The sequence below is a fragment of the Tinamus guttatus genome, unplaced genomic scaffold, assembly GCF_059628265.1.
Source record: "Tinamus guttatus ecotype Peru unplaced genomic scaffold, ASM5962826v1 Tinamus_guttatus_pri_ptg000115l, whole genome shotgun sequence".
NCBI lineage: Eukaryota > Metazoa > Chordata > Aves > Tinamiformes > Tinamidae > Tinamus > Tinamus guttatus.
The window spans coordinates 2,626,867-2,768,116 of record NW_028288649.1 but is presented as its reverse complement, the minus strand read 5'-3'; the positions used below and the strand labels follow the sequence as shown (position 1 = coordinate 2,768,116).

The window sequence follows — 141,250 nt, the reverse complement described above, 5'->3', positions numbered from 1 at the left end:
GGCCCCACCTGGTCCTTCTGCTGAGTCTACTACATGACTCACAGGGTAACTGTGGAATCTCTCTAGCTCGCTCTCTTTCTCTCTCTCTAAATAGGCATACATGCTACTTGGTAGTAGCTGATTCTATTCTTCAAGTTGTTTACCAAGCATACTATTTATATCCTTTATTATCAGTGCTTGAATATCTGTACGAGTGATGTCTGTACAAACTGACAACGAGATACCACTGTATGCAGGAAATAAGCATCTTTCTGCTAAGCTGGTTTGTTATGATTTCACTTAGAGAAAGATAAAGATGATGGAATATGACTTATCTCTGACAAAAAAAAAAAAAAAAAAAAAAAGTTTCTTCCTGGAGACTGAGAAATGTCCAAGTCTCCAGACTTTTTCTGCTCTCTGCTCTGCCTGTCTCTGTGATTTATGATGAACATTCCCTTACTAACAAGCACGTTATTCCTTTCAAGACACAATCTCTCATGTTGGAAGGCAATACATTTTAAACTGAACTACCATTGGATCTGACCACCGCTCAGAAGCACTGACTGATATATAACAAAGATCTACTCTCACTTGTGAGTATTTTCTTTCTTTCCCCTGCATTTTGCATAGTTCAAAAAAGAAGGGGGGAACACTGCCCATGAAGCACTGATTCTATTTAGTTTCCTGGTTAGGCTCTGTTTAAAATGTAAGCAAGTAGATGATAATAAGCATAAGCTAAAGGCAAATTGAACATATTGGAGGCAACAATCTATCTCCCATGCTACTGTAACAACAGCACATTATTCACACCCAGTTTCACACGAAAATTGCAAACTCTCTATTTATTGAAGCATGCTTGTGGATAAATCCTGCTCATTCTTAACACGAATGAGTAATCCTTATTTGAATGAATAGTTTGACCAAGGTCAGAATTACTGAGCAGTTTGCGATTCACCTCTTTCTTTGCTCAATGTGAAGCATGATGGGGAACAGCTGATTTCTTGTCCCCTCTGCAGTTCCATCCAGCCCATCTTGTGAAATTTTGGGCAAAAGACAAAAGACTGAAGGCCCTTCACATAAAACTCGCAATCTTAAAGTTAAGAATGACTGACTAATAACAAGAGTATTATTCAACATTTCTTTACTGTGCTATTGTGAGAAAAAAGCCCTGTACTAGCTAGATGACTGAGGGGTAACTTAAGTCTACTTGTGGTTGTTTCTTTTGTGGCATAAGGTTATGAAAAAGCTCTAACAAATGTTTCTGCAGACAGTGGCTAATATACCTGCCACATCAAATCAGACACATGACCAAACAGCATTTTAAATAGCTTGGCTAGAGACAAATCTTTATGGTATTCATATTCTTTGTGTGCGTATTTTCAGGTAACAAGCCTAGGCTCAAAACCCTACATTAAAGCATTGCTGAATTTTGCTTGTATTCCCAAACTAATCATATCTGTATTCCAGTGCTGCAAGCAGTCTCTGTGCTTGCTACAATTCCTCTAAGCACCATGAACAATTTAGAAATAATTAAGCTTTTGACAAAAATTATATGCTGCATGACTTCAATCTATGAAAGATTAATTTGTTAATTCCAAAATATTCTATGCATCATGATTACAATTGGGCCTGTTTCTTCCATTTTTATGTGCAATAGTGTATATATTATGACAGACTATGCAGAGCTGCATTCCTCATTTAGCATTATATATATCCTCATTAAGCACTATACTAAAGTAACTCCCAGATAAAACAAATGGGTGTTTTAATGGCTGTGGCAGAAATACAATTAAATTTAGGAAATTCTTGTTTTAAGGATAAGCCTGAACAAATGCACAACTTGAGATTAGTGGAATTTAAGTAAGTGCAAACAATTAAACTTTGTTCTGGGAAATTATAATCCGTCCTGGAGACATAGACTTAATCAGGTGTCCAGAGGCTTTACTGACCTAGGGACAGTGTCAGGATGACATCAATAATGGGGATTATGAAATTACAAAATTATCTAAATGCATACTTAAATTAATAAGAAGGACTTTAATGAACCTTGGCATTATGTATGCTCTCCTCTCTTGCTCCGAGTTAGTCACTTCCCTCCAAAAGTGACTTATATACAATTTATTTCATTTTGCTCCCAGCTTCTAACCATGCAACTGAATTACAATCAGCACTGAGGAGGTTATCAAATGAATGCAAACGTGCTCATATGGTTTGCATTCTCTCAGCTGTGCAGAAGATTGTGTGGGCCTGGAGGCCAAATGGGCAAGGAAAATCCTGCCCCTTCCATATCTTTGAGGCAGTCATGAGATTCCAACTTTTTCTTCTCTCAGCCACCGCAGATAGCAGACAGGTGCCCCATGAGTGCCATGATGGATATGTAGTAGTAATATAACTTGGTCTTCCTGAAAAAAAAAATGGATGTAATAGTGGTTTTTGCTCTCTTGAAGATAAGGGAGCATAGAAAGTTCATCTGTCTTCCCCTGATATTAACCTGCTCCTAATACCTATCAGGATGATGCAACTGCTGTACAAGAGAAATACATCTTTTCTACAAAACTCCCCACTGTTCTCAACTGTAGAAGCTAGTATCTTGCAGAACAGCAGAACTCGAGAGTCAGTGCAGAGCAGTAACCCTTGCACATCTAATCCCAGTGAAGCACAGCCAAACAAACCCTAGCTCAGCTCCTTCAGGACTGGCCAAGACACCAAAAGCCCTGGGGTCTATTCCCAGTACTGTAACATTTTTTTTCTGCTTTATGCACTTCTGCCACGCTTTGCTTATGCATTTGTAAGTGCTTCAGAGCAAAGCCATCTCTCACCTTTGGCATAGTCAGTTGCCCATACTAACTGTGGCCTCTAAGTTCTTCAGTCTGCTGGATTAATGCTGCAAAGCTGGCTGAAGGCTGGTTTGTTTTCTTACCCAACAGAAGTTGCTGCTGTCTTATACAAGCAGTTGTGTTTCAAGCCCAAAGAAGTGCACCTCTGTTCTCTTGGAGGCTACCTCAGCCTTTCTAGGCCGCTGCATTAAGTACACATGCCATTGCTTCAGGACATGCTGACTTTGTTTTGCTGTTCAGAGTCAGAGCAGGCTCAAAAATTACTCAAGCGAACCTTCTCTCATTAGTACATTAAATTGCATTTCTTTCACTGTGAGAATATTGACATATTTTCTCAGCAGAATCTTCCCCAAGGTGATTGTAGCGATCTGTGCCTATATGGTGCATATGGCTATTACTTCAAAAATTTCATTAGAAGAAGCACAAGAAAATTATAGAGAATGGACTCTCTCATTAGCAACTTTATTGGTAGAAACAGTCTTGGCTCACTCTTTGACTTGTTTATTGAGTCATGTTGCACACACTTAGCATGGAGATGAGGAAGCTTAAGTGGGAGATGTGTCCCTCAAAAATAATCTGCTTTATAAGTAAGTCACGTATTTCCATTTCCAGCTTTTCAGTGTTTCCTTGTAACTTGTTCTGTGTAATTAAGAGAGCATTTCTAAGCAAAGGATTTTATTCCTATACATGGAGAGAAATGGAAGTGGACTAGTCCACTCACAAAAAAACGCTTCCTTTTTTAACTTTATCTCATTATTTATCTCTTCCTTGTCTTCCCTTGCTAAATTTACAATTTCAAAAGGATTAATCCTAGTTTGTTCTTGGAAGCATATTAACATTACTGTGATGGTCAGGTTAGTAACGATCACTGCTGACCAATACATGGCTCATTGGAAACTGCTAAGTTTTGTGGAAGAAGAATATTGCAGGAAAAAAAAAGTTAATGGTGATTAAATCCTCTGGTTTTCCACATGTTTCCATGTGGAATAGGACACCATGTTTTAAGCTAATGAGAAGTGAGATGAAATTATTTTAGAATTACTGTGAAACTTGAGTTTTTATCCATATAATTGCATACCACATTAAAATAACGCAGTAAGACTAGCCCAAATCTCATCTAGTTGACTCTTACTCTCTTCTAAGAAAATCTCTGTAGAATAGGGAGGATAAACGTAATGTGACACTCGCTGCTTTTTTTCTTGCTTCTCTTCTAAGCTCAAGGCTTGACCTACCTGCAGGATGGTGGCTTGCTCTGTTTCACAGAAACATTCAAATTCAAGAAAACTAGTTTTACTTCACATTAGAACCGAAGCAGGATCCTTGCCATTATTAGGAATATACAAGCTTAACCAAAAAAAGAGGAGAAAACACAGCTCTTAGGCACAAAGAACCAAAAAAAAAAAAAAATCTTCAATTAAAAGATTGAATTAGGGAATCATTCATGAGTCACCATCACTCAAAATGGCCATGTGTACAAATTCACAGCATTACAAGATTTTCCTTTGAAATCGCTACTGACTTTTTCTTAAGAGTACATTTTTAAGAAGATGAGCATTCTTGTAAGACGATGTATGAAAAGAGGGTCTTTTACCCCCACTCTACCCCCACCCTATTTTCCTTCTTTTTTCAACTGTAAAAACAAAGCTGAGTTGATTAGAATGATATCAATGCTAACTAAGTTGCTTTTGGGTTGACCAGATTGACTCATGTAACCCCAATGACAATTCTTTCTTTACCGCTGGTCCTTACTCTTTGCTGGCAGACAGAGAAAAGTTGGACTTTAAAAGGATGCCTAATTAACAGAATTCACCTTCAGACCACTCTTTAGCTGGAACACCATGACAGTGAATGATACATGGCCATCATTTGTGCTATATTCTGAGGCTGGGACATTCTGGCACAGACACTTGGAAAGCCTTGTTAACTTTAAAGCCGCCAGTCTCCCAGGTCCCCTCTAGAGAGTACTGGCAGAGCTAGCCACAGGTGCTGATGGAGATTGACTCCTTCTCCAGCTACAGCAACCAGGAGTGTAACCCCTGTGAGGAGTGCATTAGCTAAATGTGTCTTAGTAGAGTCAAGGGAAAATGTGATTTTTTTTCTTCTTCAGAGTTCCTTCAGTTCTACAGAGAGTCAATGTTTTTTGACCTGGACCGGTTATTTCTGCATGCTTTCCCACACTGAATATTCTAAGCACCTTAATCCAGGTATCTGCATTGTTCATGAAAGATGAGATGTGCAAATCTGTTTGGAAGGCACTCTCCTAACCAGCCAGCCTAGCTATCGCTATTCAACCCCCTCAGCCCTACAGAGGTGCACTCTCTTCTCGCCTCAGGAAAGTCCAAAGAACTGTTTGCCCCTCGGCCCGCCATCTGTAACCAGAAGGAACTTAACTTAGCTGTTTCACAGAGATGTCATAAGACTGACTACCTAATCTTTATAGAGCTTGCGAAATGAATTGTATGACGTGCTTTCTTGGAAATGTGAGAGAAAAGAGGAGATGACTGAGAGAATATAAGAATAGCCAGACTGAAGGTAATTTCCTGTCCTCTGTTCCTACATTTAAATTACAAATGGTAGAAAAGTGTTGAAGTGTTAAGAATTAAAATGAATGTAAAAACACAACATCCATTTTAAGAAGTCTACCATTTTGGGGCTTTGAAAAAAAGTGCAGAGTAACATAAAGCCGACAAATTGAAGCTGAATTAACTTCAGTAGGAAACTACTGGCCTTATCTTAAGATTTGAAATATGAAAAAGTACAACTAACATAAGCTAAAATTTATCATTTAACCCAAAATCTTTCTTTTTATGCAACCAGTAATATTTGTTTTGCTTCATAGAAAATTAAAAGCTTCGTGCTTTCTTCTTATGTCAATGAATTGGCATTACAACTGATCTAAGACATTTGTCTGTCCCTTCTCATATGGCTGTGAACACTCCTATCCATTCTGCTTTCTCCTTCTTTGCACGTGAATATTCCTATGTATATTTCCATAATAACCAAGTGCCATTTGGGGCCACCACAAGCCAAAGCAGGTTGTTGGTGCAACAGTATTGCCAAAAAAGTTTTCCCCAGGCAATTGCATGAAATTATTTAGAAGCGGAATGGTCCAACCTCCAGAGCTAGAAGCAGTAGGGTACTTCATCACTAGGCAAACACCTGCCTCTGACTATCTCAGGAAATACTGGTTTCTGCATAGAAATTTTAATTGCAAAATCTCCAAGCATTTAGCAAGCAGAATACAAACAGCTGCTCACTGAAAGGACTCTGACTCTGAAATGCGGTGGCTTGAAGTAGCACCTATACACTACTGCATCAGTGTCAGATAAGGACAGTTTCAGCTGAAACTAAGGGATGCTTTGGCAAGCAAGTACCCAGCATTAGCAAGAATTTGTGCTCTCAACAAAAGTGCCACAAGGGCTTACTACCAAGAGCCTTTGATAGGAATTAATGGTATTACACTCAGATATAGAAGAGCAGTAGGTTTAGCGTTAGAAATAACAGTATCTACAGCTGCACTGGCTCTTGACTTACCAGCACAGACTTGAGAGAGCAATTTGGTGAACACACCAAAGCCCCAACCAACCTGGACCTCACAAACGGCAGCAATTTCGTGAGAAAAAAACATCCCAGAAACACCCCGGTACACGCCAAGTCACCATGTGGGACATCCGCAACGCTTTGAAATGAGATAAATTTTCATGAGATTTTTTTGTCCCCCTTTTTTCTTTTCTTTCCTTCGGGCTAAACCTGCTAACCCCTTCAGAGCCCGAACGCTGCCCGCACCGCGGGGAGGAGGAAGAAGGAGGAGGAAGGAGCAGAAGGAGGGGCCTCACCTGCGGCCGGAGGCCGGCCCGTCCCGCGCTCCTCCCGGCCAGGTGCGCGGCGGAGCAGGAAGCGGCGGCGGCGGCGGCGCGGGGGGACGGCCGAGCCGCTCGGAGCCCGTGCCCGCCTCGGCGCTGCGCCCATGCGGCGAGATGGCGGCGGGCCGGGCGCTGCTCGCGCGGCTGCTGCTGCCGCTCGCCGTCGCGCTCCTCTCGGCCTCGGCGCAGCTCCCGCGGCGGGAAGGTAGGGCCGGGAAGGGAAGGGACGGGCCGGGAGGAGAAGGTAGGGCCGGGTCGGGAAGGGAAGGTAGCGCCGGGAAGGGAAGGGAGAGCCTGGCGCTCCGCGCTGCCCGGCGGGTTCCTCAGGGAGAGGGGCGCCGCGTGAGCCCCTAACGGTCGGGGGGCCGTAACGGTCACGAGGCCCTAACGGTCGCCTCGGAGGGCGCCCCGTTGGGGTCTCGGCGGGAAGGACCCACCGCTCCCCGGGGACTTGCTTGCCAGGTTATTTTATTTTATTTCCCTTTACTTTTGCCCCCCCTAAGCTTTCGGGCCGTGCGCGGCGCCTCGTGGGGAGGGCGGCGCCGCGGGGAGCCGCTCAGGTGCGGCCGCCCCCTTCCGCACTGCCCTGGGGCCTTTCTCCTCTCCTCTCCACCAAGGGGGTTAAACCTACTTTTCTCTGAGTCTTATTCAGTGCTGGTTTTAAAAATAATCTCTAATAATGTGCCGTATGAGTGCCACAGACATTTCTTCTAACTTATTCCTTGTTTATCTTTCTTTTATTATACACCTAGCCTGCAGGAAGGAACATGCGTTAGGTGTCTTTCCTCCTATGCATGGGTAAAGCTTTACAGCTCCTAGTAATCCTTGTCCGCTTCCCGGAATGAAACTTTTCTCTGGTATAAATGACTCCTTTTGGAGAGAAACAGGAGATACTCCTCCAACACTGTTTGCTGATCTGCTGAACTGCAGTTCTTGGATATAATTTAAAACGTGTTGAAATAAGGATCTGCTCCAAGAATCTCATTTACAGACTTTTTTCTTTTTCATGAATGCTACTAAATCATTTTAATAGACCACCTGAAAAACTCTGCCTGCAGGCAACCAGAAAGGCTTGTATTTGCACAGGTGGTCTAACAAGAGATTGCTGCTCCCTACCAAAGCAGTGTCTCTTGAGCTTCCTTGGTGTTTGTGACCATCCTGTTTATACGACTTACAAAAGGAAGAAGTATTAAGCCCTGTCCGCAAGCATGAAGGAATTCAGATTACATACACAAAGACAGCATGTGGGATTTTCTTCAGTTTCAAGATCTTCATTGCCAAAAATGGAAGCGTAGGAGGTTCAAACCTGAACAGGCCATTTTGTAGCGATTAGTTCTCACAAGGAGTCTCGAAGTACAAGTTTCTGTAAAAAATAATTGCTAAGTTATCTGCAGTGATTATGAACAAGCTAGAGTCTGAAGCGAAAATCGTGCCTCTAACATTTTTATTGCCTTGGTTATGTTTATGTGCGGCTGTTGGCCATCATTACTCTAAACATGCGGTCTAAATTTTTACTGTGAAATCTGTCAGCACTGAGGGTTAAGTTTCAAGCTAATTAGTCAAGAACTTTTAAATAAAATATTCTTAATTATACATAGCCTGTAGGAATTAACGGCAGCTATTTTCCTCTCCTTTCAAAGGATAAAGAATACTATATTGAGGTTAATTGTGTGTTCTCTTTAAACAAAATAAACTTGAAAAAACTTGAGATTTTTTTTTCGCAAGAAGAGGAACTAAACTTTCTAAAGTTCTCTCATAATTGAGGAAGCTAATCAAAAAAGTGTCAATTGCCCTTTTTTTCCCCCCATACGAATCCAGATCTTTGCTAGGATATGTCGCAGTCTATTAGTCATATTTTTCATCTGAACCACCCTCAAAGTGTCTGCTCACGCATTCTTTCTCACTTTATAGCCAGACTACATCATCAACACTTTATATACCTTTTTTTTTGTTCTCTCCATGAATCTTCTTGATGCAACTCAAGAAACTTCACAGAACTTGCTCTTGAGGTGCAATACAGCTCCTTCTGAGCCAACGTCTTTGACTTTTGCTTGTTACCATCATATACTCCAGCTTCTCCTCAATTGCGTTTAAAGCATCCCAATTGGATTTATGCATTCACCCATACTACTGGCATTTAAACAAGGTACACCTGTGTTTTGCAAAAACACAAGGCTCAGCTCCAAGGCAGGAATGAATTTTGCCCACAGCATTATTATTTTTGTTGTTGTTGGACCTAATAGCAGGCAGGGTATTGGCTGTGTGGTTGTAAAGTGAGCTCTGGGTGCACAATCTGCCCCTGGAGAGCAAAGGGAGACTTAACATGGCAAAAGCAAATTGGAGGGGAAGGCACAGGGGAATTGAAGTAAGTTGGTGAGTTAGATTAGGAAAATCTAGTCTATTCTTATTTTTGCAAAACCTCTTTAAAGGCAAAAATCTTGTGTGACCTGGGTCTGTCTTAGCTTAATTTAGAAATAGGGAGCAAAGGGGAGAGATGGAAGAGAGACAGTTCTCTTCACAAACATGAAGTTATACAGAACACTCCTGGTAGATCTAATGGTTGATGGTCACCAGCGGAGGTCCCTCTTCCTCCCTCCTCCCCGTTCCTCTCTCTCCGTATGCCTCCTTGCCCCTCTTCTGCACAAGCCCCAGAGCTTGCATGTGCCAGACTGTTCTGTGATCCTCCTGTATTCACTACTCAGTGTCTTCCCCTTTTCCACTAGGAGCCTTTCCATGTGCAAGTCAAATTTGTTTTCCGCCCTCTTGATTTAATGTTATGGACAGCATAAATCATTAACTGAAACATTGGCTAATTTATAGGTGGAAAATTACATAAAGAAGTTCTTGGCAGTATAGCTGTGTGTAGATGCAGGACTGTAGAAGAAGTATTTACAAACCTGACCTTTTAAATGTGATTTCCAACTCAAATACGTCTCTTTAAAGCACTAATAATGAAATTAAACAGACTTTTATAAAATCTGTAACACAGGGTTGTTCTAAACATAACGTTATATGTATTTTTGCATGTGTTTTTATTTTATTTTTTTTACATTTCAATGAATTATCAGGTAATGTTACTTTGTTTTATGCTCTTTCAGGTAAATTTTCTTCTCAGCTGACTGATTTGAGTTATATATGAATCCTAATATGCAAAGCTGCTTCTTTTCAGAAAGCCAGCTATTATCAATGGCTTTTTGGTGTTCTGAGATAGGACTGACAGATTATAAATAATAAACCTGCTTTTGTTCCTTTAAAAGTCAGTGGAAGCTGGATTATTTCCAGTCTGAATCACTGTTCTGTTTACTTGATGAAGACCTCTCCTTTTAAGACCACAGTTGATGTTCATGAGTACTCTGTTATACTTTATTACCTTTTTTTTTTTTTCCTTAATGGTTTCCCTCTAGAAATTGAGGTACATAGGTAGCAAGTTTCCTAATTTTTTGCTTGTCTTAGTTCTTAGTTCTGGTCATACTAGCTGAAATTTTTCACTGGGAAATACAAATATATCTATTTTTCTCAATAGTATATGATTATTGTTTTGCTTGCAGTGCCTACTGCTTCCCTTTCCTGCTCTTGTATTGACTCTGTGTCTGCGTGACAGCTCTGCGAACAGCGCTGGGGGAACTAACCCAACCGAAAAACAGTGCTAGTAAGGGAGGGGAACGGGCCAGAAAGGCTGATTTTGTTGCTCGCTTGTCAGTGCTGTGCAGTGCTCTGCGTGGGCACAGGGCACTTGCTCTCAGATGGTGAAGGACACCATCTGAGGCATGAGTGCGAAGAAGAGGGGTGGCAATACGGAGACTGCTCGTGTCTGTAGCTCCGCATCAATCATGGACCTGTGGTGTGGAGGAAAGAACTGCTTCACCTGCACAACTGCCCTCTGCTTGCTTTCTTTCTGCCTCGTGTTCATTGTCTTGCACAAATCCTTGCAGTCTAACAGGAATTTCTAGATAGGAGTCAGGACTTGCTTTATGAAATAAGGGGAAAACCTTTCCTTTACCTGGTAGCAGGTATGTGCCGTGGCAGTTGTTCCGACTTGTTAATGGCTTAAATGAGTTCGTCTTGTCTGTAATACTGGAAGAGGAAAAGCAAGTGAGAGGAGGAAAACTAACTTCTAGCTTCTTGAAATACGTAGTACCAATATTCAGGCAAAAGACGGACTCAGTTTATTGAAATGGTCCTTATCACCTGCTTGATTCTCTCACACACACGCACTTTTTTTTGTAATAAAAACTTAGGAATTCGCATTTACTAAGATCACAGTCTTAGGAAAACGTCTGAGCACCTTTGCACTTAGTTCATGATAGAAATATTTCATATTAGAAAAAGCACAAGCAGCTGTTCTTTCTCAACGAAGTGGGGCACTTGTGTTTTTACGTATGTGGGCAGTTCTGAAGCACAGTTTAACTTCCTGCAGGAGCGCACCAGTGAGACAGCTGACAACAGTAAACAGTGGCCTGTTTGACAGGGATAGTGTGTTTGCCAGTTAGGTCATAGATGAATAACTTCTAACCTTCTTCCTTCTTGGTTTCTCCTTAGTGATTTTATTTTTATTGTTATTTACACTTCTTTATTCTTGGGCCCCATTTGCTTATTTTCATGCTCTTTGATGTTTCAAGTAGCCTACCTTGAAATGAATCTAAATACATTTTATGGCTCTTTGTTTTTATATGTGTGGGAACAAGCTGCTGTCATAACCTGACATGCAATGTGTGTATTCTTGCTGCATTTTGTCATGTTAGAAAATTTCTGTATATTCTCTATGTCTCTCTTATATGTTGACAGATAAGCGGGTTCTATTGTGTATGCGTTTGTTAGTGATTTCAATTATGTCTTTATCTATAAATAAGAGTGAAAGGTGAGAGTGAGTGGGGAAAAATTGCTTGCCACTTGAAACTGCTTACGGTAAAACATGGTTTCTGTTCTTGGGAAGTGCTATAGGCAAAAGCAATCTGAGAAAAGCAAACACATACCCATGTTTGTTCATGTTCTGCCTGATGCTACCTGGTTTGTAGTACTGTGTTACTGCTGAGGCTGTTCGTAGATTTAGAAATCTAGCTATTGGTTGCTGCTTTCACAAGTGGTTTGTTAAAATGAACAGAATTCTTCATTGTTTTTCTTGCTCTATCTGCTCCAAGGCCTTCCCACTGTACCTCGGGCACCCCTTGTGCTCTCCCTCAGAGACTCTCAGGCCTTAGTCCTCACTGAGGAACTCTTAGGAATGTCCAGCTTCAGCAAAGTGTATGCTGGGCTTGAGGATATGGGAAAATGAAAACTGATTCTTGCTTTTTATCTTAACTGGGCTCTTCTTGGGTAAGCCCCTCTACCCTTTCCCCTGACTTTTCTTAAGTTTCTATTATAACATTCTTGTTGTCACTGTTCTTCCTAGCTGATGGACACAGCTTATCTATCAGCCATGTGTGGATGCTGCAGCTTGTCTAGGGGTTCCTGAGAGGGGTTCAAGTGACTCACAGGGACTATTGAGAAGTTATTGCTGATAGAGCAAACCCAAAGTCAGTAGCTTAAGACACTGCTGGCAAACACCTGGCTATTTAGCCAGATGTGAACTTGCACGGTGAGGAATTCCACCCAAGTCAAACGTATTGCATGGACAGTATAGGACTATAGTCATACGAAGGTCACATCAGCCAGAACACCGGGTGACATTAGGTGCTCCTACATTCCCGTCCCAGCCTCTCATTGCAAGGAACCACTGCCCTTCTGCACTGCAAGCTATGCCCAGAACTTGCCAATTCTTGGCTCTTGGGGCTTATTTCATTTTAGGCCTATGGGACATGGACTCTGGTATGTGGCTTGCCAAGTCAGGAAGTGTCACTACCGCAAATGGAATTTATCAACCTTTGCCCTGCTGTGGGTAAGACTAGAGGCGTTATCTTAACAAAGGAATTTCAGCAGTTTCTGGAGCACCAGCTGTTATGCCAAGGCTTTTGGGGTGTTGTTATCAAACCTTGGTTCTGGAACAGGTTGGTTTGCTAGCACAGTTTGGAGTCAAACCATTCCTAATTCCTTTAGGTCAGCTGGTGGCTTTTGATACTAGCTCTTGGTAGGATTCAGTCAATAGAGCCTGGCCTTGTCCTTCTAGTTGCAGACCTGTCTCTTCTAATGCGAACGAGATAGGACAGTGGCTGAACATTTTCTTTTTGCCGCCAGGGAGCTAATGAAAAGACAGAGGTTATGCTGCAATTAGTAAGATTATTGATTGCTAGCTGAGCAAATCAGAGGAAGTCTTCTGTGCCTTTAGTTGGCGGTTACAGAGGCAAGACCCTGCTGATTGCAGCTAGACCTGGCCAGTGTAGATGATATTAGTGGAACTTGGCTGGAAAACCTTATGGAAGGGGCAATTGAAGAGACAAGGCAGAATCCAATAGACGTGCATTTCATTTCTATTAGCAACATCTTCACTGCTTTTGAATGGCCAAGCAGATGTATTTATAGGACAAAAGTTTCTTTCTTTTGATATTGTTGTTCTCTCTCATCAGGGTGGGGTGGGGGTAGTGAAGGGGAGGAAGCCCTTGCTTGTGTCCATCCCACTGGAAACCTTTTTTTGCAATCTTCCTTATGGCACCGTGGGAGTGCCATGGGGCAGCCTGCTTTAAGCTGTGCCTCGTGACTGCTGGGCAATTTGAGCATGGCTGCTCGCCATCAGAGAGGAGCCTTATTTTGAGAGGCAATCGCACTAGCGCTCAAAGGTCAGCACTGGCTGTTCTACATCTTTGGATGCAATTGAGATATTGGCATATAAAGACAGGAAATGTGCAGTCAGTGAAAATGGATGATCCAAAATTCTTAAGGTGGGAGAGATGAAAAGCTGTTGGCAGGAGGTTTGGCATGGGAGAGGCCTCTGTTTGGGAATTGTGCTCTTCCCGTTCATTAAGCAGAGACTGATGAGAGGCACAGCGTTCTCCCGGTATTGCCCTTCTGCTGCCTTCTACCAGCTTAGGCATAAGCAGTGTAGTTAAACACTGCTTTGATCAAAGGAGGCTCCTGCAGTGACTTGCATAGAGTTGCAGGGTTCTTCATGCCAGCCTGGCGTTTTCCCATGTGTTTCTTGTGTTTTGTATGTTGTGTGCAAGTTGGCAGCCCGCTTACAAATAGAAATTGCTGTGCTGCTACTACCTGCTTCTACAGAAGCAACAAAGCTCCACATCTGTAAGATAATGAATGTCAGGGTCAATATTTTTCCTTCCAAAATTACAGTCAAATTTGCCAAGACCCAAAGGGTATTTTTCCCCACTATTGTTGGAAAAATGACTTTTAAAATTGTATTTTGCACATAAATTACATGAGTTTCTGAAAAGGTGCTAGGGAAAGGAATACAAGTACTAAAATTTGAGGAATTACCTAAATTTATTTATTTTTAAACTGAATGGACTCTATTCTTGTGAAGGCTTGTGAATGTTGTTTAACTTCTGAGTGAGTAGATTTGTTGACCTTAGGTACTGAGGGACTTTCTCTGTTGAACTGTGCTGGGACAGCTGTAGCATCATTGCCCTTGCTGGTCACCTGCCCCTTTCCTGGAGAGGGAAGGCTGGGATGTGTGACACCTCATCCATTTTATGTCATCATCCTGCTCCTGGTGATGACTGATACTCTGGTGGCTGAGGAGCAAATGTTCCTTTCAAGCTGCTGTCTCCTGAGATGAAGATGGCCATTGTGGCACAACAGTCATTGGCAGCATCTGTCTGAGAGCAACTTTGTGGATTTTGAGCTCTAATTTCCTTAATGACTTCCTGAAAAAATCAATTTGAGAAATGTGCACCTTATATCGTGAACAAGTGCAGTACTGGAAGACAGATCCAAACGATTAAAAAATCATTAAGCAAAGAAAAGAGTAGTTACTTGCATTTTAAAAATAAACCCAAAATCTACTTGCTATAGAATAGTCAACAAGATTTCAACAGTTTCCAGGATGGAGGATGTGCTGTAATTTGTGGAAGGAACATTGTAGCTTTCCAGCGATTGGGCTAGTGAGCTACATTTACTGCTTACAGCATTGGCTAGTATGTGGAAAAAAAAGTAAACAGTGTATGGGTTCTGACTAACTTTGTTAATGGCTTGAAGAAAGTAAAGGTAATTACATTGACAAATGTCACTGATGAAAACTGGGGGAGTGGCTAATTCTTAGGCAATTACGTGTGAGGGAGAACCCGGAGAACTAAAACCAGCAAGGTAACATTCAAAAAAGCAGGTATAAAGCAATTCAAGTCAGCAAAGTAGGGAGAGGAGGCACTTACTCCTGAGCTAGTGCTTTGACCTGATGTTGGCAAAACCAAGTCAGCTGTGCAGTGTTGAAGGTGCTAGGCGATGAATGAACGATTTGGTGCAACTGTTAGTGCCTCTCTTCTTGGCTGGGCCATTAGGATGTGCCCATTGGATAAGGCAGTTGGGACCCATGTGCCCCATCATGCAGGAGACAACCTTGAGGCCTCCTTGCCAGGCTAAAGCTGTTTGGGATGGGTTCTTCTGAACTTCTTCTGCCGGTGCTGTTCTGTTCAGGGACAGGAATTTGTGTGACTTAGAAATCACGTATCTTATCCACAGGGTCACTGTGTTACTGAGCCGTACGTCCTGCTTCCCTCTGTCTGTAGGGATTTCTGCAGTATATATTGAGGCCCTAATGCAGAAGTTTCCTCTGTGCTGATTCTGTGGCATAAAGTGCTGGGATTAGGGTACTCTTCAGAGAGGTGAGGCATAAGGTTTTGGTTTCCCCTCGGGCAGAACGGGGTTATGAATATAGATACTTCATATCCGGAGTGAGCATTGCAGCTACTTGTCTTCTGCCATAGCCTGTCTCCTCCAGCTCCCTCAGGTTTGGTAAATGGGGTCTGAGTCAGCTCAGTCCAACTGTTTTTTATTTTTTAAAAAAACCCTGAAGTGTAAGGAAAACTATATGCTTTTATGCAATATTTGGGAGAAAATTAACACCTGACTTTTTGACTTTTTTATCATTTTTTTACTCGTTCTGTCTTCTGTGTTTGTTTTTTCTTTTTTCTTTGTTGGATAAAGTCCTGTGAAACAGTTATCCATAGATCCTTATGTATAAATGGCTGCTATGAAATGCAGCCCTGTAGCCAGTGCAAATGAATGTTAGATGGGGCTCTCTTCTCACTCCTGACTTGGTTGCAAGGCGTTTTAGGCAACAATAAAAAATGATGTTCTGTCCAAATCCTTTCCTTGTCCAAATGTACAGGATATTTTATCCTTCTGTGGATGCCACTGGCTCTTCCACCTTCCAAATCTTTTACATTGCCTCTCCCTTGCATACAGGAAAAAAGCCCTGCATGTGTATATTTAAATACTAAGAGATTAGTGTTGGTGGTGACAAAAGTAGGCTAAACTCTGCAGAATTAATTCTAATCTCAGTTGTTTTGCACTATGTAGTTAGTTTCTGAATCAAGTGGAGAGTTCTCACTGCAATGAAAGTGATGAAAAGTTTGGAAAATTACCCTGTTGAGAAAAGGCTAGCCGAGGTGTGTTTGTGCAGGGAGAAGAACTACTAGGAAATAAAGGCAATGGTTGTGAAGATACTGTCCTAAACCACAAACAACAGTGATGGACTTGCAGCAAGAAAAATGTATGGTAAGATTAGGACAGTTGAATAAATAGTTAGGGAAAGTTGCAGGATCATAATCAGTTAGAGGGGAAAAACTAGGATGAGATCAGTCGCCTACGTGAGCCTGTGAACCACTTCCATGCAGGCCAGCTCATGGCTGGAGAGGTCACTTCGGACATCTAGCCCCACGATTTCATTGTTGCGAAGGCACGGAGTAAATCCAGCTGCTTATTGCTTGGTGGAATATCCTGTTTGTCATCGCTGTGCAGCATTAATGATGCACACAAAGTCCTCCTTTACCAGAACTCTACGTGGTTACTGGCAATCCCAACAGAAAGGCATGCAGGGGAAGCATGGGCAGTGTGAGTCATGGAGAGATGGGCTGGATCTTATAAAAGCACTGCAATAAAGGTAATTTTAGCTAGTCTCTCTATAGTGTTGCATGCGTGTGTGTGGCTATACTTCTTTTAGCCATTTAGTTATTTAATGGTGTTAAATAATTAACTTTGGCGTCACTGGATGTTGCTTCTTTTTGTACATTTTTTTTTCATTTTCCTACAGAAGATGAGACTTGATTAGCGTAGTTTATCACATCTCTAACAGCTGACTGTTGAAGTTATGGTACAGGGCTCTTATTTTCAGCACCCAAATGATTGCAGAATTTTATTTTAGCAAGATGTTTATACAATAATCCAGCTTAATGCCTTTCTTTTGTGTTTTTATTGGACAGCTTTGTTGAATCTAGCTGGATATATGATCTGCATTCTTATTGCCCAGTATTGTAAGTTTGGCTACTGATCATTGTGGCACTTCTGTGATTTTTGGGGCAGTCCCTGTCTTGCAGGTGGAAGGCTGTGACCCATAGTCCATATTCAGGCTGGAAATCAATATTGAATAGACCCTATTCAAGCCAGTGTTGAGTCTTGAAGCATGAGCTGCCTCTTGCGAGCTCGAACCAGCAGTTTTATTTTGCCTATGTCTTGCATTCCTACGCTGACAGCTGGGTTGGTTTCTGCCGTGTGCGTGTGTGTGTCTTGTCTTGTGTCTCGGCCCAAGGTCACAAAATCTGAAAATAACAATGATAAAACCCTCAATAGCACCCCAAAACACAGGAAACGGAAGTCAGGACTCCCAAAGATGGGGAAAGTTTATACTTTGCTTTAACCATTGTGAGAGGATTCATACAACTGTTTCAAAATCTTAGCAGTTTCTATTCCTTGATTTCAGCTCAGAAACTTTTATTTTAAAGCTAATCACCTGCTTAAAGCTATGCTTAAACCTAATTCTTCACACTAAATAGAGATGATGTTAGCTGCGCATGAGCTCTTAGTTCAGAAACTCTTTCCGTCAGTGCTCTTCGTGCTTTCCAGTTCTGCCTGTTTGGCCATTTACATGTGCCATTTCAGAGGAAGCGGGGAAGAGTGAAAAGTGTACGTGTTTCACAAGAAAATGAGGAACGGACTTTTCAGTACTACTCAAACAGCAGAGGGGTGTGATGGTTACTGTTTGCAATAAAAGCTTCCTTGTTGTTAACTGTTAACTATTAAGTCATACCTAGATGACATAAAGAAGAAAACTATGGCACTTTTCAGCATAGGATATTAAAATAGAAGCGCACAGTGATGTGGAGAAAAACCTAGACCAAGCTAGAAATAGCTGTTTGTGTTCTCAGTCTGTTTTTTCTTGAAGAACCAAGAGGGGCATCTTTTATTGCTAGCTTTGCTTTGCTATTTAATTCTCACCATCCCTGGAAGTTACACCTGTTTACTGCTGTTTGCGCAACATCTTGCATTAGAGAAGGAAAAGCATGTGCATTTTCTTGCGTGCAGTGCTATAAATTTGCTTTAATAGACTTTGCAGAAGGAATTCATGGATATTCCCTTCCACCCTTGGTATACACACAAGATGAAAACCATTGCAAAGAGCTTTGCAAACTCAACCCATGTCCTGTAAGTTTAGCAGGCTGCTTCTCCATTGATTTTAGGGAGGCTTGAGTTGTGCCTAAGTGAAGAATTAAGTGCTTCATATCCAACTTCATGTCTTTCCAGGAGAGTCCTGTGTTTCTTTAATTTCAGAGGCGGGAGAACAGGGTTTGAGTTGGGACTTCAGTTGTGCTGTTGTCAGAAGTCCCTTGTAGTTCCCCTCAGGCCCTGCATGGTCAGGCAGGTACGTGGCTGCCGCAGCTCAAGTGCAGAGTGGTACGTGGGATGCTGGCCTCGCGTTGTGGTGGAGTGGCTCTGCAAGATGCTCCTTCGAGATCCTCTTAACTGAAAGACAGGTTTGAGTGACATGCCTCAGACTTTCTCCTAGGGCCTCGTTTTGGAAAGCAGGATGGCTTTCCTTCTCTGGAGCATGTCGTCTTCCTCTCCTGGACATGTACAGCCGTGACTGGCATGGGTAGATCTGGTGGCTGGTATGAGGCTGCTCGAGGGGATGGCCTGCATCCCTCACTGCCACTTTGTCCTCTGCGTGAGTGGGAGAAGCCTTTTGTTTCAGCTGCTGCATCACAGGGTTGTGGTTCAGACTCAGGAGCACAAGGGCTCTCCTGGTTGAACCAACATGTCACGGGGACCAACATGTCCCCATGAACTGTTCTGTTTCCTTCCCCATGCCCTTAGCCTGTATTATGTACTTATTTCCTGGAAAAAAACATAACACTTTAAAAACAGTGTGGAAGTGTTTTTAAAGCAGAAATACAAGCGGTGGTGGTTATTTTTCATTGGTACTAGCTGTTTGAAAAGGATGAGGAGTTCAGTGTAAGTTGTCAGATCAGAAGATTGTCCTGTTATTTAAAAGCTCTAAGAAAGTTACTGATATATTTACTAATGATATGGAAGGTGAGTGGATGATTCTTTAGTGAGTGGATGATTCTTTTCTTCTGTAGAATTTTGTCATTTGTGTTTTACTTTAAAGCCTTTGATCCTAGAGGCAAATAAATAAGGCAGTTTCAAAGGCTTATCAAGTTTCTAGACTTCACACTTCTATAGAAGAGCCTAGAAGGTTGGGAGAGGCTCAAGACCAGCAAAGCTTAAATGGCAATAACCAGGTATCCTGGAGAGGCACAGGCCTCCCCTGTTGTGCTATCCCCAGCAATAAAGTGTTGATATCTGAGCTCTCAGATTCTGGAGCTGGAGTCTCTTTTGTGGCAGCAAAGGATAACCTGTGCTGATTGATAGATCTTCAAAGCCATGAAAGTTAGGCCCTGTGGGGCTATGAGATTGCTGTAAAAATCAGGAAATGATAAATGGTGGTTAAAGGGGAAAAATAAAAATAAAGCCAGGAGCGTGAATCACAGATGATTTAACCTTATTTCTGTGTTGCTGAAGGCTACAGTTTTGAGGTGTGTGGGTTGGCTTGGCTGGGATGAGAAGCAGTGCTCGGGTGCCACGAGAGGGCTCTGCTGGTCCAGGTTCCCCGGGCTGCTCTGGGCCGTGCTGCGGAGCCCCTTCCAGGTAGCCTGAGGCCTTGACCGCCCTGATCCCGGCTGTGCTCAGGCAGGTGCCGCGGCTGCGGGCACCAGGCGCCCGCCCATCCCGGGTGTTTCGTGGCACCTTCTCTGGCGCCTCGTTGGTGTGCTGTGTGATAGGGAGGACAGCTCAGCGCTCCCCCGGGCATGTCGCTTGGCTGTATCCTCTGGGTGGGTCTCTGTTTACGGGAATCGATGGATGAGAGGATTCCCATCCTGGCGTGTGGGCAGAGCTGTGTCAGGCAGCCCTCCCTGGTGTCCCACTCGGGGAGTGGACCTCTTCCAACATGGACCCTTACTCCTACATCCTCCTATATATATTTTTTTCCCGTAAACACTAAAATCCCAAATGTTATAGACACTATGACTGTATCATCCATACAGTGGAAGAAGGATGTTGGGGGCAAAGGAAGGAGAGACCAGTGGAAAAAAAAATGGCAGAAAATTTGACAAGTAATCTGTCCTCAGATGGAAGGTAAAGCTGTCTTCAATGCACACTTTCCGTGTCCCAGCCAGGGCTGGGCTTGTTCTTTGACAAAGATCAGATTGATGCAAATAACTTTTCTAGTGCTCTTGAATGTCCGGCCAGTGTTGCTTTGTACCTTTTAAGTTGTCAAACTGTCAACTGTGGTCTATTTGTCAATTAAACCCCTACCTATTCAATATGACAGGGTTATTCTGTGGCTCCATTACTTGGCGCAAGAGCTGCTCCTGCTGCAGTAGTGCTGGAAGATGATTTGAAATGTGTGAAGGTTGCTCAGACTCCCAGTGCTTTCCCTTAGGGCCCGAAATTTGGAGTAAGTCACGTGAGGGATGCAGAGGAGGGACCATCGCAGGCCCCAGATGCCACCAGTGCTGCTGTGGGGTGTTGCTGGCTCGTGTGTTTTCAGTGAATGAACTAAGAAAGACAAGGAGTAGGAAACCATGACCATGGCCACAACTATTGGCCAGCCCACTCTTTCCCAAAGCTGTCTTGTGGAGGAAGATGTCTCTTGCTTGTCTCTTCCTTCTCTTAGAGAAAATTAAACTGTGCAGTTGTTTAACAATGCATTAATAACTCAGAATGGATTAGCTCTTAAAAATGTCAATTGGTTTGTGCTCTTGGTGTTGTCTGGTATCACCAGGGCCCTTACCTACTCTGACTGAAGTTGACCTGGTAGCCCATAGAGTCCGGCTGGCCTAGTGAGGTTGGCCTGTTACTGCAGCATGCAGTTGTCCAACTTTGTTGTTTGACTTCTGAGTATGTTTCCTGAGTTACAGTCTTGTGGATCCCTTCTGGCATGAAGCAGCTTTTATGATGGAGATAAAAGCCCAAAAGGTATTGTCCCTTCAACAGAAATTTGAAAGGAATAGCTGAGGGGTTTTGTTTGTTTGTGATTAGTTTGCTTAGTTTAAACATGATACAAACAGCAGTGCCAAAGTGAAGCAGAACTAATCCTACTTGGGTTCCATTTAGTACCTTGCCCCTGACAAATGCAGCTAGAGGATTTCTGTGCTCAACTGCAGCAGCTGCGGGAATTGTGTGTAGATTCAGTGCTCGAGACTTGAGAGCCTGGGTACAACCATCACTTCTGACAGCTTGGCATCCCCGTGGGTGTGCAGACAGGCAGCTAATGCACGTACACGCTAGTAACTAAACACAATATGTTTTTTCTCCTCCCTTAGCTTCCTTTACTGTCTCTCTTCATACCATGGACAACATCACAGTTGTGATTAAACTGAGACCTGGTGTTCCACAGGCCTGTCAGATTCGTGTGAAATATTTACCCAGATATGACCTCAAGATAAAACCAGGGGAGAATGTAACTTTTACTTTCACTTGTAAAAATCCAGAGGAATATTTCATCATGGAAGTTCAGAAAAATATTGGTAAGATGCATGTTTTCACTTTTTCCTTCCCATGATAGCTTCCTCTAGTAAAACCACATACCTGTAGTGTTGTTGTTATTGCGTTTTTGTTGTCATGATGGGGAAGGGAGTCCCTGTGACTGTAGTAATTTATTTCCTATAATCGTGGGGAAGTCTTTGAATTTTGATAAATAACCTGAAGTACTGAAGTTACAGAAGTTAATTTTCAATCTGCAGGTCATAAAAATGCAGAGTTCTTTTAACTCAGTGGTTTCAGAAACAGTTAAATGATTGCTTGTTACATCTGTTGCTTTCTGCCTTCCCTTCTGTCCCAGGTTATGAACCTACCAAAGTTAACTTATTTCCTGTCAAAAGCCTCTGAATATTTTTAATGACATATCAACCATGCTACACATTAAACATCTAGATTCAGTCTGTGAGGGCAACAGAAATATTGAAGCAATATGTGTTGCCTTATATTAATTGAAATATTATTAAAGCAAAGAACTTGAAGATTTTGCAAGTTAGAACTAAATCTTCATTTAAGTTGAACATTATCCCCAATGTATGCAAGCTTGGCAACATACTCTTTAATGATACGAACACATGTGATTTATCAGCAAAGTTGCAGACTTTATTTGGCTTTGGCTGTATCCTCATGGTTGAGATTGCATTTAAACTCTGCTCTAAAGATAGTTCTCCTCAAGTTTTGGAGTTTTATTTACATGGTTCATGCAAATAGTAATATGATACTTCTTGTTCTACTTGATCTATCATAGTTGTGGTATTTACTTTGTCTTTATAAATGGGAAACTAGGAATACATCAAAGGCTGCTTATTTTGGCTATCCATTCTGGAATACTGCTAATCTGGATTTCTCTAAGGAAATGTCCCTGGGTGCTCTCCAGAATGCTTGGTGGCAGCTGTGATTACTCATCACTTCAGCACATTCTGGGCCTGGGTTATCTGTCAGGGCATCAAGAAAATGAAGTTACAGTTCATGACAAGCAGTGGGAAGATTTGATTGGCATCAAATCAAAATTCTCTGCCTAAGATGGGGTGAAATCGGGACCTTCTGTTCTTTCAGTTCATTATGCTATTCACTAAATACCCTCGCTGACTTCTGCAAGCAAGGCAAGAATCCTGCAGACAGTAGCTCCCTTATATTAGACTCATCCCTAGAGCTAGCTTATCCTGTCTGTCCTATGGGATAGGAGTTCTCTTTAAAAATAGTCTTTGACCACACTACAGCAATGTCTTTATGAATGTGGGAGAGACATGAAGTGCAACCTACTAACTGTAGAAATAGCAACAAAAGGGAAAGTAGCAAATTTCTTTACTTGATGGCCTTCAATAGTGTATCATGGCTGTTCTCTCTCTGCATTTAGACTGTGTGTCAGGTCCATGTCCCTTTGGAGATGTCCACCTTTACCCACCAGGACTACCTCGTCTTAACAGGACTTTCATCTGGGATGTGAAGGCCAGTACAAAGGCTGGGCTCGAACTGAAATTTGCCACCCCATGGCTAAGACAGATTGAGCCAGAAGGCACATGTCCAGATTTCGTTAGTTACAATATCAGCAGCTGTATCGATACAGCCACGGTCAACATTGGCACCTTCTGCAGAGGTGGCTCAGTGTCTCGGGTCAAACTGCAAGGAGGGCTCATCATGGCTTTGTATCTCCCATGGAACTCATCTCTCATCACCTCAGGCTTTAACATAGCAAATAGATCTTCCATCAAAAGTAAGTACCAAATACCTTTTTCTCAGTTTTTCTTTTCAGTATAATTGCTTCATGCAGGTTGTAGCAGAATTCTCTAAGCTTTTGTTTTTAGCTAACCTGCAGTAACTAGATATCTCTGAGGTCATGCCTGCCTGCATCTTGCTTTGGTTTTATCATGTGTGTGCTCCCACTTATCTGTCTCCCCATACTGGCACCATCTTATTAGTATGTGTGCAGAAGCATCAAGAACTGCCACTTCCCTGCTCCACTGACTTGCTCACAATGTCTAGTTTCTGTATCACTATCCCTAGTTTTATTCCGCTTCCTATTTTCTAAAATGCTTTTTTGTTTTTGCAGCTAAGTTTGGTATCTGTTACTCTCCTAGGGTCAATTTACAGCTTTATTACTTAACCTAATGATTATGAAAATTGTTGTTGCTACTTTTAGTATGCACTTTCAATCTCTTTAAACTTTTTAAAACAAACATATCTGATTTGTGATTTTTAAATCTTTTCAACTTCACAGCATAATTACAGTGAGCTAGGAGAGTTGTTTGTTGCTCGCAATGTGTAGTTTGCTTTATTTTTAAACAAAGCTCCCTCAACTTATTTGAGGCCTCCTCTCCTTGTGTAGCAATGCTGAAACAGTCAAAAAAGGAAGGGCACCCCTCATTCTGCATTCTTACAGTTTTAAGTGTCATTGTTCCCTTTGTGCACAAAATGTGTTACATGATCTGTGTGGTTCCCACGAATATTTTATCGTGCATATTTGAGGCTCTTTGCTGGTGTGCTCTAGTTCGACCTCTGAGACTCCATGCTGATGTAAAAGCTCACGCCCTTCCTGTCGCATGCAGTCCGTGAAGCAGTGCTAGCAGAAGCCATTGTCATGTTGGATGTTGGCTCCTGCAAGGTCAGAACCAGAACCTGTCATTTCCAAAAATACAGGACTATCTGTCCATGTGCTTGGAAGGTAAATCCACTAACCTGAAAATACAGCTTTATCATAGCCCTTACCTGTCCTGTACTCAAGGGCTCAAGTATATGTGTTAGTTTAATAACCTAACCTGTAGCTGACATGGATGATCCCACAATTAAAAACAAACAAAAATCCCTACCACTGCATGTCTTCCTGTAAGCTATCTTTAACTGCTGCTTATTTTGTGTGTATTTTTTTCCCTGTCATAGGATTATGCATTATTGAATCCACTTTAAAGGAGGAATCTTCCGTCACCCTCATGTCCCCCAACTATCCCCGGGGCTTTCCAGAGGACGAGCTCATGACATGGCAGTTTGTTGTTCCGTCCAACATGAGAGCAAGTGTTTTTTTTCACAACTACAGTCTCTCCAACTGTGAAAGGAAAGAGGAGAGGGTGGAGTACTACATACCTGGCTCAGTGAGCAACCCAGAGGTGTTTAAGCTGAGTGACATACAGCCTGCCAATATTGCTGGCAGTTTCAACCTGTCCCTGCAGGGCTGCGACCAGGATGCCCAGAACCCCGGCGTCCTCCGTTTGCTTTTCCAAGTCGTTGTTCAGCACCCTCAAATTGATGAGAGTAAGTAGCTGTTTGCCCCTTATGTCTCCTTATGCCTGCTGTTTCACGTGCTATTTTATCAATTAGCTCTACTGCTTTCGTTTATGGACATCTAGGCTGGGAACCACATGAGAGAAGTGCGTGTGCATTTAATTATATATACATAAAAATATGTGGGTGTTCAACTTTGGACCTTCCTCAAGTTGAAGGAAGAGGGTTACCAGGCAACCCTGAGCAGCCTGGATCTCAGTGCTGGGTGCCAGTGACGACGAGGGCAGCGGCGGTGCTGAAACTGCAAGGCAGGATCAGACCTCCACGTTGGCTTCGTACTGTGTCTTGTAAAGGAAGGTTCCTTTCCTGTTCCAGTACCCACACTGTGTATTTGAAAAACCCCTTCAGCACCTGTGGACTCAAATCTCACATGCTGTGTAAAAAAAATCCCTAAGCTACAGGAAGCTTTTCCTCGAGAATACATTCCTGGTGTGGGGATTCGATCCAGTTATGGTTTAAGAATCTTAACTGCTTCACTGGAAATGCTTACACATCACTGCATGTTTTCCAATACAGAAATCAGGTTCAAGCTTATTCAGATAATTTTGTTTTCAGCTGTAAGATTCAACATTTTAAAACCACTCTTAAAATGTGAATAATCTGCCTGGGTTTATGCCCTGGACTTTAACAGTTATGTTTAGCAAGGTGAAACCTACTGTCATGGCTGGTCAAAATCCAGAATATGGACTGGTGAAATGGGAGAGATTTAAAATTGTTTCTCTTTACACTGCTAATGACATTGATACAGCATCTTTCTTTCTTTTTTTTTTTTTTTACCTTCCTTCCTCTGAATTTTATGTGAGCAACCTGAACAACTTCTAGTCAGCAACTAAACAACTTTTATGTCAGCAGGATAATTCAATAACAACCCCTTACCTATTCAAATGTTCTTGTGATTTCTTGCTACTGCTTACTACACTAAAAAAGACCAGATTTTAATTTCCAGCCCCCAATCTCAGCCTGGCTTAACACATTCTTCAACATTTAATACTTAGCACTGGTTAAAATGTTTAGCCTCTTGCTCAAATAAAGTGCAAGATGAAATGGGCTATATCTTTAATGAACTTTAGTCACTACATCTTAAACTCAGAATGGAGGATGTCAGTTGAGGTGCTGACTGACCTCGGTATTTGCTGGTGAACAGTGTTCTCTTCTGCCAGGAGTGACTTAGCAGAGAACTCATTTGCAAAGCACCCTAGAAGAGACTTACAGACCCTGTGAGTTGTTAAATAAAAAAGTGTGATAGACTTGTGAAGTTTGGGTCTTTGGAGAATGGGATGGGCTTGCTGAAGTACGGAGACTTTGTTTCAAGTCCCAAAATCTTACGGCCACATGCACTTTTAGAGGATAAGGATAGAGGAAATTGTGCTACCTGTAAACGTGAAAAGAATTAGTCTGAGGTGCGTAGATCTTCTACACATGTAGAACATCTTTTTGACGTAAGAGGTGACATGGTTGTTTTCTAAGATGGGATCAAGCAAGTGTGGGTTAATAGTCCTGGGTGTAAAGTGCATCCGTGGAAAAAGACCTGTGCAATGACTTGTAATGGCACTACACCTATCTAAAAACAGGAGCAAAAGGCCTAGGAGGACTAGCTAGGTAAAGAGGTGTGAGGATTTATCCTCTGGCTTTTTAGGTGTTTGAGTTCTTGGTAGGGAAGAGTAACCAAGTTGCCCTTCTCAATGAAGGCAGAGGTGATAGAAGTCCATGCTCAGGCTGCCACTGCAACAGGAGCTGCTCCGTAGAGACTTAGTGAATACTTTAGAGGGAATGAAGCTTGCATGACCTGTGCCTTGAGAAGCTACAGGCCCCTTCTGGATAGTCGCATCCACAGCTCTTTGCCCGGTCTGTGGACTGCAAATTTGTGAACACCAAATCCTCCTGAATCCTCAGAGGAAAACCTTGTTATCCAAATCATGTTTGCTTATGTTTACTGTATGTTGCATCTGGGAAGCCAGACAGAGAGCATACATTATTTGGTTAATCAGCTTTCTCCTCCTCCTACTCTGGAAAGCAGAGAGGAATTTTAATATATAATAGTCAACAGACAAGATGATAATCTATTTTTAAACGAATAAAGAGCAAATTGTCTTTTATTTAATGAAATGAAAGTAATAAATCATATGGACAGTGGCTCCCCTAGGGATTTTAGAGGGTTTTATTTGTGTTTTTTAGTTATAAAATTTCCATCAAAGATGGAAATATGCCTCAGGCAAGTATTCAAACTTGTGTTGAAGGGAAAAAAATATATATACATGCTGTCTCTAGTGTGAAAGTTAAACATAATTCTTTTGAAAAATGAATCGATATCTGCATATTCTTAAAGCTTCCCAAACATTTGGGCATTCCACAGCTGTTTGTGGTGCTTGTCATTAGATAAGGGGAAAATACAGCTTGTGACAGTTAAAAAAAAAAAAAAAAAAAAAAAATCAGCCCTCTATCTGATATGATCCATGTTTAGCTGCTGGGAACAATTTTGTGCAGCGGAAAATCTAAGTTCTGTGACTAGCCGGGGCTCTGATTTGGAGATTTCTGCCAGATGTCTTGCTTTTTCATGTCTGTAGTTTCCCATGCAGGAGAAGGCCATTTTATTTGTCTTTTGATTATACCGTTGAGTTTCATGGCTGAAAAAAAGAAACTGAAGGCCTGAAGTGTGTGTGTGTGGCTTTTTTTTTGTTTGTTTTGTGTGTATTTTTAATTTGCAATCATCTGTTTCACTGCATTAGAGACATATGTGCTTCCTTAATTGCATAAAATACTGCGTGTATCTGTTGTTTTCCTTTCCACTTGATGGCTAAGCTTTGTGGGAAGGCTACTGCCACAACCTTAGATGTTTCCTGTGGCCTTTTGCTGAGCTTGCTCCAGAAGCTCCATGTCTCCGTTATCCTGGGGAGCCCAGCAGGAGCGCAGCGCTCCTCGCGCTCCACCTCCTTGGACCTGCTGCGCACACAGCGCCTGGCGCAGCCCGAGGAGCCGCTGGCTGCCTGCGCTGCGGGGCCGCATTGGCTCGTGGTCGACTAGAGCATCCACCAGCAGCTGCAGGTTATTTTGTGCAAAGCTGCTCTCCAGCAGGTCAGGCCCCAGCCTGGCTCTACACTTCTCTTTATTGAACTTGATGGGGCTCCTCCGTGCCCCTGGCCACAGCCTTGCGAGATCCCTCTGGGTGGTGGCACAACCTTCTGGTGTGTGGGCTCCTCCTCACCGTTGTGCAGACTTGCTGAGGATACGCTCTGTCCCTTCCTCCTTATCACTAGTGAAGATGTTAAACGGTTTTTGAGTCTACCTCAGTGTCCCCCCAACCAGGCTGTACTTCAGCAGTCTGGGAGGGTGTTATGGGGCAGCACTGAAGCCTTACTAAAGGCAAGGTAAACAGCACCCACTGCTCTCCTCTCATTCACTCTGGCAGCCTTCTCATCCTAAAAGGCTGTCAGGTTGGTTAAATGTGTCTCCCTTTTCTTGAATGCATGCTCACTACTCCCAATCACCTTGTCCTTCATACTTCTGGAAATGGTTTCCAGGATTATCCTTTCCATCACTTTCCCAGGAATTGAGATGATGTATCAGGCTATTAACAAATAAATAAATAAAAATAATAATAAAACCCAGAAAGTTATCAAGATAGAAATCCCACAATAAATAGAGAATTTGAGAACTGAGAAATTTCTTTCTCCATTCAACTGTTACGGAATCAATAGAACTGACTTTAAAAGAAATACAAAACACCTCCTAGGGAAAACAAATTTAATGTAGAGATCTGAACCCTGTAATGAGTTCCTTGCATATTATAGCCTAATCTGTTCAAAAGGGACCAGCACGTGTGTAATCTCATTTTAGCTGAAAAGAGATAATGAAATGGGGTGTGTATGCAAAAGGTCTTCAAAATTATTTTAGAAGAACACGATATCTCCTGGGTTTATATTACACTGATCGAAATAAGTAAATAATGTTTTCTTAGCTAGTATAAAAATAGCTATAACAGCTGCTCATTTAATGTAATGACAAAAGAGGGAGAAACTTCACTGTTCAGTTTTTGCTAGTAGTTGCTCTGAAATATTTATGTTTTCTGTTGCAGATGTCACCCATTTGGTTGATCTTAGCAAGGAATGGGATATGACTGTAACGATACACTCGGAAGGGTGGCCCAACAGGAGCCCGTTCATGTCGGAGCCAGTATGCCTGATCTGTAAGGATCCTCGCACCTGTGACCGCGCTCTGACATTAGTGTCTGGTGCCATCTACAAGATTTCCTTTCTCTGCAAAGACTTGGCCCGCCTGAGGATCACAGCTGAAAAAAAAATAAGTATGGCAAGAGTGCTTTTACCCTGTTTCCCTGAGAATGCTTTTGGGTGCTTTGCCCTGATGATCAGCCAAGCCTGGTCTCTTGCTTACACTTTAAACAGAGCATGACTGGAAATTGGACCGTGTTGTTCACTGCTTTATTGTACCTTTAAAAGAGAAACAGTGTAGTTGTACTTAGGAAATAATAGCATGCCATTAAGAATATTCATGCTAAAAACTATAAAAAAAAATCTGGAAACAGGAGAGCCATAAACCTGCCCATTAAAATGTAGGATCATGGCTGCCATCAGGAGAGTGTCTTATGCCATTTGCATGTCTGCTTGGCATAGGTTTTTCCCAAACGCTTTCAAATACTTGTAGAACAAGAGTTTTAAATTACGTATCTGGACCTTAACCACATTCCTTAACTGGTCTGTAGCGGTGTCCCAGTAGGTAACCAATATAGCAAAAATAATGCATTGAATAGGGATGCATTGCATACATTTATGCTTGTAGTTTTTTGTCTTGCAGCATTTTAAGGAAAGCTCTTGAATTTTCACTAGGAATTAGTAATTTTAATAATTTTCACTAGAAGTGGGGAAATAAAAGTCTATGGCTGTGCCTTCAGGAGAATGTGTTCCTTCTCTGGTAAATGTCACAAGTGACAGAACTCTCTGTGTATACTCTGATAACGCTTGATTTTCTTAGGTATTCCATCTGCAAGAAAAATAAAGCTGTGTGACTTGTGATTGCAGGTTGTGTTGATTTTTGGCGGTGCCAAGGGAAGATCTATGGCCTTTCAGTGCCCAAGGCTATTACCCAGCTGCCAGTTCGACTGCATAGGTTTATTTGGAAGCTTTTGGCTCCGGAGCAGATCAATGTAGAAATTATGTCTCCGACCTTGAAACTTCAGCAACACGTCCAAGAGCAAAAGTGCAACACAAGCTACAGTTACAGCATCATTAGTGCCACCCCAGAGAGGAATTTAACTGTTGGTACATTCTGTCCTGGAGGATCTATTGAAAAGATTCAGATGAGGAACAATATTACCATATCTTTAAAAACATTTGGTAAAGGATTCCTCAATGAGTCTAATCGTCAGGATCTGAAAATGTCTTTTGTGCAACATACTAAAGGTAAGATAGCTTTTTGATTCCGCTTTCTCCACTGTTGTATCTTTCAATACATTCGTTAATATGTACATGAATAAAAAGAAATAAGGATTTTTTTTTCTTCTAATTCTGGTGTGATTCCTTGGAGAAATCTTTATTTGAATCAGTGGCATTGTTTAATTCTTGAGGGAAGAAAAATACCTTGTAATCCAGAAGGCAGGTAGGTGGTTGTGGCAAATTCTGTAGATACATCTGTGCTAACTGTGGAAATTAGTGATGTGAAAGATGTGGCAGGTGACTCGTATTTCTGGGGCTGAGATGCCATGGACTGTATAAATTGGCTGGTTGCAGGTGTTAAGTGATGCATTTTGTTATGGAGAAGATAATTTAATATGATGAAAGGTCAATACTCATTCCTGTGTTCTTTTTCTTTGCTGCAGATGAATGCATGTTCACTGTGAGGCCGGACCCAGGAGCTAAACTCTACTTACAGACCCCCAACTGGTCGCACGGTCTGCCCCCGTACGTCTCTATGTCGTGGTACATCATGGTGCCCAGCAAGCAGGTCGCTCGCCTGGGATTCTCCAAGGATCGCATGGGCGTCTCCTGTGAGACGGGCCGTGCTTATGTCAACATCCAGGAACAGCGACTCGGGGCAGAAGAAACCGTGCGCCGGGAGGACGAAGCTCTGCCTAAGCCCCTGCAAATGTACCACAACTTCTGGGTAAACATCTCCAACTGTAAACCTGTGGATAAGACGCATTTTGCCTTGCAGTTCTGGGTGATTTTGGCTGAAAAAAAGATAGGTGAGTTATATAAGGGTATGGTGGCTGGTTTTCCACTTGATTCCTTTCTTTCCATTTGTGAGAACAATAGTGTATGCTGTTCTGCTGCGTATCTTGGAATCATGTGTGTGTGTTATTAGACAGAAACCTCTCTGAGTTCTGGATGAGCACTTTCATAGAATGGGAAGAAAGATGTTTTTTCACATATCTTTAAAGTTGAAAAAGGGGGAGAGAGATTTGGATATGTGAGGTTATTCTTGGTTTTTAAATGGGAGATCATAGCAAGTGATGTTTTGCCCTCTCAAGTGCCCTCTGGTGAATGACTTGGGATTTGCTTATGCAAACTTCTTCCTCCATATAGTCTTCACCTAATGTTTGCAGTTCCATTAGTTTCAGCATCCATGTGAGTTTGAAATACTCCTTTGGGCAGGTCTGACCATTTAGTGGGGGGCAGCCCAACTGCCAATGACAAAATCTGTATTCTTCCTGTCCTTTCATCTCCCTGAAACGCAAGTTATTTGAAAAGTCTTTTTTTTTTTTTTTAAAGGGTAGGCTTTACTCAAACTATGTGATTTGCTTCCAATTTGCCAGTAATCTAGGTACGTGAGCAGTTGTGTTGTCATTTTTGGGAATCTGCTGCAGTCTGTACGTAGGCTAGACCAGAAACAGTATCAATTAGTGGGGTTTTTGCTCTTTTTTTTCCTATTTGTTTTGTGTGTGGGTGCAGTGGTTGTGTGGGGTGTTTTTTTTCTTTCTTTCTTTTTTTTTTAACTGCATCTTTCAAACATGCAGCATTTTTCGCTCACATGTGCGATTTCCCAGTGAGTTTTATGATTTCTAGTTTTGTTGGCTTGGGGCTTTCATTTATGCCTCACAGAAGAAAATGTTACTCATGGGAGGTTGGTGAGATGTAACTACTTTCTTTACTGTATCTTTATCTGTCTCTCCCTACACTTTCTCCTATATTTTGCCTATCCAGTCAGAGGCGTGTGAGACGTAGGAGGTGAGTTTAACTATTGAATTATTACACCAAAGGCTCATGGCATTTTATTATTTTAATTTTTATTTGGCTGTGTTCCTCCTCTAGTAGCAGCAGTTCCTTCTCAAACGATAAGCAGCATGTCTTTGTTTGGCCATAAACTGCTTAAAAGTGGCTTGTGCACCCCTAGATGAGCACAGTCTGAGAACTCCTGCTTTGCACACAGTTGGTGCTCCTAAAAATCTTGAAAACATTCAAATCCAATTGGCTTCTAGAAGAAAGCTCAATATTTTCTACATTTCACTCAGTGTTCCTGTACATTATTGTCTGCTTGTAGATCTAGCAGTGATAATTGCTGTGGTGTCTGGGGCTGGACTTCTTGTGGCTATTGGACTCACCGTGTGCTGCGTTAGGAAAAAGTAAGTTCATAATTCAGTATCTGTGACTGCAGTTCAATAAGACACTTCTGGAGAGTCACTGGACCCTCCTTGTATGAAATGTTGATATGTATGTTGCTCTTGTCATTAGGACAAGGGTCGGAAGCATAAGATAAGCAATATGCTGGGGGTTAAAGTGACAAGAATACTGCTTTACTCCCAGATGCTTGGCTTTAGCAGTGAGCTTTTGCAATAGTGTGAGCTTCTGGTTGTCCTGCAAGTAAGGTATTGGTTGGATTTAATCTATGGCTGCTGCGAAATTGCAGTAAATGTGGTTGCCCTGCTGTGATTATGCAAGGTTGTTCAAACAAGTTTTAAACTTACTTTACTGGTTTCTGGAAATCAGCCAAGTTTATGCATCATTACCTTGAGACAAAGTCCCCAAGTTGATTCTAAATCATTAAATCAAGACTTTTCTAAAGAGTATATCCTGTTTTATTTCTCATGGTCAGAGGAATTTTACTTTCTGAGGATAGACCAAGGTGAGAATCTCTTTATTATGTGCCTAGAATGGCACAGAGAAAAATCAAATACAAGAACAGCCATTTTTTTTCGAGACAGCCTGTAGCAATTTATTCTGAGGTTTGCAAACCGAATAGGACCACTTTTTAAAGAGAGATGAGCCCTTTGGGAAAGAACTAGGTTGTGCAAAGTAAAACGTATGTAACATTACTCATGCAAGGAGAGTGTGAAGCCATCGATAGCTTGGAGTTTCTGATACACGTGTGCTCAGAGCTGGCAGGGTAATTGCATCCAGGAGCTATAAAGCAGGGACAAAATTACCCCTTATGATGACTAGAGCTTGTAAGCATGTAGCTCAGCCACTCATTTGGATATCATCTTCAGCTTTGGATATCATCTTCAGCTCAGCCTTCACACTTTCCATTTTGTGATGGTCACACCATGAACAGCAAAAGGTAATTTGGCTTTCAGAGGTGTTTCCAGCTTACTAGTCCTGTTCAACAGTCAGCCTTGTTTTATGAGGGCCTGATGTCAGTTAGGTCCAATTAATATCTGTGGGTTTTAAGAGACTCAGTGCCCAGCATCGTTGGAAGAGTGCTGGAGTTAATCTTCCCAACTCCAAAGGCAGTAGAACAGAAATATGAAACTGAATACTGAAGAGTTTATTTTCTGTTTTGTTAAAAAAGTGCTATATTTGGAAGCATGTCTAGACTCAAGAGAGATTCTTCCAAAGATTGCAAGTGTAGTCTTCAGTCCAGGTAGACTGTCAAATACTGAGAAGCTGCAATGTGTAAATAGAAGCTGTGGTTATCTAGTTTACATGCACCAGCCCTGCCTTCTTTCTGATACGTTGATTTCAACTATGTAGCAGGAAGAAGAAAAGCCAGAATCCTATGGTGGGAGTATACAATGCTAACGTGAATACCCAGATGCCTGGAAAACCAGGCTTATTCAAGAAAGGGAGGAGGAACAACGAGTCTCACGTCTATGCAGTGATTGACGATGCCATGGTCTACGGGCACTTGCTGAAGGAATCCAATGGCTCCGTTACCCCAGAAGTTGATGTGTACCGGCCTTTCGATGGCCCCGTTGGTAGCTTGCCACCTTCTCCACCTCCTCTGTCTTTCAGAAAAGAAATTAAACTCTCTCGTAGCACAGAGGAACCTCCACCTCTGACAGACACAGACCATGATGCTTATACGTTTGCTCACCAGAAAGTGGGGGAACCAGAGAAGAATGGAGATGCAAATGAAAAGAGTAATGGAGATACAAGCACATCCTTGCTGGAAAATAAGGAAGAGGATGGTTCAGAGGAGTAATTTTGTACTGAGTATAGCAGCTTCTCATGGAACTACTAATGGCGTATATGGACAAGGATCTAGAGGAGGAAAAAAAAGGAGTATTATTTTTTAAGTGTGTTATTTTTATATTGTTTTTGTTGTTTTAACTTCAGCTGTTCTAATTTTAGAGTGAATATCTGGCAAACTCAAAAGCAGTAGATGTTCTCCAGGAACATATATGCTTTCAGTTGTGAAAGAGATAGCAAGGGTACACTCCTTTTCTTTCATTTTTTGATTTTCAAGGCATCAGGAAATAGATTCCTAATGGTACCGGGTTAAAACTGTGGCAATAAACAGGGCAAGAGAATTTTGTCCAGGATTTCCTCTTCTCTCACAAGTGATTTGTCCTGTGTATAGGCTGATGACTTCTTGAAGGCCACGTTCAAGGCAGCTCCAGTTGCACAGATGTTGGCTCTGTTTCCCAGCGTCTGAGCACAGGAGGAGGCACTGAATGCCATTTCTACCACTTCCTCCTGGGAAATGTAACACATTTAGCATGCTGGTGGTCATGCCAATGTAGTGAAAGTTCCTTTATGCTGCCCCAAAGAGTCCTGTTTATGTAAATCATTGTGAATACTTGAGCTTGTGCTCTTCTAGTTGAGAAATTACGGGTGTTTTTCCCTATTTTCAAACTACTGTTAAAATACTTTTATAGCAGTGTGTGACCTATACCAAATACTGTTTGCTTTGCTTTTTTATAGAAAGAGTTTTGAAAGCCTAAAACAATGTGCACTTCTCTTCCAATGCCTGTAGTGCTCACGTTTTACTAATATCTTGCCCCTTTTGACTCCAGGTAAGAGTGAGGATGCAATGAAAAAAATGATGTGGTGATCTAACTATGTAGTAATGCTTTGCACTTAGTCTATAAGAGATGCTGGTTTATTAAATAACGGATAAAAAAAAAAAAGAAGCAAAGAAAATAAATTCTCTTTTCAGCAAACAGGTTCTCTGGTGTGCAAGATATGAGTGATCCATAAGGTAAGCCTATATATATATGCATATACATATAGTGGCTTTAACAACTATGTTGAAATGAAGGTGGTGGCATCAACAACCGTGTTGAACAAAGACAGAGGTCAACTCTTGAGCTCTTGTGCAACTTACCTGTCTTCATCACCTAGTAGTTTTTGAAAAATACCTCTTAAAAACAGGAAAATAGCATGGTTCACTTAAGTGCTGTATTTGGAATGTCCCTCGGTTTCTGTGTCTATGCAACAGTGGACTAAGGGTGAATTAAATTGCCTTTTACATACAAACATCTGGCCTGTCTAGGTGTGCAGTTAGTGAGGATATCTGCAGTTTTGTGTAGCATGAGGCAACCTGGGAAGTTCTCTCCGAATGTCTTACCCTCACCATTTCTTGACTAATAATACAGAGTGCCTTATAATTTATAGACAGTATTGTATATTCTGCGTACAATAATGTTAAATAGATACAATAATGTCTAAAATGAAAATGTCTTTACTAGAAATGTTGCTGTTTACATCAAAAGTAATATGGATTTCTCTGTCTGTTAACTAAGCTAGCATTGCAACTTGACTATTTATGTACTCGATTCTGCATGTGTAATAGTGTATACCATTATCACACTGATTGCTATACTGGTTCCAAGCAGTATGTTGTATCACTTACCTGCCTGTAGTGTATAGCAAGACCTGTGCCAGCTAAAAGTGCCTTTTAACTGTTTTGTGTATTTTTTGTACTTCATTTAGCACTGTAATATACAAATGTGTGTTCCTAGATCTCTGGCTAGGCATTGGGATCACATATTTCAGAATGTATCGGCGTATTTTAATGTCATTTGAAAACTTGATTTCTGCAATACTGATGACTGTTTTCCTCAGGTAACTGATTTGCCACAATACCTTTTATCAAGGTAGTCCAGTCATGCCTTCTCCCTTCTTGAAAAGGAATGAGAAATTTGTTAGAGAAATTCCAAGCTGTCTCATCCTCTAGCTCAATTCCTGCAGTTTGTTTTCTGCCAAACCTTTTGGTTCGTGTTCTTTCTAACTTAAGAGAATGTAATAGAGTTCAGGTTTTTGCTCACAGCCTCTGGATTTTTGAAGGAAAGATGTGATGCTTATTGATTGTTTATTTAATTGAGCTTTTGATATGGCAATATCAACCTTAGTTTACAGTTGTTTCTTATCTGAGATTGACTTTAACTGTGCTTACTTGAGCATGTTTGGAAAAGGGTTTAGACTAAATCTGTTTCATTTTTCATTGAAAGTTCTGACTTAATCTTTTTTTAAAAAAATAAAATGTAACCGTGCTACGAGCTGGAGTGATTACTGCATATCTTATGTGCGTGGTATGTGGTTGCAGTTAAATATTGTGAACCTGAGTATCTTGTGACCATCTTGAAATGATCCCTCGAGCATTTCCCAATAAGGGATCTCTGCAGTCCGACCAGCTTTTGAATTTAGGTTCCTACATGAAAACAGCAAAGCCTGGAGTGATCAAATGAATCCAGTAAAGATATGGTGCTTCACAATGCACTGTTGATTCTGAGAAGTCCTGTGAATTGAGGAAGTTTCCTGTAGGACTTCCAGAACAAGTCTCCTTTTAGATGAAAAGAGGGAAGAAGAATTCCATCAGCTAATGTATACGTGTCCAACTCTGCAGCTGTCAGGCTGGAAAAACTTGCACAGATTTTAATGAGAGCCCTTAGAATATAGGGTCATCCTTGAGTATTTTGGGGCCTGACTATAGCAGTGGCAGGAATGTGTATGTGGAGGACCTCACAGAGTCACAGAATGGTTGAGGTTGGAAGGGACCTCTAGAGATCATCTGGTCCAACCCCCCTGCTCCAGCAGGGACACCTAGAGCACGTGGCACAGGGTGACATCCAGGTGGATTTGGAAGATCTCCAGAGAAGGAGACTCCACAGCCTCTCTGGGCAGCCTGTTCCAGGGTCTGTCACCCTCACAGTAAAGAGGTTCTTCCTCATATGGAGGTGGAATTTCTGGTGTTTCAACTTACACTCGTTACCCCTTGTCCTGTCAGCAGCCACCACGGAGAAGAGCCTGGCCCCATCCTCCCTACAACCATACCGCAGACTGTACGTGTCATGGTTTGCTTGGAGCACAGCCAACAATATACTATTAATTGCTGCTTTTAAGGGAGTGTGTTTAGTTTTGGGAGAAGCATTGTAAAATAACTGTAGCTTCCTATATGACAGTGATTGGTCCTGCAGCTTCTTGGTAAGAACATCCTGTTTGTACTTTACTCAAGCCCAACTGACATACAAAACTGAATTCCAAATTAATTTCTTTTCAGGGATAATAACACAAAAGTATACTTTATTACTAGTTTTTCAGGCCTTCTGAAGAGCTTTATGAAAATGTATGAAGTCCTTTTTTGTTTCTAAATAGACATGCAGGGAATCTGTGTGTATAGCTGCTTTCTTCCTTGTTTCTCTTATAATTTTGAAGCAAATTTTGTACATGCAAAGCAGTGCTTGAAATCCTCACTACTTTTTAGGGTTTTGGTGATCTTTGGGAATGCATCTTGAGCTGAATTAGTCAGATCAACTTGGTCTTAGTTCCCCCTCAGAAACTGCTCTTTAATAAGAATATAAATGAAGACACTCAATTGTTTGGATCCCAGCTAAGATGGTGTCCTGGAGCAGTTCCAATGCAATGGTCCTTAAAGATAAAAATTGCTAATTTCATTTAATCGCAGAGAGGTGTCCAGAGAACGAGAACATTTCATAACCTTGTGGTTGGACTAATTTTATTTTGAAGAGCAAAGTAAAACAGAGACTCTGTTCTGAGAGTGTTAAAGCTTGGAGGGATATTATTTCTTGCTTCTTAGGCTTGATACTGTGAGACACTTGAAAATCCTTATGTAGCAAAGCACTCTCAAAATGTTTGATTTAAAGCATGTTGAATAGTCCTAGTGCAATCTCAAGATAAAACAAGAGTCAAGTTACTGTGTTTTGGATTAGAGGGCAGGTTGCAGAGCACCATTAAGAAATGAGAGGGGTTGTTGACACCAAAATAACATTTAAATCTCAGCTGCTTGACCAAAGGAAAAAAATTTCATGCTACTATGAAGAAATTGTATCCTGAGATACCTGTAGATCTGTCAGTTATTGTTAATATATGAATATTTTTGGAGGAAAAGGGGAGGGAGGAAGCAAAATGCTGAGTGACCTTCACTGTGTGCATCTGCACCAGCCTGTGTCTAGAGGCAGGCTGTAGTGAACAGAAAGGTGGGAGCAAAACTGGCCCCCAAAAGCCACTGAGGTTGGGAACTTAAGGATTTCTTCCTGTTTCTTCCTGTCTAATCTGTTCCTTTAGCATTAATGGTTTTCTGTGTTCAGCTTAGTGAGGGTTTGGTTTGCGATAAAGCACAGCTTCCCAACTGTTCCAGGAGCTCTGCTGTGAGGAAGGACCCACCTCGAAGGAAGGAACAGCCTGTTGTGGGGACTGCAGGCTTCCAGCCTGGTGGTGTGACGCTGTAAATGAGGCACGGCGACTGGGTGCAATTAGCAGCTGCCCTAATATAATAAAAGTTGTTTTTGTGGCTGGGTCTGCATCCATCTGTCTTGTTAGAGAACGGCCAACCAACCGTGTACAAGAAACAGCAGAGGAGGAAAGCTTTGGTGTCTTTGGACACTCCTTAAAATTATCCTGGAACTACCACCCCTATGGTCACTTGCAAATGTAGAAGAGGAATATCGTGGTGCATCCTGTCCTAGATGCTTTAATGGGGTAACTGTCCATTGTTGTTTTGAGCCAACAGATCCAAAAAACCCAGCATCATTTCTCTGAAAGGTTTCACTCGGGCCAGGGGAGAAAGCTGGGAGGAAGCTCTGACAAAGTTTTGTCTTTGTGGCAAAATAATTTTATTTTTTTAAATGCAGGAATAACTTGATTTCAGAATTAATTTTGCTTCAGAACAGAGTTAAACTTTGAAGTTACTCTCCAAGGAAAATATCTGTCTGACGCACACAGATGCAAATAGCCGACGAAGCGAGTGGGGACCTGCCAGAGGAGCAAAGGCCAGTGCCCTGTGCCTCTTCTGAGAGCACCTTTCTGCCTATCCCAGCAAGGCAAGAGTGGAAGGGAGCATGAGAGGGACCAGGCCTGCTACCCTTACGAGCTGAGGGCAGCTACAGGCCCTGTGGATGCATTTGGTATCTTCTGGAGGGGTTTTGTTGTGAGGTTCATAGGTTTGAAATACAAGAAACGAAAAGAAAAGCTTCGTACCTTAAAAGGTACCAAAATGGCTTTAGAATACAGCAGAGAGCCCTTGACAGCTTGGACCTTTCTGCTGACCTTCCTAGCAAGGGTAGTAGGTTAGTTTTTATCCCCGTGCATGTGTGCAGTCACGGCCCCTCCACACAAGGAGCTGGAGGGCAGGGATGGCCTTCGGTCACAGGAGGCCCTGTTGCTCGAGCCCAAAACCGTTTTCAGCCGAGACACGTTGGGCCTGGCACATCTCCATTGCATAGCTAAGGCAGCACGTCCGCTGCTGGATACAACTTCTTCCCTTTGGAAAACAAGTTGTATGAAGTTTTGATGCCTCCTTAGGCCTCCTGATGGATGGGGATGTCAGAGCTCTGCTCGAGGCCTTTGTCATTGCTGTAGCAATGACTTTGATTAACCTTTTTCCTGATATTTATCCAGGGCCTCTGGAGGGATGGGTGCTAACTACAGAATATTATTCAAGACCACAGCAAACTCTGCCCTAGCTGCTTGCCAAGGTAAGAAATGCTACGTCCTTCAGTGAAGACCTGTTTGCCGTTTGGGTAAATACTGGGGGAGTTGAGATTAAATTTTCATTTTAGGCTGATCTTTTTGACTGAAATAGTGGCAGGTTTGGGTTCTCTCAGGATCCCTGAGCTTGTTTTTGCCTGAAGGTCATCGTGGGGTCTAGTGAACCTTTGCTACTTGCCACTGCAGTAAAAGTGATTTCCTCTCGATCTTTATTTTAGCGCTGCAGACAGAACCCACACACACAGATTCCTCATTAGGTAAAATGTAACCACTGCAAGAGCTGTCAACTACCTTGGCATAAATCCAGTTTTCCCTGTGGAAGACCCTGGCCTTAACCTAGATTCGTCTTGTGGTTTCAAGAATACGAACAGCAGATCCTGAGCCAAACTGTCTTAGCATCTGCTTCCAATGCATCACTCCAAATGCTTTGTATTTAAGAGTATCTTCTTAATGAAAAAGAGAAGCAAATGAATGATGTTTCTTTTTTAGAGAGCTACTTGTATTTAATTGTTAGATCTAGAGAGAGTAAAAAAAAAAGCACTGAAAAGAAATATACATAAATATCCTATAACAAAGAGTTAATAAAAATTGAGATAGTCATTTGTGTCTCGATTAACATGACCGCTGTACAGCTTAAACCGAAATGTTTAATTTTGTTCCTTCCAAACTGCACACTTGTGCTACAGGGCAGGACTGCATGAGGCTTTCAGCATGAGAGACCTGCCACATCCACCGCTACATTATTATGCCGTAGATGTTTAGACACTTCTGAAGTTCTGCTACGTAGAAAAATAATGCAACTTCTGATCTTTTTGAAGATGAAGAGCTGAAAGATAAATGCTGGAATGTCCTTGTATAAGAAAAATCAGGATTTGTGCAAACCCAAGAGCTTGAATCTTTATAGATTTTGCATTTGCAGAGTAAATTAAAACTGTTCTGCTGCATATAAAATCAAGCCTGGTTAGATATTTGGTAATTGACTTTCAGAGCTTAACTCTTTATCTGTTCAAAAGACTGAAAAAGTTCATGCTTTGTCTTTTCATTCATTTCCTTAAGTTAATGCAAGTAGGGTTGGCTCTTTTTTTAATGAGTGGCAAACTTTAAAAAGTGAGCAAAGGCATGATGAAATCTTCTAGTGTGATTGCTGTATTAGCAATCTGTAACTAATTTAGACATTTAGAACAGTGAAAAAAAAAAGAGGTAGAAAGCCATTACATTTTGTATTAAAATTTTCTATTGTTTGGGTTAATGGTGAAAACCATCTTAAACCAGCTCAGGGGAAGTCATGGGTTCATGTACGTATTCAATATCCCAGGAGAAAAAAAAAAAAAAAAAAAAAACTTTTTTTTTCTCTCTTGTCTTAGTTCATTTTCAGATGTTTGACATTTCCTATATATTTATTTGTTTTCATTTTAGATTTTTGACTGATCAGTTCTGTAGATTAAACTCCTACACATCTTTTCTTATTCTACTTCTGCGAACTTCTAAACACAGATTGCTCAAGTTTTTGTTATAGCTGGAAACAAGATAACTGAACTTGGAGATGTTGAACTGAATATCGGGTTTCTCCAAGCAGGTGGTTACTGACTGAGAAGCAAATTTTTGTCATCAGCCCCCATTCTGTTCCTCCTCTTCTGTCCTGTAGTTTCACATCTTCTCTTCCTCTCCTCCCACATTCTCCAGTCAGCTGAATTCAAACTGGAAGTCAGCTGAATCCACTTCTTCAGTAAATTTTGTTCTCTGTGAGATTTACGCTCAGATAGAAATGCTGAAGTGAAATAACTTTAACCTCTGGCTAGGGCATATTTCTCACCCCAGCCACACCTAAACCTGCTCAATTTAACTGAATTTAATGTCTCCGCTGAGTCCTTCCCTTCCCTCTGGCTGGAGGGATGAGATTTTCAACAGTGCTGGCCTGGCACTTCAGAGTTGAATGAGGTGGCAGTGCTTGAAGTAATAGTTTATCTTTAATTTCAAGTAGCTGCAGAATTCTTTGAGAAAACATAAATATGGGTGAGAGAGGCACAAATTGTTCTGCATACTCTCACTTCTCTTTACGTGAATGACGTCCTCTATGAATAATACTCCTTTGGCCACCAAATTAGATGGAAACATGCGATACAACAACCCAGGCCCATGAATGCTGCTGTGAATCACTTAACCTCTTTCCAAGGTAAGCTTTACCAAATCTGTAATTGCTTCACTAACATTTGCAATAGCAAAAATGTCTCCCCATTCCGTGCTTTAAGTGATGCAATGGGGATGACTTGTAGCTTTCAATAACCATTGGCCAAAACAGAAGATCTACTCCTCTAAGAACCTGTTATAGGTTATATAGTTTCATAGAGGGTTACTTGTCCGCTTTGTGATTAATGACTGTTTGTGGTGAGTAGCTGCAGTCATGCAGCCGTCTGTAAGTCTTGGCCCTCTTTCGCAGCAGTGTGATGGGAACAGGCACATGTGTCCATGACGGCCCTGGGAGCCACCCCATGGAGCTGCGGCCACGTTACCCAAGCAGGGCCCTGGCTGACATGTTCCCTTAGCGCTGGCCCCCAAATCGGGGTCTGAGCTGGGGCCGTTGGGTGAATTTTGGCAAGGTATTGGTCCAATCTAGGTCGCAGCTCGAGGAAGCACAGGAGGGAGGCAGCGCTCTCCTGCTAATGCTCGTATTGGGAGGCTGTGCTTGTGTCTGGGTACCTACACTTCAACTTCTTCCACAAAATTGCTGCTGTAGTAGTGCTGCTGTTCTACTGTGTGCATGACAGCAGCAACACATGCTAAACCTGTTACGAAATTGCTGCTCTTGCTAGCAGAGGATGGTATAATGCAAGAAGGGCAGGAAGGGCGTTGAATCAGGGTTTCCAGGCAAGCTTAATTTTTGCATTTTCCTGATTTTTTTACAAGCCTGGACTTAATCTGTCCTAAACTGTGTGTAGGTACAGCCCTAATTGTGCAGGATTTGGCCTAGAGTCCTGGAGCTGCCACGCTCATAACACCCGAGTGCCTCCTGCACTGCAAACAGAGCCCATGCGGAGAAGAGGAGGGAGCCTCCACAGGACGGTGCCAGCGGCCACCACGGGACATTGCGGCCACTCTCCGGACCTGCTCCCTGCACGTGCTCTGAGTTAGCACCAAGCACTGAGGAGCCTTCTCTTATCTGGGCCTTTGAAGAAACCACTCAGGCTGCGCCCACAGGGCACGTGATTGCCCTGACAAATGCATTAAAGAGCATTTGTGGTTTTTTGGCCTGGGGAGCAAGGCAGCCACTGGCTGCTGGTGTCCTGGCCCGTTTTCCCTACCTGCTGAGACCTGAATTTTACAGAGGACTTAGCTCTTGGAGGAAGGGTTGCTTGAGGTTCTAGACATGTAATTCCTGTTATCTGCACTCCCTGCTCTGCTGTCGTACACCTCAGCCCTACACTGAATAGCAGCACTTGCAACGCGCCACCAGGCTGTGGCTGAGGAAGTAGTGGGAGAGCTGCAAAATACGACACATGCAGATAAGATTTGACATGATGCAATTCCTGTGGAAGGAGAGCTGGTAAACAGCCTGGGAAGCTGTTGGATGTATACATATACATGTATATATATGTGTGTATATATATATAAAAATGCAGCTTTAAGTCTCTTTGTCTGAAATAACCAACTTTAATACCTGAGGTGTCTGACTGCAGGGCACTGAGAAAGAGGGAGGACACTATGAAATGTTTTGCCTAGTCCCGCAGGCTGAAGCTGGTTCTTCAGGTCCCTGATCTCAGAGGACGGGTGAGAGGAAGGATCATGACGAGCTGGCACCTCAGGACCCCCAGCACTTCCCTGAGCTCTGCCTCTGACCTTTGCACACACGTCTCTGCTGCAAGGTTTTCAGCAGTGACCAGCTTGCTCCACAAAGCAAGAACGGGTAAAGGAAGAAACAAACTGGCGGATGTCCCAAGACGTCTGGCAGAATAGGGATGCCTTCTTCCACAGAGCAGGAGCAAGAAAACTGTCTTGCCCTTGATGTAGCCAGTTCCTGATATTCAAGTTCATGATTTTCTACAGACCTCCAGGGTCCTTTAGGCCCCCTGATTGCTGCATGGGTAAAGGCTGCATCTTTGCACCTGTGCACTGCTCAGTGCTATTTTGCACAGTGAGCTGTATATGCTCTTTTATTCATTTATTTATTTATTTTGATGTGCATTCAGCACTTGGTAAAGGCCACAGGCCTGAGGTGGTTTTAAATGTGTCTCTGGACACTGCTCACACCTGCAATTCCAGGAAGCTTAAAAATAGACTGCTTGTATAGGCTGACATAGCAAAGTTTGTCCAGAGAAAGAGGAATTCTCAGTAATGATTTTTATTTGTTTTGAAGCTTTCCACATTCTATACCTGCATTTTATTTCCCCTAATGCCATGTTTTCAGTTTGGATTTTTTTTTGTTGTGATACACTCCTATTACTTTGTGTGCATCCATCTCTTTTGTGTTTGTATTTTAATTTAGGAGTGAAAAGTGCTGATGGTTGCTCTACTTCATTTTCTCGGAGCATATTTCATTTCTAGGCTGTGCAGAAAAATTCCACTCAGGCTGTCGGTACACAGCACCCCACCCACATCATGCGCTCCGAGTCTACGCTGTTCAACAGACCCAATTGTTTAACTGTGTTTATAAGCAGTGAGGCTATTTCTGGACTTTTTCCTAAAATCTGACTCTTTAGAAGTCTTCCCTCCTGAGGTTTTGGTTTTCTGTTCTGACATATTACAGAATAAAGTATAAAAGCCAAGAGCTATTGGAGTCATTTCCAGGCTGGTATTGCAGCCTGGTAGGACCTGCAGCATCTCTTACAGCATGAAGTCTGGATCCCTTGTGCTTGGAGAACCAGACAGTTGGATTTGGATTCAGGCAGTCCCAGTGATGGAGACGGCATCCAGGCTGTGTGTGAATCCAGAGGAAATTAAATCTGCCTATGGACATTGCTGCTTAAACTGTAGAGCAATCTATCACTGTGATTGTACTCTATCACAGCTGGATCTACCTACTCATGAATTGTGTTTTGATACTGATCATTTAGTATGTATTATGTAATGTATTTTGTTTCCTTTTTTTCATGTGTTCTGGTGGACTTTTTTCAGTCTGCTTTGGGCTGAATCGCTGTATCCACTTTCAGCTCTTGTAATCACTCTTGGCAAATCTCTGAAAAAGGTTGTCTAAAACTCTAGTGCTTTGCAATCTAAAAAGTCACATCGCACAAGACAAAGTTTTCTTGACTTGCCTGATAGCCTTCTTTTATAGGAAGACTCTCGATGTGACATCTCATTATTGGTGTCCAAGGTCATGAGCATGTCCCTGGACATCTCGTTCCTTTCCTGTGACTCTAGAAGAGGACCCAGGTGGGTAAGTAGAAACCGCTGCTTGGTGTGTGTGTTGGCTCAGACTGGAGCCGACTGCTGAGGCTGGAAGGCACCTTTGGAGATTGTCCTGTCCGACCCCCCTGCTCCAGCAAGGTCACTTAGAGCGGGATGTCCGGGGCCATGTCCAGCCAGCTTTGGCTGTCTCCAAGGATGGTGCAATGCTGCAGGACGGACACCTTGCTTTGAGATCCCTGTGACTCACCGCTGATGGGTGTTGGAGCGATACCAAGCGTTCCTGTTACTGCAGCAGGAACCTGAGTTGGCCTCAAAGTATTTCTGTGTGTGGGGCCAGCTTTATTCCCCCTATTAGGTTTACTTTATAAGACGTAGTGCTTCCAAAGCAGTGTTTTCTAAGCGTAGCTTCTTGAAACATGCTTTTTGTTACCCATCTGTAAGGTTGCCAAGTGATTTGTTTTGTTTTTCTCTCTCATTAATAGGCTCAGGGTTAGCTTTCTAGCAGGTCTTAAGTGGAGGCAAATGTTTTCTGTGGCTCTTGCTGTGTTCTTTGGTTCAAGACTCCGTGCTAATGCTGCCTGCCCACATGGCTATACACAGACGTATGCACATCCATCGCCTTACCCACGGGAGGAATCAGGCCCTGCTGCAGAGGCTCTCATCTACATTGAACGGGGTATTTGGTACCTAAGTAGGAGCCCGAACAAGTAGCAGAGCCTGCAGCAAGAACAAGGCTTGGTGGTGCAGGGAGCAGGTGCTCCTTCTCTTCAGAGAGTTGCCAGTGCATCCTGTGGGTGATGTTATGCTACAGTCAGGGGTGGGAAGCACTTTCCCCTTGGGACAGGAGGAGACTGCGGCCTGTGGGAGCTGTTTCTTGAGAAGATCATGGGGAGAGATGACAGATGATGTGGGGAGAGATGGGGATGAACCCAGGCACCAGGGATGAACCAAGGCAGGGAGCTTGTGCTTGAGGTTGAGTGCTCATTCTTAACATCACTTTGCCTTCCCATGGGACATTGTGGCCTTCCTCCATGTCACCGAGCTCATTGTTCTGGGCTTTCCCAGGCTGGTAAGGAGTGAATCCCACAAAAGCATTGAGTTTCAGGACCCAAAGCTCTGCTGTGACTCCCACATTCTTGCCGACGTTTGCACTAATCCCTGGCCCCTGCACTGGCTGAAGCCAGGAGCCATCTAGGATTAATGTTCATTAGTAATGGCTTATTGACTCTTGGCTCTTGCTCAGTGGGGTATTTAAGAGTGCTGTTAACTGTTTTGTGGTTAACCATTCCATTTTTAACCAATGGATCCTTTACCTGCACTTAAGGGCCTTGGTGAATCAGGGCCAGGGCAGTCAGTGGTACAAATCAGCCTTTCTTGATTGAAGTCACCTGTGGGCAGAATGGTGTTGGCTTAACACTGCCTGACAATCTCCCTTAGTCCCTTTTATATAAACATACATGCCTCTCATGCTCCATCTTTCCACTGCTCTACAAGAGCCGCAGACAGCTGAGCAGCGTAATCCGTGGCACAAGATCTGAGGCGGTACCCATCTGTTTTAGCAGTGAGGCCCATTTAAGACTTCAGGCACCACCGCCTGGTGGTTTCGGTATGATCACTTCCACATTTCTCTTTTCTTGCGGAATAGCTGAGTTTTCTTTGTGCTTGTCCACACTGCAGACGTTACCACCTTTGGCAGTGGTGATGCCAACCAAATGCCAAGGGCTTTGTGAAGGGCAAATGTTTCTCTCTGGCTTGCCACGTGTGCCAAGAAAAGTTAACAAAGATCAAAAGGGTGATGCTGGCCCCAGCCGTCCGCAGATGAGGCACATCCAGAGGTGGCCCGGGCTCCCATTTTAAACTTGTTTCATTGTGGGGTTTGCCGTGAGCATGAGGGTCTGCTCTGGCTGCAGAAACAACACAGGGCCTTTCTGCTGCTTCTCTTCTCCTCCATCCTCCGCTTCTGCCTCACTCGGCTATTGCAGACATTAACGCAGTCTGTGGTAGCCCATGCTAAAAAAATCATCACAATAGGAGGAGGTGGAGCAAGGACAGAGGAAATATCTGCAATCCAGAGTACAGAGTTTGCTGCCACGGGGTGGATGTGGAGAGGTGGCCCCGCGGTGGTGCTCCCATCCACCCAAAGCACGGGGTGGTCAGGACCGTGGCTGCCACATTGCCTTTCTTTTGCTCTTGGGCTCCCTTGCAAGACCTCTGCTCATTTCTCTTGCCACATATTTGGGTTTTAAGACATTGTGGTTTATGATTGATCAGTATGATGGAGCTGCTGGAGAGAGTCCAGCGCAGGGCCACAAGGATGATCAGGGGCCTGGAACATCTGCCCTATGAGGAGAGGCTGAGGGAGCTGGGCCTGTTCAGCCTGGAGAAGAGAAGGCTGAGAGGGGATCTAATCAGTGTCTATAAGTACCTCAAGGGAGGCAGTGAAGAGGATGGTGCTGGTCTCTTTCCGGTGGTGGCCACAGACAGAACTAGAGGAAATGGCCACAAACTGAAGCATCAAAGATTCCACATGAACTTAAGGAAAATTTTTTTAACAGTGAGGGTGACAGAGCACTGGAACAGGCTGCCCAGAGAGGTTGTGGAGTCTCCTTCTCTGGAGATCTTCAAAACCCTCTTGGACGCAGTCCTGTGCCATGTGCTCTGGGTGACCCTGCGTGTGCAGGGGGGTTGGACTAGATGACCTCTTGAGGTCCCTTCCAACCTTAAGCATTCTATGATTCTATGCATTCTATGATCAGATTGACCAGCAAGACTTTGGGCTTAGCTGCTTTGTGTTCAGATATGTCTCCAAAAAACAGAAGGTTCCTCAGCCATGGGCAGCTGGACATGTACGCTGAGACTGAGTGAAGCTGGCATGTAGGTATGAGGGACCATAGCTCAAGCCGACTGTCTCAAAGGTTGTTTGCCTTTCTGCTGAATTCACTGCAAGAACCGGGCTCGGCAGCTGTGAACAGATAAGGACTTGAAATAGTTTTCGGCCAGGGTCAAGGAATGGCCGTGCTGCGTTGGAGGATGTGCATCACCCCAACCTGCTGAGGCGGGAATTCAGGAATGTCCTTGGCTGGGAAGCGACCTTCCTGGATATCCTATAAAAGACTGGGCAATCAAATAATAGATGGCAATCCGGAGACCCCCACCACCGACGTGCACGAAGACCATGGACCAACAGGATGCTGCTGGATCCATGGTGGTGGCTATCTCTTGCAATCCTATCCTGACTGCCTGATAGATTTTCTTCTTTCCTACCACTGTTTCCTTAGTGTAACACATGAATATTTTGCTTGTATAGGTTTCCTTGCCTGGCAGCATTTGACATCATTTGTGTCTTATTCTCACTCTGGATATAACAAAGAATCTTCCTGGCTCAGGTCTTCCTGGGCTGTAACAGTAGGGTGCCACCTTGACCTAAAACCCTCAGGACTGGGATGGGGGGAGCGAAGCTCAGTGTGGGGCTGGCCACTTGTGCAAAGGGGGCTGAATTCCCATGGAATCTGGTAGCAGCTGAGGCCTTCCAGGCTGGTGTTGAGCATTATCTTCTAAGAAGCGTGATCTCCTCTCCTCCATGGGATGCTGAGGAGGAGGAGGAGGAGGAGAAGGTCATGACCACGTCGCAGGCGGCCGGATGCAGCTGCCATAGCTGTGCACTTCACGGAGGAGCTGGGAGGCAACCTGGGAAACATTGGCTCTGCCCTGGGAGTGCGAAGGCTGCTGCCAGAGCGCACTTGGCTGCTGCTACCAAACACGGGGCAAGACTCCTTGGGGCCAGGATGGACCTGTCTGCAGGGCCCACTCCTGTTTTGGCGTGAAATTTCTCAGGAGCCAAGGGGAAGGAAATCTTATTTTTCTGTGTTTATTTTTCTGTTCCCTGCCTGTCTCTCTTATGTGGCATGTGAATGCGAAGGTAATAACAGGGAAACTATATCACAGAGCAGGAAACGCCGGCTTTCTGCTTTTCCCCTCTGCTTCTGTGGTCACTGCTCCTCTGACAGGACCCTGGCACCACTCTGAAGCAAAACCGAAGGAGCGTGAGAAGGAAGCAGCCCAATCAAATGAACTCAACTTTATTCTTTCAGCAAGCTATATATTTCTTTATTTTATGGTCGTTTGAACAGCGGAGAGTTTGGCAATAACGAACAGCCTCAGCAGTAGGCGCCGCGCGTGTGTGTTTCCATTCCTCCGACTTGGCTCTCCCACTCGGTGTTTGGGAAGATACAGAATCACGCTGCATTTAAACCCGGAGGCCCACTGGAATAATTCTCCTGCGGCTATCCCGAGAGCAGGTGTTACATCCTGACACCCTCTACCTGGCAGCCCAAGGGCCGTATAACCTACACCAGATGGTTATCAGCAAGCACCGACATTCGAGGAGCCACAAATGGGTTTTGGCCAACAGTAAGCAAATCAATGTGAATAAAGCCTCATTAAGCTCTCACAGCGTCACCGTGGCCTGCTCCTTCCCCTGCCCCCAATCCTTGCTGCTCATTTACATCTTTTGGCGTCCATCCTTTTCTCAGCAATTGCATACTGAGGCCAGACATGACTTTATCAGCCCAAACAGAGCTTGGAGGAATTATTTTAGCCGAGAACTGCACTCTGACCAACAAGGACTGGTACATTTCAACTGAGCTGCTATCACTAAAACAGATCCTATGATTCTTAAAGTGGCAAAAATCAGTTTTCTAGGGATTTGTTTCCAAGGGACAGTTGCCTTTGATAGGATGGCCATCTATAATGGCATTAAAATTCTGATATTTACCTAATACTGTAATCTTCTATTTCCTAGAATATATTTGGCTGAGTAAACTGTAAAAGACTCACAGCTTCCCTCCTGCTGCTGGAGCACAAATAAAACTTCTGCTGGAATTTTTGAAAGACCTGGCAAAGACTGAGGGTAGTAGCTCTCACTGAAATCAGTGGAACATTTACCACTAACAAGACGCAAGCCAACAAAATGGTAAGTGCTTCTGAAAAGGACACTCAGCAAAGCAGCTTGTGACTCTTATTTGCTAACTTACTTATACAAGTCACTAGACTTGTGTGACCACCTATGCAGTTGCAGGGTACTCAGCCAGTAAGCCCAATTCCATCTCTTACTGTAAAGCAGAAGTAGCTATCCCTACTTTTGGAGATGGGATCTTCCCTGGGAGGATCAGGAGGATGAAGGGAGTGGATCCGAGTGCTGTGAGTGACTAACACGTGGTTCCACGCACCTCGTGCCCAGCTCCCACCACTCTTGGCGTTTATGAGGGAGCAAAACAGGAGGTGAAGGCACAGACCAGCTTTGCTGGTCTTCAACAAAATGCAGCAAGAACGTAAAGGAAACTGCAGAGTGGCCGGCCCAGGCCGCCAAACTGGCTGGCTTGCAAAGCTGGGGCGTTGCGCTAGTTCTTTGCTGAAACGACCAAGCCATCCTAATAAATTTCCTGTGTAAAAAAATATATCTATAAATCATGCCTTAGTAAGAACGGTGCAGCCGCTAGCAGAGCAGGGTGCAACCGCATGCAATGCAGCTGAGGTCTAATTCTCTCTAATCCCTTGCCAAGCCACAACAACTTTCTTTGCAAGAAGTGACTCTAGCCGAGTGTGTGTGTGTGTGTGTGCATGCATGTGTGTATATGTACACATACACATACCTATAGCTTGATAATCCTGTTGCCAAGTGGAATAAGCTGGCCCGCAGGAGGAGCCCCGGGTGTTACACGATCATGAACTGGCAGACGTAGGGCAGTTGCTCTTTGCACCTCTTGTCAAACCACTTGCCAATCGCTGCCCCCGACAAGGCCGCGCAGTTTTCCGACTTGCCGCCATCCGGCTGGGTGGTGATTTCAGTCTCCCAGTTCTTGTAGCGGATGCCGGTGCCCGTCATGTCGACCCACTTGCCCTCGGCCGCCATGTCGTTGAGGCCGAGCCAGATCTCCACCTCAGAGCCGATGCTTTTCCGCATGTAGTCGTAGAGCGCGTCGTTCTCCTCCCCATTCTGGGGGGTGCTGAGGGTACCGCCCTGAGAGATGCAGTTTTCGCTGGCCTCATGGTACGTCTTGGTCTCAGTAAATGCAAGAAAGCATTTTAGGTGGATTTTGGTGCCTTTCAGACAAACTGTGAAACAAACGAGACAAAACGAAAAGGGATCTGTTTTAAAAATCACACGCAACAGTTAAATTACAAGGTTGATTTCTCCTAGTGTTCCTGGTGCCATTTCCAACAGTCTGAGTATCCCTAGGGGCCCTCTCTCTCATCTTCAGGGTAAGCCACATGATGTGCTGTAGGGATATGACCTCTCTATTGGTCAGCAGTCAGCAAAAATGGACCTCCAGGGTGTCTGTGTCACTGTCCTGTGCTTTTGCAACCCCAGAGCAAAGCCACAATGTGGTTCCCATTCCCCTTCCCCGACTTTTCTATTTTCCAGATGCTCCTAAACTATCTCAGACAAATTCCTTTGGAGGCAAGTTTTTTTTTTAATCATCTCTGCTGGGTGTTGAAGAATTTTGGAAAAAGTATATAAATATAATTCAGTCATCTTAATTATGCATACATGAAAAAGGTCTTTTTTGTAGGGTTTGACTGGAAGTGTTGTGCTTGCATTGCTTGAGGTCTTTAGGGTAAATTTCTACTTCCATCTGATTTTATTGGTAAGAAGAGCAATTTTTTGGGTAAGCTTTCAACCCCAAGAGCTCAGGGTACTTCGTGCAAACAACAACTAATTCCAGGATGCATTAGCATCCAAACCAGTTAAATCTCAAGGAATGTGAGCTCGGATGTAAAGCCGATCTAAAGATCAGATCGAAAGCCTGTAACGGAGATGCAGGTTAAGGAGCACTTTCTCTCTAAAAGAAGAAAGTGCTCCTTAAGCTGCATTTCCATTGCATCCCTATTTCATGCTTTGCAGACCCCCAGGCTATGGTGCCCCACACAGACCAGCCACAGCACATGTGCAGGAGATAACCATCTTGGGACCATCCTCACACTGCACATAAGGGAGTTTCTCTGGGCAAAATTGCAATATATATAACAGGTCAGCAACCTCACCCCTTTCCCTGGGCTTTGGATAAAAGCAGATAGCAAAGGGTACATTTGATTGAAGTGCACAACCATTGGTATGCAACAACTCATCCCTCTGATCCATGAGGGAAGACGAGCTTCTGACCTTGCGTCACAGAAATATCAGCAGCTGTACATGGAAGAAAGACCTGCGCGTGAGGAACGGGGACATATGCTGCACAGCTCTTGTCATTAACCGCCAGAGGAGCTTCATCTGCTTGGAAGGTCTGCACGACACCCCCCTCAGCCCCGCGCTCCCCACGGAGCACTTGTCCAAGCCTCTTGCCAAAGGGCTTTATAAGTGTCTTCTCTTCCAAATCAAAGACCATGTTTGTGAGCCCTTTACCTGTCTGAAGTGCTTGCTTTTCCTTCAGCAAGGCAACCTCCTGGGAGATGTTTTCCATCATGGCCTTCAGCTCCTCAATCATTTTGACGCTCACGCCATCTGTTGGAAGAGACACGGGATGAGCACAAACAGCGCCCGCCTCCTCCTGAGAGGCCGCTGTTCCTGCCATGAGAAAACCTGTGCAGCAGAGGATCCATCCAGTCCCTGTGCAGCTTCTGACCCATCTGTCAGGGCTCAAGCCACCGCCGCGCTCCCAGGATGGATTTTTGGGCCTGGCACAAGGGTCCCCAGCGAGGTCCTCCAGGGAGGCCATGGCGAGGCCATGAGCCTGAGGCAGAGAGATGCCAGGTTCACGTCCAGCCACGTGCGGGTGCTTTGGGGAGAATTTTAGGCTGCTGCTCCTGAATAGGATTTTTTTTTTAACTGCTGAAAGCTGCCAGGTTACCTATAACTTATCACTAAAGTTTGAGTTTTGTTATTTTTTTTCCGCCTCTGGCATTGCTAGTGGGAGAACAAAGAGATCACAGAGTACTTTTTATTTATTTATTTATTTATTTATAAGCTACTTGCTTTTAACATACAGTCAAAGGCTTTGGAAGAGGTTTCTTCTAGGAAGTACAGACCCAAACCTTCCTTTCAAGGAAGAAGCCTGGGTGAAAGGATGACTGCAGAGCAGAACTAGGACATTAAGGGTGCCCCCCGCCCCGACATCACTTTTCATTTTTATTCATTTTCTATCATTTTCCCCTCACCATTGCTTATCTCTCAGGTGGACAGCAAAGCCTCACTCATGACCTGTTGAGTGAAGGGTCTGTGTGTGGGGAGAGACCACAACAGCCCCCGCACTGTGGGCTCAGGGTGAATGACACGGCTGCTGTTGTGGTGCACGAGTTAAAACTGAGGACATTTCCAGCAGAGCAAGGTGTCTGCGGGTGAGGAGAGCACAGGGTGACAGCAGTGTCACCCCAGTGGGCACTCTGAAATAGTGTTGCGCTGGCAAGACTGATTCCCAAAGTCTTCTGGGAAGTGGTGGGATCAGAAATTGTGTGGAGCTGCGGCTTGCTATAAGCTAAGGTCAGACCCACTGAGGGCTTTAAATATTGGGGGCGAGACTTCAAACTGGGCATTGCTTTCAGCAGGGATTCCAGAGAGAGAGAGCAGAGGAGCTGGTTCATGTCCCCATGCTGACCCGTGCGCTCGTGCTTTGCCTCTGCTGGAAGTTTTCCAGGGCTGGGAGGATTTTTTTGTGCAGAGATATTTGTTGCTGCAATAAATCGTCAGGGTGATGAACTCGTGTATCACTGAGGCTGTGCCTTGTGTTTGAGTGCAGATGAGACTGTGTAGCTGGAGCTGGAGCTTGATACTGCCCTTAGCATCACAACCTTTTTGTACTTACTGAGCTTTTCTTTCTTACTGCATCTTAAGCCTGCTCTACACTAAGCTGTGAGTAGCAACAGCTCCCACATGTGATTTGGTGGAGATACCTGCCTGGTAGGAGAGAGCGCTCACAGTAACTTCCTCCCAGCTAGCACCACAGGTGTGGGCTTAAAAGGAGGTACCAAGAGCCCAGGCCTTGGTCTTCCCCTTCCCGCTGTGCTTGGTGGGTGCATCAGGGCCCAGGTGCTCCACAAACTCCCTTGCTGTACCCTTTCCACCCTAGGGTCTACAGACCAGGCACCAAGCCTAGCATAGGGGCCACTGGTTGGGGTGAAGGGGGCTTTGGCTGAACAGAGAGAAGCAGTGGCACCTGTGAAAATGAGCACTGACAAGTCTGCACTGTAACTCAGAAGATATTACTGATAGTTTAATGGAAGAAATCAGTCAGATTTTGGCAGAGAGAGACAGAGAGGCCACTGAAAGACGTTGGTGTCACTTTGAGGGACACATGTTGCAGTTGAGCTTGCTCCAATGGGAGAAGGTCTTCCCACCAGGAGGTGACATTTACCGTCAAGGATACCTGGAGCCAGCAGTGCATGGAGACAGAGGCAGGCTGCCTATTCAATGGCAGAAGTGCTCATTTGGATCATCTGCTCTATCATGTACCATATGGGTCACAGGCATGTCCTGTGCTGAGGCCAATGCAGTCTGCCTATTGGGAAAGACGCCACTCCAAGGTCTTCAAGGTGAGAGAGCTTGTCTGAGTGTTTTGCAAAACATCCCATCAACCAGCTCCTTGGAAGAAGCAGTAGTCTTTTGGGGGCAAGCGCATTTGGCTTCTAGCCTTTGGTAAGCTTTAGTAAGAGACCACCTTCCTGGGAACAGAGCAGAAACTTCCTGGCACTTCCTTCAGGATTTCCTTTGGCTGTTTTCAACCATGCAGGTGATGCTGCCCTTAGCAGGCAGGTCTGTTCAGGGTGTCTTGAGCACCCTTGTGCTGTTGGTTGATACCATCTTCTTTGTCACTGAACATGCCGTCATGATCTGCAGCTTAGCAGAGCCTCTAGTCAGCTACTAATCAGGACTCTAATTTCTTCTGCATAAGAACAAAAGAACCATTATGCCTTGAATGTGATGGGAAATTTGACATTAAGGAACATGCATTCACTATACTTGCCCTCTGCTCTTTAGGTGATACTCCCTTACCTAGCTTGACATCTGGTAGTTCCCATGGGATGGCAGAAAATGGGACAGTTTTCACATTAAAGCAGTAGGACAGATTTCCTTGAAGATCAAGGAGATGATGAGCTCAGCTCTTAACTGAAGGAACCAGAAACAGCTTGGAAAATCAACAAAACTGAGAACCAAGAAGATGATAGTGCGCCAAGAGTGTGAATGGACTAAGCACACCAGGAAGAGGTTATTCAGCTGCTTTGACTATTGCTCCATTAACTTAAATGGGTTCAATCAACACTGAAGCACTATTATTATTTTGATGCCTTTGATGAAAACATTTTGTGAGGAAACAGCTAATTAATGCAGTATTTTTTTTTCTGCGTCTTCTCTAGAGGTTTCCCTAATGGAATGGGAGGAGTGTCTTTTAGGTTTAAATAATATCCAAAGGCCATAGAAAGATGTCACTAATTAATCTTGCTGGAGCAGCTTCTCAGGTTGTTTCTGTTGGATTTATGGGAGGACTCCTGTGCTGGAGTCTACCTGTGAGCTGGTATCAGAGATGTCCTTGATAGCTGCCCAGGTGCGAAGTGCCTTCTTCCATGCCCTTTCCCACCTTGCTTCCAAATCCTTAGTGATGAGATATTCCAGCAGCAGCGAGCTCCAACAAGACACTTTGTGTTGCCTGGTGAAACGTTGTTCCTCCACTTTCTTATTACAATCCCCAAATTTCAAAATGACAAGTGAGGTTTGATTTAAGTAGGGAATGTGATTAAATCCATGACAATTGTAATAAAAGCTCACATCTGTCATATTGAAAATTGCACAAAACAGTAGGTTTAAGCAATGCTTCCAAAGGCTGATCTCAAGCAGATCAGATCTTAAGTGAGGCCTTAATGAGGTGAGCAATGCTCTACCAGGGGGCTGTAAGTGCAGAACTGAGCCCTTACGTTTGACATGCGGCAAGTACCACATAAATCTCACTCCCTAGAAAAATTAAATGATGTATTTTCATAAAAGAGTTATTTTTTTTCCCTGGTAACTCTATTTCAGTGGTTAATTTGCTTTTCAACTAAAAAAAAAATAAGTACCTCAACTATGTCAACAAACATTGACTTTTCTCTCTTTTGCCAGAAATTCTTGTCTGCGTGCTGCTTTTTTTTCTCAAGGCTCCTCTCTCTAGTCTATGACCAAGGCTATTGCAGCTTGGTTTGGCTCCTGTTGAAGTCAGTGGGGAGGTTGCCAATCTTGTCCGTGGGAGCTGGAGAAAATCCTGGGTGAAGCAAAGTTAAATACCAGCAGAAGCAAGATGAAGAAGGGACTCACCGAAGGAGATGGGTCACAATGTTCAGTTAGTTATGAAAGCTTCATAAATAATATCTGAATGCCTACAAATGGGAGTTCTGTCTAGTTTTTCTGTGTTCTAATTATATACTAGATTATAAATGATTCCTTCTGTGCACTATTTTGATGATTTAATTATCTTTAAAATCTGGATTTGGGTTGCTTAGCCCTTGGCTGGCCAGGCAGTCATCTGATCTGTTCCTGTCCGAACAGGTTTCTGTTGCTCAGCTGGATGAATAGAGCTCTAGCTTGTGATTTCTCTCATCAAACCTCATCTGCCACCAGTGTTTCTTTTAATATTAGTTATTTCCATAAATGCTCCAGCCAGAAAAGTCATTTCCTGTTCCAGTCTATTCCCTGGATTGGAGGAGGAGCCTGTACACACCTACGTCTGTTTTATATCACTTTGGAGGCATTTTTTGGAAATGTCCTCCTTTATCTAAAGGAGGACCTGGCTGTGTCTGCGACATTATGGCAGGAGAGATATATAGACCCAGAGCAGGTGTGTGTACACAGAGCAGGCCATAGGGGCTGGAAATTGGGGTCTGAGCTTCAAGAGCCTCTTGGTAGCTCTGTGCTGTAGACTCTCATGCTTAACTGCCTCCTCCTTGATTTCTTCCTCTCAGGGAATATTAAAGTCTGGCACTACCTGTGGGAAGAATAACAAGATTTTCCCCAAGGCCTTGTAGAGGCGGGAGGAAGGGCTTGGGCCCCCCAAGTGTGAGTGCCCCAGGTCCTGCAGCATTGCCTGCCGCTGCTCCCCCTTGCCCTCGCCAGCTGCGGGAGCCCTGCATCTCCGGGCTGCGGGAAGCTGGCTGCCTGCCGGGCTGCACACGTGTGCTCAGGAGGGCCGTGCTGGGCTGCTGCCTGGAAAAATCACTGGGGAGCAGTTGGAGGGAGAAAAAGAAAAACAAACAACCAAAACAAAACCAAAACAAAACAAAAAAAGGGGGGGGGGTGAAATGAAGTTGGGATTTCAGCATTTTCTAAATGATAGGTTTTGACTTTTTCATTTCCAAACATAGCTTTTGCTTTGAAATAGACACAGCAAAAACAATAATTATGAAAAGAGAAGAGAAGAGAAGAGAAGAGAAGAGAAGAGAAGAGAAGAGAAGAGAAGAGAAGAGAAGAGAAGAGAAGAGAAGAGAAGAGAAGAGAAAGAGAAAGGAAGAAAGAGAGAAAGAAAGAAAGAAAGAAAGAAAGAAAGGAAGAAAGAAAGGAAGAAAAAAGGAAAACAGAAAGAACCAAACCAGGTTGGTGTAAGGTGCCGTTTTTCTAATGTTGTGGTTTGGCTCCACAGCGAAGCCACAAGACAAAGCGCCTCGGCCCTGCTTTTTCCTACCCCAGTGAAGAGCCCTGTTATCATGATCTGGTTCCCAGCAGAAATTTGGGTGAGATGGAGCAAGAAAGAAGATTTGTCCAAGAAACATATTTCTCCTACCTGGGGTAACTGTTAAGTGCACTGCACATATGTACTGTATACCAGCCTAAGCCTGAATGTAAATGACAAACAAAGGTGGAACAAGCAAATATGTAGCAATTTCCCAGACAGATCTGCTTGGAGAAAAACGAAGACATTTCTCAAAGGCAAGATCTGGCAAAAAAATAGCCAATAGGAGCGTGTACAGAAGGAGCCCAGCCAAGTGAATTCCTCAAATGTTTCTTTTTCAAGTTTACTCCAGACTGCAAAGCACACACTTGAAGGAATCCGAACTCATGCAATTATAGTCCAACGCATCAACCAAATAGCATCACACATTTATGGGCAGCACTGCAAACCTCTTACTCCCGTGAGTTGTCTATAATTTATTTGCGTTGTGTGAGTGGGAGAAAGAAAGTATTAGACGGCAAGAAGAAAAAAAAAAGAAGAAGAAATCCTCCCCAAACCTCCCAGGACCTGAGGCACCTTTCTGTGTGTGCTGCGCTGTAGCCAACCTGAGTAGAGATCTCTTGCACAGCTTAATATAGACTTGGGGCAGATGTTTCAAAACGAAGATCCGTGTCGATAGTTAATAAATGATATATTGCTCTTTTTCCCTGCCCATTCCCGTTGGCAAATTTGCAACAACTGCCTCTCCTCCGCCACTTGTTTTCTTCTGCAGAGTAAAGGGGTAGGAGCAGGCAGGGTCGGAGAAGCAGAGACTTCAGCAGAGCTAGCTGCAGGACAAACTTGGAGCCAGCAGGTGAAAGGTGCAGGGGAAAACCTAGAGCAAACACTACCATGCAATTTACGGGCGAAAAGAGACAAAAAAAAAGTGGCTGCTCTATTAGATTTTAAGCATTTTTTTAAAATAGTTTCATGACAGCACTTTTAGGAGAATAAAGGATTGTGCTAATGCCATCGTCCCCCCATACCAGTGGCGCCCCGGTGGTGCCGAGGCTCCCTACCTTTCTTGGAAGCAGCCGGCTTCTGCCGGGCTCTGCCGTTTTGCTGTCCGGAGACGTGGGCGAGGGACACGAGGCAGAGGAGGAGGCAGGCTCCCCGGAGCGCCATGCCGCTGCCGAGGCGAGTGGCGCGGCGCTGGCCCCCGCCGCCCCTCCACTTTAATGGGAACCGCCTGGCCCCGGAGCCTCCCGCTGGGAGCGCGCCAGGAGCAGCCTCCCGGCCTCCGGCGAATGCTGGAGAGCGCTCGGCACCACTTCTATTTCTTAGCAATTTTTTTTTTTTTTTAAAGAAAAGACCAAACTTGTTGAAAGGAATCTGACCTAAGCAGAGCCAAAGGCTAGGAGTGCAGCCAGGCTCGTTTCCTATAGATTTGGGTGAAATGCTATGGAGGGCTTGAATCACTGGTTGTTGCAGCAGAAACCACTCGCTTGATGGTGGGTCCCACCCAGGAGGGTCAGGAGAGCAGAGGTTGCCTGACTGCCCCTTGCTTATGTGGCAGATCCTTCAGGACAGGAGCTTTGGGGTGACAGGAGGTCAGAAGGGTGAGAGGAGCTCAGAGGCCAACGTCCCCCACCACAGCCAGCCCACACACTCGCTTCAGGCTAGCAGAGGTCACCAGAGCAAAGAGCACCTCTGGTTTCTGAGGGTCACGGGACAGCCTATGGGGTAGAGACAATTTTACTGCTTGTCCAGGAGCTAGGGGCACGGGCCAGGCAGACTGTTTCTGAACAGTTTGCTAACGGGGAATGGATTTTACTGACACTTTTACAGCCCAGTTAGTGACTCTTCCTCTTTTTTTTTCCAGCTAGGCCGCAAGCCAGTGAAAAGTTCTGCTCACTTTTGGAAAGAGCATCCATGTTAATTCCTGCACCGCCTCATCCGAGGCTCCTGGCCGCACTCACGCCCAGACTGAGGCATGAGGGAACCTCCTCTCCAAGGCTGCACTCACACGCCCAGGTGAAACCGGGACACTCTGTCTCCTTTCAACCTGCCCAGAAACACCCTGGGAAACCAACCCGCGGCCTGTGAAATGCTCCGAGGAGGAACAAGCAGCCATTTCTGAAGAAAAGTGTCTTAACCTGACCTGGGACCTGCTGCCATAGGGCTGCAATGGAGGGCAGCTCTGTGCCTGGGGGTCTGCCCCTCTGCATGAGCAGGGAGATGTGCTTTGCAATGTGGGTCTTAATTTGGTTTTGAGAAGAAGTGTTCAGTCTTCTAGAGATGTAACAGGTGGGAGATGAGAGCTTAATTTGGCGTGGCTGAAATCGAAAACTCTTTTCCCCTCGTCTTCTTGTTCCTCAGGAATTTTATGGGCAAAAAAAGTCTGAGCTAAACAGGGTTGTGCTTGGAAAAAAAAAAAAAAAGCTGCTGTTGATTTACATTGGCTATAATTGTGTCACTTTTGGTGAATAGGGGAAACCCTGGACTTCTATCCAACCTGAATGTTGCTCTGTTGCAGTCCAGATTTGAAGCCAAGGGAGAATGGGATTGCTCATTTCTCTTTACCACACACGCACAGTCCCACACAGGTTTAAGCAAAAGAATTAATATTTCTTGGGATTTACTAACCTCCTGCTTGGACCACCCCAAAATAGGATAGAGCTCAAGAGCTCCCAGACACCCATGCAGATGCTCAGTGTTCGAACAGCATCTGCTTATATAAAGTGCTGCTGGTCTGCTCAGCACCTCCGGGTTTTCCTTCGCTCCAGAGCTGCTCGCGTGTCTCTTCATTGATTAATGTTCCTGCCCCAGCGGGGAAAAGCTGAAATTCTCCCTTTGCTGCTGCGTGTAAAATTAATTAGTTGACTCTAATGAGGCGTCCGCTGACACAGCTCCAAACCGCAGGGTTTCTGGGCAGGAACCAGAAGGATCGATGCATTTCCGCACTGCACAGACCCCTCTCTGAGGTGCCATGAGATCCTTGGTGTCTCTCCCGGCATGGGTGTATGGCTGAGGCAGGCTCTTCCTCCCGCAGGGCTGTTTGGCTTGACCCATTTGGTGGCTTCCCAGCGCCACACTAGGCACCCTCCCCTGCTCCAGAGCTGGGGCCTGGTGTTGAGGCGGCTTAGGAGGCCTGTGGTTTCCACAAGGAGGTGTCTCCTCTCGCTGCAGGTGCCGCGTGGGGACGGGTCACAGATGGCAGCCCGGGGAGACCCGAGGCTTTGCTGCAGCCCTAATGTGGGCACATAGTCCTGGGTGGAGGCACCAGTCTGGTCATCAGGAGGTTTCTCCTGCCTGCCCATGGGTCCTACACTGGATCCATTTTTGCTGGGACTTCCAAAAGCCCCAAATACCAGAGTTTTAGTCTTGGGAGAAAAAAGAAAATGAAAGAAGCAGAAAAAGGAAAAGAGAAAGAAAAGAGGAGGAAGGAAGGAAGGAAGGAAGGAAGGAAGGAAGGAAGGAAGGAAGGAAGGAAGGAAGGAAGGAAGGAAGGAAGGAAGGAAGGAAGGAAGGAAGGAAGGAAGGAAGGAAGGAAGGAAGGAAGGAAGGAAGGAAGGAAGGAAGGAAGGAAGGAAGGAAGGAAGGAAGGAAGGAAGGAAGGGAGAAGAAAAAAACTTTAAAGTTCGCATCTGATTGTGATGTATATTTGAAAATAGGCTTTGACCCAATTCCGCCTTAAATAGACTGAAAAAAACCCTCAAACCTGGACATCCTAATAGCTGATAGACATGCAGGAAGTCTCCAGCAGGACCCCGATGAGGTGCTGCTGTAACACCCAGGCCTGCGTCCAGAATCAGGACGTTTCTGTAAAGGAGCACAAGGCCTGTACCCACCCTCTCCCTGTCTGGGCTTTTCCTGTGCCCGGAGACTGCAGTTCAAGTTAAATCTCATGGATATCGGTGTTTTTCTGAAAGAAAGCTGTATCCTTGGCTAGATATAATGCTTTTGAGCTCTGGATGATTCACACGTATTATGCAAGAAAGGCGTAGGAGGACAGAGGGGTAAGGTAATCCTCACCTCCTGGGTAGGAGCGATGCTTTTTATTAGATACAGTAATATAACTGGAAAAAGTAGGTGAGGTTTTGGGCACACAACCCCTTCCTTACAGGGCTGAAATAGAAGCAGCAAACTTCAGAGCTCAAAAACAGCTGAGCATTTCATCTGATGCCTATAGCCCTTCAGGAAAAACACACAGAAGCTACTCATGGAGTAGGAGAGACAGCAAAAAGGGATTGGAGAGGAGGTATTACCTCAAGGGGAAAGAAAAAGACAGCTTATTTATGGAGGGATTAGGGAGAGGGAGGAAGATTATAATATGCCAAGGAACCAGCTTGTGTCCATGTTTGTTTAAACCCGTGGAATTACAAATTTCACTTCCCAGTAAAGTACCAGTACTTTACTTTCCTTGTTTCCTGACCAGTCTGCTGGCCAGACAAACCATAACTCCCATTAGCTGAAATGAAAGAGGGCAAGAGAAAATAAGCTTAGGGAGACGATCCCAGGGCTGCAGTGAAGAATGAACAGTGTGCTGAAGGGGAAGGGAGGCAGTCAGAAAAGTTTACGTGGCTTTGGGAAACCCAAGAAATAGCCTGTGATGCTGAATTTGGAGGGATTTCTGTTAGCAAAACAGTGGCTGGAATAAGACGGTGGAGGGAAACTGGATCCTTCTGGCAACGCTGCTGACCTGTGATTTTGTGCCCAGCTAGGCAAGGAAATGGGCAGCGAGATCAGAGACTATTTTGGTTCAACTCCTAGGAAATGAGTGGGTATTGCCAAGCCAAGAGATGAGAGGGAGCCTCTGTACCATGGCTAGAAAGTAGAAGGGCGGACTAGATAACAGTGTTTGCAGAGTTTCAGTGGACATCCACCAGCATAAGCATCACAACAGGTATAAATGGAAAGAGCTGAATTTCTGGATCATTGTTTTTGAGGCTGATCCAGATGGAGCGCAATAACAGTTGAGGAAATGGGTGTTTTTCATGAGGACAATGTTGGGGAAAATGAAGGAGTCAGACCTACCTTGCCAAAACATTACACCCAGTGCCAACACCACTAGGAAACCAGCTCTGAACCTAGGGAGGGACTTTCCCATTGCATCCTGCAGCAAACGTGAATGCTTCCCTATCCCATGACACTGCAGAGGCCACAGGACAGAAGGATCTGTGTCAAAGGAGGTTCATGGACTTTAAATTGTATCTCAGCCTAATGTGGAAAGCTTGTGTTCAGGTGCAAGGTGCCTCTCACAATCCTCCTCTTTTCAAAAGGAGCTGCATTGAAGGACTCAGCACCCTTCTGCTTGGAGCATCCAGACTCCTGTGGGCTAGGGGTAAATCTGTCTTCCTTCACTGCTTTTCTTTCATGTGCCTGCCATCTATATCCTCCTAAAAGTCTGACCAGACAGGGGAAAAATGCAGCCAAATGTCTAAATCTAATACTAAAACTCTGTAAAAACTCCTAACTGTGTTGGTTTGCAAAACAGCTAGCCAGCCTGCAAGAAACCACCTCGAGATTAGCAGAAGTTACTGTTGAAATAGAAGTCAGTATTTTAGTGCTGACAAGCAGACGGCAGTACTGTCAGATTAGGATCTTACTGTGAATCTTTCTCATATTTGGGTGATTGGTTTCCTTTCACAGAGACGTGGCAGCTGAATTAAGGGGTTGCAAGAGAATTGCAACAGAAGCCTTAAAAACTTAAGTTGTTTCGGTATAGAGAAAAGCTTGCATGCACAGATAGCCGGGAGAAAGCTACCTTTTACTACCCTCTTTTACTGCCCTCCCAGTGCATAGCATGCCCTTAAGAAGCTCCATCAGATTAAAGCTGATCCCTGCAGGAGCAACGGAGAGAAACTTCAGAAGACCTAAGAAGACTTAAATCACAACTTTTGAACTCCTACGGCTGCCGAGCATGGCTCTGTCCAAACTTACCATTTGCCAAAACGCCGTGGGAGAACGTTTAGTGAGAGAAGGGATGTCCCTTGGAAGGGAGGGCCTGCCCCGCTCGGCTGTCTGAGTGTGCCCAGCACCTATGCACGACTGGCCTGTCTCCAGAAATGTTGGCCCCTGCAATGTCAAGTGGGTGGAAGAAGGTCTTCACACATCACAAAATGTCCAAAATTTCATTTCTTTTTTCCTCTCCCAAATTATCAGCTGCAAGGTATTGGTAACCATGAACTTTTGTGTCTAAATTGGGGAAATCAAATCTGATCTACCAGTGGTGTGACATGAAAACTTTCAGGAGCCTGGATTGCTGATCTTATCCTAACCTTGCGAACGGGATGAACAGGATGACAGTAGAAATGTTTAGAGCTCTTGGGATAACCTCGACCCTATTAAAATGTTCCAGTCTATGAAGTTGTGCTTAAAAGCATCAATGAAGAGTCATTAATGGCAGCCCAGTTGAGATTCTAGCACTGTTTTTGCAGGGGCAGAAAAAAGCCCTTGTTGCTGTATAGCTATAAATGTGGTTTATTATTATTAATAATAATAGAAACACAGTTTATTATTGTTATGAATAATAATAATAATAAAACAGCAGAGGTAGTAGGCACTAGTCTCTCTGCGAGAAGGCGGGTACCTAAGTGTCCTGCTTTCGTAGTTGGGCTTTTCTCTGTTTGCAAGTCCCTGAAACCAGCAAGAGCTGCTGATGCCTTGAAAACCAGGCATCTGTGACTTATATCCCTAATCTGCGGGCTGACAGATTTAAACTGGGGTGCTACCATCTCAGAACACTGGCCTAAAAGGAGTAATAATTTCTGCTTTTGCATGGGTCACGGGCTCCCGTTACCGCGCCCTGGAGCCAGCCATGCCCTGAGCATGCAGAACGGGTGCCGGCTGCCGTTCTCTGCAGAGACCTTGCTTAGCCTTCGCCTTCGTTAGTGACTTCAGACACACGCTGCCATGCTGTGGAGCACAGCGATGGCAAGCAAAACACTGGGAATCCGAGACTTGGAGCATCGTCTCAAGCTATGGTTGAGGAGGCTCAGCAGTAGACCTGCTTCACTGTTATTTGGTCCTATAGGCAGTACAGCTCCATATGAGAAGTAAACGGGTATGCCACCCGGTTCTGGAATTTCCAATGGGTTATGCCTAACCATAGCCCAGGATCTCACTCATCGCAGACTTGGTCATTTTGAAGACTTTGGTTTAGAAAGTCAGCAGCTGAAAATCTGCTTTTCCTTCAGTAAACAACAAGTATTCAGTGAATGAACTCAGGCCTGGGAATGTGCACCCTTCTGCCTGGGAATCGTGGGCTTGACCAAGAGGAAGACTGAGGCACAAGGGATTAAAGTTCTTTAATTTTGCAAAAATTAGCCTACAAGGCTCAGGTGTAGGGACTGGAGCTTTCTCCCCTCAGGTCTCACCAGGCACAAACTTGCACTGATTCTTGCCCCCTCTCTGGGGACCAGTGGTAGTTTATCACCTGCATGCCATCATGCAGAACTTGGAAGAAATCCCACTGCTGAAAAAAAGAGGTGGTGTCTAGTGAAGTTTTATAGAAAAACTGGAGGCAGCCCTAAATGGCAGTGTAAGTACCACTTAATTCCTACTTACCTTACTACAGAGAAAATGCAGAAACTCCCTGAGATATTATCTATGTCAAATCAAGATGCTGAATGACGGAGTTACAGAACGGTTGAGGTTGGAAGGGACCTCTGGAGATCTAGTCCAAACAGCCCCCAGCCTGTCCTGGCATGCATGGGGTTACTCCTCCTTAGGAGCAGAAGGTGTAAACCTGCTTGCAGAACAGCTGTGCTGAAGCAAAATTTTAATGTGGGTAACATGGAGCCTCTCTCTTCCCCCTTGCCTCAAATCCCATGCAGATCAAGCATTCCCCTTTGCTTCCCACACTAGCCCATTACCGTGCTGAATGGCTGCTGTAGCTGCAAAACGCCAGCTGATGAGGCTCCCTGGCTTGCTGAGTGTCGCCTGCAGCACAAACACTGATCTGGAGGCCTGTGAAAGCAAATTACAGACCCAAAGACCTCCAAAATAGCCCTCTTCTGCTTCAAGGAAGCTGTTCTTGTCAGACAAACCCTAGGCTGGGATACACAGGGAAAAAATAAAAGGACAAATGTCAATGCAAGTAAAAGCCCAGGAGGAGTTGCTGGGCTCCTCAGCTCTAATGCACAACTTTTAGCCACTCGACGCTCCCAACAGAAGCAATTAAAAATTTCTGGGACAAACACTGAGCTATCCTGCTCCACAGATGTTTCCTCTTAGCTCTACTGGACTCGAGTCAACGAAAACGTGGCAATATCTGCACAGCAACACATGGAACTTTCCACCAGCCCAACTGGGAACAGGAGCTGTCTTGGTTGAAGCCTCTATTAAAAATCTCTTACTGCTATTTTTGTTTGGGGATGGAGGGGATGGGTTAAACGGAAAAAAAAACGGGCAGCCCAGTCCTCGACATGCCTGAGAACCACAGCCTCAGAGGCTGCTTCCAGATGTGTCGGCCGGGACAGCTGTAGGCCCTTTTCTCCCTATCAGAGCTCTGATTATTCCCTGAGGAGATGAGTTGGTGGCAGTGAATCCCCAGGGACTGCTGAGACCCCCCTGGAAGCTGTTGCTTCTGGCTTGGCCCACTCCTTACAGCTTGGGGGTAGAAACAGCCCCAGTCAGAAAGTGGCAGGAAAAGGACCTTCAGGAGGTCCTTTACGTCCCCTGGGTCATACAGATCCCACAGAGAGGAGGGCACGAGGAGGCACTGCTGACATTTGCAGCGTGGCAGCTCACACTGACATCTCTCCTGCTGACTGGGGAAGTTTTTATTCCCCCCTGTTTGGTGCCTGGGGCAGCCGTTTCTGCAGGCAGAGCAGCTCCACAGACGTCCCCGTGCCCAGCACAGATGCTCACGTGCCAACCGTTCACTTTTCAGGTACCTGAGCACATGGCCCAGAGCCCAGGTGGGCTCCGTATTTCCCTCCTCTAGTAAGAAACATAGAGGGAATGCATGCACGTTCACCTCCTCCAGGATGCCAGGTAATGCCCTTGAAAACATGGCAAGGCTTTTCCCCCCCAACTCTCAGAAAACATTTTCTTTTTTTTTAATTTTAAAAGGAGAGGGGCCATGAAACCCAGTGGCCATAGAGCCAACAGTATCATCAGTAACTTATGGAAATGGCTGGGGCTCCTTCATTCAGCTGAAGGCTGCGCAGAACCACGTTGATTAGTAGTTAACACCTTACAACATTCACCCCAGAGGTAGCGCTGGGAAGCTTTTGGGTACCCAACCACAGAACTACAGTAAAATGGGCAACAGAGAGGCAACAGTCCAGAGAACAGCTCTGGCTTATGACCAGACCTCATTTAGTTAACTATTTTCTGAAAAATTAAACAATACATGATGAAACAAAACAAAACAAAACAAAACAACTAATGTAAATGTTTTTTCTTCTTTCAGCTTTTTTTTTTTTTTCTTCCACACTCTTGCAAGTAGTTTTGCCCAGACAGGAGCAGACCACAGCTATTGTAAGAGTCTGGTAAGTTAGTCTTTGCCCAAAAGAAAATTACTCTGTAGCAGGGTTTAAAGATAATTATACATATTCATCGTCACTTCTTCTCCACAGTAGTACGGGGCATATCCTATATAACCCATTATGAAAAGTACTGAAAAAAAATCCCTTTGAAACAGACATCATATGCCAATTTTATGGATTGATTTTTATTTATTTTAATATGACTGTTCATCATACAGTTTAATATAATGGCTACCCATAGGTGCCAGGCACACAGTGACATTAAGGGTACCTTGTACAATCACGTTAGCTCCAGGGTAAGGGCTGTTTGTCATCTGAAGGATACCATATATTTTAACATGATCGTGATTATTAATTTAAAGTTGTACCATGTTTTGCCCTAGATCTGCAGTTCTTTTGCAGAGAATCTTCCCCTTCTGCCCAGCAGTCCCCATCTTCCATTCAACAGAATTTTACTAATCTGGCAGTAGGAAATTAAAATAGGAAATTGAGAAGTCACTTTGAGTAAGAGCTGAGTGACTTCTGGATTACCACAGAGCTTCTGCCTTAATGTTTGTTCGAATTCTTGAAAAACAGCTGTTTCTTCAGACTCCCCCATTCACTGTTTCCTCCTGCCCCACAGGAGGAAGAGCTCTTGCTCGTTGCTGCACCTGCCAATTGAGGCAGAGCACCTACTGCTTTGAAGGCCTGGGGATGGCCTCAGAACAGCAGCCTTCTCCCTTTTCCTAGCTTTGATGAAATCCATTTGGAATCTGCCTTTGTGAGAATGTCACAGAAGGACAAGGGCACCCCTCTTATTCCAAGCCATACAACTGTCTTGCTTTGCAGACACCTGCATTTCCTCACCGTGTTACTACGCCCTAGGATTCAGGAGGACAGGGGTGGAGATGGACAGCACTGTCACGCAGCTCTGGCCTCAGTGCAGGATGCAAAGGATCATTCCTGACAGCAACTGCGCTTTTCCAGCTGAATCACTGAATTCCTCACAATTCATTTATTTTCCCTCCTACATTAGCTATGCCTGTCTCCCGAAAGACCATGAGATTTCAGCTATGTTACCATTGTACCCACTGGCAAAGGGACTCTGCTAGTAAAGAAACCTTGGTTTAAAATAGAAATTGGAAACTTGGGACCATGTTGTGTTTATAGGAAAACTTAACCGCATTTAATTCAAAGAGAGATAAGATAATTTGAGGGAAGACTTCTGCCAGACACAGTTTTCTTACCCCAGTAAGGAAGAATTATGTGACCGGGAAACAAAAATAAAAAAAGAAGTCCTGAAAGGCCCCAAATCTGGCTTGTGCTGCACACTGAGCACATCCCCACACCTGGAGGCTACACCAGGCAATTCCCAGGAATTGCATCTATTGCTCTTGCCGTGCTTCTTATGTGCAGACACCCATGTAGGTGGAAAGCACCACAAATTTGCTTATTCACACTTCAGCGTAGCTTTCCTTAGGCCTAGGAACATTTTAGAAGCCTCTTAGCTGGAAGGGTGCAGGTACTGGAACAAAAATATCCTTTTTCCATATAAAAACAGACAAGATTGCACAATCGAATTAGAAAACCTTTGAACATTTAATAGAAACTCATCCTAGAAATCCAACTTTTTGCCGTGTGGTTCCCAAACTCTCCTCTTCATCCAAAATCTTCTGTAGGGATGTGTGCAATGATTTGCCTACTCTCTTTCCTGTCTGCAATACAAAGAAAGCAAAACAAGTCTGAGACATGCTCGTTAACAGGAAGATAACTCAAATGGAACACTTCCTTTGACAAATATTTTCCCCTTAATGATTAATATACACCAGCTGGTATAAGAAAAACATGCTTTAATTGAGAAAAATAATACTGTAAGTCTCAATTTAATTTTTGCAAAGAAGGTGTGCATAAAGGTAGTGCTCCCCTTCTTCTGAAAGGGTCTCTGTGATCATTAATGCCAGATCCGAGCACCACTGGATTGCTCGGGGTACAAGTTAAACTCCCACTGGACACAAGCCCACACTCAGATTAGTCAGCACACAAAATGAGGCAGCTGAATCCTGAAACTACAGTATTTTGTTTCCTAGTTAGACTTCAGTGTGGAATGAGATAGATGATCAAAGTAGTGGCTCTGATTAAAATTTTTCTTCATTTAGTTATCAGATGATCTATATGGGAGTGAGCTTCCACCACAAACCTGTATCTGACATAAACATCCATCTCTTCATAGCAGCTGTACAGACTAAACCTCAGCTCCTGTATGACATTTAGTTAGAATTTAGTTAGACATTTACTTAGACTAAAAAGCCATCAGGAAGACACAAGTATTGGACACAGTTGGTTTCCCCAGGATGCCAGATTGGACATGAACTTCCTCTGCATCTACCCAGATGTTAAGTGGGGGCGACTTCACTAAATGCAAATAAATACCCCATGGATACACCAAGATTAGCACTATGGATTTACGGCATGAAACAGATAAGTGCCTTATCTACTCAACATGGAATTTCATTTGAAACTAGTTGTTTTCAAGCTTGGCTCCAATTTCTGCATTCCTCACTAGAGCTATGCTGATATTAGTTTTGGATCTCTAGAAAACAAAGACAGTTTTAAGTATTTAATTTTTGTTCTGACTCAAAGTTCAAAACTCATTTCTGTCTACTGCTTAAGGCCAAGGCCAGGCATGAGAATTTATACTGGAACTCAGAGTTTTGAGAACAGCCTGAAGAAATGTTTAAAATTGAATTCTCATGTGGATGTGAACAACAGTCAGATAACAGTATTTTCATGGGGTAGGAGCAAATCAAAAACTCAATAAAGTAGCAAAGACAAACAATAGTAAAATGAGAACAGTAAGCTTATCACAAGACAAAATGAGTTGTTACAACAGAATGTAATGTATGAGCACCTTGAAGTACCATCTCTAGTTCTACAGGGACGTTTCCCTATCTTCTCTGATTTTCAGGGGAAAAAAAAAAACAAGGGAAGAAACATTCCCTAAAAATGTCTTAAAGTTTATCAACCTATGCTTTACAGCTGTGAGGTGCTTAACCACAGCAAAGGAAAATTGTATGCATTAATGTAAACCACACGTTTTAGGCATACGGAAAGTTTTAAATAACTTCCATTCCTATGAGATTCTGTTTCAAAGGAACTGCCTGGGACCTTCAGCAAGTCCCTTTGTGCACTAGCAGAACTGCTGGTGCTCTGAAGTCTTTATTGTAGCTTTCCATAGACTCAAGTTCCAGTTTGTTCACTACCATCCAAGACAGAAACTGCTCAAAACTCACCTCCATCATTTCAAAGATACTCTCTGGATCAAGGCTGCCTTTCCCCACTTTCTTCATACAAGTGAGAGCACCTTTGCTGGTCACAGAAATAAGCAGGCTGGCCAAAGAACAGGCTTCTTCCTGAAGGGTGGCATCCACCACATGCCTATACCCAATCTGCAAGTTAGTGACAAGGTTACATGTTAGTTTGCAGATATCTAAGCTCTTTTGGAGAAGCTGACAGCAGCAGCCAACTCTGCTAGCTGATCTCCAGCCTGCACTGCAACATTGCATGATCCTTGGTGCTGTTGAGAGGCTGAGTCTACAGACAGCACAGTCCTCAAGAGCAGCTTCTGAGCCCAGTCTGGGTGCACGTACGTAACTCAGGTGAGCTAAGCATGGCACTAGGGTGAAAGGAAAAGAAAGTGCTACGCCCATAAACACAGAGCTGTGTCCCCAGCAATATATGTCCATTCTGTGACTCCAGACAGATTGCTCAACGCTCACAACCATTCTCATCTGTTGTAATTTACTGAAGTATCTGCTGCTCTGCCTCTTGAGCAATGAGGATGAATGCATAACGAACAATTCTGTTGGCAAAAAGGGATTTGAAGAATGCATGAAGTGGCAATCTGCAAGTCAGAATGAGAAAACCCTTATTCAGAAAAAGCTCCTTCTAATCAAAGTAGCAGCAAGGCTGAACAAATACATACACATCCTGGACACCTCTCATTTCTGCAATTCACAGTTTATCTCTAAAGAAAACCACAGAGCAGTTGAAGCTCATGTGGGCTGAAGTCTCCAGGCAGAAGGTCCAGTTCTGTCCAGCTTACTTTGCTCAGCGTGACGATGCAGGGCACCTCGTCCACGTTGAGTCGAATACAATCGTAGGGGTCATCAGAGAGCTCAATCTCCTTAGAGCCTTCTTCCACCTCCAAAACACGCACTTTTGGTATTCTATGGAAACAAAAGTACATGCAAAAAAAAAAAATCACTCTCGGAACAGATAATGAATACAGGCATCCTGTAAGTCTCAACTCCAAGAAATGTCCTTTTCTCTAAACAAGGTGAAATGTGAGAAGAAAAAAATAACCTAGAATGTTACCAAAGTATTAACAATTAATCCCCTGAGCCCACGTAAACATCAAGTGGGAAAATATTTCATCATCTATATGCATCATTCAAAGCATTAGATTTTAAATTGAATTCTGTACTATGTCATAGGGGAGCAAATCGAGATTCAGTGCTGCCTTTCAGAGCTTATACATTGCAATTTTGAATTATTTCTGCATAGACTTCCTTAGCAAATAGCAGATGTAATCAAAATGGAATCCCCTCATACTGCGGTTCCCCTGCTTGCAGACAGCAGTGAGGCTGTCAGAACTACAGCATGACATTGCTTGGCAAAGTCACGACACCAGCACCAAAAAACCAGCAGCAAAGCTGCTCAGGAGGGATGACACTAACTACACAGACTGAGGGAAAGTGCAAAGATGACACCAGTAAAATTCCCCCTCTCTAGCAGGTCAGCAGCATACTGTCATTCCTGAAATCATCATAAGTCTCTACTACTCTAGAGCTAAACAAACAAAAACAAGTACCAGGGATAAAAACCCAGAGAGAAGCCCAAGACACTTGCTTGTCTATTGTGAGTGTCAAGATCTTTATCTATGAGCTACACAGGCTTCTTCTCAGTGGTGAATACCCTGCACGTTATAGCCATTTAATGGCAGTTCTGCATGAGATTTGATACAGCTTTCTTAGCATAATGAATACAAACACTTATAATAATTTAGCAGTAGATGGTATTTCAAGAAGCCAAGAACTCCAGGATCTTGTATCCCATTTTTTTTTAAATGGTCACTTGCCTTTCCCACCCCAAGTTGTCACAGCTGCAGAGAAATCCAAGTGTCCACCAGGAAGAGCATTGCATCCACTGGCAAAAGGGATAGGCAGACCAGACACTCTGCCTTACTGGCCAGTAAATCCACACACAGAGCTCAGCTAAACTTCTCCCACTTTTACACATTTGCACTTGAGAACATAAAATACTTCCAAGACATCCCTGGAAAGCCAACTTCAGTAACCCTGTGGAAGGCAACCACAAATTGTTTCTATATTAGTACTTTTACAGTAGAATTGTGTCATATAACTAGACTCTGGAGGTTACATTCTTTTACACATTCTCAACCGGACCTTTCCTGAGAGAGAAGAATATTGGGAGTGATTTAATGAACTTTATCTGCACCAAAGGAAATGGATTTTTGTTATTCCCTGAAAAAGTATTTCAGTTATCCATAGCTAAGAGTCCTTGAGGCAAGCACTTCACAACAGCTAATCTTGCTTAGGGAGAAAGACAAATTCTCTACATGCTGTGGACCCAAACCAAGCTATAAGCTTTCTGTAAGAACAACAACTACATCATAAACTTCTCCATGAAATGACACTCAAAATGCTTTGTAGAACTATATAAGAACTCAACAGAAACGCAAACCCTAGTCTTAAACTAAAATATCCCATTAAAATTGTTGGAGTAAAATCTCAAGGTGACTAACCCTCAAGCTACATGGGCCAATAGACAACAGCATAGGCAAAAAAATATGAGCCAAAGCAGTATTAAAACTGAAAGGAAGATGAAGAAATCGTATGTTTGATACCAGAGCAACACATGCTCTGCAACAATCAGACATAGCATCCTAAGCTGCCAGAATTAATACCTGAAAAATCCCCGCAAGAAGCTGTTTTAGCAAAAAATGGAAGAGATAAATGCATGGATCAGAATTACTGCATAGGCAGAAAGATACCTGATCAAATACAAATGTCTCGAGAGCATAGCAAAGTGGGGGACGTACACCCCAAACCAAAGGATCCTACTGGGCAAAGCTGATAGTGTTTGTAGCATAAGGACCATTCCCAGAAATCCTGAGATTTCTTCATGGTTTGTGAAAAATTATCTTAAGGAAAAAAACTAGCTGTGCATGTTTATTCTGCACGCGTGAACCCCACAACTAATGGGTGCAGAAATTTGTGCAGCAGTTGAACACTGCTCTGGAGACCCAGCTTTCCTACTTATGCTGTTAAAAACTAGGTAGCTTTTGACCTTTATCTAGTTTCTATCTCCCCAGTTAAGCACACCACACAGGCCTGAGTTTAATGTTAAGTCCTGGAACTGAAGCTATTTGTATATTTAGGCAATACCTGCTTTGATCATGGATAAATACAGCCTTAAGTGCTTTGGAGACACATAGTTAAGAACAAATTTTGGTATCTGCTACCTCTCAGACACAGTTTTAATTCAGTTTTTAGAACATCTTGAGCAAAGGACAATTATGAAGATTAAATATTCCCCCTTAAAACAGCCATATTTTAATTGCTCCAGGTCTGAATGGGACACAATGAGTCAGGGCAGAAATGCAATGGATTTAAATCCTGTAATTCCTATGTAAAGTTCCTGAAGTGCATTTATTTAGCCCTAAGGAAGTGTGTCTCCTTGGATATTGTAAAATGGTTTCATTTTAGCTAGATTTCAATGACCAAGTTGATGATGCTGAGCTTTTCAAATGCCCATTTGAACACTAAAACTAAAAAGTTAGGACTTCAAGGCACAAAATAAAGCACAACCTCACAGCAGCCTGAACTCCCTGCTTCTGGTTCTGATTTGAAAACCCTTGTAACAAAAGCCTGGTTGTAAACAAACTATGAAGAGCAAGTAGGACTCTGAAAAAAAGATAGAGATGTCAAGCTAAGTTCAAAGCACTTAATCTGAAGTGATCTTTAAATTGATTATAAATCTTTAAAATATAATTATTCTGTGAAGCCTTAACTGGACAATAATATTTTAGGAAGAGTAGACAGCTACTCTAAACAACCTTGCATTAATCCAGAGGAAATTCAGCAGATACTAAAGCAAAGTGGGGATAGTGGATGAGGCTTTTCACTTTCATAAATTCCATTAAATTTCTGAGTTCATTAATTTTTTCTTTTTTTTTTTGCCTTCTTAAAGCACTTCAAGATTAGTCACACAAACATTTCTTGCTTAAGTGAACAGAGTGGTTTCTTGCAGGTCAAAGTCAACAAGCTTAAAGTTATTTTAAATTGCACAGTATTTCATTTTGATAGCCTACTTTCGTAAGACTGAAGATGTGTGTCTACAAATCAAAGATTATATAGGAGACAGTTTTTGGAACAAACAAAATTAAGCAGATCATTAAAACAATCACTGTCCATGTTATCTGTCTTCCAACAGCAACATTTTTTTTCATATACTCTTTTGTTTTTATTAAGTATTCTGGTTTTATTAAGAATCTGGTTAAAGCAAGGAAAGAGGTTCAATTATATTGTAAATAATGTAAATAACATAAGTGTCTTGGACCCGCAAACCAACCCACATGGAAGCAACTGCTTTAACTGGGAGTTTTGTATCATGGCAGCTTGCATACAAAGATGTAGGCACTTCTTCTTCCCCCTTCAGTGTACTTTCACATCTTTGGGAATTATTGCATACATAAGAACACTTAATGCTATAGAAACAATCTACTGTTAAAAGGTACCATTGAGCACCTGACTAACGTGGGAAGTTTCTGAGCAATATATACAAGTTTTAGTCTCAGAGGGATCTCTCCTCATTAATTGAAATGCCTATGACCTGACATACTGCCTGTGTCTTCAAAAGCATATTTTTCTCTTCTTTCTGGCATGTTTTTTTCCAGCTCCAGTGCTGTGTACTGATTCCCTAATGAGAAAGTCAGAACTGTGCCAGGGACTTCCGCAGAGCTCTGACTTAGAGCTGCGGAATGACGTGAAATCCGCTTTGGAACATCTGGGCTTGTAACAGTCTAACATGTGCAGCTCGTATTTTTGCTACATAAGATTTCTCAGAGCCCTTCACTAGCTCCTTTCTCAAAGATGCTGTGAAACTCTGAACTCCTTTTCATCTATAGTGAAAATAAAAATATCAGAAAAAATATTTTAATGGATGCTATCCTCAAAATGCACAGAGCACTTAGTGATCCTACTTCATTTTGTTCTTCCATTCCCTGAACCAAAACACATGAACCTCAGTCATTCTAAAGGCACACCACTTCCTCCTTCCCACAAACTCCCATCACCATTTTTTCCCTTAGCTTCACAAAGAACTGTGGCCTAACAATAAAAGAACATCACAAATGGGAAATTATAGTTATACATTGGTAGTTGTACTGACAGAGGCCTTCTTATTCAGGATCATCACATACTTGTAGATATGATGACTTTCTGACCACAAAGCATCAACTTGCAATCAAGCCTAGGGCCAGCATAAGCTTTTGAGGGGCAAGGACTTAGCTACAAGTCTGAGTGTAACTGAGCATATAACTAATGGTGAAGATTATCAGAAATTGGATAAACTTCTTTAGCTCATGTAATATTCATGCAAACAAACTGCCATGCATCTGAATGAGAGTTGCTTCTGACTTCTTTTAAAAGAAATTAAAGATGCTTAGCTCACAGAAAACACTGTTCTCATTTTCTCTATGCCACTTCCACCCAAATGAAAGAAGATCTGTGCTTTACCTTGTGTTGAAGAGAGCTGCCTTCACTGCCAGAGAGATCGCATCAAAAAGGTTCCCACCGCATTCCAGTAACTGAGGAGCAAAAAAATAATCTGTTTAAAAGAAGGTATGACTAGGGCCTACACATCAAAATTTTATTTTACTTAAACTTACTTTAAAAGGAATAAAAACAATAACCAGAAAATATACATATTTTTAAAAGTTGTGTTTAAAAATCTATGAAAACAAACGCTACGTGTGTCAGCTTCATGCAAAATAGGTGAGATAGAGCATGTATCCATGCTAACACTTCAGAACAGAGACTGAAATGAAACTGCTAGTTTCAACCTCCTCTTTGTGCTAAGGCTGTGAACTAGATGACGACTAGAATCTTTTTGATAAATTTGATCAACATCAAATCAAGAAAATTAGTTTGGTGTTCTTCATTTCAAAGAAAAATCTTTTCAAATATCACCTAGACAAGTCCAACCGATCCCACTGTTCTCAAAGTAATAATGCAGAAATCACAAGCTGTACAGCATGGAATTATTTAATAAAGAAAGCTGATTATACAATGTATAGGTTTGTATAGGTACATCCAGATTTATTCACTAATTCTTCTTTGCAAAAGCATTCATCAGGAGGTTTCTCTTGTAGTTTAAAAAGGTCTAAGGAAATCCTATTTCAAGGTTCACTTGTGACAATAACATATTTTGGATAAAGCCTTAAAGGGGAGCCTAGCTTGTTTCTCCCTCCCCGCACCTTGGCATCAGGAGAACAGCCAGAGGAAGAGAACTAGCACTGCACCCTGTATAGAGGCACGACTCCCACAACCATTAATACCTTCTGCAAGCTGATAGATAGCTCAGAAATGTACCTGGCCAAAGCCAGGCAATAGGTGTCTGACAAGCCCCACTCCACGCTGCCTGTGCGCATGTGAACACAAAGCCCCAGTGAGCACTCGGACCTGTGTCGGCAAGAATGTACGGATGCTTCTCCGTTACATCCATCTGCTGTCTGTGATGAGAGCAAAGTAATTTTGCAAAACTGATTGTTCTTCAAAGCCCATTTAAGAACGAGGTAAACTCTCCTAATGGGAACAAACCAGACTAAATTGTGGAAGAAGTAGAAGAAAAAAATTAGGATAGAAAGCTGAATACAAAGGTGATCAAATTATTCCTTTGAAAACTGCTGCTAGATACAGGGAGGCTAACTTGTCCCTTTCAGTAGTTATTGGATTTTACTCAAAAATGCAATAAACTCACAATATCTTTGTTACTCAAACACAATAATGGGAAGTGCCTTTACTGTTGCTAGGGTTAGGTTATGTTGAAGCTGCTATTCTGAAGTCTTATCCACAGTGCAGTGGCACCTATAGGGTAAGGACCTATTGTATGAAGCATGATACAACTCCTCCAAACTGAATGAACACTCTCTTCTTGGCTGAAGCACATGGTGCTTGGGGACCCCCCTCCTGTTTTTTTTTCTGAAGAAGGGAAGAAAGGGTGTACAGCTATTCAAACTGCAGGAAGCAAAGGAGTCTTCTTTTAAAGACACATTTTTAATCTACTGCTAGGAAAAATATTGAGGGTAGCAAGAAAGAAAACAACATTGTAGGCATCTCATTAAATAAAGTCTTTCCTCAAAAAGGAGAGGTTTCCCTAAGATATTTTTTCAGACAGGGGGAATAGGGAAAGAAAAAAAAAAAAAACCAGAAATCCTCTCAAGGGTGCTCAGCAGGGAACTACTAAAATTTCAGTAAAATCTAGCAATTCTCTTCACACACACACACACACACACACATAAATGTGCTGGAAAGGGGTGGAGGAATGGAGCGAGATTGCACTAGTTTAATTCTCCCTGCTCAGCATGGCAGACTGCTGGGGCAATTTATGTGAACAAGGCTCTATGTGTGTCAAACACACCATGACAAAACTCCCCAAAGCTATTTCTGAAATCAGGAACTATGAAATGGGGAGTGTGGGGTAAGAAAGAGCAGGGAAAGAGACTGTGGATGATAACAGATTGTAGTTTTGCAGTACGAGATACTCCATATTCACAAGCTGCTCACAGGAAAGTGACCCCCTCTTTTATTACTAAAAAAGATAATACATGTATTTTGAAAGTACAAGGCACATTGCAGAATAGCAGCCCAGAGCCCACATGAGCATGCACAGAGCTAAGTTATCTTCTTTCCATTCTGAGTACCTCCCACATGAATACATGCAATTAAACCACCTTTTGAATACCCTGACCACTAAAAGAGTATTTGAGAGTTGTTTTTAGCTTATAAGCTGCCTGATTGTTTATATTGCTTTCTATTTTGAGAATGAATATCTTAAGTTCTGTTTACAGATAGGAGCTGAATGTGGATGCTTCTATGAAACTGTACAGTTGAAATACATAGAATTGGAATATACCAGGTTCACAGCACTCTTGTGAAGTTTTTGTCTTTTAGGGCAAGAGATATGAAAATTATTATCTTTTTATCTGACTACAAGATACCAATATTCTCAAGTCTTATGAGAGAGATTTAAGGACTATTTTCCTCTTAACTTAACTATGCACATAAGCACTCATGTGAGTCATTTCTAGCAATTTAGACAGAAAACCTCATCCAAAGGACTCTCATCAAGCTTTCTACCTCAACGGATGGAGAGTAATTTAAAATATTTTTAATTAGTACAAGTATCATACTTCCATATTAAAACAGGGCAAGCATTTGGCAGAAAAAGATTGAGGAAAATCTATAAGTATCAAGCACCTGTATCTAGCATAAACACTCTGAACCATGTGTATATGCAATATAAATCTATTTAGAAAACAGTGCAAATATTTCAAAACATTAGCATGCATATGCATTAGCACAGCATACACGGACTTGGGAAGAAAAAAACAGTGAGAGTCAGATGTTAAGTGTCTTCACTCTAACTACATCAGCAGTTCTTTAGGGGGCTCATGCAAAATGTTACATTAAAAAGACTCACTAAGCTTAGAGTCCTAGAAATGAAGAACAGATTTTGTTTATTGGTACTCTAAATAAAGCAAAACATAAATCAAGACTAAAATAACTAGACTAAAAGAAAAGACTAAAAACTTCAGGCATATTCATAATTCTCATACAACTAGCTGTGTTAAAGGCCAAGGCTTGTGCTCTGTAGCTGTAGAGACCAACACATTTGTCCAAGAAGAATCCAAGAGCTCTAAATTAGCAGTACTCCCTCATACAAAGGTTGTACACAAGCATTTCTGCAGTCAACTTTATGACACTGTTTGTTTATACTGCAGAGGCAGTACACTGCCTAAACAAACACAGCACTTAATATTCTGTACCTCTGCTCACAACTACCTAGTAACTGAGGCCACAGTGTAATTTCTCAGAACTAGCACTTCATTCTCTATTAAGCTATGCCAGGCTCCAATCAGCTGGGGCTGGAACTGTTAAAGCACACAGCAGTGGTGCATAGTCTATTGTTTTGTATGCAGACTAAATCACAGTATGTACCACTTCCACTAAAATTAGGCTAATGCTACTGCTTTTCAAAAAGCCTAATGGACACATTTGCAAGTTTATATAGGTCTCAGTCTGAATGTTTCTGTTTTGTTTAACAAAACCCTGTATTTGATGTTTTTGTCAATGCATCTTATCGTTTTACAAATCACTTCAAAGACATTAACTGATTTCACCAAGTAGGATTCCTTGACAGTTTTATTTACACATTTGATAAGTGGGAATTCAGTCTCGGACCCGTAAGAGCTGGAAATAAACCTCAAGAGAGGAGAGTCTTTGACTCCCAGACTTCTATTTTAAATCCCTATGACAAAAAGCTTTAAATATGCATGGAATTGAGCTGCTGCATGCACAAAGTTTGCATGCACAAAGTTTAATTTTCATCTTTTTAGTAAGAAAAAAATCAGTTTCTTTTGTGCATTCCATACTCACACAAAACTTTACACTCAATTTCTATCAAAAAAGTGTCCAAGTCAAATCTACCTTCTTGTCAGAAAAGCTTCTCATTTATTGCATGAGGACTAGGATTAATAACAGCGTCAAGGGGTAGACATAACGGAAAGTGATGCTACCCTAACCCTTACATGTGTTCACTTACATTTAGCAGGAGACAGTTGCTCTTGGAATCTGCCTAGCTTTGGAACAGTTTGGCCTTCTTCAGTGGTAACTTCTTCATCAGTCTAAACTAACCAATCTTTAATCTAAGGCACGTTTAGACTATTCAGTGGTTCTTCACCTCTGCAGTGGAGCCACGGTCTCCAGAAGACTAAAAGAACGTGCTGCAAGTACATCTGGCAAGTAACTCCTTTAAGCAAATTCTCAAGAGGATGGCCATGCTGTGAACATTATGTTGCATTATATGAGAAACATTTTTAATATGACAATATACATGTTTATGTGAATTCAGTTAGTACCTTGAAGACTTCTTTGAGTCTTTTTTCATTTTTATTTCCTTACTTACCAAAACATCAACATAGAGAACCCAGCAGTGCTCTCTGGGATTAATACAAAGTGATTTCAAATCTATGCAGCTCTCACTGCTAAACGCTCTGTAGAGGGTATTTGCTATCTCTGTGCCAAGCTCTTCTCCTCCCCGGCCTTCAAATTCAGGAGTAGCATTTGCAGAACTAGACAGAGAATGGAAAAAAAAATCACTTCTGAAGCAACTGCTATCCAAAGAACATTTATTAAATATTAAGAATAGCTAGGAATTTATTTACACAAGCATAAACACACCATCTGTAAAGAAATTATCACCATTCTGCATAACAGTATCATAATGCAGCTAATTAGTACCTAGGTTGGTAACAGCACATAGATATATTCAATTCTACTATTGTCGGTAGTAGTTCCCAAGTTAGAATTCACTGAGTGTTGTCTCAAAGATTATTTTTTAGCATTATCTTCAATTATATCTCTCACCCCATACCACAAAGGAAAAAAAAAATCCAAAATATTTATAAGTTAAGCCTGTTAAAGACGAATGTTACATTATGAAGATTCCATTTATTGGATAAGAAGAGGAAGATGTGACAATATGACAAGCGGATGCCTTTTTTATTATTTTTTTAAAAAGTGACATGACTGCCTGACTTTACTTGGCAATTTTGTTAATGAATGTATTCTCTGCTGTCAAGCTACTGTCCAAAAGCATCTCATTATCTTTTTTAATTTAGCTTAGAGAAAGCACCCACTAAAGGACATTTTCCCTCCTCATCCCCCCCAAAAAAATGAAAACAGAATGGACAAAAGTGTGCAGTCTTCACTTCCCCATTTCCAACAAAATGAACTTTGTTTACAAGTAGCCATGCAAGAAAGCCTTTGGGTGCCACGGCCCTGTACTGAGCTAAGAACAAATTTCTAATCAATAAAAGATAACAGGATTATACAAAAAAAAAGAAAAATCTCTTCAATTTCCAATGAAGTAGAACAGAAATGAGACAAACACATAAATGACAAACACATAAACACAAACACATAAAACACAAAATAACAATCAAGTGTTCTGAATCTCTCTACAGAGAGGGTAAGAGCATTCTACGAGCTCCTGCAGATCTTACTCTCAAACTAGCCTGACCTCTTGCTTTACAGGACTGTGTAGAACAGATGGCTCCCAAGAAGCAGTTTGATGTGTTCAAAATCTCTAATAGCAAAACCTTGAATTCCACTGGCTGGGCACCACCCAGCATCAATTTCTCATGCATATTTTGTCCCTTGCTCTTCCAAAAAGAACTCCATGGGAATGCAAACACACAGCAGGGAACAAACTGTGGGAATATAGCCCTTCATCTAAAACAAACAAACATTCCCCATAATACCAGTGATCCACATTAGTTATGTATGTCTTATAGCAATCAAATGAGTCATATTAACCAGATTGTGGAATCTGTAAGGGAAATTCTTGCCCTCGGTAGGTCTCCTAACTTACGCTTTTGCAGAACTGGTGAAGATTCAGGAAGCCAGGAAGAGTACATGGATTTTCTAAGAGTTAGTTCAGTCTGCTGATAGAAGGGACAAACTAAACACAGTGATGGTGGTAGGGAGATGGGAACAAAGTGAAACAAAAATTTGCCATTCAAGCTCTGATCTATGCTTCCAAATTATATTTGCTACCTTAATGATTATTGAAAGTGTGACACTACTACTAATATCTGTAGTTGTGCAAGATTAGATTCCAATTCCATAAGGTAAATATTATTTAGATATGATCCTTATAATTTTGGCAATACAGCTAAGTCTGGCTTTTAGGTTGTATTAAACAAGCACTAAACCATGGAAGCAGGTTATATACAAATCAACAAGACTGCTCTGTTTAAACTGTTCTGTTTGAAATACGGTTATACAAGCATTACGCTTCCAAAGAATAATTTAAGAATTATGCAAACCTCAGCCTATACCACATTATTATGAAATACAGTAGTTTTGGACATATAGCCAGTTTGTTTGCCAGCTGGTATGATTCCAGTAGGATATCATTGCAAGTTTTAGTGCACCTTAATTCCATTACTGTTTTAATGTATCAGGTTCCTTTCAAAGGGAAATAAAGAAAAAAAAAAGTTGGCAGGGTAATATTAAAACAACTACATGGTAAATACTGCCACCCTATGCTCATAGAAGATTAGTGATTTACACTGGGTAAAAATAAAAATAATAATAAAAAAAGGTTGCTTAGCACGCTAATAGAAGAAAATTCCAAAAAGTTTTATGGAACATAAAGAGCATAGTAGTGGCCAAGTAGAGCACAAAATTTCTGCTTTCAAAGAGAATATAACTCTAAAAAAAATTCAAACAGTTTCAGTTTCCCATTGCCTAATCTAGGCTCCTGCTAAAGCAGGATACTTCCACTAAAGGTTTCTCCTTTCAAAACTCTTGCTGTTTTGTTTCAGATCATACATTTTGTTCAAAGCAGTTCAGTTCTTCTCATCTGTGGCTCCAACCATTATGATTATTTACTTCACAAATGATAACTGAAACATGAAATAAAAGAATCTCTGAGGCACAACTTCAACATCGAATGCAGGGCATCAAATTCTGCTCAGTTACTACCACCCAGTGGCAGCCTGGGAAAGCACCAGCAGTTACTATACTGTCAGCATCTCACTTCCCTTGCAACAAACAGTTTGTGACAACAGAACATCACATTTTACCCACAGGATATTTCTGGAAGCTAGGGATGATCTTTCCCTGATCACATAATTATTATATAAGGGTAGTCACTTCCCCCAAACTCAGGCTTTAGTTTGTAGTTGTGTTGTTATGGAAAGTGAGGACCGCTTTACGCGGTCTATACATCTGACAAGATCTGTGGTGCGCAACATTACTGCACATCTCCCCACCACCACTTTAAGAGAAGCAAAGATTACCAGCTACGAAATACAACCTGACATTAACGAGGTGAAGTTCTCCTAGGATTCATTTACACGTGAAAGTAGCACCACAAAAATGACCTCATACCACAGGCTACCTGTTTGTATACAGAGCTGTCCCTGCTGAGCCACTGACCAGCCCCACCACCTGAACGCCAGACATGAAGGGCTCTGCTGGCAGACCCGGCTCAGTAACGGGATGACACTAGTGCGAGGCTGAGCTGAGGAGCAGGGCCGAAGCTTTCTGCCTTTGACTTGATTCACATCCAATCTACCAGGAGCAAGGAAGTACAATGCAGGACATGAAGTTTTATAATGCACAGTCAAATCGAGCTCCCTTCCGCAACAGGACTGCATTTGAGAAGGGTTTCTTCCTGTCCAATGCTTCTCTAGCAGTAGCCATAGACAAAGTATTAATTTACAGGTAAAACCTTCCCTCCACAAAACACAGGTTCCAGAGGGAACCAGCATCTTGCAGTGTACAGAGGCATCTTACATCAGTTTGCATAATGAGAGAAACATACAAACAGTAAGGGTGATATAGCCAGTTAGATGAGGAATACTACCAGATATTTGCTTCCTTAGAGGCTCTCATACATGCAGATGTTTATAATCTGCATATTGGTCTAGTGTCAGAGTTGAAAACTTATTTTGAAAAGTTACATGCAGAACAACTAACGTGTCAGTGATAAGGCTTTCACGAGCAGGTCCTCAAAAAGCATTATTTCATGAAGAAGGAGAGCTTTAGGAAGTCTGCAAGACAGGGATGCTGTGCTTTCAGACAGAAAACGGTCTGTGATAAGGTGTCACCTTGCTATCTCAAAGCAACCTGAAAACAGAAGTTTCCAATATTCTTCTACCCTCCTTCATAATTTAAGCACTACAAGGATTAAGGACAACTACTACTCCATTTGCAGTGACCATTACAACCATGAGGGCAAGTTAAATACAGGCATAATCAAGCTATTAATCTTTTCCTGCTGTAGTGATGCTATGCAATTCAGCGTGGTTTTATTTAACCTGGTTCATCCTTTAACTCCTACCTCTTTGCTCATTTTGACTCTGCAGAAATTGCATAAGCTTTCTGAGCCATCTCCACTTCTAGAATAGCATGCTTTTATTATTCAGATCCTAATAGCAGGTTGGTAAAATTGAGATATAAAATTGAAAAGCATAGTAAAGGTCTGATCAGCCATTTATTCCAAATATTACATCTTTTTTTCTTCTCCTTTAGTGTACTAACCAGTCAACAAAGAATTCCAGGTAGCCTTCATCTGGCTTCTCCAACTTTGGTGCACCCATTTCAGCTTTTACGCCTACCAAAATATCAGTGTGTCCCTGTTAACACAAAAGACATATTATACAAGGGGAAATATATTCACTTCCTTAATTTGGACACCTACAGCTATTTGGCAATTTTACCTCTCAGTTATTTGCGCTTATCATTCCACTACAGGGAGCTTAAAAATCACACTCAGTATAAAATCTTCCTTGTGTTAATAAGACATTGAGTATCTGCAAACTTTTATTGTTTTGGTTCTGGGAATACTTACAGCTGGAAAAACATTTTAACATTGCAAAGGATGTTTTCTTCCAAGTCAAAACACGCTGGAAGTAGCCTTGTGCTATTCCAAAAGAAGTAATTACTTTTACAGTGATTAGGCATAACAGTGATTTCATTTTTTCCCAAGATTAAGTTGTAAACTATTTTAAACAACGGGCTTTCCAAACATACTTTACAGTAAACGCAGTTGAAGTCAATGAAGCCAGTCTCAACAAGTATATTATGTAGCCCTTCATTATTACCTTAAGGGACTATAGTTTCAGCTAGTGATGGGTGGATGCACACGCCCCACCCCTCCCCCCCAGTTTTGGTTTAGCTTATCAATACAATCTCATAACCCAGAAGCCTACACCAGCCAAACACAATTACCCACCAGCTTCACTCTCGCAGATCCACTTGTGTTCGATACAACATCTGTCTCCACCTCAGCACACCTGTAGTCCTCGCAGCCGCGGCCATCTACACGAAGGTCCTCCTAAAGACAAGGACCAGCGATTTGGGGGTCTTTCCTGGGGCCGCCCGAGCACTGCCCGCGGCGCGCCCTGTCCCCTCACGCTCGAGGGGCCGCCGCAAGGCGAATCCTCCCCAACCAGACCCCCTTTCCCGGGGTAAGAGAGCCGCTACCTGAACGCCGTGCACGATGTAGAGCTTCTCCGCCTCGCTCAGCACCACCGACGCCATGGCGCGCTTCCGCTTCCGCCACGGCCGTTACCGGCAACAGCCGCACGCGAGGGAGGGGAGCGTGCGCGCATGCGCAGCCCCCGGCGCGCGGGGGCCGTTGAGGCGGGGCCGCCCCCGCGCATGCGCATTACCGCGCGCCGGCAGCCATTGGGCAGCCGCGGCCGCCATCCCTCCTCGTGTGGAGTCTGTGCGCGACCCTCCTTTCCTCCCCTTCCCCTGGTTGTCACGAGCGCGGTCCTTCCCCCCCCACCACTCCACAAACTCTTTTCATGGCGGGTAGGCAATGGGGGCTGTTTCTCCCGGCTTTCTTTAGGCTCTTGGCTCGTTGGGGTGCAGTGAGCGGCAGCCCCCGGCGTTGCTGCAGACACGGTGCCCGCCTAGCACTTTGGGCAGTGCGCCACCCGAGAAGCGAAAATTCATTCGGACCCGAGAGGGTGGTTCATCGTTCCCTGCCTGCCCTTTGCCAAGGTAACAGCTACTCCGAGGAGCTGTGGAAGCACATGAGTGTTTGGGAAGGGCCTGCGCAGTGTTAAGTACCTTAAAAAAATGAGAAGATAAACGTTTTTTACCTCAGAAAAGAGGTCTTTGAGTGGCATGCAGCAATCACCGCAGGTTGGTACCAGAACGGGGGAAAAAATGTTCTCATTAGGAGAATGCTGTTGTTACTGTGCCAGATATCCCTGGGAAAGTAGCATGGGAAGTGCAATTAAAAGCTCATATTACATGTTAACGCAAAAATTAAGGCTTTTTGACAGCCTTCATTGTTTCCTAACAGTGATTAATGTTGTAAGCTTCATGTTCTTGGTATAGCTCTGGTGTATTATTTTTAAATTATTTTCAACATGTGAGTGAAGAAGAGCCACGGCTTACAAGGGTGACTTGCGACCTTGGTGGTGCAAAGCAAGAGGTTCTGCAGGTGCTTCCCGCTCCCCTTGCCCAGGCTCCTGGGTCAGTGAGGTGAGGGAAGCGTTCCTGGCAGTGCCTGCTTCCGCAGGGAGCGTGGAGGCATTGCCGCGCTCTGGTAGAGTGAAGCACATCGGGGGAGTTTTGCTCTGGATCGCTCTCATCGAAAACGCTTGGAGTCGGCCTGAAGTGAGTCAGGTAGTTGCACAGGTAGATGCCCAGCTAGCAAATCTTTCACGTTCATGGGGAAACAGCAGTTTTCCAATGGAGGAAGTGCAGATCTTGATTCTTTTTTCTCAGGCGGGGCAAAAGGCATCACCTTGATGTAAAGGTTCCTGGCCCTGGTATATTTGAATACCCAAATCAAAGTGAAGGTTATTGGAGAGAGGGAAAAAAAGGCTGCCAACATTCGTTAACAAGGGCAAAGCAATGTCTTTTTCCCTACCCTCCTCATGGCAAAGGCATGATATGTGTTGGCTGAAACTGGGGGGAAAAAAAGATCCCTGCACGGAAAGCACCTGGAATCTAAGAATTCCCAGCGCATGATTAATGCCCGGTGAAGCTGCAGACATTGGAAACAGCGGCTTATAATGGGGAGCGCCACACGCAGCTACCAGCCGCTGCATCCAGGATGCCGGCAGTGACTCCGTGTGCTCCCCTAGGATGGGTGGTTTGGACGTTGCAAACCACCCGCCCGGGGCTCGCGCGGGAGCGCCCCGGTGAATACACGCATACAGAGACATATATATATATACGTATGTATAGATAGATATGTGTGTGTGTGTATGTATGTATACACACACCTGCGGCGCCGCGCGCTTCCTGCTTCCTCCTCTCCGCCGGCCCTTCCTCCCCATCCTCCTCCTCCTCCTCCTCCCCCCGGCCGAGCGCAGCGTAAGGGGCGGCGGGAGCGCGGGGGCGGTGCCGGGTGCGCGCGCTCTGTCGGGCGGGGGGCGCCGCGCGCCGGGACGCGGCGGCGCGCGCGGCGGTGACGGCGGCGGCGCGCGCGCGCTCGGGGGCGGCGGGGCGCGCGCGCGCCGGAGCCGCGGCGGCGGCGGCGGCCTGTGGGGTAGGTGGCGGCGCGCGGCGGCGCGCGGCGGCGCGGGGGGAGGCCGCCCCTCGGGGCCCGGGGGCTCCCGCTCGCGGCCCCCCGGCCGAGGGGGCTCGGGCCGCCCCCGAGCTGCTTCCGCCTCCGTGCAGCGGGGCGGCTGCGGCCTGGCCGGCGCGGCGGGACCGCGGGCCGGCGGCGCTGGGCGGCTCCGCTCCTCGGCGCGGGCGGCGTTTTCCGAGGCTCTGAATCCCGCTGGCTTTGGTTAATTTCCGGGGTGCTTCTGCAAAGTGTTCCTTGGGAGCAAGCAAGCCCTGGGATGAATTGTTGCAAAAGCTTTGAGAAACGTAGGAACCGAGGGGCAGAATCCCCATTTTCACGTGCCTGCCCTCTGGCTGGCGGACGCCCGAGCTTCCCCCAATTCAGCAGTGCTACCGGACGTTTGCCGGTGTGGAAGGGAGAGCCTGCGTGCCACGCTGCCGGTGCAGCAAGGCTGCAGGGTGTCAGCTCTGCAGGAAAGGTGACTTGCCCAGACTCAGGTGTCAGCTCTGCTGGTAAGGTGACTCTTGCCCAAACTCAGGTGATGGTGCTGCGGGGTTGGCGTCACGGAGAAGGGGTTTATGTTGCCTAAGGGGTTATGCAACTGTGTCCGGCTCTGGTCACTGGTGGTAGCAAGTGCTGTGTTGTCAATTTGCTTAATGAAAACAGCAGGTCTTTTGTATAGCGCTATAAGTCCATAGTTCCGTTATAAGTGGAGCCACGCATTGACTCGTGTGCGTGTTGAGAAGAGAGTCCCAGTGCGATTGAGATTCAGCCCCTCTGGTGGTGTGGCTGCGTCGGTGTAGCCCTTAGGGTTGCTCCAGTGAGATGGCACCGCTTGGCACAGCCGTGGGGTTGCCCCCGGTTGTAAGTTCTGCTTGCACTGAATATTCATTGAAACTTGGAAGATGTGACCCAAAAATGCTGTGTGGCTTTATAAAAGAACAAATGTAAGATCTGCCTAAAAGCTAACGTTATTTCTAGCAGCACTTAACATGTAACGGGTATTATTTATGTTTCTCTTTTGCGTTTTGAGTTTTCATTTTAAATGCTATAGTAATAGACAAGGTGTGATTGCTAATTTGAAGTCATTTGTTCGGTGGTAAGAGGCCCTTAAAATGACTTGTAATTTAACCCAAGCACCGGGTAGAAGTTGTAATCTTCATATAGAAGCAGCAGGATTGCTGTGCCCAAGTAGTTGTGGCTTTTTTTTCTGAGCTGTTCGCTCAGCGTTGGCAAAGGGGAGCAGCCGAGGACGGAGGCAGTGCGATGGTAGCCCGCTCTGGGTGAGCTCCTCGGGCTTCCCTTATCTCGTGGTAACCTGCTCAGGCAGCCGTGCCAGGATATGTCCGTGCCTGCTGCAGAGGGAACCGTGGTGAAGGTGAAGGGCATCCAAGTAGCTTAGGTCTGGAAGCGGCCCGGCAGTGGCTCGGCCAGTCTCCGCAGACGCTAGTTGACTGAGCTTAACTCTCCTGCCTGGGCTTCGTGCGGTGTAGGCCGACCTTAGGCTTAGGCTGAGATCCTGGAATTGCTGTTTTTCTGTCATTCTGGCTGAAGAGAGCGGGTAAAATGCAGCAACATAAAAACCTGTCATCAATTTTTGGTTTCCCTGTCCTGTGTTTAGCAAGCTAAAGCAACCCAGAGGGAGCGACAGGGTCCAGAGCATCCTGCTGGACATGTGCGTGCCACTAATCTGAACCTTCAGGTTGCTCGAGAGAAGAAGAGAAATCACAGCTTCCATAAGGAGAGCTCCATATATCCCAGGATGTGCAGGCGAGCAGAGTGGAGTTTCCTGTAGCTTCCTCGGAGCTGCAGTGCAGCAGGTCCACGGGTGACATGTGGACCTATTGACGGGCAGTGCGCGAGGAAGCGCTACTTGTGTATGCAGGTGTTGGACACTGCCTGGTGCATGCAGCCCATGCACAAGCCGTCACCCTAAGGGAGAAGGGCAGGAGGGGAATGAGTGAAAAGCAGCCAGGGGGTGGAGGAGTGAGGAGGAGAGAAAAAAGGCTGTAACAGCAGAATTTGACTGGAAAAAATACTGGGAATCACTGCTTGGGAACCTTAGCAGGCAAATAAAGACATGGGAGATCCAGCATTAATACTCTCTGGGCAGTGGAAGGCTGTAACAGGAGGAAAGGCAAGGCCCTTGGTGGTGGTGTTGCTGCTAGCCTGGTGAATGGTTTCTGTGTGAAGTTCAGCTGCAAGTTTTGCAGTAGGAGCTGAAAGGGACTGAAGCTAAAGGACTGCAGTGTTCAGATGTTACAGTGAATGGAAACAATGGGTGAATAAAGGGAAAATGAAGTACAGTGCAGTTTATATAAAACGGGAAAGAAAATAAGACAATGAAACATCCACATGACCTGATGGGAAGGCAGGAGTACCACTCCATAGGCTGTCGCTGGAGATGCAGGGAGGTAGCAGTGAGGCACGTCTGCATTTCCCGCAGCAGCTCCCTGAGTCGCTGGGGTCCGGTGTGACATGGGACACTTGATGCTGAAGTTACCCTGCGCCCTGAGGGTCAGTATTTGAAAGAGTAGCAGAAAGAACGCACACAGATGTGCACGGTGTATTTTTTATGGAGACAGGAGGACAGCTTGTCCTCACTACTGCAGCAGTGACCACAGCAAGGAACGCTATGTTTGCCAGATGGGAATTTTTTTACGTCATCTTTAAAAGCTGCATCATACAACAGCTTTGAATGTGCAGGTTTTTCTTGTTCTCTTCAGTATCAGTGTAGCTTTATCCCAGTCTAACCCCTAAAATCTCAAAATGGATGGTGATAATAATGACTTTTACTTCAGGCTTTTTCAGGATAGATAGATGTGGTATTTTTTTTCCCCACCGCTTCATCAACACCTTATTTTAATATATGTCAGGTATCCTGTATCGGGTAAAGTTCCCTGTCCAAGTGTCAGATTAAAAAATCTAAAATGCCTTATGGCATTTCATATGTCTGCAAAGCTCCCCCTAAATTATACAGAAGAAATATAGACTGCAAGTGGGGGAAGAAATACAGAGAAATGGAGTGACTTGTTCACACTTGTAGAGGGGGGTCTTTAGCGGGGAAGATCGAGCCGGATCCTGGGTTAGACTGTGTGAGTGCAAAGGTGTGTCTGGTAGGTAGGATACTTTTTCTCCTGTAAAAGGCAGTATTCAGAATATTCTTTAGACTGGGATGGTTCTGCCAGCATCTTAGTTAAAAAAAAAAAAAAAAAAAAAAAACCTTCTCTGCTTCTCTGGAAAATATATTCCTCATGCCATGAAGGCAATATAGTTTCTAAAGTAGATGCTAAAGGTAATACTAATTGTTTAGATAGACCTTCCTCCTCTATTTTTTTTCCTCTTTAAGGTTGATACACGTTGAGAATTTAAATTCCCTTAGCCCATGGATTTGCTATTTCGAGTCCCAAGTCAGCATCAGAATTGGAAAGAAGACCAGGAAGGCTCCTCCTGTCTCTTATCTCAGCAGGCCATGTGTCTGCCCAGAGGACCTGCTGCTCCTGGGGGAAAGCCTGACGTCCCCATTTGTTGCTTTCTGCAACCCAGTGTGATCCTTTCTGCAAGGTTGCTCCGTATTTCTGGTCCTTATTCCAAATAGCCAGCAATGCCACAAAAATAGTGTTTTTTCTTGACTTCAGGATTGATATTTCTTTTCTGAAATAGATTGAGTAGTTCCTGTTTATTCTGTCTATCAGAAAACTGGCAGAAGTAAGAGAATTCCTCCAAAGCTCTTGCTACTCTGACAGCAGTTAGGAGGTTACGGTGGTGGTTGTTTTCTGGTGGTTTATACCTAATGACAGTTTTCTAAACTAGTTTAGATCTTTGCAGATCTTTGGTGAAAAGCTTATCAAGATCACCAAGTTTGGGATTAGATTCTTAGTCGTTACTGCCCTTTTGATTTGTATCCTCTTCCTAGATGGCGAATGAATCCCTTATCTGTCCAGATTCTGTGTTGCTCTACGTTGGACAGTAACTGCATCGTCTCTGTCTTCCTTTGCTCAGGCTGGTAGGTGCAATCGTTTTGGTGGTAGGTGCAATCATAGTGGTGGTGCAATCGTTTATCAAATATCTCCATTCCTTTGCATTGCAATTTATTCCTTTCCATTGGTTAAACAGAGCTGATACAGACATTAGCCAAGAAAGCTGTCGCAAACACTCCTGAGAGCTTTTGTGCCACTAACAGTAGGGTAGGAAACAGTTCCAATGTATTCCTTGGAAAGGCACAACTACAGTTAAATCTTCACTGCTAACAACGTGCTTCCAATAAAAACCATGAAAATCTCTCGCCTCTTAAGTGTCTGTTTTCACTCAGCTCTTGGTCATGGCCCCATCAAAATAATGAAATAACCGTGTAAAATGTAAACAGTTTTTAAAACCATGGATGTAGTTCAGAGTTGTAATGAAGTCACTTGTTCCTCTTATATGCAGAAAACATTGTAACGGGGTTATTGCTGGGCTTTGTGTCCCCCACCCCTGCAACAGATTTCCAAACTTGTGCATTTAGCCTCAAAAAAAAAATTTAAACCTCATGATGTTTTAAAATGATGTGATCTCATTATGCCACTTTTCTTCAGTGTGGGAACTGCAAGTCTGATGTAATTGCAGAAGGCTTCTGGAGAAGCTGAGATTTTGTGAGTGTCAGCTGCAGCCCGAGGGAAGCTGCCCCTACTCATCCCCATGCACGGCGTAGTCCTGCTGCTTTCCTGGGACAGCGGGAACAGAGGTCGTGGTGCTTGCTTTGCCCTGTGACACTTTGCTGTGGGTCACCAGGCGGCTCCTCAGTGCAGTCAGAAGATCCCTGTGCCTGATCCTTCCCTATCGCTTTTGCCGTTTTAGCCAGAGAGAGGTAGTTTTCAACTCAATCCTGAAAATATTCTAGTGGAAATAAAGCTTGCTAATAATGGGCTTCTCCTTTTTTTTTTTTTTTTTTTTTTTTTTTTTCCCTCTAGCTGCCTTTCATAGTCCAGCTAGTTGTGTCCCGTTGACGTTCCATGGACGCCCATGTAAATTGGGTTGAAAACTGCCATGCTGATTGGTATCTGGTCAGTCTGCAGGAGGCTGCCAGAAATTCTCAGCATAGCTGGGTTATTTCATTCCCTTCCTGTTGATCAGATAAAGCTTTCTAGGACTTACATTAGGAGATGTATACTGAATATTGATATTTCCATGTTTTTCCTGCTAGCACTTGCTTTGGCAAGTTTTGACAGGCTTGTTTTAGATTTGAGCTGTATGACAGTGTGGCAGGAGCAGCACTGGTTCATAGCCTGTTAATCAGAAAACAGCACATATTCTCCCATCTCTGTTGCAAAGGGAGATTGAATATGTGATGTTATAATCAGTTATGCTTTACACATACAGAAATGGAATTCAAAATGGTCTCTCTTAAAGTTTCAATCTATATCCCCTATTTTGTTTTTTTAAGACATATCTATCTGCCTTACCTAGTTTAGCGGCTCCTAGTATAACCAGACTGGTAATGTATGTTTGTTTCCTCTTGATAAGCAATATTAAAGTTAACTTTTTACTCTTATCAGCTATTAGCATAGTGTCAATGAACTGTAGTCCAGAGAAGTTGTTTTCCAAAGTATCTCTGCGAAGGATGTAAGAAGTAAACTGAAACCCCTGAAAAGTTGCAGTACTTGTTTGTGGTCTCATTCTTCTATTCAAATTGTTTTAATATAACTGCCAAAATGTGAGGTTTGTTGAGCTTATATGCCAAAATGTAAGCTCTTCCTGAAGTTGAATGCTAATAGACCTCTAAGAGAGGAAACGGTTGCAAAGGCTAAATACTAACACAGTTGCTTTGCAAGTCATACCCATGTACTTGACAATAGTGTGAGTAATTACATGGAAGTAAGTAGGATGGGCTTAAGCTTGGTCTAAGTTTTATAACATCCAAACCACAGATACCCTGCAGCTACCAGGAGAATGAAGGTCTAACTCATTTAGTAGCTGATTCTTAATATTTTCTTCGGGAGTTGCTAGGGCAGGTGGTTTAAAAAAGAATCCTTGATATGGCTCATGTCAGAAACAGTTACTCCATTTATATAGGGTATAAAAGCATGTTTTAAGTGTTCATTACATTCATTACAGTGGCAACTGTGTTATAATTTATTTACATCCCAAATGTGTATGTTATATATTTTTTGGCTGTACGTGCAATGCCAAATGCCCTTCAGGTACAAAAGAAAAGGGCTTTACTCTGAGACGTCCTTAAGACTGATGCACTCATGATTGCTATATCTCATACTTGTGTGGTAGCCTCTCCTTTGGCCCTACACTGTGTGTAAGCCCTTTGCCCTCAGTGTTTACATATGCAGAGCAGGAGGGGCTGACGTATTCCAGCTGTTATAAATGATCTGTTATAAATTAAATCACATGCACTGTGATTTAAAGGCAGATCAGCTAGGTGAAGATATTCCTGGCCCTCCTACCCCCTGGCTCCTGTTTGTGTGTGTGGAGATATTTGCTTATATGAGAACAGCAGGTCGGGCACTGTAAACAAACAGATGTTTTTATATATAACAAGGAATTTAAAAAGTTACCAAGCCACAGAGATGTATTTCCAAATTAAAGAATGGTGAATGAATGTTGTTTATGTACTGATTCCTGACTCCTCCTTCTGTCTCCTATAGATGACTCTTAAGTGGGTATTGAGTAACAAAAGCTCTTCAGTAACAAATCTGTCCTGCAGCCAGAAGCCTGAGCAGGAAGCCTTTGCTGGATCCACATACCCGCTTCACGTGCTCCTTGCACATGGAAATTTGCCCCAAACTTGGAGAGGTGTGTGTGCAGGGCCTCTTGAGGCTCTCGCTCCCATCTGCGCCGGTCACACCTGCCAGAGAGCTCCGGATGTGTCACGGGGGAAACCACTTCCCGCCTCTGCAGGAGATGGGGTTTTCACTCGCCTGTTGGTAGGCAGTGTGCTAGTCAGGACTAAAACCACAGCTTTAATCACTAGGTTTTTGCCTAGGTATCAGTCTCTGCTAATACTTAGTGCAATGCCATTTGTCCATCTAATGCCTCTGTTAGGTAGGAAGTGTTTTTTCATGTGAGCTTTTCCATGCTTTGCTTTGGAAAACAAAACCAAGCCTTTTAATGTAAGTAAAGCTTACAGAGTCCAGGTAAAAATATCCTGTCTATATTCAGGACTATTCCAACTTGTTACTGCACCTGATGCCAAACCTAAAACTTTAGTTTTAAAATATAAACACCTAATGTACTCTTTTTCTTATATTTTAGTTTACTATGTTCTTATTGCCAACTAAAACATCCTTGTCAGGCATGATTCTTTAATCTCATTTATTTTATGCTGGCAAATCAGCATAATTTCTAATAAGATTATGAAGTAATTTAATGAAGTTTAATTTGTTAACTTGTGTGTGTTGGGGAGATGGGGGCAGAATTGAGTCTCTAAAACGTTGTTAAGCTGAATAAATCTGTGAATAACTAAGTGTCCTCACAGAAATAATGAAAAACTAGGGAAATTATATGGACTTATGCTAGCAGACTGTACAGGTAATAGCTGTTTCTGAAAATGATAGAGCACCTTTCTCTAAATATCAGGAGACATGAAGTGAAATAATAGCTATGGCTAAAGCAGAAAATAAATTACAATGTAGTGTGCGAATTTCATGAATGAGGAGAGGAGGTGCCACCCCGACCTCCCTTAAGCAGATGAGATGCATGTGCGCACATTTTTAGTCTCGATTTTCTGTTTTCTATGTTACCTGTGTCAATGCAGACACTGGTGTGCTTTAGCAGGAATTTGGGCAACTTTTCCAGTTGCAGAAAACATCTTGAACTGTCTTGTTGGACAGCCTACTAAATGCTAAAAGCAGACATGTAGGAAAGTGCCTTAATTCTCTTAATTTATTATTCACTGTTATTCTGAAAAAAAAAATCTGTGATGAGCAGGTGGCACCCAGGTGCTTGGTTTCCTGGCTTGCCCGGTTCCCCCATGCTGTGCAGCAGCAGCTCTGCTCTCCGGGGTGTTGCCTCTCCGTGGGCAGTACCAGCTCCCTTTACGGGTGCAGGGACCTGTCTCACGTATCGCTTACACTAACATCCACAGGGCGATCCCTTTGGTGTCTGGAGTTCATTATCCTGCTCAATAATGACCTTAACCTTTGGCTGCAAGGGACTAATTGTCCTCTTATGAGTTTGATCCTCTCGAAATAACCAGAAATCAGGCTACCAAATCCTTGGCTGCCTAGACAGGGGAAGCAGTATCTCCACTTAGGTCAGCGTAACTCATTGCAGGAAAGTAGAGCTCTTGCCTTGCTCTTTGCCATGAATATTTTGAGAAACTGCAATATCGATTAAAGGTCTTAGGTATTTTTGTGATCTTCTCAGCATGCTTCCTGTAGACTTTATCCGCTTTGTCTGGGCAAAGGTGCCAGTTTTGAACAGGTAAGCGCAAAGATAACTACAGCATGAACTGCTTTGGCAGAAGATCTAGAAGATCTCTGTCTCTGATTTAGAGAAATGCATTGTATTTTTTCACAATGTCTCCCAGAAATATGAACTGTTCTTGCATGTTGGAATAGGAGGAGGCCAGACCATTCTGTTTAGGCATATGGAGGACAGCGTGTCTGATAGCAGAACTGCTGCATCCAGTTTTTGAGAAGGTGAATAAGTAATCCTCCTTTAAGTAGGAAGATTGTCTTGAACATTTAGAGCACTGTGTAAATAGGCATTTTGGCTGCCTTTTTTTTTTTCTGCTAAGAAGTGTCCTTGGAAGAAGTTGGTAAGTGTGTGAAGAGCTGCTTTCCAAGTGTTACATTCCAGGTGTGTTGTAACATCCAGAGTGGGGCAAGTTTGCAGCACAGGCTTGTTGATCTCTTGCCAGAGTTTTATGGACACTGTTCTTATTCCTCCCTATCCCCAGTTGCACAAAGCTTGGTGGAAAACTGGAAGTACAGTGAGCTTTGTGCATACCTGGAGCACTGTGGCGTTAGAGATGGGCCTTACCCTCTGGGTAGACAAGGTGCCTGAAGAGGTAGCAGAGGGAGCAGGAGAAGGAAGGCAGAGTAAAAGACTTAAGAGGGATAAAAAGCCAGAGGAAGAGGTGAGAGTGGGTACAGCTGTCACTTAGTCATGTTCCAGACAGGACTAGGAATTCCTGAGACAATCTCTGTGCTGGTGGTTTCCTCAGCAGTTCCTGCCTCTGCACCTCCTCAGTGGGTTGGTTTTGCAGTTCTGCTCCGAAGCTGTGAGTCCACGGCTAAAAGCAGAGGGAAATGTTTCCCGCTTGTTAAACTTCCAGTGTCTATAGGAAAGACCCTTCCCTTGCTGAGGCCTGATCCCGAGAACAGGGACCTTCACAGCTCTATCGGGTCTCTAGCTCTCTGCCATATGCCAGTGTCCAGTTCTTGCCTCAGTCCTTGCTGTGGCTGTTCCTCTCAGTACCTACCTAATCTCCATGTTCTTCCTGAAACACTTGTTGCCTTTCTTGCCCAGGGGTGGAGGTGGCCAGCTCATGGATTTAATGTGTAATTAAGCACGTCTTAAAAGCGCTTGGAGATTCTTGTGAGTAAGAAGTGTTCTGATAAGCATGAGAGTCTGCTTTCCAAATCCATTATTTCTTGATTATTTATCTTTGTTTTTTTCTTTGACTTTTTCCTGCAGTTTAGAATTTTCCACATGATTTTGTGAAAGGAGCTCAGCTTTTCTTACAAAGCAGTGAAATGCTTTTTTCTGATCCTTTCTCAGATGCAAGTATGGACATTATAGCCTATGATGATTTCTCCAGTCCACCGCTCCAGAGACATTGAAAGGAAGCCCGAGTACCTCCAGCCCGACAAGTGTGTCCCGCCTCCGAGCCGCGCTTCCCTGGGAACGATGTGGTTTATCCGAGATGGCTGTGGCATTGCGTGTGCTGTCGTGACCTGGATGCTCGTGTTTTATGCCGACTTTGTAGTCCTCCTTGTCATGTTGGTTCCGTCACGGGATTACGTTTATAGTGTGATCAATGGCACCCTGTTCAACACCTTGGCTTTCCTCGCTTTGGCTTCGCATTTCCGTGCTATGCTGACGGATCCAGTAAGTATATCCCTCTTTGTATGTCTTGGCAGGAACTGAGTGGTGGGGTTTTTTTGTCTGCTACAGGTTGGGTAACTTGTTGGTTGAGTGAGTGGCAGATTTAAATAATACTTGTGTGTCAGTCTTCTGAGTGAGGCCACTGGTGGGCTGTGCTAATTTGTCATCCCACTCAAGGCAGGTGTGAAGTTGGGGACCAAGCTTTGGATCCCATTGTGTGAACAGCTCTTCATGCTGAAAAGGAGCATGTTTCTCTCTGACACTGTTTTATCACCACTGGCAGATCTGTTTGGGGCTTGTCATGTCTTGACGAACAGGAAAGCTAGAAAAACTGGTTTCGATTGTCAGTCTTGGTAAATGTTGCTTCAGCAGGACAGGATGGAGCATTTGTTGGTTTGAAAAGCCTTGTCGCATCTCTCAAACCGGTGACATCACCGAGTTTATTGGGCCGTGTTAAAACAGATATTACGTGGGCCTGATTCTTCACTAAATTCCTTTACCAAAGGGAGGTTGTGTTTCTAGGTCTGCAGTGAGTGCCAGGCTCCTGACTGGGTGAGCCAAAAGTTCCTAGGCAGGCAGAAAGCTCAAGGGTTGTGAGACACCCCCCACCCTCAGTTTTGGGTCTCCATAGGATGTTTTCATGAGAGATCAGGCCTGTTTCTTCCTCATCTTTTGGCTAGTGAGGATTCATGCTTTCCTATTCCTTCTGAATGTCCTGGGGTGATTTCTTTTGCTACTCCACCTCTGCAAGGGGGATTCATCGCCCCTAGTGAGTGGGAGAAAGAAACAAGCTCAGTCTCCCCTTCTCCTTTCCCCCAAGTCTACTTCTTGCTGTTGGGAGTGGCAATGAGTCTCTACTACTCAAAATATGCCTTCCAAATAACGTTTTCTACTTGGAACATCCTTACAGGCTATCAAATCTTCAGTGCAGCCTTTATTGCTTAGCTTCCAGCTCTCCCGGAAGCCACAGTGCTGCAGAGGTGTCTTGATTTGGGGTAGTTTCCCTCTATATCCTAAAGCAGAGACTTTTTCCTTGCATGCTCCTGCTGCTCAGCACAACTGTGAGCCGCAGTTGAGGCACTGAAGCTCCTGTCAGTGGACCCAGGAACATGGACTTGCAGCCCTTTGCTACAGACCTTATATCCTAAGAGATAGAAGTATTGTTAATGTTAATTATTATATGTTTTGTGGCTTCAAGACCTTTGGGTCTCCAGAATTATTTTGCAGATTTAGCTATAACTCATGGAACAGAAGCTATATTCAAGAGCTGCCTGGGCAAGCATGGTGTAGGAGAAACAGATATAATGACAAATCAGAGTAAAAGGGGGGAAAAAGATACTTTAGTTACAAGTTGTGTAGTGGTTTTTATGTGTGTGGATGGAGACGGCCAGTAGGATTTTGTTCTATTCTTTGTGGGTATATATGTATTTTTTTTAATAAAGAAATCAGCTGACAAAATGGAGGAGGGAAAGACAAGCAGCAGGATGGGATGCAGCAATGTAGGCACCGTGAGCCTGTGATGAAAAGGATGCTGGTACGTGGAGAGCCAGGGCTGCATCTAGGATCAGAATGTCAAAGAAAGCACTGCTGATGCCAACAGAAGCAGGGTTCTTATTACAGATAAATGAAAACCTGAGTCCTTCAGAAGCTGATAGCCTATGCCAGGCTGTGCAGAATTAGCTTCCTGTGTGTCCTTGCTAAATGAGTCCCTAAGGTCTCGAGCATCCCAGTGTGCTGAAGGGAGAGAGCAACAATTGGAGAGGAGTTGTAGCATTTCTGGAAATCGGGTTTGGGTTTTTCAGGCCTATTGGTAAGTTCTTACGGGGGGAAAAAAAAACAAAAACAAAAAACAAAGACCGCTCAGGAGATTTCTGAAATGTTAGTTTAACGTTCAGTTCTTTTGTTGCTCTTGGGATTGTATAGGTTTGTCAAGAGGAGAAGGTTCCTTCAGAAATATGGCTGTAATGCTACATCTCTGTTTATTTTGGTGCTAAGGCCTGCCTCTGTGTAGATGCATTTGTGCCTGTATAGCAGCAGTGACTTCATAGAGTGTGTTTCATGACTGCATTTTAAAATTTATTTATTTATTTATTGTGAGTTAATTGTGGCTCTAGAAAGGCTGGAAACTGTAGATTAGGTACCATTTGAAAGCTCATGGTCCTGTAGCAAAAGTATATTGCACACTTAAAGATGCATATTTTAAACTGTACATTACATAGTTAAGAGTATTTTTCGAGTCTTATTTTGGTTAAGAATATTTTCCTAGTCTTTCTTTGGGAGAGGGGAAATCCTTGGAAAGTATGTGCTGTTTGAACATTAAACCTTCATTTAAATAACAAATACACAGATGGAAGCATGGCTATAAATACATGAGATGTTTATCAGCTACTCTTAATGCACGCAGTGGTGCTTCAAAAGTTGCTACTTCTCCTGGAATTAAACATTTGTGGTCTCCAGTTTGTGATAAGAAGCACTGAGATGATAAACTTGTTGATAGATGTCAAGAAAGGGATAAGGTTTCTTAAGGTAATTTTACCATAGGATTACAATAGACTGATTCCTTAAGTGAGAATTAATTACTGCTTTTGATTAAAGGAGTGGAAAATTAGGTTTTTATTGCCTGATTCCATATATTAACACCTCATTTTAATTTATTTGCTGGATCTTCCCGCCCTAATGTCAACAGAGCTCCAGGAAGTTTTTGTCTCTGTCTTCCCCCTCCCCTCTCCTAGTTTTGAGTTAGCTCTTTAGTTCTTGGCACTGCTTGTGTCCCCAGATTCACCTCCTGGTTTGTTTTTCTCTGCAGGGTGCTGTGCCCAAAGGTAACGCCACGAAGGAGTTCATTGAGAGCTTGCAGCTAAAGCCAGGACAGGTGGTTTACAAGTGCCCCAAATGCTGTAGCATTAAACCAGACAGAGCACATCACTGCAGGTAAAGTGTTTTCCCATCCCACTCGAGCTCAGGGATTAGTCAGTGGGCCTTGATTTAGTGTGTTATTGGGGTCTGAGACTACAGTGGTTAAATTTAGAGTTCAGCATGCAAATTCTGTTAATGATAGTGCCAAATGCATTTGAGGTGACCGGAACAATACTTTTGTGACTTTGTTTTGTGTTTTTTTTTTCTTTTTTTCAAAGTAAAAGATACTTTGATTGGCATTCCGTAATTTGTCTTAGCAGGTTTCATCATGCAGCCACAACTTGAAAAGGAGACATTAGATATCAGAATGCACAGAAATCCATAAAATGGGATCTCTCTCAAAGGGCAAGAGTCCTTTCTAATTTTGTTTTTACTCCTTACTCAAGGACCCATTTGTGTAATCGCAGATGCTATTTAGAGTAATGCTATTTAGAAGTGATATTTAAATTCTAAACTGAAGTTCCAGTAATAGGTGCACTTTTTTAAAAAAAAGTTCTCATTTCATGTTCTCATTAAGTAACGTAACCATGTGCCTTGTGGCAGATCAGAATGTCCTTTCCTTTCCTGGTAGGATCAACCTTAGTGGCGAGTTACTGAGCTTTTTAGCCCTAAAGGCAGTGTGCATAAAACACACACACACACGCACACACACTAAAACAAAAAACTCTGCTTTCTAAAATTCTTTTATGCCTTTAAAGTAAGAGAACCTTCTTCCTAGTAAGTAGCTAAAGAGTTTGCAGTGGCATCTCTTTTTTATCTACTCAAAACCCAATGCACACCGAGAGAGCTTGTATCATTGCTGCTGGTTCACTCAGGGATCTTGTGGGAAGGGGAGTACATGGGACTGAGCTGAACAAACTTCTGCTGTCTGCATTTTTCAAATGTCTCTCTGGAGCTTCAGTTTGCCAATGGTGGTTTTTTGTTTGTTTCTTTTACTCAAAAGCAGGACTTGGTTAGTCAGCAGGAGCAATGCGATCGTGCCCATCACTTATTAATGCTACTGTAAAACCCCCTCCGACACTTCTTCAATTATGAATGAAACTTTGCAGCTAAAATGCTGCCTTGCCGATTACTCGCGGTATAGGTAAATGAAAAGGACTCCTTGGCTAAACACAAACCTTCCTCTCCCTGAACCTCTCTATTTGCTTCAAGATAGTTTTATAGACATTAAGATTTGGAAAACTGAGCACTGATGCTGCTGAGAATCTTCTATTGTTTTTTCTGTGTGGGTCTTTTTTTTCGGTGCTGGTCTTTGGTGATACAAGCTGTGCCCATGGAGCCTTTCCATACAGGTCTTGCTAACTGTGCACCTCAGGGAGGCTTTTTCATTCATATGTTACTAAGCAAGTCCCCTGTGCCCAGCAAATCACTCCTTCCAGGTTTGGGAAAGAACAGGGGGTGTTACATGGGCAATCCCTACTGCCTCCCACTCTCAGTTTCCTTTCCTCTCCAGCAGCTAGTTTTACTGTCTGCCTCGAACCACTTCTGGCAAAAGTACACAGAATGAAAAATCTCCACTCTGCCTTAGCTGCCTTCACAGAGGTGGCCTTGGCTTGGCTGCTTTACGTTGCCTCTCAGGGGGATAGGAGCAGTTAGATGGTCACTTGAGTACTTGCTCTTCCTCTAGCTTTTAGCTTTTTTTAGCAATAGTTGCTGTTTGTCCAATGGCATTATCAGGCAGATAATTTTTGCTATGCCAGCTAATGCCTGTGCCCCCCTCAAGAGAAGTGGCTCTGGATCCAGCCATGTGCCCAGGAGCTGGGCCTGTCTGGGCAGCCTTTCCTTCAGGTCCGGGGCTATCCCAGCTCGTGTTGTTTTTCAGGCATGGCATATATCCCTGGGGAGCCTCCCCTCGCACAATGTGCATTGAATGCAAGGCAGTTCTGAGAAAGGTTTTCTATTATTTATTCATACGTACTCGCAGGACCACGCTTAGATTTTTGTTTGAGAGTATTCCTGGTCTGTCTTTAGTGTTTGGGTGTTGCTATTTATTTCCCTTAAGGTCAAAAATGCCCCCACAAAATTAGAGCCCTCAGTGCTTTCTGTTTCCATATAGCCAATATTGTTCTGCAACGACTGCTTCTTTTTGGTCTTTTTTGGGGGGTTTGTGGTTTTTTGGTTTCATATTTGATTTCTGTACTTGTTTGTGCAATGCGGTATCAGGAGACTGCCTTTCCTCCCCCATCAAATGAGAATGCAACAGAGAAAAAGGCTTCTTTTATGATGTGAGTTGAAGCAGAACAACCGAGAGTGTGGTGTTTAGACAAAGTAGTAATCTCTTAATTGCTTGACTCCTGCAAAGTCTGCACGCTGGCAGGGATTTGCATTTTTATTTTGTTAGTCGGGTTTTGTGAAGTGCTTTAACATCTAATTTTACCTTGACTGTATCTTGTGGAACTGTCTTCCTGACTGACTCCCACTGCTGGCTTATGCTAGTAAGTGCCTCACCTTTATGTCAAGAACCTTTTCTAATGCTTTATATTTCTTTTTGGAGAGCACCTGCTACCAGTTAGCATTAGCAGCAAGTTAAGATTTATTTATTAGCAACTGTAAAATTTATCCATTACCATTTTTAAATTTTTGACTTGTTAATTTTTTTAATGTGTGGACATTCTCACAGAGTGAGTAGGTTAAACCTGGGCTAAAACATACATATTACATCTGCTTGAATGTATTCTTCAAATTACACTTTGGCATAACCACTGATGAAAATATTGTGCTAATGTGTTTTGCTTGGCATTTATTTATTTATTTATTTACAACAGTGATTTGCTGTAATGTGGTTCATTGTGAACAGAAGCAGTCAAGTGAGCAAACCAGAAATATTCATGTAGTGACCAGCGGATTTATCTAGGTTCAAATTGCATCCCTGATTCTTTCCTTTCATTTCACTGTGTTCCCAAAACACATGTGAACTCCTGCTGTATTCTGGAATGAAATGTGCTATAAAGATGTGTGTTCTTTCAGTGTTTGCAAGAGATGTATTCGGAAAATGGACCATCACTGCCCGTGGGTCAATAACTGTGTAGGAGAGAATAACCAGAAGTACTTTGTACTGTTTACAGTAAGTATTTTGCAAGTGGCGGTTGCAGTTGTCCCGTGGGCAGCAAGGCAATGCTGGACACGGCTTGCAAAGGGGCCCTCCAGGCTGCCTCTTCTTTCCTGTTACATCAAACTTCATAGGGAATTGCTGGACGCTTCTGTGTCCCTCGCTAGGGAACGCAGCACACAGAAAAGGAAAAAGGTCTCACAAAAAGTATTTGCCTGGGTTTTGTGAGGTTTGTGCTACCAGTTGATTTACCATGTTCTTTCATAATGCAATAAGGTTTTTATTGCATTGGGCTCTTGGAGGCATGGGCGATGCTTTTGTTCTGTTTTGTGATGTGTCACGTCCAGCAGGGCCCTGGCCCATATCCAGGGTTCTTAAATGCTATAGTTGCATGAATGCATATGACAGGGGCTTTAAAATAAGAGCTGTAGCTGCTGCTTTGGTGAGCAGGAGTAGGAAGGAAGTCTCCATCCTTTCTTTTGGCAAGGATTATCCACCTCCTACTTGCCAATAGTTTATTTACATACTGAAATATCGGGGAGGTGTTTGACTTTTTATACCTTATCTGTGGCAGAGTGAGTAAGAAAATGGCAGCACAAATTCCAATACTGCATATTTATGGAATGGCTGAAATGTGTATCATCAAAGCCAAGTGCAGATATCCAGCAGGAGTAGAATGAACTCTGCAAGGCTGAGATTCAGTGATGTGCTGTTTTATTAATAAATCTTTGGGGAAATTTGTAGGTTCAGAGAAGAATGTTTCCATTACCAAGTTAAAAACAAGGGGGAAAACTTTGGGTAGGTGGAAAGTCTTACTCCTAATGCGTTTGTTCTGGGTTTCAGAACAAAATGAATGTCATTGCTTATCCTCTGAGCAGGGGTCCTTTCAGTCTTCACAGAGTGACATGGGTGCTTCAATCCTATCAGAAGGGTTTTTTTTTTTTTTTTTTTTTCTGTTAAAGCTAATACCTGTTTAGAGAGAAACAAAGTTAAGATTTCTAGTTCTGGTTTTGCTTACTCTTCCTAAGACCTGGAGAGGTGCACATATAGCTGCAGGCTGAGCTCTCAAGGAGGAACAAAATAGTTTCCTGCCTTCTTGCTTTTCCTGCTTTCCCAGGGATCTCTCTGCTAACACAATCTCTGCTGTTTCCAGCATCTACTGGCTCTTTCGTTGCAATCTGTAGGTTCAGGGGGTGCTTCCTGTTAGTTTGGGGTAAATTGTAGACAGTACATGTAGCACTATACATAATGTAAAGCTTTACAAAGCTAAGGCATAATTTAAAAAAATAAGTACAGACTGTTGAATTTTGACAGGAATTTTCCATGTCAGTGCCTGCCTCAGAAGAAAGATTTATTTAAAAATAAAATCATATTTTTCACTTGCTCTGGAAATCAAATGAAGTGCTCGTTGTGATTAGAACTGGTGAGCTGTTGTTTCACTGGGCACAGGCAGTGGGGCCGGGAGTGGAGCTCCAACACAGTATCTGGGCTGCGTGTTGCTGTTCCCTGGCTGGGAACAGTTGTGCTGTGCCCGGCAGGAATGCCACAGAGCTGCAGGACACCAGGAAGGCGCTGCTGGAAGGGGTGCAGGAGGCTGCGCTCTGGGTCCCACTGCCTTGGGATAAAGCAGTCTCTCTCCTCTGCCCTTGTAAAATGGCACTGAAGGTGCTAGGAATGCCAGAGTGTGATGTGTGTGTGGGGGTAGTTTGGGCATTTTCCAGCTCCAGGGTGCTTTATTTTCTGGGGGTGTAAGTATATATGTGTGTGTGTATGTGCATGTATGCATATATATGCAATAAAATAATAAATATTTTTTAATAAGAGTAAAAAAATAAATACAATCTTAAGACTTTATGACTGCTTTATTTTAAAATGCTTTAAGATTTAGCATTTCGATTTTAAGCTTTGCCTGCTAGCCATTCTTTGCATCCTTTGTTTTTCAGATGTATATAGCACTGATTTCCCTGCATGCTCTAATCATGGTGGGATTTCACTTCTTGTATTGCTTTGAAGAAGACTGGACAAGTGAGTACGAACAAGGGATCTCTTCCAAATATCAGATTAGCTTATGAAGCAGATCTTAGAATGAACTTTGCTTCTAAGGCAACCCCTTTTAATGCTGGTTTCAGAGGGATGTTCTCAGGGCTCTGTCGTGCTAGCTCTACTTTAAAAATCAGTCCTGGAATTTAATAATTCTGTCTGACCTGCTAGTGTCTCTGTCCTGAAGAGAGAAGTCTTGTTTAAACTGAAGCGTGAGGCTGCCAAGGTAGAATCTGGGACGTAAAGACTCCTAGAGAGTATTTGTGCAGTAATCTACTGTTTATACAAATACTGCACTGATTTCCTGAATGTCAAAGCAAGATAAGAAGAACCTGTATGCCCTTATTAAAAGGGTAACGTGAATCATTCTTGCAAGACTGCCAGGAAAGCACGTTAGCTTAGATCCAAAAATCCACCCTCACAAGAACAAACAATTCCTCTCCATTTATAAAAAAACAAAAACCAAACCAAACAAAAAAACCCTACCGGACGGTGCTCTGCAGTGTCCACCAAGTACATTCTCACAAAGTTGTTCTCTCTTTGTTTGTTTGTTTTTGAAGGACATACGACACAGGAAACCATCTAGGTAATGTTGAGTCAGACAGCTAGCTGTTGAAGGACGTGCGTGCAGGGCTCTGTGTGCCACTTGCAGATTTTTTTGGAAGAGCTTAATTTTTATTGGAATTTAATTCTGTCATTCAGCTTGCCATAATGACAAGTTTGGGTAAATAATGCCACAGAAGATGCATGCATATACCCATTTGCACTGGACTTTTGGCAAGGTTGTTCTGCAGAAATTTGTCAGGTGCCAAATGACACTGATTAGACTGTAATGGCCAAGGCCTTGTGGAAGGGATATGTCAACGGAGGATGTTTCCTCTGCCCCTTTTTTGGAGCCTGGTCCGTGTGGTTGAAGCACTTTCCCACTGGCCCCAGGTTAAGGTGGCAGAACAGAGATGGATGTGGCCTTGCTTCTGCTTTGGATCTGTACTGGTGGTGTTGGCCCCTGGTTATTGCATGCCTGTTAAAGGTTAACGTTTCTCACAGAGGGGAAGTATTTTAAGTGATACCTATTGATTTCAGAGAAGTCTGGAAAAATTCTGATGAACCAACTCAGTATTTTCTTCCATCTTCCTTTTTCTACTTGCCCTTTAAAGGACAAACAGACATTTTCAGCTTTCACTGGAGGTTGCCATGAGTTTGCATTATAGGTAGAGTATGAGGGGAAAAAAAAAACACAAGAATTTGGCTTAGTTTACACTTATTTGGGTTATGACTTAGAGGAGCTATAAAAGAAAGCAAGCTCTATTTTTATAATGGTGCAGAAGCAATCTTCTTCCTTTCTGACCACCAGCTTGATTTCTGATGGACTTTTTCACTATGGTAAATATCGCACTTGCAGGAGCGATCTTTTCATGTTGCCTATCTTCAAGACTGTCAAAACTTCCCCTATACCTTTTCGAGAATGGTCCCCGTTGTAGTTTATTTTTACAATTTGAGTAGGGAAAGCTTGCAGATGTTTTGCAGCTGCTGCATTATCCGATCTTTCCCTTTCCAACTCCACTGCTTTTTCTTCACAGAATGCAGCTCCTTCTCACCGCCAACTACAGTGATTCTTCTTATCCTCTTGTGTTTTGAGGCTCTCCTATTCCTCATCTTCACGTCGGTAATGTTTGGGACCCAAGTACACTCCATCTGCACTGATGAAACGGTGGGTGTCTCACACTCCTCTTCACCCTGTCTCTCTGGCCAATTGTAGAAACAGTGAAATGTTACAGGCCTCGAGCTCACTGTTAAGGGGGGTTGTGGATGTGTGTCCTTTGGGGAAGAAAATGCTCCAACAAACTGAGTAAGCACAGTTTAGCTTACAGTGGGCACATTTGTATTTGTAGGCTGGGATGCTGTGTTGGCAGTAACTTTGGTAAGGTAGCATTGGTCAAGGGGTTACTCTGTATAGAGCATTTGTCCCTGTGGATTGGAGATTTTTCCTTTTCTGGAATGCTGTCAGGCTGGTGTCATTTTCAGTTCTGCTGCAGATGCCCTGGCATCGGTGTTTGCAGCTTTATGAGTTAGGCAGCCGAGTGGGAGGGTCCAGTGAGGTGGAGGAGGGATTGTTTTTTCCCCCTAAGCCTGGGAAATGTCCAACTTTAGTCACTTGTTAAACAATTCAAGAAGTCTTGCCAGGTGGGGAAAAAAATATCTAGGTGCATGGTAACTTGGTGGCTACATTCTGCTGCAAACCCACGTTATCTCCAATTGAAAAGCAGAGGTTACTTATAGAGGTTACTTAATAGAGGTTACTTAATGCTGAAGTACTTCATACATCACTGAAATTGCCCACTTTTGCAAAGATGGAGCCTGTGACTCCTGGTGATGTTTTCATACCTGTGAAAATACTGCTGGCCTTCACCAAGCACGCTCAGACATCTGTGGTAGCTCGCCCCAAGAGACTGCAGTTAACTGGAGAGGTTGAAGGGAGCAATTGCCTTAAAAGAGTGGCAACTCTTCTTGCCTCCTTCCTCCTCCATGAGTTTTCCTTCCTCTTCACTTGTTTGTGCATGGGCAGCTGAAGCTGGAATGTGTATCCTTGTTGCCATAAGAGAGCTAGAACTGGTGCCATGGTATGTAAGAGCCCATCGCTCCTCAGATTTTTCACAGTACTTGCTTTAATGCTGGGCTTCTGCAAGAGAGTGGTGATCACACTGTGCAACTCTTCTGAGTCTGGAGGAAGATCCCCAATTATTTTTTTTTTCTGTTGGGGAGATTCCTGAGAAGAAGTACTGTGTAATACAAAACAACACGATCCTGCCAAGCTTGAGTTTATTTGTTATCACATAAGTCAACAATGCTATCTGTGAAGTCATATCTGAATCTTTCAGTGTTTGAGAGCTTGGCAAATATATTGTGAACCTGCTTCCTACAGCGAGGTACCTGAAAGAGTCCTCTGTGGGTTTGTAGGTTGTCACCTATGTCACAACCTGGAATTAAAATGAAATATAGCCCCACCCTGCATGTGTCTGTATGACGGTATTCAATCTGTTTTATTTTTTAATACTAAAAGGTAGGGATTTTGCTCGTTGGACATTTCTGTGTTGTCCATGACATCTCTTACTTTTGATTTTTAGCTAGCATTGGGCTAGCTATGTCTGGGATGCAACAAAGCATTCTGTGTGGAGGAATATTCCGGGATGAAAGTCCTCCTGCTGTGATCTCTTCTGTTTTAGCTCCTGTTCAGAGAGAGGGCTATGCCTTGCCATTGCTCACCTCCCTCTTCCAGCTGTGGGAGACCTCACCATTCTGTGTATGCTGTCCCACAGAGATGGTCCCTTTCTCCTGGAGGAGACCCACAACCCCCAGTGTTCAGCTGTCACCCCCAGAGATGATGTTACCAAGCATCTCTTGCAGCTGTCCCTGTTGTTTCTGCAGAGCTCTGAGAATCGGGAACTTGAGACATGGATAAATTACAGTGTGTTGATGTGTAGCACAGGAGAGAGATGCAGGTCAGGAAAGGCTTGCCTTCAGAAAGATCCTAAGTTAAAGAGCAGAAGTGCCTGTCTGCTGCTGATACTTGGTAAAGAGCAGTGCTCTCCAGTGACTGCACTGGTTAATATTGCTCCTGTGGCAGCTAAGTGTAGCTTTCCTGGAAAACCCAATTGACTTGATGGGTTTTAGGTACAATACATTTTTTTTTATGGTCTATTTGTTTGAAGTGAGTGAATGTTTTGGCTGATTTGCTTGGTGGCTTGTTTTTGTTCTCTAACCTTTACTAAACCATGCCAACGATTTCTCTTAAATCAGTGAACATATTTAACCCCCTTCTCCCTGCTGTCAGCCCATGCATGTTTTGGCAGTGATTTTAAGGAAACATGAAGAGGCACCAGGTAGACTCAGCCACACTGAACCATGGGCACTTCCTGAACTTGCTTGGTGAATCTGGGAGCATTATAGAGATTATCTTGGGGTTTTTTTGTCTGCAAGCTTGTAATGATTTCCTCTAAAACCTTTCCATCTGGTCAGCACATAATTCTTTCAGCCATCAAAACACATTCTTTGTGTTTGGTTTTAGTTGATGGGCTTTTTTTTTTTAATGGATGGGGTAATTGGAGGGCAGGTCTTTAAAAGTTGGAAAAGAAATTTCCAGGCTTGAACAAAATGAGAGCAGTTTTATTTCCGGGGAATATTTGATATCCTTAATATTTTTATTTTATCATAAAACATTGAAGAGAAAAAGGAGATAGATTTTTGTTTTCTTACTGCATTCTTTGGATAAGGGGTAGCTGAGAGTAGACATTTCCCCAAATCCAGAACTACAAAAATTAACTATTTGACTGAAAATGTGATATTTCTGTTTTCAGGGAATAGAACAGTTGAAAAAGGAAGAGAGAAGATGGGCTAAAAAAACAAAATGGATGAACATGAAAGCAGTATTTGGCCATCCGTTCTCTATAGCATGGCTTAGCCCATTCGCAACACCAGACCAAGGAAAAGCAGACCCGTATCAGTATGTGGTCTGAGGATTTCTTGACCAGCATTTCCACTAAACTAGAAATATATTACAGCACTACTGTTATAATTTTTCCATGAATGTTTAAAACAAAAAGCAGAACAAACTTTTTTTATGTCTATGAGAAATGGCTGATAATTGCAGAAAAAAAAAAGCCCTGTATTCCACAACTTTAGATAATTCTATATCTCTGGCTGAAACTGCTGCTGCTTCTTTTGCTTTCTTCTCTTTTTTTTTCTTTCTTTTCTTTCTTTCTTTCTTTCTTTTTTCTTTTTTTTTCCTTCTTTTTCTTTTTTTTTAATCATGTTAACTTTACTGGCCTTTGTTTCTATCCGCTCTCTGTATGGCATAACTAATGTGAAGGGGATCCTCTTTCTCTGCTGTGACCCACCTCTTCCGAGTCGATTCTCGTGCTGTCTCCTGACTGCGAGGAGCTCTGTGGAAGACAAATGAGTGCCAAGTCCTACACAGACACCTTTGGACTCCCTGAAGGAGCCCGTTGCTCCTTTGTAAACGAACTCGAACTGGGAAGTAGACACTTCACTTACCAAAAAGTGCAAGACGAGCGCGACACAGCAAGAGAGCCAGTTGACCTGGTGATCGCTTACAGTTAAAGTATTAAAAACAAATGTTGCCAACACCACTTTTTCCACCCTTTCATCCCAACCTGGCCTTTTTCTTTCCAGCCATAGAACTGATTTCATGTTTCTGGCATTTTTTTTGTCTGTTCCCTCCCTTGTGTGCAGAAAATTGTTGCCCTCCTAGAGTAACTGTGGCAGATTTAGACGACCTTCTGGGTTTTAAATGCCTTACACTTGCAGGAAAACAAACAAACAAAAAAGAAATCTAATTTTCAGGTGTTTAGGATAGCAGGAATATCTGTTTGTGTGTGTTTGTCTTGGTAAACGAGTTGTTAGAGCAATGCCTGATCAAAAATTGTTAATGTAAAAAAACTGATATGAATGCCCAGAGGCAGACGGAATGAAATAAAAACTAATATTGATGGGTATGTAGGTGTATCAGGGTGAGTGTATTCTTAGCATTGCCCTGGCGTAGAGATTTGTAAATCTTTTATTTATGCATACATGTGTTATGTGACAGGTACACACACATGTAAGTATCTAAATTGGGAAATTCGGATGGCACGGAGCATGCATGCTGTCATAAACTGTGTAGGTAATGCAGTGTGTGCTGCTGAAGGCGGGAGGGACCGAAGGCATGCCAAAAACTGGTGAAGTTATAAACCATTCTTGATTACAACCTTGTGCTCAGGCAGGAATTTTGTTATATTTTTGCATCATGACTCTCGTGGGCTTGCAAAAAGATTGTAGACAAAGGAAAGGTGTAAAATCCACAGTGTCCACGAGCCCCAAGGAATCTTGTCTTTCCTTGGTTTCAGGTAGAGTGGTATTTTTGGAAAATGATCTGTTTAGACTTATTCAAAGCCATGGGGAAAGGGAGGGAAATCAGGGAAGGAGAAATTGTTGGACGTCTCACTTTGGAAGTAATGTGAATGCTGCATCTTTTCAATCTGTCAATGCTTCCATATGGAAAACAAATGCAATAAAACTTTTCCAAAAAAAAAAAAAAAAAAAGAACGGTTTGCTCTTATTTTCTTTCTTCACTTTGGTAAAATCTGTAGTGATGCTCTGAGCTTTCACTCTTATACGCAAGCTGGTAGAAGCATATGAAGGTTGACTATCTTTAGCGCTCAACTTTTAAGGTTAAAAATGAGTTAATCGGTGATGTACAGCTCTGTTAATGAGCAGTGTTACTGCCCTGCATGGACGTGGCTGCCGATACCTGCCTCAGCTGTGTAAATCGAACAGCCCCCGGTCTCCTGCTCGCTCGGGATTAGGTCTGCAGGGATGTGTTGTCGCTTCTGTGCTGTACGACTGCACGTAGAGAGCCACCGTGTCTGCACTTGTGTCTCACTGGAAGATGCTGCGAAGGAAATACGGCTTTTGCATACACATTTTTTCTTTCCTGATGAGGAAAAGTTAAGGAAAAGTTTTGGTTTTGTGGTCTGCTGATAGTGATAAGCTATGGTAAATAAATATGTAGCTCTGGTTTTAATACATGTATGATATGGTTTTCTGCAGATAATGGTACCAGTTTCACAGCTAAGGGTTGGATCTTTGGACACTATGAGTTTAGCTGGAAGGGCGTGTGCAGGTGGTAGCTAGAACTAGTGGAGCATCTGGCCCTCAAGCAGTCATGACACAAAATCAAATCACTTTTATTTTTGCTTTACTCAAAGCAAGAAGCAAGCAAGCAGACCTCGCCATATATTTCATAGCTTTAAAAATGCCTTTGATTGCAAATTCCACTGATGCACATTCCAGTTGTGCTTTATTTAGTTAACTCTTATTGCCTGTATGTTCTGGACGAAGGTGTGTTGCCTTGTTCTGGTGTTCAGATCATTACTGGAAAAAAAAAGTGTTGTTACTGAATTTTTCTTGTTTCTAACAAATTCAACTTGCTAAGCAATGCTATATAATATTGATACGTTCAACCAAGCTGTTTTGGTTTTAAATGATGTTATCACAGCTTGTAAAAATAACAATTGTTGTCTGTCATTTGTATGCCTTTGTGTGTCTTGGTTCCCTGGGGTTCTCCATCTTACTTGCACCAACCAATCTGGTGGTGCAATTTGGTGCAAAAAATAGCTGATTTTCCTAAAGAAAAGGGTGAGTTGTTTTGTTTTGTCTTTTGAACAGCATTACCTCATTTCAGGTGCTTGTCTTTTTTTAGCGTGGCCGAGGGAGGCGGAGGGACAAGCTTGGTCACAAGCACCACCCCTGGCGTTCGACCAGCTTTGCCCACTCGTTAAGGCAGGCAGATGTGGCAGTTGAAGCTAGACAAGCTTCAGAGTGAGGTTAAGGTGATCAACTGACCATTTGGTGTTGAAACAACTTGGGAAAGGTTGTGAGAAATTCTGCGTCAAAGCAGCAGTTCCTACATCACGGTCATGGCTTTGGTCTTTTTGGAGAACTTAACCAGGTATGAATTTAAGGAACATCTAGACCTTCTAGGCCTTATGTTTTGTGAGGCCTGGAGGTCTCCTGTCCAAGTCTGCCTTAATCATGGTTTTGAATAGTAATATTTGCTGTGCCTTAGCCTTAATTCACACATTGTTACAATGCTGCTTGCTGTGTTTGCTCTTTGCTTTTGGGTTGAAGTGTCAAACCCCTTCGGGGAACCTCACCTATCTCTTAACACACGAGAGCTGTGTGACCGATTGGCCCCCCTGGGCCAGGCTGTCCCATCCTCCTCTGGCAGTGCCCAGGGCTGAGGAAAAGAGCATAGGAAACAGGGCAAGTCAACTCTAGGATTATTTAGGTAATGCTCAGGTAAAACAGGGAGTTGCTCTTCCTCCCTCTTCCTCCTTCCTCCCTCTCCCCTGTGGGGCAAGTAGACTAAATTGGCACAGGATACAATTTTTAAGAAAATTGTAGAAGAATTGTAAGAAAATTGTAAGAAAATTTTCAGCTTGTTTTGACCCTGAAAGGGTCGATGAGCTGAGATGAGGAGAGAGGAAGTTTGACCTGTCCAGGTTGGGTACCTGTCCACTGATCTACAGGAGTGCAGCCTCGCACTGACCTCGCTTATCGCCTCCATTAGCAGGTTGCTGTTGAGATGGAGACGAGCGGTATCGGTTTTGGGTTTGCTTCCCAGAAACATTAAGGATTCTTGTTCCTAGTCTAGGTGGTGATATCGGCTGGGTTGGGTTACGCGTGAGAATGAGGGAAGGTTTCAAGCTCGTGCTGCCTGACAGGAGTTTAAAAACTTGATGTGCTTCTCTTCTTGCCCTGTGCCGCTTGATTTTCCTCCCACACACAATAAATACTGCAGCCAGGGGGTGGTTTCCTTCAAACATACGGGATATTTTCCAGTTTTTGTTAAAGAACAGCTGAGCCCGCCTTGCTCCTGTGCTGTAAGTGGCCACGGCACCCGCCTGCTGCCACCTGCCCAGGGCTGTGGCTGCGGGCACTGCTGGGCACAGCACAAGGAGTTTTCCTTGGAATTTTCCCTGGAATGTATTGACTTGGTCAAAACTGGGCGCTTGCAAGCTTGGCACAAGTGCCAGAGCACCGCACTCTGCGCTGGGCATTGCAGGGTGAACACTGCGCCTCAGAGGCTGGATTTTCCTCCGAATTGCCAACCTGGAAGACTTGAATTTTGATCCTGTGTAATTTCTCATTCTCCGGATTCGCCGCTGTGTTTCTCTGGAGTCAGCAGCAGAAATGTGACGTGAATTAAGTTTGCAAAAGCTTTGCATTTAATTTCGCTGTTTATGATGGTTTTTTTCCTCCTGGGCCTGCTTATGTTCACTCAGTATTATTGCAAAACCGAACTGCTGTTATATTAAAATGTGTTATTTATAAGACCTACTGCGACCGTGTTTGGGGTGCTGCTGAGTTACTACTGTTAGGTCCGGTATCCGAATTGACAGGGAGAGAGAGACAACCACCATAGATATATTGTCTTTTATTAATAGAAGAAAGATAATAAGTATTACCAGCTAGCTGGGGTCCGGGCTTTCCCACGCAGGGGTCACACCACGGACCTCGACCACTTCGAGCGTCCCTCTTTTATACCGTTCTTACCCAAGAGTGTTCCCCCTCCCGTTTTCCTGTTTTGCATTCTTGTTAATGTTATCTATTTTGCTGAATTAAAACATCTGGATAAGCAGCCCCCCTATCATCCTGATTGAGGGCAGGGCACCCTAACCCCGCCACCTATCAAGGGTCCAGACCTTGCCATGAGCAGGGCATCCTGACCCTGCCATCTATCAAGGGTTCTGCCCCTGCCATGAGCAAGACATCCGGACTCTGCCAGTTATCATGGGTCCTTGTGCTCTAAGACTCAGCTTATTCTACATTAGCTATTTAACCCCTACCTTCCCTGCTAATGCACCCTACATTCCCCCCTTTTTCTTTTGCTAATATCAGAGAATCCTTTCTCGATCTTTCTGAGTTTGTCGCATGAACATTATGTGCATAGAATTAACTCGATTTGTAGCTTTTTCCATTACCCCCATTACACATTTCCACATTATACAGATACACAGTAACAGTAATAACAAAATTACAAATACGCGTAATCCTTCTTTTATCAGTCCTGATATCCACCCAGGTAACCCTCCAAACAATGACTCTAGCCATCCGTCCATCAGTCCTTCTTCCTGTGTTATCTTCTGAGTGTGTTCCTTGAGCCAGCGCAATTGTTGTTGAATCGATTGGCTATGGTCCGACAGGTTAAAACAACATAGTCCTTCAAACTCCTCACATCCCTGTCCATGGGCGAGGAGCAAGAAGTCTATAGCCGCTCTGTCCTGTAGTAGTGCGTGTCGCAGGCTGTTCTGATCGAGCAGGAGTTGTTCCAATACCTCGGTTGTCGCATTTGCTTGCTTCTCACTCCAACAGGCTAACTTCGAAAGCTCCCTTAATGCATTTCCTGCTGCAGCTCCTGGCACAAAGATAGCTAAGGCGACCCGCGCGGTTACAGATATTAATTGTACATTATCATCACATTCCGGTGTTAAACCAAGGGAACGCTTTTGCCTTCTTTGTTCCTGCTTCATAGTTAACAACTTAGCTTTAGACGGGGCTATCATTGCCAGTTGCCCTAAATAACACGGTCCCCCATAGGCATTCTTAGGTATTCCCTGCCATGCTCTATCCCCACAAATTAGAAACACTCCATCTGGCAAGGCCTTAGCGGTATCATTATTCCATAGTAAATCTGTCCTATTATGTACCTGTCCTGATGGATCCCCCCCATATGCTCCTAAGGGTAATCCCGCAGGGTACCGTTCTTGTAACCCATCGACTGTCCCATTTATCCCACAGAATGTCCCGTTTGCATATATGGGACCGAAGGTTCCATCTCCTCCTATGGTCTTACGCCAGTCGAATATTGGGTCGGGAGATACATCAGTCCAACCCGAAGCATTCCACCATTGGGGCCTAGGGCCTCCTTTAATTATAATGTTCCATTGTGCCAGGAGTCTCACTCCTCCCTTTTCTCCAAAAAACTTGTCCCCAAACATAAAACACGTTTGGGTCCAATTATTGGAACTATTTCCAATTGCTTGTGCCCCCATCAAATTGAGCTCTTGGGGGTCCCAAGGCAATGAGATATTTAATCCCTTAATTAGCCTTACGGCACATTCCGAGGCACTTACTACCCCTGAGCAGTTTCCCGTAGATACCTTTTTAAAACTGTTGTCATCAAATCCCGGCTTCCCAAACAAGCAGGTTCTGAATGGATTACTAGCGGTGGTGAGGGACAGGCAGAATTCCTGATTCCCTGTGTTATTTGCCCAAGTCACCCACATATTACTTCTCTCTTCTATGTTGTATATCCCATTAGAACACCTCAGAATCATAATTAGCAGGACCATAATTACCCAAATTGTGTTACTGTACATTTTTCCTAATTAATTTCAATTTCAGAGGATTGTTACTATTCCTTCGGACCTCCCACTCCTCTGCTTTCTTCCGCTCTTCTTTGTTTAGCTTCCGGACGTGGGAATGGTGAATCCAATGTCCTATTCCATCGACCTTAACGGCAGTGGGTGTTACTAAAATTACTACATAAGGTCCCTTCCATCTGCTTTCTAATGTTTTTGGGTTATGCCTTTTTACCCACACCCAATCTCCAGGTTCGATATCCATTTCTGACCCCTTCTGATTTCTTTTATACCAGTTTTGTAGTAATGGGAATAACTCATCTTGTATTTCTTTTAAGATCTGCATCTCTTTCCTCATTCCTGAGTTTTTAGTTATTCCCTTCCTTATCTCTAACGGATATACTGGGGGTAGGGTCCCAAACATTATTTCAAATGGTGTAAAGTCTAGTACATATGGAGTTATCCGAACCCGGTATAGGGCAAAAGGTAGCATTGTTACCCAGTTCTCTTCAGTCTCTTTTACTAGCTTAGCAAGGGTTTCCTTTAGGGTTCTGTTCATCCTTTCCACCTGACCCGAACTTTGAGGATTATAGGCACAATGCAATTTCCAGTTGGTTCCCAGTGCTCGGGCTAATTCCTGTGTAACCCTTGCCACAAAAGCTGGTCCATTATCAGACCCGATGCTCACCGGTATCCCATATCTGGGGATTATTTCTTCCAAAAGTTTTTTCGCTACCACCTGGGCTGTTTCTTGCTTAGTGGGAAAGGCCTCCACCCACCCTGAAAAGGTGTCTACTAATACCAACAGATATCTATATCCGTATTTACCTGGTTTTATTTCTGTAAAGTCTACTTCCCAATGCCTTCCAGGCTCACCACCCCTTTCCCTTATACCTTCATGTACCTTCCTGACCCTCGATGGTTTCATTTCCTGGCATGCTTGACATCCCTCTATTATCCCTCTTAATATTTTCCTCTGATCTTGGAATCTCAACCCGAACTTTTCTATTAACAGTCCCATTTTTCTTTCCCCCAAGTGTGTGGTACTGTGTAACTGTTGCACCATCTTCTGTCCCAACCGCTTAGGAATTAACATTCTTCCTTCTGTATCGTAATGTCCTTCTCCTGCACTTTGCTTTTCTGCGACCTTTTGAATCCACTCCCTCTCCTCTGGGGTGTATTCATCCTCTCCAATTTCCTCTTCTTCTCTTAAAGTGTTGTGAGTCAGGGCTAGTACCCTTTGTATTTGTCCTTCTAACGCAGCTCGCCGGGCTGCACTATCTGCAGCTGCATTCCCTCTACTTATCGTATCGGTTTTCTTCTGATGTCCTAAGGTATGCACAATTGCCACTGCTTTTGGTTTCTGCAAAGCTGACAGCAAGTGCAAAACCTCTTCTTTGTTTCGGATTTCTTTTCCTGCGGAGGTAAGAAATCCCCTTTCTCTGTATATTGCTCCGTGTATATGCACTGTCCCATATGCGTAGCGACTATCTGTATAAATCGTCACTCGCTCTCCTTCTGCCATTTCTAGTGCCTTAGCCAAGGCTATCAGTTCCGCTCTCTGAGCCGAAGTGCCATCTGGTAAACGCTGGCTCCAAACTATTTCTCCGTTCTGATTTACCACTGCAGCTCCCGCCCTTCTTTTTCCTTGCTCGACCAAGCTACTTCCATCTGTAAACCACACTTTTCCCCCTTGCAGCGGCTCATCCTTTAAATCTTCCCGCACCGTCGCAGTTTCAGCTAACACCTCCTGACAATTATGCACAGGTGTTTCATATTCTGGGTTAGGTAGGAGAGTGGCTGGATTTAAAGTCGTTGGGGACGTATACATAATCCTTTCTGGGTTTAAAAGTAAGGCTTGGTAATGAGTCAGCCTAGCATTTGTTATCCATCTTTCAGGCGGTTGTTTGAGTAATGCCTCTACGTAATGGGGAGCTGTTACATACAGTTTTTGCCCAAACGTGAGTTTGTCTGCGTCCTTAACCATCATTGCCACGGCTGCAATGATTTTAAGGCACGAGGGCCACCCTGCGGCGACTGGGTCTAATTTCTTTGATAAGTACGCCACTATCCTTTTCCAAGGTCCTTGTTTTTGAGTTAGCACTCCCTTAGCAATTCCCGCTCTTTCGCTCACATATAAATGGAAATCCTTGGCTGGGTCCGGGAGTGCAAGTGCAGGGGCCTCTAGCAGGGCTAATCTCAGTTCCTCAAAAGATTTTCTCATAGCTTCTGTCCACTGCCAGTCTGGTTTCTCTCGACTCGCCTCATACAGAGGTTTCGCTTTCTCTGCAAATCCAGGTATCCACAAACGGCAGTATCCTACTGTCCCCAAGAATTCTCGAACCTCCCTTGGAGATCTGGGCTCCTGAATCCGAAGAACAGTCTCTTTCATGGCATCAGTTAGCCATCTCCTACCATCTCGTATCTTATATCCCAGATATGTTACTTCAGGACTACATAGCTGAGCTTTCTTAGCACTTACTCGGTAGCCTAGTTTATTCAATTCTTGCAACAACTTCCTCGTACCTTCCTCGCACTCCTCTTTCGTTCTTGCTGCTAGCAGCAGATCATCCACATACTGAAGCAATTTCACACTAGGATTCTGTCTCCTGAATTCACTCAAATCTTCCTGCAGTATTTCATTAAACAAAGTCGGTGAATTTTTGAACCCTTGTGGTAATCGGGTCCAAGTTAACTGACCCTTATATCCACTCTCGGGATCTTCCCATTCAAAAGCAAACATTTCCTGGCTCTGTTTTGTCAGGGGGATGGTAAAGAAGGCATCCTTTAAGTCTAAAACTGTATACCATCCCATATCTGGTGGCATCGTACTTAACAGAGTGTATGGATTCGGGACTGTAGGATGCACATCCTCCACTCTTTTTATTAACTTCTCTCAGATCTTGAACTGGCCTGAAATCTCCTCCGGGCTTCTTTACTGGCAGTAGAGGAGTATTCCAAGGAGATTTGCATTTACGCAGAATGCCAGCTTCCAGTAACCTTTTAATGTGCTTTGCTATCCCTTGTCGAGCTTCAGGGGTCATTGGGTACTGTTTAACCCTAATCGGGTGAGCTCCTGGTTTTAATTCCACGACCAGAGGAGTTTTCCCTTTAACCTCTCCTACCCCCGAATTATCTGCCCATACTTCTGGGAGTTCCCTCATCCATTTTTGAGTTTCTGGTCCAATTTCTTCCTTCCTCTCTTCATACAGTCTATATTCGTCCTCTAATCTAACAGTCAGGACCTGTATCGGTTGTCCTTCCCGGTCATTGATCTTTACCCCATCGTCCTCGAAATATATCCTTACCCCCAATTTAGTTAGGAGATCCCGGCCCATTAAGGGTACCGGACTCTCCGGTATATACAAAAATGAATGCGTGATTTGTCTATTAGCTACATCTACCTTCCTTTCTGATGTCCACCGATATACCTTACTCCCATTTACCCCTCGTACTCGAGCTTTCCTTGTCGATAGTTTCCCCGCTGCTTTATTTATTACTGAGTATTCAGCCCCTGTGTCTACCAGAAATTTTACACGTTTCCCTTCCATTTCTAATTCTACCCAAGACTCGGGGAAGGGTTCCGAGTCCCGGCCCCTTCAGTCACTATCTTCTTTTGCCACCAGTACTCTAGGTGGCCTCCTTTCTCCTTTTTCTGGACACTCATTTTTCCAGTGTCCTTTCTTTTTGCAAATTGCACATTGATCCTTTCCTAACCGTACCCCTGTTCCTCTGGGGGGTGGCGGTCCCCTTCTTTGCCTCTCTGATTTTTCTCCTGCTTCAAAAAATCTTCTAGCCATTTCCCTCTGGTGTTTCCAATCCTCCCTTCTTATTCTCTCCTGTTTTTCTTCTGGAGTCTCCCTGTTGTTGTACACTTTCTCTGCTACCTTTAAAAGATCCTGTAATGTTTGCTCCCCCAACCTCTCAATCTTTTGTAATTTCCTTCTTATATCCGGGGCAGCTTGATTTACAAATGCCAAGATGACAGCTGCCCGATTCTCCTCCTTCATAGGATCTAAAGGAGTGAATTGTCTAAACGCCTCTAATATTCTCTCTAAGAAAGCGGCAGGGCTTTCCTCGGCTTCCTGCCTAACAGCATTTACTTTTGCTAAGTTAGTAGGTTTACGCGCCGCCGCCCGCAACCCAGCCATCAGCGTTTGTCGGTATGTTCGGAGACGCTCCCTACCTTCAGGTTGTTCAAAATCCCACGGTGGTCTTACCAATGGGAATCCTTCATCGATAAGGTTCTGCTGCCCGGTGGGTCTCCCGTCCTCTCCCGGCACCAACTTTCGCGCCTCGGTCAGGATCCTTTCACGCTCTTCGGTCGTAAACAGCACTTTTAAAAGCTGCTGACAGTCATCCCAGGTAGGGTTGTGCGTAAACAAGATGGATTCTAATAAATCAATTAACGCCCCCGGTTTCTCGGAAAAGGAGGGGTTTTGACTTTTCCAATTATACAAATCGCTAGAAGAGAATGGCCAGTATTGATACGTACGCTGTCCCTGTGGCCCAGTTGTTCCAATCGTTCTAACTGGGAAGGCATGGGTGGTACTTGATATTCCTTCTTCATCTTCTCTTTGATGAGATCGTGTCCTATATGCGGGACCCCTATCTTCCCTTCTCTCCCTTCTTTGATCACTACTACTCGCCTCCCTTTGTGCCTCGGGCAGAGGTACGTAAGGGAGGGGGTTATGCCTACTTTCTTCGTCTAATATTTCTGGATATAAGGTCGAATCTGGTAGTACTGCTTTTTTCCCTTCCTTTCTCACTACGTAAATATCAACTTTTCCGTCTTTTCTATCCTCCCCCAAAAGAGGTTTCAGCCATGGGGGTGGATACAGAACCAAATCCTCCCATGTGATTATATATGGAAATTGATCTGGGTGTCCTTCTGACCCAGGTCTCATTATTACCTCTTTTACTCTCCTTATTAATTCTAAATCAAAACTTCCCTCTCTCGGCCAGCCTACATCAAAACTTGGCCACTCACTTTTACAAAATGCCTCCCATCGGTTTTTATACACTTCTACAGACAAATTATGTGCCCGACGTTTAACATATCCAAAATGATTTAACATAAATGACAAAGGGGTGGATTTCCCTTGTCCCATTGTATCAAGCTCGTCGCTTAAAACCAAAGTTAATACAACTGCCAGTAAACCAGTAAGGGCGATTATTAACAGAATTCTCCCTTCCCACACCGGTCTCCTTTCGTTAAGGAGATACGGTGTTCCCAAACAACCTAACCAACCACCCTTCCTTCTCGTGGGAGTCTGAGGGACGTCTCCCTCAGACTCCAGCCGACTATCCTTCGGTGCGTCCACCTGGATTTCTGTCGGCTCACTCTCACCCCCTGAGGCCTCCCTTGACTTATTATCTTTCTCTATCTCTTTCTCCTCCCCTGCATTCGGATCCCGGACGAGCCCCCAAATGTTAGGTCCGGTATCCGAATTGACAGGGAGAGAGAGACAACCACCATAGATATATTGTCTTTTATTAATAGAAGAAAGATAATAAGTATTACCAGCTAGCTGGGGTCCGGGCTTTCCCACGCAGGGGTCACACCACGGACCTCGACCACTTCGAGCGTCCCTCTTTTATACCGTTCTTACCCAAGAGTGTTCCCCCTCCCGTTTTCCTGTTTTGCATTCTTGTTAATGTTATCTATTTTGCTGAATTAAAACATCTGGATAAGCAGCCCCCCTATCATCCTGATTGAGGGCAGGGCACCCTAACCCCGCCACCTATCAAGGGTCCAGACCTTGCCATGAGCAGGGCATCCTGACCCTGCCATCTATCAAGGGTTCTGCCCCTGCCATGAGCAAGACATCCGGACTCTGCCAGTTATCATGGGTCCTTGTGCTCTAAGACTCAGCTTATTCTACATTAGCTATTTAACCCCTACCTTCCCTGCTAATGCACCCTACACTACATGTATTCATTTTTCCCTGCAAAGTTTGCAAATTACTTGTGGGTAATTAGAGAAAATCTGCAGATTTAAAACATAACAAGAAGTGTAATTTTTCATCCTGCTGTTATAAAACTGCTGTTTTAAATGATTTTAATGGAACGTGCTTGTTTTTCCTTTTCTCAAGTGTCTCAAAACTTTGATCCAATGTCCCTGCTTTGTTAGGAACAGTTTCTACTTTATCATTTGCATTACTGTGAATGTATAATGCTCAGCCCTAGATCTGGCTCCTCTCCTATGTGATGTCAAAGATGCATGTAAAAAAACTGTCTATTTCAGGTACCAGTAACCTTAAAAATGTTCTTAGTGCCATATTTCTATGTGGAAGAGACTACCAGGAAAAGTCACTGCCAAAACTCAAGGGACCTGATATTTGAAGTAAAGTGAAAATGTTTTAGTAAGGGGATGCTCTTAGAAAGAGAATGCATCAGAATATTGACTGACCAAGGCCAAGAGAAAATGTTGAGTCCTGGTTTGAGTTTTCAGCTTCAGTCCATGCTGCACAAACACCTGCTTTAAGTGTGAAACAACCCCAAACTCTTCTCTTCTTGCAGGGTATTGAGCGTCTTAAAAATCAGAAGCCGACTTGGGAAAGGATCAGCGGCTGGGAAGGAATGAAGGTGGCCTTCGGTGGTGCTTTCTCCTTGGGTTGGTTCAGTCCTTTTTCGAACCTGGACTGTAAAAACCCGCCCTCACCTGAAGCAGCAGCAGCCCCTGCGTCCGCGATTATGACCCAAGAAGAAATTGAGCAATTTCTAGCTCAAGACGTCGCAGTCCAAGTGTTACGTGAATAAGCAAGGCATCTTCCAAGACTTCAAGAGACGCTTTCAGGTTTTTTTTTAATAACTTTGTGGTGAAGATTTAGGGGATTTTAAAATTGACTTTTGGTGAGGGAAAAAAAAATCACGAATATTTATCCAGAAGCTGGGTACAACACTAGCAGAAGCAATGCAAATCTCCAGTGAAAGCTTTATGGATGACGTGATTCATAAGCTCCTTTTCAGTTGCTTTATCAAGCTTTTCTGTTGTGGCCTTTAAGGAAAGTCCATAATTGTTGATAGGTTGGTTGCAGCTGCCAGAAATGTGCAATCGCAGAGGCCCTATTTCTCTTTTGTTCCTGTAACCTTTTGGAGGACTGAAAGAGATGGCCAGATTAGCCCAGTTCTTATGGGTTTTTGAAAAAAAGGCCTTTTCTTAGCTCTTCTTATGGATGCTGTCCGTGGGTTACGAGAACTGGGCGAGTTCAGACGTGAGCAGAAGTGAGAATGAGCTGAGCCTAGGTGCGATTCCCTTGTTTAGGCTCCGAAATATCCCTGCGGATAGCTTAACCCATGCACCTGGGGCTGCGTGGGACCTTTTTTTTTTTGCTTATCTTAGTAGTACTTGACATGATTCAGGTTTTCCTTAGGCTCATTTTGCAAGCAACTCATGATGAGCAGTGATTGCCTTTACCAGTGCCATAACTCTTCGGAGTAGCTCCTTGTTTATGAGGATTAAATGTGACAGAGAGCTCGTGCATTGCCCAGGGAAGATGGGGATTGCTGCAGATCGTGGTAATCACTGTGTAAAAAGATGACACTACCTGCTGCCTTCAAAACGCTGCCGAGGCTCTGCATGTTCCAGATGTTGCTGTAGTTTTGACTTAGTCCTCCCTTCCTTCCTCCCTTTTCCTTCCTTCCATTTTCATATTGTCTTCCACCTTAACTTACTTTTCAGGAAAATTTGCAGGATCTAAGAAATCACATATTACTGGTTGCCACCACAGGCTGTGTTTGATTTTGTCCAGCCCCAACCTGGAAACAGGACAAAGTTGATTGTTTCCTATGGGAAATAAAATAAACGATTTAAGGGAAGAAGGGGTGGAACAGGGAAAGATCTAGCTTTAGCTTTTTTATTATTATTATTGTTGTTATTATTGAAGCAATACCAAATGGAATTTGTATATATATATTTTCCAAAACAGCATTTTAATATGTATTAGTGGTGTGACATTCACATAGCTCACTGAGGGACGGGGCTTGTCCTCTGGCACTGCAATCCTTTTCCAGTCAAGGGACTGGGGGCTGTTGATAAACTGAGTCCAGTGACTTGGCTAGAAAATGTCCTGCTTTTTAAATGAAAAACAGGCAAAAAAAGTCTGCAGGAACTGCGTATTTGTACAGAGGTTTTAGTTAAAGAAAAAACCACTCTGTACGTGGCGGGAGCTGAGGAGTCCTCTTGTGTCACTGGGACATGAGGGCTCGGATGCATTTGCTCCGTAGCAGGACAAGAGCAGCCGCTGAGGGACTTCGTGCAGTCCTAGAAAGCTAAAACTCCCCTTTTAGCTGATGTTTCCTCGTTCTGGTTTGTGGTTCAGCCTCCACAGCCAGCTAAGTTCTCTGCCTCCATTATGCAGGCAAAAGGGGTTACAGGATCCGGTACGAGTCTTCCCCCGTCTTCCCCAGTCTCTTTCCCCTAGAGCACTCTCTAGTTTTCTAACCTGACTGACGGCCCAAGAGCAGGAAAAAATGCCCCAAATTGGAAAACAGCCTCTCATTATCTTTCTTTGCAGTGACAAGAGAGGGAAAAGATTTATCTGGGGTTGGCCAGAAACCTGTTTCAAAAAGCTTCTGTCAGGAAGCAAGTCAACGTCTTCAGAGCAAAAGGATCTCTCTCTCTCTCTCTCTCTTTTTTCCTCATCTGAACCTGTAGGTTGTGATTTTCATTTCTGTGAAGAAATGGGTTCTCCACTCCTTGGAGAAATTACAGTCACAACAGGAGACAGACGAGGACCACGTCCCCGTACCGTGCACAGAGCTGCGGGACCCAAGGGCAGCCCCCTGTGCTGGTGTCCCCCTCGCCCAGCTGGGCCACCCCAGCTCAGGGACTTCTCAGGCCTGGCAAACTGCTCTGGGGTGTCCCTCGGTTGTCCTCTCCTCCTCACCCGCAGTGGGGTAGCAACAGGCTCTCTCCTGCTCCACTCGTCTCAGTGTAGCGTGGTGAAAAGTCCAAAACTGCAGCAGTCTTCCTGAGATGCAAAAAACTTGTTTTATCCCTAGGTTGAGCATAAACCTCTTTTCATAATTACTGGCTGGTAGCTTGAGACCAAACATGACTTGCAAAGCCGAAACCAAACTCACCACTTTTCTCTCCTTCCGTCCATGTGCTTGTTGCCCCTTGTTAAATGGTGCCTTAGTCTTCGGACCAGATTACTTGATTGCTGCTATGAATTTTCATGTTGTCCACAGAGCTGTGGGTTCCCAAAGAGGCCAGGGCCTGGTGATAGGCTCGTGTCACGTCTGGCTTGTAAGGGACGGGTGACCATGGTGTGCTGTGAGTGTGGGATACCTTGGGGTAACGCTCTGCCCCACTGTGTTGTGCTTCCCATGAAGGAATTGCGAAGCTTTCCAGACATGTGATCCACTTGAAACATGCTTGAGATCAACTTGCTGCTTCGGTATGAGTTGTTGAAGGTGGAGATGTGCAAAGTACTCCTGTGCTTTATATCCGGTGTCTTCTAAAGCAGCCTTTCTATGCAAGAAAAGAATTTACATCTCTTACAAATATATATATATATATTTTGCTACTTGTAACTCATTTTATGCCTTCAGTTGCAACTGTACTTATTAAAAAAATTAATCCTTCCACCCCCAAGAACCGTGTGCTCCATCTCCGCTCTGGGCAGTCGCTATCCGTACGGCCCATGGGCCCGCGCGGCATGGAGGGAGGGTGTCCATGCTCCGGGGGTTGCTGTGCCATGGGAGGATAAGCAGAGCAAGAGCCGGACGCAGGAGGGCTGTGGGAGGACCTTGTCTGGCCCCTTCTCCTCGCTGGGAACTGGGCAATGGGGTGAGACACTTTGTGGATGGACCAGCCTTGCGATGGCAGGTGATGTTTGAAAGGAGAGATGACATTGCGTGAGGGATAGGTGCCCCCCGTTTCTCTGTTGGAAACACCCATGCTGGACTTGCATGGGATGGTGGATGTGGGCAACCTGAGCTGGGTGAAAGCAGTGCATAGCCAACATCAAACTGCTTTGTGGTTTTTGTTTGCTTCTTTTTGTGTGCTTTTGGCTATCCTAACTGGCACTCCAGGATGTGACACAGTCTCCTCCCATGTAGCTCAGTGATTCTTTTTAATAAATTTATGGTGGAGGCCTGGAAAAAATGGAGATGCCAAAGGAAAGTAATTCCTGCAGTGGTTCCCTCCACCCTGCCTGTGTTGAGCCAACCCTTGGTGCTCGTGAGGCAGGACCTCCTGAATCATTTTGTTGGATGCTAAGTTGATGCTTTGCAGACTTGTGACTAACTGAGAGGGACAGGAACTGCAGAAATCCAAGTTGTTCGGGACCACATTGGCAGGAACGTCCCCAAATAATTCACGGCATAAGGGGAGAAAGTCACCTCTTGCTCCAGGCCACCCGTTGGCTCATGTAACCCGGGAACAGAAGCACAGCACTGTGCTTCTGGTGACTTTTTTTCTTCTCTATAAACTTCCATGACATTACTTTCAAGTAATTGGTGCCAATCAAGGCATTAAAGGGATTTTGTTCATACTAAAGCTTGCCCTATCTCTCTGGAGGAATTTGCTCTCCCCTGGTGCTGGTGCCCTGTGTAGCTCTTCCTGGAAGTACTCCAGAAATGCACTAGCTGGGTTCATGCATGTCATCTTGCAGCCATCAAGGGGGTAGGGAGGAGATAGAAATGATGTATATTTTTCAATTTTCCAGGAAAGCTTTGGTAATGGTGTTGAAGATGTTACCTCTTCTAAACACCCCCAAGGGCTCTCCCCAAAAAATGGGGTGAGAAGGAAGATGTAAAAAAGTTGGTGTTTTGGAAAACCATTCCAGCTTTGCTCATTTTGCTGTTTAAAGATATAAAAGGGCTCAGCCACAGTCGCAGCACAGCCTGGCCAGGCCCCGGGGTGACCTCCCGCTCCCGGCAGCACCACGGCACTGCCAGCCCTGAAATGCCACCCAAGTGTCACCAGCCAAACCTGCGCACAGCTGGGACCGCCCCACAAGGACAAGCAACCCTGGTGTGTGGCCGTCCCCCTGCCCAGCCCCGGGGGATGAGGATGCCATGCAACGGGATCACGCCGCTGATTTTAACAACCTTTATTAAATCATCGTTAACTGCAATCAAAGCAGCTGCCATTTAAGTCACTTTAATTCCTTTTGCTTGATAGGATTTTTTTTTCCTTTTGGTAACTACTATCCAGCAATCAAGAAGGCAGAACATGTCATTGGCATACAGCTGTGTTATGCATCTAGCAAGTCACCATCTACAGCCCTCCAAGGCACTGATCCTACTCGGTGATGGTGATGGTTTTCTCCACAGATATCCCCTTGACCTGGATTGAGGCCAGCGTGGCTACTATTTTCTTCTCTCCTGCTCTCTTTGGAGTGCAGATTATTCTGGACTTAATGATCTTACCAGGCTCAATGTCCCTAAAGAGAAGAAAAGAAAAATCAGAGCCTCAGCATGAGTTTCTAATCATTTCACTTAATTATTTTAATCATTTCACTTAATCATTTCAATGCTTTCTAATCATTTCACTTGGAGAAATAGGCATCAGATCTGTTTGGTGCTGATGTCTCCCCAGTCCTGTCAGCCCCGCTGGGTCTGGCTGATGGTCCCAGCACTCTCTGAGGACAGAGCTCCCACTCCTGCCCCATGCTGCTGAAACACTGAATTTTGGTCTGAAAGGAGCAGTCACGTTCATGTTGGCTGTGGGAACAGTGCTGGGAAAACCCTCACATTTTCTGAGCGCACCAAAGGTGTGACCTGTGTCCGAGTGGGCCACAAGCCCAAATACTACATTCAAAGGGACATTTTCCTCCTGGTCCCCTCTCTGCTCCTTTAGGAGGAATTAGAAAAGTACAGCTCTGCCAAGCTCACAAGGTACGTACTGATTTAATAATGGGCCTGGGATTACTCAAAACTTTGCCTTACCCTTGATCAAACGTGGTCAGCTTAAACATGCCCAGGCCCTCCACACACAGCTTGCAGTCTTGCAGGGCCACGCTCAGCGTGTTCTTGAAGACGAAGGCGCAGGAGAACTCCTCGTCCACTTTCGCCGTCTCTGGCATCTGACAAGTGAAGGGGGAAAGGGCATGAACGCCGGGCTCGGACTGCTGATGGAGGCCATCAGTGCTGGACCTGCTGCTGTTTTGCTCTGAACCCAGGTTTGGGGCACTCAGATGGAGGAGACTGGTCTGGGTGACCCTGGGAGTCCCTTCCCATGGTCCCTGCATAATCGCACACAGACACGTGCCACCACCAGCACATCTGTGAGCATCTGGCCCTTCTCTGCCTGCACACCGTGCTCTGCCCCTCTTGCTGTTTCTATTGCTCTATTCTGGTTTCTCAACCTCTTTTTTTTCCCTTTTGCAATGTGGTCTGAAGCCAAAGACAGGCCCTGTATAAACTGTCCTCTCCCATCCTGCTCTTCCAGCCCATTCCACACACAACAAAGTCTTTATTTTATGATCCCTTCTAAGCCTAACATAGGTCAAATAAAACCCCAACTCAGAACACACCAGGTTGTTTGCCTGGGAGAGCCCCACATCCAGGATGTGGTCCCTCAAAACCCTGCCGTTCGTGCTACATAATGTGGCTGCTCTGGCAAGCTTTGAGCTGGGTGTGCACTCTGCTTTTGGAACCTTTGTAGGAAACCTTGGCATTAAAGATAACAGGACTTTCCACCCTTGACTTGGAGGATGCTGCCTCACCTCGACAGTGATGGGGGGGTACTGGAAGGTCAGCGACATATCCTTGGCGAATTTTTTATCCGTTCCCTCGATCTCGGCGATGACAGTGACTTTGATGACATCTTCATCTCCCACTGAGGCCAGCATCCCCGTGTATTTGTCAGCCGCTATTTTCAGAGGGACCTTCCCTTCTGCAGGGGGAAAAAAAAGTGACAATGTGGCTCTATCATCCACCAAAGAACAGGGTGGCAAAGCCAGATCTGACCGCAAACGTCTGCAGTGCTGGTGGGACGTGTGATGAGGGGCCACCACCACACAAAGAGCCAGTAGAGACTGTGCTATCTCCCCACCAAACACCAGCTCTGCCTTGTGTGCAGCATCTCTGCAGCACAGCTCAGCATGTCCCCAGCTGCCCCTGAGATGGCTGAGGAACATCCGTGTGCACATTCAGCACGTGGGTGCACGCAGCCGAGCGCGCTCCCCCTGGGGAAGGCCCTGCGTGGAGGCAGGGAGTGCTGCTCTACAACTCACTGCTTGCGCCTTGCTTCAAATCTCCAACGGGTCATAACTTATCCTGCTGCAGTTTGGCAGCCACATGTGTGAAAACACTCAGAAACCACCAGCAGCATGGATTTTTTTTTTTTTTTTTTGCGTAAGTGACTCATTCTCGGAAGGAGTGAGTGCTGCTCATTATCCACCGCTTGCTATTCTCTTGTTTAGTGAACTTCAGTCGCAGTGCTGGGGATCAGAAATGCAACCAATGTAGCTCAGAGGAAACAGCTCTCAGCATCAGCTGCAACAGCAGCTCAGAGGCTGGATTTTTTTTCTGGACAAAGGATTTAATTTTGCAAAAATAACAGAGGAGTCATCAAAACTGCAACCAGCTCATCAACATTACAGCAGCAAGACCAAGAAAGAAGAGGCTGACATTTTCAGCCTGTCTAAACCCTGTCAGAGGGATCTGACCGATCACACTCATGCAACGCTCCTAGGGCTGTGTTGTGCGCGATACCTGCAAGCAAGACACACAGGCACACCTCACCCGCACAGTGCTAACGCCTGCCCACTCAGAGAGAGGTATTTCTAGGTATTTCTAGATGTATTTCTTTGAAATTGCAGCAGAGGCAGGGGCTGTTCCAATGCTTTGATCCCTGCCACAGTACGGGGATCCCAGTCAATGACTAAGGCTCTCAAAGGTGCTCGTCACAAGAGAGGTAAGTAACACACAGGCAATTTCTTGTCTTTCTGCTATACAGAGCCATGGTCAGACCTATAGCAGAGCCATTACACCTTTAGGAAAATCACAAACTGTCACAATGAATAATCTACAGAATATAGCTGAGATCTCTGTGCTTACCAGATTTGCTTTCAAGCTTGATGGTCTCCTTGATGCATCCAATATTGGCCTTAATTTTTCCTGTATAGGACTGCAGCTGGCAGGAGGCAGCAATATGGATGGTCTGGCTCTTGGGAGCAAAGGTCTTCACTATGATGTCCAGGTCAATAGGCTTGCCAGGATACAAAGGACTTTTGCTGGTTATCTCAAGCTCGAGCTCAGGCTTGGGGGGCTCCTCATCGTGGTCCCTAGGGCTAGGGCCCACATCGTCTCGCATCCTAGCCCTGGGAACGATGGCTGAAGCATAGCGTGTCCCAGATCCGCTTCCTGAGAGGAAGGAGGTAGCTGTCTGCATAGACAGTCTTTCCTTTAGTGAGCCTGGATGAAGAAAAAACCTGGGTAATCAGCTGTATCTTAGTGTCCTCGCCCAGAGTCACCTTCATTTTATTTATCCTTCTGCTGCTGTGCAGAGAGGATCTTGGCACCCCAATTGCCTCCTGACTCAGGAGACTCAGGAAGCTTTACACTACCACCGGATCTAACTGTGGCTTTTTGGACTGATGAAGGTCTGGAGGAATTGCCTGGAGGAGACACTTTTAGAGCATGGCACTCTTAAGCTTTCTAGCCTGTGAATGTCCCATTCCTCACAGAGAAGGGTCCGATTCTCCAGCCCATCATGTCTGGGTCTGAGGCAGGGAGAGCTGAGGAGAGAGGATTATTTTTTCCTAATGTGATCTGAGGATTGGAAAGACTAAAGGGAAAGAATTGAAACAACAGCGAGCTGGACCACTCTTGGCTTGTTGCTCGGCCCATTTCTTTCACTGCCTGCAGGTTTGCTCACACCTCTCCCAGGACAGCAGCCCGTAGGTGTCACTGCAGGCACCGAGGTCTCCAGGAGCAGAGCTGCCTCCCCCAGGCTGCACAATGGCATTTGCCATTGCAGCTGCCCCTGCGCTCTCCTCCTGGGAATAACGCTACGGGATGACCTATGTAGACAGCCCTCCTCTGTGTCACTGCTTTATAGGAGGGGGCAGTCACCTTCAGGGTACTTGTACTGCATGGTGATGTCTTCACGCTTGTTCTGCCCCACGGCTTTGGTGCTGATGTTCTTGCCGGCGGCGTTGGTAACCACAGCGAGTTTGGTGTGTTTATTCCGGCCATTCACCACATTCACCTTCCAGTAGACTTTGTCAGCATTCACTTCCGCATACACAAACTTGCTGTCGTAGTTCACATACACGTGCCCTTCCAGGACAGCCTTCAGCGGAGACGGACCGCACTGGTAAACACCTAGGAAGCACCTTGAGTATCATTCACTTTTCCAAGGATAAGCAGAGTCTCTAACTACTATTCCACCTACCAATCCCTCTCCCCAGAAGTGGGACCTTGTTGCCGTGGTAGATGACTGTTAGCACTCCTCCAATGCAGTTACGAACTCCAGAAAAACTAATTTCTACAATAGCTTTTTTTTTTTTTTTTTTTCCCAGAACCAACTGTGTTTTCATCAAAGATGCATCCTGCAAAGGTCTCCTGAGAGCCTTTATTTGCTTTTCTGTCTCTTCATAATCATCTTAGGGTTTGAAAGTCACAACTGTGTGATGGAGTCCACTGAACCTGGGCACCTGGGTGCACCTCTTGGCAGTATCTGGCCTACTGAGAGTTGTGTTCCCCTTCCTGCCTCTAGACTCCCCCCATCTCTGCGGGGAGGGTAGTGGTCAATTTTGGCAGAACTTCCTTACATATAGAAATGATCAGGCTCATGCCCTTCATGGGAAAGCTTTATAGAAATTGTGATTAGGCAGGAAAGCTGCAGGCATCTCCATAGAGTTGTCTAGAGCACTGGACAAAAGTCTCTGCAGTGATTAATGGTGCTGCTGCACTTTTCCTTGCACCTCATGCCCAAGTGCTTAGCGAGGCACGGGGTAGCTCTGGACTTTGTTGATCAGGGACCCTGATTTCCATATGAAATTGCTCCCTGCCCCAGGAGTCACAGAAGAGCCTTGCTAGGCATCTCCTACCTTGACTTTGCTCCTGAGGGGTCGAATCGATGGCCTGCCAGCCGTCAAACCCAGCTGGCAAGTCCGGACGCTTCATCCACACATCATTCCACACATGGAAGTTCCTGGGTGCATTTAGGGTAGCATGAAAAGGAACAAACAAACAACAAAACAACAATTATTGGCTCACAGCAGCATGAAATGCACCTCCAACATATACGCGTCTGCTTTATCCTCCTAGAGGGATGGGTTAGTGGGGATTTGATTACAGGTAACCCCAGGACTTCTGTCTCTTTCAGGCAGCAAGCCCCAAGCAATAGGGAAACGCTCAAAGGAGAGCATGCTTGCGCTGGGACACATCATGTACATGATATGATGCAGGGAGGCTGGCAAGTGTTAGCCCCCTTTGGCAATTACCAGATGGAGTCCGATGTCAGATTGCTCAGTGGCTCTCTATTTTCATTCAAGTAAATGTCCACTCTCAGGTTTTCCTCTGTGTCGTGTGCCGAATCGAAGTTACTCACGCTCCGGGATGGGATCCCCAAGCAGCGCATGACTGTGAGAAACAGACAAAACATGGGTTCACAGAGCTGCCAAGGCTGGGGGCACCTCTGCAGATCGTCCAACCTCTGCGCTCAAGCAGAGTCACCTTGAGCAGGTTGCCCAGGGCTTTGGAGTAGCTCCCAGGATATCTAGGATATGCAGGACTATCTCCACAGCCTCTGTGGGCAACCTGGTCCAGTGCTCTGTTACCCTACAGTACAAAAAGGGTTTTTTTTTTTTTTTTTTTTTTTTTTTAACAATCATATGGACCTGTCTGAGGTTTTGGTTTACACTCGTTGCCTCTTGTCCTGTCACTGGGCATCGCTGAGGAAAGACTGGCTCCATCATCTTTATTTCCCCCACATCAGATAGATACACACAGACATGGATAAAATCCCCCTGAGCCTTCTTTCCTCCAGGCTGAACAGCCCTACATCTCTCAGCCTCTCCTCATATGAAAGATCCTCCAGGCCCATAATCAAAACTTCATGCCCAAAGGGCATGCAGAAGTTTCCCTGCCACCCCAGGGCACTCAGGAAGGGTGCAGGAATTAGGTTTAATTGCCCAGGAATTGGGATAACTGCAAGGGAGGTTGTTCACTGTTTACCTGTAGTGAGGACTCCTGAGAAGACCCAGCACTGACCATAAAGCACGGACTGCTTCGTTTTGTAGTATTGCTGCAAAATTGCAACACTCCCGACCCACACAAGAGGGGAGGTCCCGCCGGCGTACATCCCTGACCAGTTCCCCATCAAGACGCCTCTGTCATCGTTGGCATTGACCTGTGGCACATGGACACACACAGAGGAGACAAATTCAGGGTTAGGCTGAATGTGGCTTAAACCTCAAGGTCCCTTCCCAGCCTGTTCTTCCCCATGTGCCCTCCTGCCCTGCGACTCCCCGTTGAGGCTGCCCTGAGATTCAGGGTGGGAGAGAGCCTAGTGGCTCAGGGCAGCGGTGGCACAGGCTGCATTTTGCATCCTAAACCCCAGGGCCCCAGAAAGGATGCAGAGAACAACTGCCTTATTTCCAAACTGCCAGGAGGAGGGCAGCCCCCAGTGTTGTGAGCTTGGGAGATGCTTTATTTTGTTCATCCCTTCTCTCTGCCCAAAATTTCCTCTGGCTCTTCCCTTGCAGTTTTCCAAAGGAATCTATTGAAAATTCATTCCAAAATGGTGATCAAAGCCCCAGGGAGAGAAGAACAAATAAGGAGGAAGAGGAAAAGCTGGAGTGGCAAAGCCCTTCCACAAGGGAGCCATACCAAAGCAGACATGGCTCTGGACACAAGCACAGGATCCCTTCTAGCGTTTGGCTTGAGTTTGCTTTGGTCCAGTAGATACATGCAGGATTCCAAGACTAAGTCCTCAAACTGTTTTGGAGAGAAAATGAAGACATTCTTACATACTGCTGTAAAATAGACTTTGTTCCATCTCTACGTCATCTCTTCAGGTGCTTGGTGAAACTGACTACTCCTGACTTCTAAACTTGCTTTATGATGCTGAATGAACCCAGTTCTCCAGCCATTGGGACTGTCTCCAAGGCTGTTTTCTTGTAGCAAGGGCTTAGGTGACAGACCATGTTGGAGGGAAACTATGTAAGACTCACTTTGTCATGTGCCTGCAAACACAGGTAACATACAGAGATAAAGAGTGTTGGGTCAGGTGTCAGCTAAGTTACCTACATCATCTCACTGAAGTCTCACAGATTACTCACAGGACTGATGAAAATTTGAGAGACCCAAAGCTATCCAATCTATTGACACACATACAAAATACACCCTGAGGGAAGAAAAAAAAAAAAAAAAGAAAAGGTACATAAAGGCTGCACAAGATTCCTCATTAACAATTGCTGATAAAGTTCCCTTAGGCCCCATTCATAGAGATGCTGAACATCCTAGGTCACGAAGCTTGAGAGAATATCGTTATCGGTGCAAACTCTCATTACTTAATAGCAGAATAAATATTAGGACAGGAGCAGTCCAATGTACAATGCCTTTTTGTCACATTGTGGAAGAGGTGTTTGGGGTTTAGAAAGGTGTTAGCATGAGGACCTTTGCTGGACTTCACTTTATCTTGAAAGTATGGACAAACTAACCAAACAAATCAAAACCAAAAAAGAAAGCTGAAAAGCCAATCTCTATCTCCCCCCAGCATTTTCTGAGTCTGTCTAGATAAAGTGCCAGCTGCTCTGTTTGTGCTTCTCTCTGATTTCTGTGGGTGCCATATGATCTGCTCCAGCATCCACCTCTTATCTCTAGTCCAAGTGAGTTTCCCATTCCACTCTGTTGAAGTGACTCTGGAGGGATCCTAAAGGAGAGACCTTTTGGTAAGGGAGAACAGGTTATGTCATGCACCTGTCAATGCACCAACCTGTTAGTGAAAGTAACTAGGGAATATCAACCTCTAATAGTGCCTTTTCCTCTTTTTTTTTTTCTGATAAGGATGCAACAGGTAGAGGATCAGACTTTCTGATTGTTAACACTCTCAAAAGCTTTGTAGTTCGTCAGCAGCAATTGCTTTGCTGCAATCAACAATTGGTAGCATTAGAGAAGAAAGGATTCCTTAAAAAACTCTTTTAGCCACAAATGATCTCTTCCCAATTTCCATATCCTTCAAGAGGGTCTCATGATATAGTTACAAATGTTTCATTAAACTCTACTCTTGAGCCATGGCTAGGGGAAACACTTAAGTACAGGGATTACTCCAAGCAGGTGAATCTTCCCAGCAAAACTGGTAGCATCAAATGCTTTGGGCTTCCCACTTAAGCCATTCATCAGTGTGATTCACTTAGATGCCTCAGAGAATAACATTAATAATGTAGAACAGGTAGCCGAGTTTTACCTGTCCAAAATTCCAAGGTCTACCGCGGATGTGGTCTGCTGATCCAACGTAGATGTATCCCATGTCGTTGAGCACGTACTCGTTCCTTTCAGCATCGCCAGCCATGAACACAGTATCCTCTGGAACAAAAAAAACCCACAAGATACTTACCTGGTTGTCACACATATGCTCTAGGAAGCTTTGCTTGGCAAGTAAAACTGTGGAAATTGGTGGCTGGTAACATTTACATCAGCTGATGGCCATATCAACACTCATACTTCTCTTCCTCTGGTGGAAGAATCAACTAGAAGACTACTACTCTTTTTGTTTCTACAGTAATGTTTTATAGTAGGAAAATGCTTCATTTTGAATAAAGGTTTATACATAGTGGACTATGTGGACTACAGAGAGAATTGGAGCTTGTTGCTATTGCCATTTTACAGCTAGCTCCATGATGATGCACTTGAGGTGTATTAGGGAGAAAAAGAGTTGTACCAAGCAAAGAGAAGAACAATATGAGGAAAAGTTCTCCTCAGCACAGTCTCTGGTGACAGTATAATCTGCAATCACCAGATCTCTCTCCTTACCTTTACACCAGGGGTTGAACAAAAGGTAGACAGCATCATTTTCAGGCTTATAGCTGTTCGACCCCGTCACCACCTTCAGGCTGTATTTTCCAATGATGGCATTGGGTGGACTGGTCACAGTCACCAGGCACTAGGGAGAAGACGAGGAGAGGGTGGCAGATCCTTCACGATAGCAACAGTCACAGCACAAGCAAGCCTGTGTGAGGCCAGCACAAGCACTGATGCTAGTAACCATGGCCGTCTGGGCTGCATGAAGAGGGGAAAGGGTCAAGGATGGGGCAGCTCTTGTGTATGGGGTGGCAGAGCAGTGAACCAAACATGACACTGCTCATCATGGAAAGCTAGCAGGAAACCAGGATGGAAACATGAGAATTTGTTCTGCAATTCCCAGCAGACCCATCAAGGCTCCTCACGGGGTGCCAGCAGAGGCAACACTGTTTCCCCCCACTGTTGACCCACATGGAAGCAGCACGTCCATCCATAGGCTCTACCTCTTTGTTGGAGGACGTGATAATGGTGGCACGCCAGCCGTTGCAGCTCTTCCCAGACCTCAGGTTCAGGGAGATCAGGGTCCCCTGGTTCTTCATTGGCTTATCCCCTGGGAGCAAAAAAAAAAAGTGAGCCACATGAGCTGGCAGCGCCACAGCGTCTAATGGCCAGAGCGAGTAGACGGACAGCAAGGTGCTACCTTGTGCCACCATGCACAACCGAATCACATGGGGGCTTGCCTGCTTTGCCCAGTGCCCGAGTGACCCACTTCCTCACCGATGCTGAGCTGCAGCTTCAGCTTGTCGCTGGCACTCAGCTCCTTGTTGAACAACAGCTTCATCTCGATGCCCTGCCCGCGTCTCGCCACCAGGCTTTGGTTTTCGTACGCATTGGTGTGATGCAGGCGTGTGTTCTTGCCTTTGAGGAAGTCAACCCCAGTGACCATCAGCTGGGGCTCTAAAGAGCTGTCGACTGAGAGGGAGACAAAGAAAAAGGTTCAGTGAGAAACTGCAGTAAGGACAATTTTAATCTTTGTAATGGAGCTTTGTGGATAACAGAAATGTCTGTGGGAACTACATCAAGGTGGTGTAACAACCAGCAGGACCTCCTGTCCTGAGCACTGAGCACCTGACACTGCAATCCAGGAGGCCACGCTGGCCAGAAATGATCCTCCATACCATGGCCTTTGAGAAAGCTGATGGCAATGAAAATGATCAACACCTAAACTCTACAGAGACAGAGCAAGCAGATATTTTAAATTCCTCTGTGTTTGTTAATCTGAAATATTGGCAGATGGTTAGAGTAATGCCTGGGTGCATGGGTCCTGCACCCAGAGGGCTTGGGGCTTTATGTCACCCTTGTATCCAAATGGTGCTGGGCCCATGCGAAAGAGGTAGCAGCTCCAAAACACTCTCCTGTGACATGGAGGAGCTGCTCTACCGCAAGGTGAAATTCATCTTGACATAAAAACACAAGTGTTTTTCTTGAACCTGTGAAGTGGACACCCGCAGGAACCATCTCGGACTTCTTCCCTGTGAAAATGCACTTTTCTCCTCTTGCTTTCTTTGACAGTATGCAACGTGTATGGGTGTGCACATGTGCGTACATGCAGAAAAGGCTACACATATACTACACATGTGTATGTAGACACACACAGTATAGAGTAGTTAAGTGCCCACAAAAGATATTACTCCACTGACCACCTCAGTGCAGTTTTGCAGGTTTAGCCCTGACGTGAATGTCTCCCTAATCCTGGTTTTCTGCCCATGTGTGGACGGTAACCTCTTCTGATCTTAGCAGCAGTTGTGAATGATACAGGCCTAGAAATTAGTCCTTGTTGTTGGGATTTTATTTCCCTGTATTTCCCTCTGGCCAACGGCTGGTCTTGTGCTAGCACTGAGCACATCTCTAATAATTATCAAGTAGTAATTAACGGTAGCTTTAATTGCTCCTTTCCAAATGTGATGCATGCAGTCAAGATGGAATTGAACAGCTGAAATTCAGGTCCCCTGAACTGCTGGGTCCCAAAAGCCTCAGGGAAGCCAAGGGACTGAGAAGGAGCTGATTCGACATACTTCCTCTCAGACATTCATCCGATAATATCACAGCAGTAGTTAATCAGCCCTCTATGGGAGTCTGTGCTTGTGAACTATTGCAAAAGTTTTGTTCATTTTTTTCAACAAGAATTTGGCTTTCCCATAAAAAGCAAGAAACAAAGGAAGGTTTGGGAAGGAGGCAGCTCTGCCTGCAGAGCAGAGGGCAGGATAAACTTGGGGGCAGCACTGCTTCTGCCATTTGAACTCGACACAGTTTTGGGACCTGTCAAGGCTCCTCACCGGGTGCATCACCCTAGCACAGGGTGCCCCGAGGCGACCACGAAAGGTAGCACATGCCAGAAGCTGGTGAGCTCCCTCTCTCTATGGAGGTGTCTAAGCTGTGTCATGTCTATACTCATCCTCATCTGCCAATTAACCCTAAGGGATAAGTGCTCTGCAAACAGCAGGGAGTAGCAAGACCTCTTGGCTCACAACTGATTCAGACAAAGGTATGGGAGAGTCAGGAAATTAGAAAGGGCTTAAGGTGCCTTAGAAAAAGCCATGGCTGAAGTATAATGGTTAATGGGAGAGGGATTAGTTCCTAAAATGTCTCTGCAGATTTGCACGGTATCTGAACATGAACAAGAGGCAGTGCTAGAGTTGAAGAAGCTGAAATGCGCCAGTAACTCTTGAAAACAAATTTATATTAATTGCGTAACAGTTATCAGAAGTCTGATAAATATACACCTAGTTAGGCAGCCTTTTTCATTCAGTTTTTGAGTGTTTTTTGTTGGCTTGCCTTCATCAGGGCTGAAATGACCTGAGCCAGATGCCAACCTGCAGCTGACCATTTGCACAACAGCGTGTGGATATGTCAACATTTTCAACTGGAGTTGCTTAACTGGCTGAAGAAAGAGGAAGGGGAAGCATGCTTTTCTTCGAATTAATGGATGTCCTTATAGAAGTGGAGCTTCATCGATTCCTCGGAAAAACCTCATGTGCTCTCTGACTTTGGGGCTGGGCTGCAAAGCTACTGGAAGACGGCCCTGAAGATGAAGAGCCATGGAAATGAGATGCAGCCTCCCACTGCATCCCACGCTGTGACCAAAGGCAGGTGGACCAAGGTACCCTGCATTTCTAACTTAGGGGCTGGACTCAGTTTGACCCCCCTTAAATTTTTTCAGTGATACTTTGGGGCATAGCTGATATTGTGGACACATTTCAATGGACACCCCATTTCCATGAGTTATCCTCTCTGCAGCTTTTCCCTACACTTCCCCACTGGCCCCACATTTCGCTGCCTTTCTGGGGAGGCATCCAGAGCCCCATGGGCACAGCAAGCACCCAGCCCAAACATGGGGGCTGGAGGGCTTTGCGTGGGGAAGGATTTTGCCAATTCCTCCAAGATGAGCTCTGCTGTTCTGTATCCTGCCCATGGATCCAGAGGTTGGAGCCAGGGTTGACAGCAGCTCCAGAAGCTTGGAGTCACATCCAGTCCGTCACTCCCTTAACTGCAGCACCAAGTGCTCTGAGTGTGTGTAGGGGACTAAAAAGCAGTAACACGGAGCAGAGCGGCTGTGCCACACCAGGGTGTTCGGGTGCCTGCGGTCAGACTGGCCCCACGGGCACCGCCAGCCATCGCGGCTCAGAGGCTGCATCGGCGGGTGACTGAAGCACCTCTCCAGGTAATTGCAAAAGCTTCTGGCAATAGCAGAGGGAAGAAGGCCACGGGCCAAAGAAATAACATTCTCATTTGTTCTGAAGCATTTGTCAAGTGGTATCAGCTATCACTAAAAAACAATAACCTGCATGGTTAAGTAGCCTGAAAGAAAGAAATTCCTCTCAGCCTGACACAGAGCAACTTTTCTAAAAGCTGCATTTCTCTTTCTGTTATATCACTGAGAAAGCTATGGATTCCCCGGCATGAAAAACGATGAAAATCAGGCTGTATTTTTCAGATTTACCAGTCCAACAAAACCACAACATGCACATCTAGAGCAAGCCCATCCCCAGCATGTGCTATTCTCCAGTTACACAGAAACACTTTTCTTCAAGGTCCCATCCGTGCCATGGGAAAGCCTGAAACGCCTGCTGGAGCACCAATCCTCGCTGCCAAGCTGCAGATCTAACACGCATTGTCTTTAAGTCACATTGATCATTAAAAACTCACCGGGTTGTTGGTTCATGTTGCTTGCTGGTGTTTGACCCAAAGCGTCTGCAATGCGAGTGGTTCCTTCTGCCACTTGCTGCTCAGCCTGAAGAAGGAAGGCAGCTGCCCCTTTTATCTGTCTCCAGCTATGAGGTGTCAGCAGGTCCAATGCCAAGGGTGGTGTTTAGCAAAAGGAAGTTCCCATCAAAAAAAAAAAAAAAAAAAAAAAAAAGACTCCAACTCCCTCTGCACATAGTCAGACCCTGAAGAATAGCAAAACTTAAATCCCAACTCATGTGAAAGGTGACTTTGCACAACGGGGTAATGGCTGGTGGACGA

General features: G+C 44.1%; 5 protein-coding genes across 7 annotated transcripts; 2 read left to right on the top strand and 3 right to left on the bottom strand.

Moving 5' to 3' along the window:
* Positions 1–6,793: 6,793 nt before the first annotated feature.
* Positions 6,794–34,323, top strand: CDCP1 (CUB domain containing protein 1). Its single transcript, XM_088521210.1, has 9 exons — positions 6,794–6,884; positions 21,385–21,588; positions 22,956–23,312; positions 24,476–24,844; positions 28,947–29,174; positions 29,908–30,288; positions 30,705–31,070; positions 32,366–32,447; positions 33,796–34,323. The coding sequence occupies exons 1-9, from the start codon at positions 6,794–6,796 to the stop codon at positions 34,244–34,246; spliced, it is 2,529 nt and encodes an 842-aa protein (XP_088377336.1). The 3' UTR covers positions 34,247–34,323.
* Positions 34,324–50,758: 16,435 nt separating this feature from the next.
* On the bottom strand, positions 50,759–59,209 carry CLEC3B (C-type lectin domain family 3 member B). Its single transcript, XM_010216449.2, has 3 exons — positions 59,021–59,209; positions 52,739–52,837; positions 50,759–51,450 (listed from the first exon to the last, which is right to left on the bottom strand). Exons 1-3 carry the CDS (start codon positions 59,124–59,126, stop codon positions 51,050–51,052), a joined length of 606 nt encoding a protein of 201 aa, XP_010214751.1. The 5' UTR covers positions 59,127–59,209; the 3' UTR covers positions 50,759–51,049.
* A 9,788-nt stretch (positions 59,210–68,997) lies between these two features.
* On the bottom strand, positions 68,998–85,915 carry EXOSC7 (exosome component 7). Its single transcript, XM_010216450.2, has 8 exons — positions 85,780–85,915; positions 85,529–85,630; positions 84,835–84,929; positions 80,687–80,852; positions 76,237–76,307; positions 71,520–71,643; positions 70,708–70,863; positions 68,998–69,132 (listed from the first exon to the last, which is right to left on the bottom strand). The coding sequence occupies exons 1-8, from the start codon at positions 85,834–85,836 to the stop codon at positions 69,028–69,030; spliced, it is 876 nt and encodes a 291-aa protein (XP_010214752.1). The 5' UTR covers positions 85,837–85,915; the 3' UTR covers positions 68,998–69,027.
* A 1,831-nt stretch (positions 85,916–87,746) lies between these two features.
* Positions 87,747–123,668, top strand: ZDHHC3 (zDHHC palmitoyltransferase 3). Of its 3 annotated transcripts, none has more exons than XM_088521074.1 (7): positions 87,747–87,812; positions 97,551–97,873; positions 100,677–100,801; positions 103,754–103,850; positions 105,779–105,860; positions 107,456–107,586; positions 123,320–123,668. In XM_088521074.1, the coding sequence occupies exons 2-7, from the start codon at positions 97,568–97,570 to the stop codon at positions 123,557–123,559; spliced, it is 981 nt and encodes a 326-aa protein (XP_088377200.1). In that variant the 5' UTR covers positions 87,747–87,812; positions 97,551–97,567; the 3' UTR covers positions 123,560–123,668. The 3 variants fall into 3 exon arrangements, with proteins under 3 accessions (XP_088377200.1, XP_088377199.1, XP_088377202.1); XM_088521073.1 differs by having other exon boundaries at positions 87,785–87,808; positions 97,544–97,873; XM_088521076.1 differs by lacking the exon at positions 123,320–123,668 and adding an exon at positions 110,231–110,604 and having other exon boundaries at positions 87,785–87,808; positions 97,544–97,873.
* A 4,302-nt stretch (positions 123,669–127,970) lies between these two features.
* On the bottom strand, positions 127,971–140,948 carry TGM4 (transglutaminase 4). Its single transcript, XM_088521221.1, has 14 exons — positions 140,933–140,948; positions 137,504–137,698; positions 137,230–137,336; positions 136,739–136,868; positions 136,173–136,291; positions 134,594–134,701; positions 133,940–134,114; positions 133,207–133,345; positions 132,811–132,914; positions 131,831–132,082; positions 130,814–131,170; positions 129,478–129,647; positions 128,699–128,835; positions 127,971–128,193 (listed from the first exon to the last, which is right to left on the bottom strand). Exons 1-14 carry the CDS (start codon positions 140,946–140,948, stop codon positions 128,052–128,054), a joined length of 2,151 nt encoding a protein of 716 aa, XP_088377347.1. The 3' UTR covers positions 127,971–128,051.
* Between the last annotated feature and the right edge of the window lie 302 nt (positions 140,949–141,250).

What these genes read in the sequence shown, in the direction of transcription:
- TGM4 (XM_088521221.1), bottom strand. An exon ending in CCAGAGCCATGTCTGCTTTG is followed by an intron (nt 134,115 to 134,593) that starts GTATGGCTCCCT and finishes CATGTGCCACAG; the next exon opens with GTCAATGCCAACGATGACAG. An exon ending in CTGACCACGTTTGATCAAGG is followed by an intron (nt 128,194 to 128,698) that starts GTAAGGCAAAGT and finishes TCTTCTCTTTAG; the next exon opens with GGACATTGAGCCTGGTAAGA.
- EXOSC7 (XM_010216450.2), bottom strand. Translation starts at nt 85,836, where the DNA reads ATGGCGTCGGTGGTGCTGAGCGAGGCGGAGAAGCTCTACATCGTGCAC. An exon ending in GCAGCTCTCTTCAACACAAG is followed by an intron (nt 71,644 to 76,236) that starts GTAAAGCACAGA and finishes TTGTTTCCATAG; the next exon opens with AATACCAAAAGTGCGTGTTT. An exon ending in GTATCTTTGAAATGATGGAG is followed by an intron (nt 69,133 to 70,707) that starts GTGAGTTTTGAG and finishes TTTGTATTGCAG; the next exon opens with ACAGGAAAGAGAGTAGGCAA.
- ZDHHC3 (XM_088521074.1), top strand. Translation starts at nt 97,568, where the DNA reads ATGATGATTTCTCCAGTCCACCGCTCCAGAGACATTGAAAGGAAGCCC. An exon ending in GTGCTATGCTGACGGATCCA is followed by an intron (nt 97,874 to 100,676) that starts GTAAGTATATCC and finishes TTTTCTCTGCAG; the next exon opens with GGTGCTGTGCCCAAAGGTAA. An exon ending in CTTTGAAGAAGACTGGACAA is followed by an intron (nt 105,861 to 107,455) that starts GTGAGTACGAAC and finishes TTTTCTTCACAG; the next exon opens with AATGCAGCTCCTTCTCACCG.
- CDCP1 (XM_088521210.1), top strand. Translation starts at nt 6,794, where the DNA reads ATGGCGGCGGGCCGGGCGCTGCTCGCGCGGCTGCTGCTGCCGCTCGCC. An exon ending in GCAGCTCCCGCGGCGGGAAG is followed by an intron (nt 6,885 to 21,384) that starts GTAGGGCCGGGA and finishes CTCCTCCCTTAG; the next exon opens with CTTCCTTTACTGTCTCTCTT. An exon ending in GTGTGCTGCGTTAGGAAAAA is followed by an intron (nt 32,448 to 33,795) that starts GTAAGTTCATAA and finishes TCAACTATGTAG; the next exon opens with CAGGAAGAAGAAAAGCCAGA.
- CLEC3B (XM_010216449.2), bottom strand. Translation starts at nt 59,126, where the DNA reads ATGGCGCTCCGGGGAGCCTGCCTCCTCCTCTGCCTCGTGTCCCTCGCC. An exon ending in GCCGGCTGCTTCCAAGAAAG is followed by an intron (nt 52,838 to 59,020) that starts GTAGGGAGCCTC and finishes CTCTTCCAACAG; the next exon opens with ATGGCGTGAGCGTCAAAATG. An exon ending in AAAGCAAGCACTTCAGACAG is followed by an intron (nt 51,451 to 52,738) that starts GTAAAGGGCTCA and finishes TTTGTTTCACAG; the next exon opens with TTTGTCTGAAAGGCACCAAA.